The sequence below is a fragment of the Cyprinodon tularosa genome, unplaced genomic scaffold (assembly GCF_016077235.1).
Source record: "Cyprinodon tularosa strain WSP-4 unplaced genomic scaffold, ASM1607723v1 ctg302, whole genome shotgun sequence".
NCBI lineage: Eukaryota > Metazoa > Chordata > Actinopteri > Cyprinodontiformes > Cyprinodontidae > Cyprinodon > Cyprinodon tularosa.
The window spans coordinates 527016-671194 of record NW_024039011.1 but is presented as its reverse complement, the minus strand read 5'-3'; the positions used below and the strand labels follow the sequence as shown (position 1 = coordinate 671194).

The 144179-nt window shown below is 39.5% G+C and overlaps 1 protein-coding gene across 1 annotated transcript; it reads left to right on the top strand.

Annotated features, from left to right (window-relative positions):
- Positions 1–27755: 27755 nt before the first annotated feature.
- prkd1 (protein kinase D1) lies at positions 27756–101598 on the top strand. The gene is made up of 21 exons (XM_038291860.1): positions 27756–27971; positions 38813–38951; positions 44181–44312; positions 44403–44572; positions 44676–44699; positions 44898–45105; positions 46341–46418; positions 48063–48264; positions 48342–48465; positions 48678–48755; positions 54948–55115; positions 56484–56595; positions 60172–60224; positions 64781–64853; positions 69360–69466; positions 78843–79004; positions 80629–80727; positions 80959–81119; positions 81308–81414; positions 97677–97762; positions 101143–101598. Exons 1-21 carry the CDS (start codon positions 27756–27758, stop codon positions 101371–101373), a joined length of 2730 nt encoding a protein of 909 aa, XP_038147788.1. The 3' UTR covers positions 101374–101598.
- Positions 101599–144179: the final 42581 nt, after the last annotated feature.

The following is a 144179-nucleotide window of genomic DNA, read 5'->3' as shown; positions in this document are numbered from 1 at the left end:
TTTTTTGTCTATTTTTAATGTTGAAAGATCAATATGTATTTGTTTCTGCAAATGAATCGGTATAAATGTCATGATAGGTTCTCAGAGAGAAGCCCAAAGATGCAGAACACAACAGAGGCTGATGAAAAGTTTAACAAGGTTTATTGAAGTACAACAGATATGAATATTGCGACTGGAAATGGTTCTGGTCAGGAGACAGGTTCACTGGAGTCTGCAGGGAAGACAGTTTAGTTAGCTCTGGCTCAGATGAGATGAGTGACTTTGAGTTTGCAGAAGGAGTCCGGTTTTCTCTTTGAGAGAGATTACTGTGGGATCCAGAGACTGATTGATCAGCAGAGTCCAATAGCTGCTTCAGCGTCTTACTTCTGACTTTGAGGGCAGACCTTGATTTTTGGTTTCCAGCTCTTAGCCAAGAGCAGCAATGGAATCCAGAGGAGAGTCTTCAGGTTTGGCTCACGAGGGCAGGCTAGGCAGGTTAAGCTCATCCAGAGCTTCGACGAAGAGACAGGATTCCTGTGAGGCAAAACAAGGAAGAGTTAGAATCTTTTCTCTCAAGGGATAACAAAGATTCTCAGGTTACTAGGCTCTGTGTGCTAACCAAACTAGATCAACACTGCGGCGTTGAGGCAAGGTCTGAAGTCAGCTTATATACTGGTGGGTCTTCTGATGATGAGATGGGCCACAGGTGTGTTGGAGGCTCAGCTCAGGAGGACCCACGGCGCACTCTGCTGGAGGAAGGTGGTACAGCTCCAGATCCCAACAGTACCCCCCTCTCAACGACCGCCTCTTGGCGGTCCAGAAGATGTCGACGGGAGGTAGCGCTCGTAATCCTCAATCAAGGACGGATCGAGGATGTAAGAGCCGGGAACCCATTGGCGATCCTCCGGACCGTAGCCCTCCCAGTCGACGAGGTACTGCCATCCGCGACCTCGACAACGGGAGTCCACGATCCGGCGGATGGTGAAGGCAGGATGTCCATCGACTTCCAGGGTGGGTGGAGGGGAGTCGGATGGAGGGCACAAGGGACTGGTGATGACAGGTTTAATCTGGGAGACATGGAACGTTGGGTGTATGCGGAGGCTCGGAGGGATATGCAGGCGTACGGCGGAAGGATTGATGACCTGGGCTACTTTGTACGGACCTATGTATCTCGGGGAAAGTTTACAGGACATTCCCTTGAGGGGGATGTCCCGAGTGGATAGCCATACCTCCTGGCCTATGGTGTACTCTGGGGCAGGACGTCTTCTGGAGTCAGCAAATTGCTTGGTGGTCACTGAAGACTGATTCAGGGAAGCGATGGTGTCCCTCCAGACTCGACGACAACGGCGGATGTGATGATTGACTGATTGGACTGAAATCTCTCTCTCGTCTGCTGGAAAAAGGGGAGGTTGATATCCGAGACTGACCTGAAATGGTGATTGACCGGTGGAAGCAGACTTGAGGGAGTTGTGGGCATACTCAATCCAGGTGAGGTATTGGCTCCAATCAGTGGGGTTGTTGGAGGTCAGACAGCGGAGAGTTGATTCGAGCTGTTGATTCATTCTCTCTGTCTGACCGTTGGACTGTGGATGATATCCGGAAGTTAGAGATGGTTTACAGTTGAGAGCAGCACAGAAAGCCTTCCAAACTTGGGAGATGAATTGTGGTCCACGATCTGAGAGGATTTCATGGGGAATACCATGGAGTCGGAAGACGTGTTTAACTAGAAGCTGGGCGGTTTGAAAGGCCGTAGGAAGTTTCCTGAGGGGAATCAGATGACATGCTTTCGAAAATCGGTCGACGATTGTAAAAATGGTAGACATACCTCTGGAGACAGGGAGACCAGTGACAAAATCGATGGCGATATGAGACTATGGACGAGTAGGAACTTGAAGAGGATTCAACAGACCGGAGGGAGGTTGATGTGAACTCTTGTTTCTAGCACATATGGAGCAGTCCAAAACATACTCCTTCACATCCTTGTGCATCGTCGGCCACCAGAAACGTCTAGATATCAAGGCGACAGTTCGGCTCACCCCCGGATGAGCGCAAAACTTGGCTGTGTGCATCCATTGGATTAGGCGGGATCTGACGGAAGAGGGGACATAAGTTCTGTTAGGAGGACCATTACCTGGGTCAGGTTCAGAAGCCAAGGCAGAGTTTATGAGATCGGAGATCTCCCAGGAAACCACTCCAACAGCACAGGAAGCTGGCAGAACGGGTTCAGGCGTCTCGGATTGATCAACGGAGTAAAGACGAGAGAGAGAATCGGGTTTGACGTTCTTGGATCCGGGTCTGTAAGATATTATGAGGTTGAATCGGGAGAAAAACAAAGACCACCTAGACTGACGAGGGTTAGCTTGTTTGGCGGACTGGATGTAGGCTAGGTTCTTGTGGTCCGTCCAAACTAAGACTGGATGTTCAGCTCCCTCGAGCCAGTGTCTCCACTCCTCCAACGCGAGTTTGATGGCCAGGAGTTCTCGGTCCCCAACGTCGTAGTTCTGTTCTGCCGGGGAGAGTCTACGGGAGAAAAATGCACAGGGGTGAATCTTTTGATCTGAGTCGAGTTTCTGGGATAACACGGCACCAACACCAGAGTCAGAGGCGTCCACCTCGAGAATGAATTGCTTGGCCGGATCAGGTTGGATTAACATGGGAGCTCTGGAAAATAAAGTCTTAAGTTTGTCGAAGGCTCCTTGAGCTTCGGGGGTCCACTGGAAGGTCTTTTTGATTGAAGTTAGAGTTGTGAGTGGTAGAGCCTTTTGGCTATAATTTCTGATAAATCGACGGTAGAAGTTGGCAAAACCCAGGAATCTCTGCAGCTGTTTGCGGTTCTCAGGTATTGGCCAATCCAAAACAGCTTTTATTTTATCCTCAGATGGTTTAACCTGCCCGCCCTCGAGCACAAACCCTAAAAAGGAGACTGAAGGCTGATGAAACTCTTATTTTTCGGCCTTAACAAAAAGTTTTTTCTCCAACAATCTTTGCAGGACCAGGCGGACATGCTTCTTGTGCTCGGAAAGGTTCTTAGAATAAATCAAAATGTCGTCAATGTAAACGAACACAAAGATATTCAAAAAGTCTCTGAGGACATCGTTGACGAGGGCTTGGAAACATGCAGGAGCGTTAGTGAGACCAAAAGGCATGACCAGATATTCAAACTGGCCCAAAGGGGTTTTAAAAGCTGTTTTCCACTCATCACCTTCTCTAATCCTGAGGAGGTGATATGCGTTTCTTAAATCGAGCTTGGTGAAAACAGTAGCCCCTTGTACAGGTTCAAAGGCTGATGCCAGCAACGGAAGTGGGTATTTATTTTTAACAGTTATTTGGTTAAGGCCTCTGTAGTCTATACAAGGTCTAAGAAAACCATCCTTTTTGCCCACAAAAAAGAAACCAGCACCCAACGGAGAAGAAGATGGACGGATTATTCCAGCAGCTAGGGACTCATTAATGTATTTCTCCATGGTTTCTCGTTCTGGTATGGAGATGTTGTAAAGTCTACTGCTGGGAAGGGGAGCTCCTGGTAAAAGCTCGATCGCACAGTCATATGGTCTGTGAGGTGGAAGGGACATAACACTGACCTTACTGAAGACAGGAGCCAGATCATGGTACTCGGACGAGACAGAAGTAAGATCCGGAGCGTCCATCTCCCCCCTACCTCTATGAGACCTTACAGCAGGAGCTGCAGAACGAAGGCATGTTTAGTGACATGAGGTCGACCACGACTCAATGTGGCGTTCAGCCCAGTTTATATGGGGATTATGTCATTCCAGTCACTCAAAACCAAGCACCAGGGGAGAACATGTAGAAGGAAGAACAAAAAATGTCAGAGTTTCACGATGATTACCTGAGATCAGAAGCTCAAGTGGTTGCGTCTGATGGATAACTTGATGGAGTCTCTTCCCATCAATAGCTGAGACACTAAGTGGCTTGGTTAAGGGAACAGTTTCGATTTGTAGCTGTTGAACCAGGTTAGAGTCAATCAGATTACGCTCACATCCGGAGTCGATGAAAGCAGACAATGTGAGATTCTGGTCATAGAAAAATAGGGTGGCTGGAAGAATCAAATGAGGAGGTTTTTCAATCTTCAAATGGCCCATCAGACTCCTCAGATCCTCAGACGGGCCCCAGCTTTTGACTTTGCAGGGCAAGAGGCAATGAAGTGGCCAGTCTCACCACAGTAGATGCACATTTAGCCCCTGAAACGTCTTTGTCTTTCCTCAGGGGTTAGCCTTGTGTGTCCAACCTGCATAGGTTCGGCTTCCATCTCAACCGAGTGAGATACCTGGACAGGCATAGATAGAGACTGAGTTTTAGGCCTCGGCTTGGAAACGGGTTCTGTGGATCCAGAAAAAACAGAAGCATTATTACATGCAGGGGTTGATACAGAAAAACCATGACTCTTTAGTCTAGAGCTGTTTCTGGCACAAAGTCTGTTATCCAACCTTATAGTTAGGCGGATTAAATCCTCCAGACTAGCTGGTTCATCAAGAGTTGCAAGTTCATCTTTGACATCTTCATTTAACGCCTGGAAATATGCACTTTTGAGAGCGCATTGATTCCATCCGGAAGCTGCGGCTTTGACCCGGAAGTTGATGGAAAAATCCGCTACAGAGGATTTTCCTTGTCTGAGATTAAGAAGAGCTCGAGAGTCTATTGTCTGATCAGAGTCTTGATTAAACACCATGGAAAATTCAGAAACAAATTCTGAGAAAGTACAACTGAAGCTGTCCTTGGAGGCAAACCTTGCCTGCGCCCACTCTAGGGCTCGTCCAGTTAGTTGGGACAAAATAAAAGTTTTTTTCTTCCTATCTGTTGGAAAACTGCCAGGAGAATTCTCTAAAATTAGACGACATTGGAACAAAAAACCTTTACATTCCTTAAGATTACCTGAAAACTTTTCAGGAAGACTAGGGCGGAACTCAGGTGATGACGTCACAACCGGTGACCTCGGAGGCGGAACTGGGCCCGGAAAAGGTTGTGCTGCCGACGTGGCATTAGCACTGCTCATGTAGCCTGCAAAAGTTTGAAGCACTTGATTTTGAGTTTCAATCTGGGTATGTAACTCACGGAGGGCTTGAGCTTGTCCTTGGATCTGAGCGTCTTGCTCCACTAACCTCCGACGGAGGTGGCCTGCTGGGCTTTGTGTTTGGCCGCAGTGTTCTGTTATGATAGGTTCTCAGAGAGAAGCCCAAAGATGCAGAACACAACGGAGGCTGATGAAAAGTTTAACAAGGTTTATTGAAGTACAACAGATATGAATATTGCGACTGGAAATGGTTCTGGTCAGGAGACAGGTTCACTGGAGTCTGCAGGGAAGACAGTTTAGTTAGCTCTGGCTCAGATGAGATGAGTGACTTTGAGTTTGCAGAAGTATACCTTGAAGGAGTCCGGTTTTCTCTTTGAGAGAGATTACTGTGGGATCCAGAGACTGATTGATCAGCAGAGTCCAATAGCTGCTTCAGCGTCTTACTTCTGACTTTGAGGGCAGACCTTGATTTTTGGTTTCCAGCTCTTAGCCAAGAGCAGCAATGGAATCCAGAGGAGAGTCTTCAGGTTTGGCTCACGAGGGCAGGCTAGGCAGGTTAAGCTCATCCAGAGCTTCGACGAAGAGACAGGATTCCTGTGAGGCAAAACAAGAAAGAGTTAGAATCTTTTCTCTCAAGGGATAACAAAGGTTCTCAGGCTACTAGGCTCTGTGTGCTAACCAAACTAGATCAACACTGCGGCGTTGAGGCAAGGTCTGAAGTCAGCTTATATACTGGTGGGTCTTCTGATGATGAGATGGGCCACAGGTGTGTTGGAGGCTCAGCTCAGGAGGACCCACGGCGCACTCTGCTGGAGGAAGGTGGTACAGCTCCAGATCCCAACAATAAAGGTATTCATAAAATTTGAATGTGGTCATTTGGGCCATATGAGAACAGTTTGTGTTCAGAATCCTAACCTACAGCAATGCAAAGTCAGAGGTGAAAAGATATAATGCATTTAATCAGGAAATTTGTATTTCTGCCAAAAGATTTGACCTCAATACAAGAACTTGCCTCTAAGATTAACTCTAAGGTCTTTTTGGGGTCTTCAAAGATAGATATATTTTTAATCTGAGGGACTATGGATCATACACTTCTTTTAAAATTAATTTAATCCAAATAAGTTGGCAACATATTTTACTGTATTCTAATGCATTGCTATTTTGGCACACATAAAACAGGTTGGAAATAAATACATGTTATAGAGGTTCATGTGACTTGCTACAGTTACTTTTTCCTAAAGTTTAAATCAGATTTAAATCTTGTTTTGCTTAAATGAAGAACAGAAAGGAGGATTATTAACATACATTTTTGTTATATAATGTGTATATATATATATATATATATATATATATATATATATATATATATATATATATATATATATATATATATATATATATATATATATATATTTATATATGTGTGTGTATATGTGTAATTTGCTTTTCACTAATTTATTCAATTCATTTACAGTCTTTGCGTGTCATTTATTTGTAATGTGTAATAAAACACTTGCTGCTTACTGGTTAAAGAAATAAAAAGGCAGCATCTGTCCAGCTTGTATTCTGTTGCTTTAAGGTATAAAGAGGATAAGCTTTGATGTTTTATTTTCATCAGCAAGTTTATATGTTCATTAGATAACTAACATTTTACTTTGTGCTTCTTATCTTTACAGTCTTTTTAAAAATGTATTTGGAAATTACAGTGTCTTGAAAAGGGTCCACATTAATATCAATATTTTTCTGATGTTGACAAAACACGTATCAGTAAAGAAACAGTTTTTAAGAGGAGCAATTTCTGATTTGAGCGGAGGAGGGCACTCTTGCCTCATACAAGCATAAATACAGGATCTTGCCAGGCTTTCTGCCTCATTTGAAGCAAAATGTATTTGAAACAAAGGCTCACGCACTGCTGCAACTGTTACCAAATGGACTAGACAAACACCAACCTAAAACATGTGAAAAGTCATAAGTGATTGTAAAGGAAAACCAGCACATTATGTATACTTGTATGAGAATTAATGCCCTGTAATTAAACATCTCACATTTAAAATTAAAAAGGAAGAAACACAAACACTGCTTCAGAAAGTAGCTACAGATTAAATTAGTTTGATAAAAAATTCAAGATATTGTCTACTCTCTAAATCATATTAACATTAAGCATATCTATACATGATAAACCAACTGCATGACTGGAAGGTTGAGGTTACTCTTAACATCATCTAATCATATATATTTGTTGTGTAAGAGTGCCTTTAATTTACTTATTTATAGTCAACAGAAAGTAAAGATGGAGAACAAAGAAATGAAAAGGTAACGCAAGCTTTCAGAACTTGCTTTCAATATTAGAATGACTGTTGATAAGCTCTAGACTAAGTGATGTTTCATGTGACTAATGGTAATACCCAGTTATAACTTTAATTTGACATATATGAAAGGATTTTTCAGGCCAATATTTAACATTTTGTTCATGCCAATGCTCTCTGTGGGCTGTTCGTCTCCATGAGGACGATTTAAGGGGGTCAGATTCTTCACTAAACGAGTCATGTGACCAAGAGTCTAAGATCCCCTTAATGTGCATTTATTTTGTTTTATTTTTAATTTTCATTATTATTATTTTCTTCTTATCTTAAGGACCCACAGTGACTTCACTGCGGACTACATCAACAAATGGGAGGAGTTGAGCTCTATGAAGCTGACTCCCCACCCCCATTTAAAAAAAAATCTGCAAATAGCCTGAATGGCTGAATGGTTAGTGTTTTGTTGTTACAGGGTTGTGCTGTTAAAATTATCGTTTGTACTACTTCTGTTTCAGAGATGGGTATTGAAGATTATTTTTAGGTCATTCAGATATTTACTGTCTCCCCATTAAACTCTCAATGAACCAATGTGGTCTACTTTTTTTTACTGCTAATTCAGTACAGCCTCTTTGGTTTTCAAAATTTTATATTTGGTATTCTCCAATGATGTCACCATCTGACCATCTCGTTAAAGTTATTGCATAACTTAAAACAGCATTTCTGTGCTGACAATGAAGACAGCAGTGAGCGTATGTACTACATTCAGTGTGTGGAATTTATGTTTCACAATATCTATCTAGTTCATCCGTCTCCCAAGTCCATGTATTTGCATCTGCCATTACCCTGGGAAACCTCATATCTTTTCTGTCATGGTTATGGTTATGTAGTCCTTTACTTTGCTCGTTGTTTTCTAGTTTTATTGGTTGAATTCCTATTTTGTTGTAATTTCTAGATTTATGTTAGTTCTCATGTTTTTCTGTTGTCCTCTGTTGCCCTCTTGTGTGTGTGTGTGTTCCTTTCCCCTTGGCTCCCTCGTTGTCTCCTCACACCTGCTCCTTGTCAGCTCGTTAGCCCTCCCTTTGTCTCTGTCAGCTATTTATGCTCTCCCTCTGCTCTCACTCTTTGTTGGTTCCTCTGTTGTTGCTGGTCCTGTCATCGCTGCAATCGTCTCCCCTTGTCTCTCCCTGGCTCCTTCTACGTGTTTTCCCTTGATGTCTCCATGGTTCTGGTCTGTTACATTTTAGTTGGATTTTTGGACTGCATTTAACCTTTTTTTCATTAAAACTACAAGTATTCACCTCAGCCTCTCTGCCTCTGCATTTGGGTCCTCCAAACCTCAACCAAGACGTGACATTTTCCTGTCATAATCTTACTATTGAGACTTTATAATGAAAGCAAGCAAAGGTGAAATGTAACATTACACACTGTTAAGATACAGTGAGCATTCTCTTCAGAAGAATGTAAATTGGCTCCACAGGTCCTGGGAACACACAGCCAGGCAGACGAGCTCCGAGCCAGCTCCCATGTCAGAGGATGAAGAGAGCACATCCAGTCAGTCACAGTCAGAGAAACAGGACTACACTGGAAAACTGGCCAATCTCCAACATCTATAATCAAAGGTGTTCAGGGCATTCAAGGCACTTTACAAGGACAATTTAACCAGATCATCCAGTAAATGGATTCAAAGTTTTCTAAGGCAAACCAGTTGATTGTATCGACTCATTGACTCAAATGCAATCTCTCACATTAAGCATGCTTATAGTGACAGTGGAGAGGAAAAAAATCCCTTTTAACCGGAAGAAACCTCTAGCAGAACCAGGTTCAGTGTGAGCGGCCATCTGCTGAGGCCCACTGGGGCTCAATGAGACAGAAGCAGACATAGAAAAAAAAAGCAGAGATATAAAGGAACGTATCAACCAGTTCCACAGACGGTCCAGGAAACCCACTGTTAAGATACAGTGAGCATTCTCTTCAGAAGAATGTAAATTGGCTCCACAGGTCCTGGAAACACACAGCCAGGCAGACGAGCTCCGAGCCAGCTCCCATGTCAGAGGATGAAGAGAGCACATCCAGCCAGTCACAATCAGAGGAACAGGACTACACTGGAAAACAGGCAGATGTCCAACATCTATAAACAAAGATGTTGGTGGATGGATTTAGAATGTTTACATGTCAAAAGTCTTAAATATAAACCAGATAATGTCCACTAAATGACTCTTAAATGTAGTAAGTATATTAAATATTTCCCTGGTTAGTAATGTTGCTGTTTTTAACTTCAGATTATCTCTGTTATTTAAAAATACAACTCTCACATATCCTGTACCACTGTCCAAAAAAGAAGACATTTCAAATAGGACCTTAAAACTTAACTCCGCTTTCTTCAACATATTGGGTCTAATGTTGAGAAAGTGACTGCTCTATGAGCAAAGAGCTGCATAGACAAAGGTTTGGAGCTTCAGGGCCAGAATGTTAAGAAAGCCTGTGTTAAAGACTGAGCTTAAGTACAAATAGCCTCCTATAGGTGTTAGGATGCTGCAGATGAATCAGGGCCGAGTGGAGTGCTAAAAAGACAGCATCCTCTGTGACAGTTATCCCTGTACAAGATCTGCCAGCTGTCCAGGCCAGCAGGGAGGGTGTCATTGAGATTTGTCAGGAGGATCCTCCTAAAGCACTTTTTGATGACTCAGATCAGAGTGGCAGGGTTTGATATTTTTTTACTTGGGCACAGGTACACTCATGGAGGACGTGAGGCAGGCAGTGACAATGGAAAGATGCAGGCAGAGGTTGAAGATGTCTAGAGAAACACCTGAAAGTCAGACAGCAAACAATTTCAGATATTTGACTAAACATCATGTCTGGACCTGCAACCTTGCTGAAGATTACTCAATTGGGAGATCCCTTTATGTTGAATAAAAAGCTTATGTAAATGATATACAGACTTCCTTCTGCTCAGAAGGTAAAATCATTCAAATGAGCTCTTCTTATAGCCTGTGATTTCACTGACTCTTCACATATTCAATATGTTGTTATCAGACTGCTGAATAGGACAATGTGTCTCTTGGTTTGAAAGCTGCATCCCAGACTTTTAGTTAAAGTCAACTCTGTTTGAAAAAAAAAAAAGATTTTTCTTGTGGGAATAGCAGTATCATTGCAGAATAAAAAGTAGGAGCACATTCTTTTAGCTCATCCTCTTTAAATAATGCACTGTCTGTATGCTGAAAACAGTCCTATAAGGATTAGAAGGTCAAAACATGCATCTTTCCTGGACAAGAAATGTCTGCAGTCGATGGCAAAGTCCTACAGAGTGACTGATCAAAACCTGAAAGCAAAGTTACACAGAGTTCAGCACCTGCTTGAAAGAAAGAGTGCAGGGCCAAATAGTGAATTACACCGTGGGATTTCTTGTTTTAATCCAGCCTTACCTGGAATGCTTTTGTGGATTTATACAAACTGTATTTCACTGTATTTCACTCTGCCCATGAACAGTCACTCCCTATGAATGTTAGGAAACATTCACGACCTCTTGTGTTGGTCTCATTTTTCCTTTGCTCCTTAGACTGCTCTCCTCACACCTGCTCCCAATCTGCTCGTTAGTCCTCTCCTGCCTCCGTCATATTAAGAACTATCTACGGAACAGGAGTGGTAATATCTGAAACAGATGCTTGCCCCTGTTGTCAATCAATAAACAGAAGACAAAGACTTTTGATGTCCAGCACATAATCAACATCGTTGCCTCCAGTCACAAAAAACTGAGTGCTTGTTTGAAAATCAGCCCAGTGTCTTTAACATTATATACTGTAGCGCACTACCCACACACATAGTACACTTTACTACACATATTAATCCGGCTTATGACCAGTTAGCTGATCCATATTTGACTCTGGAGTGTTCAAGGTTGAGAAGTTCATGCAAAGTAAATTGTGTTGTGTTAAAGTAACACCTTAAAAGTGCATTTGGTCCTACCTAGTGTTAAATTAGGACTCTAGGTAGTGTATATCTTTCTCCAGTTGTTGTTGTAACAACCCTGAAAGAGTCTCTCTACTTTGACACTACACATTTAACATTGTGGAATTTACTGTGTGTAGTGTTTCTTTATCAAACATATAACCTTTCGCTCTGGTTTTGCTTTATTTGATATTTCAATGGTATTGATTCAAAGGTATTAATACTTAATGGAAGGTGCAATCTTTGTCTTTTAATTGCTTCAGGTATCTTCTTTGTCGCTTTTTTGGCCTGGGCCTGTACTTAAAGGGCCTGTACTTGTATAGTGCTTTTTCTTTTCTTTTTTTTTTTTTTTTACAGTGTCCTGTCTGGCAATGTGGCAATAAGAATAATTGTCTTGATGCCAAAAGGAGCCCAACAGATTTTACTTTCACAAGTGTAGCGGTATGGCAATTGATATACTGCTCCACTTGTTTCATGCATATAAATTGCTTTATTATAATTATGCAGGGAGTTTTACAGTTTATATGGACACTGCAATGTAAATAGAGCAGAAAAACAGAAGAAGAAAAAGCAAAAAGAAAAAAAAGAAAAAAAAGGAGAAAAGATGAAAGAAAGAGGAGATAGAAAGGACACAATGACAAAACATTTTCAGTCTGCTTCATCACCTGTAACGAGATGAAAAAAGAGCAGCACAACCAAAAGACATGGTACGAGATATACAATAAAGCAACACCTTGAAACTATCGCTAAAGTAATATTATTAAGTCTGACATGTGCTCTGTGTTACCTGAAGATATGAATGTGGGGTTTCTGTTTGGAAGTGAATCTCTAAATACCTGAAGCCTAGCACCTGTAGTTGTTTGTGAGGGTGAACTTGTGCATGTAAAGTTTTAACCATAGAAAAAATGCTCAATAGTGGTTGTGGAGAGCCGGAGAGGCACACCCCCCAGAGCACTGAGTCCACCGGCGGGAGACCCAAAGCTCCAGGCGCCCAAAGGGACCCCAAGAGCGAAGGCACCAAGGAGGAGCCAGCCCCGGAAATCAGACCCCCACCAAGGGAGGAGGAGAGACAGCCCCGCAGAAGCCCCCCAGGCTCCGCCGGCAGCCGGCCACCCTGAAGTAGGGCCGGGCACCGAACACCAGCCCCCCCACGGCACCGACCGAAAAGCCCCAGCCCCACAGAGCACCGAAACACACCCCGCCCCCTGGCACCAAGCCCCGGCGACCGGCCGCAACGCCCACCGCGACCGCACCACCCAGGAAAAACACACAGGCGGCACACACGGGGCACATGCGCCACGGGACCCCCCCAAAACGCCCCCCTGGCCAAAAGTGCAGCCCCACCCCACCAAGACCGATGCCACACCATGCACAGAATCAACCCAAGAGCAGAAAAGCCGCCCGGCGCAAAACCGCAAGAACCGCAAACCCCCCCCAGCAGCCTGAGGGGCAGCACAAAGCCAGATCGGAGCGAACCACGCCGCTCCCCCACCGGACGAAGCCAAAGCAGCACAGCCACGTCCGCCCCCCTCGTTCTGTTATGGTTCCTTTTGAGTATTCAGTTTAACTTTGCTCCATGTTTTCTAGTATCACATGTTTAATTGTTATTTTGTTGTGTTTTCTGGTTATTTTTCAGTTCTCAGGTTTGTGTTTGTTGCTCTCTGTTTCCCTCTTGTGTTGGTCTCATTTTTCCCTTGCTCCTTAGACTGCTCTCCTCACACCTGCTCCCAATCTGCTCGTTAGTCCTCTCTTTGTTCAGTTAGCCATAAATACTCCCCTTGTGCAGTTCCTCAGTGCTGGTTCCTCGTCTGCCTTCCTCCAACTCCGTCTTACTTTGTCTTCCTCGTTGTGATGGTTTGAAATCTCTGGATTGTTTTACTTTTTTCACGTTTGATTTTTGGATTCCTACCTAAGTTGTCTGTTAACCTTTCATTAAATTTACAAGAAACTCACCTCTGCCTCCCTGTCTCTGCATTTGGGTCCTCAAACCACAACCAAATCCTGACAACTTCAAAGAGCTTTACATCTTACATGCACACACACACACACACACACACACACACACACACACACACACACACACACACACACACACACACACACACACACACACACACACACTGATGGTGGCAAGCTACATTGTAGCCACAGCTGCCCTGGGGCTCACTGACAGAAGCGAGGCTGCCGTACACTGCGCCACCGGGCCCTCTGACCAACATTATCTTTAATGAGGGTAAAGATATCCTTTTTTAAAGATTTTTTTTTCGGTACAATTGACGTTTATTTGACGGCATGCAGAAACATTTGGCAAAGGCCAGGACTCAAACTTGCAACAGCCAGTTTATTGGTCATGTGCTCTATCTCCACATCTTTGCATCACACATCTGACGCCATAGCAGCACCTCAAATAGATCATTTGTATTTGCAAAATCGCTACTTTTTTTAAAATATAAATTACTGAAATATACTGAGTTATTTTTAGTCACACTAAAATACATCTCCAATATATAGTTCACTGTTTAAAGCTCATCCTCCATGACTCATCATGGGCATCCTGCTTTAGCAAACAGCTCCACAAAAAAGGAGATTATCTACAATACATGTTTTCAGCCTACATGAATCCACAGGCAGCTAAACATTCATAGTGAATCACTGCAACCAAGTCAAATATGGAAAAAAAAAAGACAACCTGACCTTAATGACAGATTTAAATAGACTTTCTATATCTGTTGGGAATGGGTAGTGCTGTAGATTCTGTAAAACAGGTTTGTTCATGTATTTGTGGTTTATTTTTTACTCATGTATGGCCCCTGTATTGATTGACATTGATAGGTGTGATGAGGATCTTTTTCTGGTTGGTATAGTCAGTGCCATCTATTCGATGTTTAAGTCTGTTTTTAACATTTAAACATTATTTAGTTTGTCATTTTTATAGGCTGGTTGTGCTTATTTCATTTGTTTGCTCTGATGCTGTTACCCCAAAGACAGACTGACAGATCTTGCGGCAAAAACTACTTCTAGAAGTTCAGTTTTCTTTGTCCCTTCTTGTAGACGGCTTCATGGTTGGATATTCAGTCCAGTTTGTTGTGCCGGGGAATACCACCACCATCATCATCATCATCATCATGATCATCATGATCATCTTCCTTACCATCATCATCAACAACTTTATTTGTAGAGAGCTTTAAGACAGTGATAGCTAAAAAAAACAAAGTGCTGAACATTGCTAAAAATATGAAAGAATAAAATAAATCATAAAAATATTAAATACAGCAATAAGAATTTGTTGAAGATACATAATTAAGGTCACAAAAAACTAAGTTCTGCCAGTGCTAAAAGCCAGGGAATAAAAGCAAATACTAAGGTATTTATGCTCCACCAACAGCATTTCTTGAAGGATGCTAAAAGGATTCCAGTTGCGTCAGTTTCTTTTGAAATCTACAATCATCTAGCTTTTTTCAAAGGCAGGATCAGATCATTGGTCCCACACCATGCCACAAAAGGGGTTTACCAGCTCTGTGTATTCAGCCTCTTGTCAATCTCTGGTGGACCCAACGACTGCAGACTCATCTGAGCATCTCCGAAGGAGCCAGAATCCAATCCAATCAAATCCAAACCACAGCTAACCAAAGTGCTGTACAGAATAATTGAATAAATTCAATTCAATTCAGTTTATCTATATAACACAGTTCACAATATTGTCATCTCAAGGCACTTTATAATTCACCAGATCATCCAGTCAAATTGCTTCAAGGTTTTCTATATGAGGAAAACCAGTTGATTGCATCAACTCATTGACTCTTCAGCAATCCCTCACACTAAGCATGCTCGTAGTGACAGTGGAGAGGAAAAACTTCCTTTTAACAGGAAGAAACCTCCAGAAGAATAAATAAGTCTACGTTTAATAAAACAGTACAGATAAAAAACAAAACAGTTACCTGTGTAAAAATTTTATTTTTACAGCAAAGTGTAGGTATAGGTAACTATAATGATCTGCATCTCGCTCATATTAAACAAACCAAAAACAATTAATCTCATGTACTGTCAATTGAATTAATTAATTATTACAATCCAATCCCTATAAATATTTATGTCTGTGAATTAATGCCAATCATTCTTTTATAAGATCCTTGTCAAAGGGACATGCAATGTTTGTTTTTTAAACCTTATGTGTGTAAAGCACCTAGTGAATGATGTATATATTTTTATGAATAAACCACAACAATAATTGGACGAAATCCAGAAATGAAAGAATGTGATTGGCTGTAAGGAGAGCGGAGACAGAGTACACTCTGTGTTTACTGAAGAAAACCTGCTGCTGTCCAAGTTAGCTCTGGGGAGAATGTTACTACGGTGACTTACACAGAGGTTGAATAAACTCTCTTAGTGAACCCAGAAAACTCAGTCTCCCTGTTTTCAGGTTTAGACAACGAGTTTTTCGGTAAACCTGTTTCATGAAACGAACCCCTGGTTCTCTGCCAGTGAAACAACAAGGGGGCATTGGCAGAGAACATTTGAAAAGCAGTAGCTCATCCAGCACCTGCACAACATCTCAAACATCCCTGTGATAGATTTGTGGTGAAGGCTGTGGCACTGTTTGAAGGGAGTAATGTTCTGTTCCGCATTAATTTAACATGGACTGGGATTGTTTTCCCTAAGGCAGACATCTAAATAATACACTTGTACAGTATGCTGGTGTCTAGATTAAATAATGGTGGTCCAAAAATATTGTCATAAAGCAAGGTCTGGTATTTTCCCCTTTCCTGTTTTAATCACCAGTCATGTAAAAATCTGGGAGCATGCTCATTTAGTCGGTATGGTTAAAGTCACCAGGAAATTAAAAAGAAGGCGTCTGGGTGTTTGTTCTGCCAGCGTTTTTTTTTTATTATTTTTCAGCTACTTTGCTGTTATCCCGTGGGTGTAAATACATAGCAGTACATACACCACAATAATTTCCTTGGGTGGGTTAAAGTGTCTGCCTTTTAACAGTAAAAGTTCAAGGTCTTTTCATCAGTGTCTTTTAAAGGTATAGAGGAGGATTTCGAGAAGTTTTGAAAAGACCCGCTGCTCCACTTAAACAAAAAAAGCGCATGCACAACCCTGTAGCTGCTCCTGAGATTAAAAGTCTATTAAACGTGTTCACGAGCATGCACAAGCCCTTTTTTCCTCGTGCACGCTATTTGTATTTCTCATACAAGTTAATTTTCAAAAATGAGATTTGGAATTTTTCTATTATGTTTGACTCACCATCAGTAAAGGAACATTTTTTTACGACAAGCAAAGGTTTTAGAAAAATAAAAGCCAATCGTGAAAAAATATATTGTGAACGCAAATATTTGTGTGTCTCTGTAGCTACAAGCAACATGCTGGTGAAGATTCTCAGTCATTCAGATCATAGTCATTCCAGACAAGTTAAAAAACAAACCACTAGACTTTGTTTCCAAGTTTGAAGATGTTCTGCCTTCCATCCAGGAAGCATGGCCCAACACAGAAGAGTGACCTCCTCTTGACAAGACTCTGCAGTCCATCTACAAAGGACATTCTTTAGAGGATCAGAATGTTCACATTTCCTGTTCATCCCGATCCAAGATCCAGGAGGGGGGGCACACCTAGAGTCTGAAGGAGACGAGGTCAGGGCGGGGGTGTCAGAGCCAGCACTAGCCGAGAGCAGAGAGGGGGAGGCAGTGGCCGTCGGCTCACTGACATGTCCCAGGAGTACTTCAAAAGGGTTGAACAGCTTCATAAACAGAGGATGGCAATTGAAGAGGTAGCTTACACTAGGATAAACGTCCCTGCTAATAATTACGATTAATCACCAATCCTTGCAAATATCACAACACAACACAATAACTGTGTTTTTGCTGGTGTGAAAATTTTAACATGTTAAAAATGGTAAAAAAGGATCTGTGTCCACTGTATAACTTATATTCCCTGGAAAGTTACAATATAGAGGTAGATTACTTTTACTAGCTGTGATGTGAAATGTATGTATTTCTCCAAATAGCATGCTTACAGTGGGGAGCTGCCAGGCCTGTGCTTTCAGTGTGAAATAATCGTGTGAAAAAATCTCCCAAAAACACTCTGTTCTTGTTTCTCTCTTCTGTGGCCTTTCTCTTCTTCTCATACTCTTCTTCATAGACACTTATTTTCTTACGTCTCTCGGCCATTTTCAAGGAAGGACGAGAAAGGATGGCTAGCTTGACTGAATGTAAATATAGCTCACCTCTATCACCTGAAAAGGCGCATGCGCGCAAAGACATATAGCTAGCAAGCTGCCTTGTGGTCAGGCACATAGGACGGCTTCACATAAACAGGTCAAAAGAATGATTAACAATTAGGAGGACCACTTATTGAGAGAATCCACCCGTAAATAAAAGATATATACCTTAACATACCTTAATACCTTGAATAATGGTAGTGTAGTGTCAAATGTCTGTATCAACCAAATGCTGTTGATATAAGTGCACCTCCCCCATCCTCTGTTATAACCGGGAGTTCGATGTACCGTCCACCCAGAAATGAAGATAGACATTATGAACTGCTGTTTTTTTATGGCTTTCTAGTCAGCCTGCAGTCCTTTAATTATGCTGCTACAGGCCTGGACCACTGGAAAACATAATAGCTGTGTTTTTTCACTCTAATGCATTCTCCTAACTTTCTCCAATTATACACTATTTGCACTTTACATTTCTGTTCTCCGTCTTTTTTTCTCTTCATAGCATCAACATCTTGCCTGGCATTCTGTTCAGCTGTAAAATTGTCTTGGAAGAGGACACTGGCTCACTTTTGACTACTTTTCACTGTTACATACTACTTGTGCTCTCTTTCCTTTCTAGACTACAGCAGTGGTTCAGATTGTATTGCCATTAAATGCTGTGTAACATATTTTTGTTATTTGTTATTTAATCAAATAACTTTTGGACTTCATGTGGTGTTCTGTTCAATTTGACTGTATGATCTGGTTGAACTGTAAAGTGACTTGAGATGACTTGTGTTGTCAATTGGCGTTATACAAATAAACTGAATTGAATTGAATTATGTGAAATGCTCAACCGACTGTGTGTTAGGACAATAGATAAAAGTGTTATTTGAACTCAAATATTTGTCAAACCGTTAACTCTTCACACAAAGGAATAAATTCATGGCAACTTCCTGAAGAAACAAATTTTTTAACAAGGCATAGTGTGAGCATCATTCTGAGGAGGCTGACTGGGGGTTCAAGGAGAAAGAAGCAGACAAACAAAACGAACATAGAAGCACTAATCCATGAGAATTTTCTATGTTAGAAAAGCTAACAGTAAACTAGTTCTATTGGCGGCTAATTTTATGATTTGTATTTACTGTATCTGTCCCTACCAAATAAAACTGTAAACAGAGAGAACATAAAAGTTGGAAAAATGTTAAACTTTCAACAAAATAACATAAAATAACCAGATTTTTAAAGAGCGAGAGCAAATGGTCTTTGTGTCCTCCAGCAGCACAAGCCTATAGCAGCATAACCACAGAGATGGCTCAGGATAACCAAAGCTTCTCCATAGGCTTTATCAAATAGAAAGGTTTCCAATATAAAGAAAAAAGTTAGATTACTTTCTTACTTTAGCTCACATAGATTACTCCTATGCTTCTGAGTGGAGTTAGCCATGGGTTGGCCATGAGAGAAGAGGGCTCACACTAAGCCTGGTGCAGCTGACTTTTTTCTTTTCCCTGACACTGCATCCATGCTCAGTATAAGGGATTACTCCCTTATCAACAACATAATGCAAGTGCCAAATCACATGAATGGAGGTTTACGTGTGCCATAATGCAATAAATGTAATTATGAAAACATTATATATGTCATTATTTATATACCTGTAAATAAATACATAATGCACTGTATTGAATGACTATATAATTAATGATACGGGTCTCAATTAAATATAATAAACATTTTGAGTAGTGAATATAAGAATTTAAACATTTCATAAATTATATGTTTCTGCACTGCAGCACACCATAAATTAATGTGAACTCAGAAACACTAGGGACTAGGGAAATTTACATACAGTAGAAACCCTGACATCTGATTGGCCGCTGCTCACTGAGCAATATAAGACAACTTCTTGGTTTTGTTTTATTATCAAGTCAATATTATCGCTGAAAAAGGGGGTAGTAAATGGAGGGTTGTCATCCTCTATACATGTGCCGCCTTAAGAGGAGTGAAATGCCTTGATGCCATCTCCTGGTAGAAAACATTTTAACTAGTCTGTTTGGATTATGTGATTGAATTGACTCTAAGATGACGTGCTGTAAATTGGCAGTAAAGAAATAAACTGGTCTGAATTAAAATGAACCATTTGATCCTAATAAAATACTTTATAATAAGCATTTGCTGTGCTTATTCTACAGGCTATTTCTACTGTATTTTTTTTGTAGGGTGAAAAAATGTTTAGACAAACTTTATTTCAATTTTGTATACAGGGTGAACACACAATGAAATTACATTGCTTACAGCTTACAACAGTGAAATGAGCAGCTTACATCAGCGAATAGAACATTTAAAAAAGGTAATGCTTTAATGCTTTTAATAGTTGTGATAAATTTGTACAAAATATCTAAGACGAGAAGATTATTGTTATATCTAATCTGGAGATTTTGCTTGATGGTGATATATTGTTATTATTGAACTATTAATTTTTATTGATTTTATTATGACATACTTACTGTAGATTTTTCCTGTTTTCTGTCATGATCTGGCCTGTTTGCTCCTCCCTAATTAGTAATTCCTTTCACCTGCCCTCTTCCTTCCCTGCCTCAATTATAATTTATTCCTCTCACCTGTTTCCTCTGGTTTATATTCAGTTCAGCCTGAGCGTTCAGTGCCAGATCATTGCTTGTCTTTCTGTCAGGTTTTCTGTTCAGTTTTATTTTATGGTTCATGTCCTGGATCCTAGCATCCAGTGGAAAGAGGGTTTTAGTGTTTGTCTCTTCTCCTGATCGTCCACTGTTCCTCCCCCACGGAGTCCTCTGGGTTTTTGGCTCATTATGGGGGGAGGTTCAGTTTTTATCCAGTAAGCCTGGCTCCAGGGTGGAGACCAGTTTAAAGTCCTGCTTCAAGTTCCGGTTCCTACGTCCTGTCTTGGCTACCCTCTTCCACTGAGCCTGCCTGTCTGCACCTGATCCTGTCTGCTCCTGTGCGTGACCACCTGGTCATGCTTCTGGTCCCAGTCAGACTCTGAACCCTCCTGGAAGCCTGTGGATGCCTGGAAGTCTGGATCCTGCCACCTGTTTCTGTTCCTGCCTGATCTGGATCCTGCCTTTTTCTGTCTGTTCCTTTCTGTTCTGGATCCCTCACCAGGATCAGCTTCCAGCATAACCTCTGGGACTGCAGCACTGGGGACACTCGTGGTCTGGACTGTTAAACCAGGTAAGTGACCAACCCAGATAATCATATATAAGTTTATCGTGGTCACTTACCTGTGTTTCCTCCCTAGAGTGTCTGAGATTGGGCGGTGCCCCACCCCCCCTGCCTGCAGTGTTCGCGAGCCACAGCTCCACTTTTGTTTTGTTTTATTTAATAAACGTTTGAACTTTCCTACTGACTGTCTCACCTTGAATACTGGGTCCATCTGTCTTCGGTTCATGACAGGTTTCACAATGAACTCATTCCTCCCAAACAGCAATTTTTACACAGAGTATGGAATAACCCCCTGTAATTTCAAGTTATATCCTAAATGTAAGAACAGTAAATACATTAAAACCAGATAAACTCTTACAGTAGCATTCATAAACATAGATTGTGCACCAGGTTCTAAAATAAAGGCATAATTATAGATTAAAAATGGAATTAAACAAAGGCAAGGCTGAAGTATAAACAAGGGCTGATTGAAGTGAGTATTAGTGTATGTGTGCATGTGTGTCTCCTAGCAACAAACACCTCTCTCAGTCTCAGCTTTGAGCCAGCTGAGCAGCAATTCAGGGCAGATGCTACAGGTGCTCTGTTAAACATGAGGCAAGAGGTAAAGGATTAATTTACGGGACAAACGAGCTGCCCACATGAAACACTATCTCTCTATCTGTGTTCACTGAGCTGCGTCTAAAAGATCATAACTGTAATTTGCTTGCTGACCAAGGTTTTTAGTCTCTTACATAAAGGTTGGACTCCTGAATCCGGCTTTTAAAAATCCTGTTATTTTTCACCAATTTAGTAATTTGGACTATGGCTATCAGCTGAGTTATTAATCACCAACCAAATAAATCTGTTCCAAATAAGCCAAATAGGTTTAATTGACTGATTCTAGCCTGAGCGATAAATTCAGTTCACTAAGTTCACTTTGTAAAATAAACACAGTAGATCACAGGTGAATACACCTATATCTATATATCTATATATATATATATATATATATATATATATATATATATATATATGTATGTATGTCAATGAAACAAAATTAGGATATTCAGACCCATGTAGGAACTTTGATGAAACTGGCATATGCCGTTTTTCAACTGGCATAATCCACTCCTGTGAACCTCCTCGACACCAGCTTTGGCTTTGCCCTCAGTATTATTGCTTGGATCTGATCTTCTGCCTGTTCTTCAGTCTTCAGAGCTTCAAAGTCTAATACTCTCTGGGCAGCATCCAATGCGTCTGATTGGCAGCCGACCGGCTGGAATTTACCTCGTCCACTGGGCACGGATTGAACCTTAAAACCAGGTCAGTGACTCACACGTTCATAATCTTCCTCCTCCAGATTGACGTGGTCACTCAGCTGTGTTTTCTTCCAGCCGACGTTCCTGCTTTAGATAACCTCGCTGTTTACTGCAGATCCATCATTTTAAATAAACGCTCTTTGAGATATCATGCTATCTGTCAGCTAGAATACTGGGTTCTCTGTTCTGAGCTCTGATATGAAGGGGAAGACAACTGTAGTGCCCATGATCATTGGAAGACTCGGGGTAGCAACACCCACACAGGAGAAATTGCTTTAGCAGACGCCTGGAGAAACATTAGACATTTCATTCCAGAAATATGCAGTTCTATTGAGAGCTAAGATAATACTAAGAAGCCTTAAGCTCTCAAGAATCCAGTAGAGGACCTGAACTTGAGATGAAGGAGCCACCCACTCCGCAATACAAGCGGTGGGTGAAAGAGCAGTTTTTTTTTTTTTTTACATATATCATATCATATACACTATATTGCCAAAAGTATTTGCTCACCTGCCTTGACTCACATATGAGCTTAAGTGACATCCCGTTCCTAATCCATAGGGTTCAATATGACGTCGGTCCACCCTTTGCAGCTAGAACAGCTTCAACTCTTCTGGGAAGGCTGTCCACAAGGTTTAGGAGTGTGTTTATGGGAATTTTTGACCATTCTTCCAGAAGCGCATTTGTGAGGTCGCACACTGATGTTGGATGAGAAGGCCTGGCTCTCAGTCTCCGCTCTAATTCATCCCAAAGGTGTTCTATCGGGTTGAGGTCAGGACTCTGTGCAGGCCAGTCAAGTTCATCCACACCAGACTCTGTCATCCATGTCTTTATGGACCTTGCTTTGTGCACTGGTGCACAGTCATGTTGGAAGAGGAAGGGGCCAGCTCCAAACTGTTCCCACAAAGTTGGGAGCATGGAATTGTCCAAAATGTCTTGGTATGCTGAAGCATTCAGAGTTCCTTTCACTGGAACTAAGGGGCCAAGCCCAGCTCCTGAAAAACAACCCCACACCATAATCCCCCCTCCACCAAACTTTACACTTGGCACAATGCAGTCAGACAAGTACCGTTCTCCTGGCAACCGCCAAACCCAGACCCGTCCATCAGATTGCCAGATGGAGAAGCGCGATTCGTCACTCCAGAGAACGCGTCTCCACTGCTCTAGAGTCCAGTGGCGGCGTGCTTTACACCACCGCATCCGACGCTTTGCATTGCACTTGGTGATGTATGGCTTGGATGCAGCTGCTCGACCATGGAAACCCATTCCATGAAGCTCTCTGCGCACTGTTCTTGAGCTAATCTGAAGGCCACATGAAGTTTGGAGGTCTGTAGTGATTGACTCTGCAGAAAGTTGGCGACCTCTTCGCACTATGCGCGTCAGCATCCGCTGACCCCGCTCCGTCAGTTTACGTGGCCTACCACTTCGTGGCTGAGTTGCTGTCGTTCCCAAACACTTCCATTTTCTTATAATACAGCTGACAGTTGACTGTGGAATATTTAGGAGCGAGGAAATTTCACGACTGGATTTGTTGCACAGGTGGCATCCTATCACAGTTCCACGCTGGAATTCACTGAGCTCCTGAGAGCGACCCATTCTTTCACAAATGTTTGTAAAAACAGTCTGCATGCCTAGGTGCTTGAATTTATACACCTGTGGCCATGGAAGTGATTGGAACACCTGATTCCAATAATTTGGATGGGTGAGCAAATACTTTTGGCAATATAGTGTATCTGATGCTTCAAGACAGGGCTCTAGATCTTCCTTAATCTTTCATTACCTTTTTGCTTGTGTCAGATTCCACATCTGGCATAAGAGCAAAGGCTTCCATCAGTGCTTCTGCCATGTAGAGAAGTAACACTGCCTTTATAGACCCTGTTTTTCATGGCACAATAGTGCAGCAGACTCAAACAGCTACATGTGGACAGATAATATATAAGACATTCATGCATACTCAAAACTGCATGAATACAAAAGATTCTGAAATAACTGTTCTTACAAAGACTGTGCAGCATGTTGCACTGACCTCTTGTGTTGATAGGATCCCCTGGGCAATACTGAGTCAGGACTTATGAAAACGTATAAAATACGTGCAGTCTCACCAGAAAAGCTGTTAGTTGATATACCCCCTTTCAGAGACATAGACAGGTACTGTAGGCCAACAAAGAACCCAAACGACAGCCCATTCCTAAGGGGCGGACCCGTTCATCCGGTTCAATTTGCATGTTTTCTAAGTCAAAAAAAGGCTTTGTTTTTGGTCCACTCTATAAAGCCTCAAACTCAAGGCTATTTCTAAGAGAAACGTCTTCAAACTTGGAAACAAAGTCCAGTGGATTGTTTTTTGAATTTTTTGGCATGACACAGGGTCTCTGCCTCATGGAACAAAACTGGTAGTTGGTTTCAAAGGAGAGGAGTCTGATAACTATAAGACCTGCCTCCTATTCTACTTGGCTATTAAGGTTCTTATGTGGGGCAAACCAATATATTCTGGATTTAGAAGGGAAGGTAAATTAGGTAAATTAATCATTTAAATGATTCCTCGGACCAATATAAAGCACTAAACACTATCAATGCTATCAGCGGGCCTCCCCTCTTGAAATACTCTTTATGTGAGTTGGCGGAAGACCAACTTGTGGAGGCTAAAAGGAGAAACGTGAAAGGAATCATGCCCAAAGAAAAACAAGAGTTGATCATGGAAAGGAGTTTGTTTGTTGGTGCAGGCTGAAAGAAAAAGCAGGATGTAAAACCTATTCTCTTTTCTCAACTTTATTATTAGACTGGTACTGTAAGTTAACACTTGGCATACACTCATATATCTTTATTATTTTTTTATGTTTAGCAGAAGCAAAATGTGGGCAGAGAAACCTAGCAGGCTCTGGCTGCTCACTGGAGCTCAGTTGCTGGTCCTTTGCACCGTGGTCCTTTGCGCGCTGTAAAGAGAGCGGCAGCGTTTGCTATCCGTCATTGTCGGGTTCATAAAATGTAGGTTTTTGCAAAAGAAGAACTGAAATACACAGTAATGGATACAATTTCTGCAGAAAGGAGAGACAGTTGAACCCCAGACTCAAACACACTGTCTGCTACTGGACCTCCTCCGCAGAGCATTTTATTAACAGAACATGACACATGGTTACAAACAGAGTATTGTTCTGACAGAACAATTGATCAGTTCATGAAGACAGAATGCTCCATCAGAATGACAAGGCAGGATGGTCTCCTGACTGAATCATGAGACAGGAGTGGAGCATCCCCTCGCACAAATGTTTCATAAACACACATTAATTTTATAATAATCACTGAATAAACCTAACAGTCATATATATATTTTTTCATTATTTTCGATGTTCAGTAGAAGCAAAATATGGACAGAGAAAACTGCTCTCCAGAGAGCTGCGACGTTTTTCAGTCCCTTCAAGCTGAACCTAGATGCCTAGTGTGGTCCCCAATCAAAAGACGGTCCCTCAGGTCAGCAGAACAGCAGCTCCTGCAGGTAAGTTGCATTTTGTGGACTTACTAGTAAATAAATACAATAGTTCAGCTTTGACACAGCAAACACATAGGACTAGTTTTTTTGTGTGTCTTTCCTGGACAAGGTATCTCTAACATTGGTTATCTAAAAGTTACCCTACAAAATGGAAAAGATTTACTATTCATTTAAACTTCATTTTTTCCAGGAAAATAAATTCATTGTGATTGTTAATCACTTTTTTTGAAGATGTCACAATGTTTGTTGTTATAAAAACAAACTGGAACCAACAACAGACAGATAAGATCAGCTTAGTGTTTTTTTTTTTTTTGGATCATTAATAAAATAATGTGATTAACTGTGTCAAAAAGCACTGATATCTAACAGGACAAGTACAGATAAAAGGTCCATTATGTGAAGCCATGAGAATATCATTTGTGACTTTTATCAGTGATGTTTCAGTGCTATGATGGGCTCTATTACCTCACTGAAACTCTTCAAACAGTTCATTAAAGGTAATGTGTTTAATAATTACAGGGATATACTGACAGAAATGTAATATATTATACATACGTGTATTATTTATTATCATCTAAAAACTGAAAGTCTAAATCCAGGGATCCACCAGACCTGTCCTTCCAACTGGAGGGGAAGAAGGCTGCATGTGTTTGCTGCATAACTGAGTCTTTGATTTTGAGCAGGCCACAATGCACTGCTAGGCCGTAATTGGTCGACCAATCTGCCGTTCACTTGTCCTTCATGGGTTGTGGTCTGTCAATTTAACCATACTTTTTTTGTCAAGCTTGATTTTCTCCATTAAAAGAAAAAGTCTATTTAACAAGGAGTAAGCAGTGGATCATTACCTATACCTAAAACTAATATGTTTGCAGTGATTTAATGAATTTAGTGTCATTTGTAAAAACATAAAAACAATTATTTTCTTTGTGATCACAGAGACTGGGAGCGGCCATTTTTGCCCAAATATAGCAGCCCCTCCCTCCTGCCATCTTCTGGCAGTGACGTCACGGTGCGGTAAGCCTAGCGCCATTCTCCCCGCTTTACAAGCAAAATCAATGGGAACTACTAGACACATCTGCAATCAACAACAATTATTGAAGATTTCGAGAGGACTTGACCATTGAAATTCACCAGAGCTATAGTGAAACTGACAATGCCCACGTGCATGGCAGCTCGATGTTGGAATACATATGGTAAAAGTGAAAAAAAGTAATTCCACCTTTCTAATTCCTGATCCTCCACGGACGGTTTGGTCGTTGTTTTACCAACTTGAAGATAGAGGATTTGCTATCGCACTTCTGGCCAGAGAAAAAACACGTAACATGTAGCCAACATTTGGAAGAAGAATGTTTTTAAGTTGACTTGGATAATAGCGCGTTGTGACAAACACCAGATACAGCACTGGGACTTGATCAACAGCCGATACCGCACCGTGACGTCACAAACCAGTAGGTGGCAGTAGTGTTCTTTGACAATCATGGATGCCTCCAGTAAAGCACATTCATATGAAAAATACTCTTAATAAAATCACTTATCATGTATTAAACAGTATGTAATAACTTCATATTTAAAAAAACCTTCAGAAGTTCAAATTCTGAATATGACTGGACTTTTCCTTTAAAATAAATATTTGTAAACCAGGTCCTCGTGTTTTTGTCTCTCCTTTTTTGTCACAGTCTCAGAGCCTGGTTTGGATGATTAAGTATCAAATATTAATATACTAAAATTTGATAAATGACTGATTGTGTCTATGCTTGTTATTTTTCAAAACTTTCCACCTCTTTTTTTGTCTCCTGAACAACGTAATTAGTTAAAGAAATTATTTCTTGTGTAGCTATATAAATCAATTTCCACAAGTCTAAACGGGGACTCCTAAAAATGATCTCCATCCATCACTACAGGACGTTTCCTTTCCTCTGCTCCTCCCTCCTCCTCCCCTGCATCCACCATTGACGTCTATGACTCTGTCACCCGCCTCACTGGTTTCCAGGCAGCTCTCTGGTCCAGTCAACTAGTCATTCCTACCCCTCAGTTTCCATCCGTCCTCTGTCTCATCGTGCCGTCTCTCTGCGAGTTAGACTACTTAGATTCCCTGTAGTTGTTCATTGTTTTTCTCTCTTTTTTGTTTCTAAAACTGTTTTGCGCTCTCCTAACGCTTTGGGTGTTCCGTGCGTCAGAGCAGCCGCAAATAGCAAAGCTTCAACTCTTCCCTTAGGTTGCTTCCTCGCTTCTTTCCTTTTAGTCTAATAGTTGAAAATCCGGTGATTATCAGTGACTTGATTTCTGTTTCTTGGCAAAGTTGGAAACAACAGAAGAGAAAGGCTACATGAGTGCTCCTCCGTTGATCCGGGCGCCCAGCCCGCTGCCGTTTTTGGGAGGGACGAACAGCCCCAATACCGAAGGTGGAGGTGGAGAGGGGGGAGGCGGTGTGATCTCCTTCCAAATCCAGATAGGGATGAGCCGGGAACCGGTTCTCCTAGACGCCGCGGAGCTCAACCTTAGTCAGGTCCGGGAGGTGGCATGCTCCATTATTAACCAAAAGGTAACCAGTAGTTTGTCAGATGCTGATGAGAAGTTTTTACGCACGCATCTAGAGTGCTCCTGTCAAAAAAAAAAAAAAAAAAAAAAATCAATGTTACACGAAAGTTTTTCACTGTCCATTTCAATGGAAATCACAGCCTAGTTTTTATACTCTTTATCAGTATAAGCAAATATTTCGAAATGTGTTTATTGCAACTTAACAACAACACATCTATACATGCAGATGGAGCCATTCTTTAAAAACTTCAGTGTAACTATTCAGAGAAAAGAAAGTTACCATGTCAAATGTTCCAGATGTCAGCATCAAATGATAAAGTAGCCAATTAACACAGTACTCTGGTTTGACACTTGTTTTTTTTTTGGAGCTGGGACATTTTAAACAAGGAGAGATGAAGCAGCTAAAACCGTATTACAAATTTATCATAAAAAAAACCAAATCATGTAAAATGCATGTTTTATAGCAAACATATGGTTTGCAGTGCATGCTGGTATAGCTGGTTGAAAAAAATACTCCTTCCCCTTCATTGGGCTGTTTCTAAATATTGTCTGTTGTTGTGTGAAGGGGCTGATTTAGCAAAATGTGGGGGCCCTAGACAAAGACAGGCAGGAGGACCTCTGAACTGAGAAGACAATAAAACAGACCAATTTTACATATACAGACATTTTAATAGACAAGACATACATTACTTGTTCTAGGTTTTGTTAATCTCTTCTTGTCCCTTTTGTTGTTTTCCTCTCTATGTTTAGTATTATAAGCGTTCAGATGGCATTTTAGCGAAAGCATTTTTATCAAAAACATAATGTGCACAAATAAGGAATAGTTGTATTAACCATACTTGTAAACAGAGTTTTATGGGGCCCCCAGGAACTTGGGGCCCTAGGCAACTGCCTAGTATTGACTAAATCCTCCCCTGGTTGTGTGGAAACTAAAGATGTCATACCCTATTAGCCCTGGCGTCTGCAGACGGGCCAACGTTAGCCCTGGCTGCTGCAGACGGGCCAACGTTAGCCCTGGCTGCTGCAGACGGGCTAACGTTAGCCCTGGCTGCTGCAGACAGGCCAACGTTATCCCTGCCTGCTGCAGACGGACTAACGTTAGCCCTGGTTGCTGCAGACGGGCTAACTTTAGCCCTGGCTGCTGCAGACGGGCCAACGTTATCCCTGGCTGCTGCAGACGGGCTAACGTTATCCCTGGCTGCTGCAGACGGGCTAACGTTAGCCCTGGCTGCTGCAGACGGGCCAACGTTATCCCTGGCTGCTGCAGACGGGCCAACGTTATCCCTGGCTGCTGCAGACGGGCTAACGTTATCCCTGGCTGCTGCAGACGGGCCAACGTTATCCCTGGCTGCTGCAGACGGGCCAACGTTAGCCCTGGCTGCTGCAGACGGGCCAACGTTATCCCTGGCTGCTGCAGACGGGCCAACGTTATCCCTGGCTGCTGCAGACGGGCTAACGTTATCCCTGGCTGCTGCAGACGGGCCAACGTTATCCCTGGCTGCTGCAGACGGGCCAACGTTATCCCTGGCTGCTGCAGACGGGCCAACGTTATCCCTGGCTGCTGCAGACGGGCTAACGTTATCCCTGGCTGCTGCAGACGGGCCAACGTTATCCCTGGCTGCTGCAGACGGGCCAACGTTATCCCTGGCTGCTGCAGACGGGCTAACGTTAGCCCTGGCTGCTGCAGACGGGCCAACGTTATCCCTGGCTGCTGCAGACGGGCCAACGTTATCCCTGGCTGCTGCAGACGGGCTAACGTTATCCCTGGCTGCTGCAGACGGGCTAACGTTAGCCCTGGCTGCTGCAGACGGGCCAACGTTATCCCTGGCTGCTGCAGACGGGCTAACTTTAGCCCTGTTTGCCGTTAGCCTCAAGCGTCAATGGTTTCCAACGGTCCTCACAACATCAGAACCTTCCTTAAATTACACACTAAATAAGTAAATGGCCCATATAGTGATGCTCATAGGTGTAGTGGAGGATTTTTGCTAATTTTTTAAAAGACCCGCCCTCTCCACTTCAAAAAAACAAAAGCACACACACAACCCTGTACCCACACCTGATAGGGAACACCTATTACACGTGTGCAAGAGCGTGCACAAGCCCATTTATCCTAATTTTACTAGCAGTAATATTAAATGTATTTCTCCAAATAACATGCCAAACTTTATCTGTCAGGTAGAAACTTGACAGCCTAGGCATCAGTGAGAAGCCCAACCTGTGCTTCCAGAGTACGGCATATCACGAAATAACCTCCCAAAATCACTCTGGTCTTGTTTCTCTCTTGTGAGGCTTTTCTCTCTTCTTATACACTTCGTAGAACATCGGCCATTTTCAAAGAACCGCGGTGAGAAAGGCGAGTTTTAATGATTGGTTGAAACCATAGCTCATCACAGATATACGCCTGAAAGTGCGCATGCGCAGAAAAAGATAGCTAATGGGATGAGCATGTAGGACGGCCTTACGTATCACCTCAATGATTGACAGGTACAAAAACCACTTATTTTGATGATCCATCCGGAAAAAGAAAATGCTTTACTATACCTTTTAAGTATAATGTTCTCGCTTTAAATGATCTTAAAACGTACTTTTGTAGAACAAAGGCATCAGAAAAGTGAACTTTTGACCCTGGAAGCTCCTGCCGCAGTGCATGCTGGGACAGCTGTCATTGTGGAGAACGGACAAGCCTTCTCTGATGCATGCCGGGTAAAGAGGGAGGGACAAGAACAAGTTCTTGGTCTTGCGTTATTGTGAATTGGAACAGTCCTTGGTCGAATTACATTTCACGAGCGCGTGAGAACGCACAAGTACACATGTTAAGAAATGGCCAGTATCTACAGCTCCTGATGCATGCAAAGCAATAATTTGATTCAGGTGTCCTTTCAAACGTCTAAAAATACAGGACAGGATTGAAGACCTGTGATAAGAATATGTGAATGTATCACAGTGGACTGTAATTTAAGACCAGTAAGATGGTATCTGTCACTGCATCCAACAAGAAGTTCAGAATTTCTTAGAGGAGAAGTGCAAGTTACAACAATCGTGCACTGTACACCATACCTATGGTGAAATGTGTTGCAGCAGGGGTTTAAGGGAAGAACAGCCATATTCCACATCCTCCCTTCCTGAATTTTTCAATGCAGGTGCAGACTGCCTCTGTTAAAAAAGCAATACCTACTATATCCATACTACACTGTTGAGGGCCACTCCAAGTTCTTTATTGCCCAAAAAGAGCATGTTTGAGAGCTACAGCTGGAGCCAGGTGGACCAGAGTGAAGCAGAAGATCAGAATGGTTCCCTATTTGGACAGATGGACAAGCACCTGCTAGCTAGACAGATGGGTATTGTGGGGATGACAATGAGTTCCTGACATACAGGCTATCATTGATAAAAAAGGGGAAATTCATATCTGCAAAACTAATCCTCAAAACATGCCCCCTGTAGCCCTGGCCTCTTCATACTGCTCTCCTATCCACAGAACAAACATGGTTGAGACGTTTCCACATCGCACCACAATGCGGCTTCTCAAACAACAATGATGAGACCCAGGAGATGACGCTTCTCTTTAGATCTTAATGTCCACAAATCATGACAAAAAGAATATTTTAGTACAAGTATTGATGTTTAAAAATGATTTGGTTAGGGTTAGGGTTTTAGATATATATATATATATATATATATATATATATATATATATATATTATATATATATATATATATATATATATATATATATATATACAGGTGCTGGTCATAAAATTAGAATATCATGAAAAAGTAGATTGATTTCAGTAATTCCATTTAAAAAGTGAAACTTGTATATTATATTCATACATTACATACAAACTCATATATTTCAGATGTTTATTTTGTTTAATTTTGATGATTACAAATGACAACAAATGAAAATCTCAAATTCATCATATCAGAAAATTAGAATATTACTGAAGACCAATAAAAACAAAGGATTTATAGAAATGTTGGCCAACTGAAAAGTATGAACATGAAAAGTATGAGCATGTACAGCACTCAGTATTTAGTTGGGCCTCCTTTGGCCTGTATTACTGCAGCAATGCGGCGTGGCATGGTGTCGATCAGTCTGTGGCACTGCTCAGGTGTTATGATAGCCCAGGTTGCTCTAATAGTGGCTTTTAGCTCTTCTGAATTGTTGGGTCTGGTGTATTGCATCTTCTTCTTCACAATACCCCATAGATTTTCTATGGGGTTAAGGTCAGGAGAGTTTGCTGGCCAATTAAGAACAGGGATACCATGGTCCTTCAACCAGGTACTGGTAGCTTTGGCACTGTGTGCAGGTGCCCAGTCCTGTTGGAAAATGAAATCTGCATCTCCAAAAAGTTGGTCAGCTGCAGGAAGCATGAAGTGCTCTAAAACTTCCTGGTATGTGGTTGCGTTGACCCTGGACCTCAGAAAACACAATGGACCAACACCAGCAGATGACATGGCACCCCAAACCATCACTGACTGTGGAAACTTTACACTGGACTTCAAGCAACGTGGATGAAGTGCCTCTCTTCTTTTCCTCCAGACTCTGGGACCTTGATTTCCAAAGGAAATGCAAAATTTACTTTCATCAGAGAACATGACTTTGGACCACTCACCAGCAGTCCAGTCCTGTTTCTCTTTAGCCCAGGCAAGACGCTTCTGACGCTGTCTGTGGTTCAAGAGTGGCTTGACACAAGGAATGCGACAGCAGAAACCCATGTCTTTCATACGTCTGTGTGTGGTGGTTCTTGAAGCACTCACTCCAGCTGCAGTCCACTCTTTGTGAATCTCCCCCACATTTTTGAATGGGTTTTGTTTCACAATCCTCTCCAGGGTGCGGTTATCTCTCTTGCTTGTACACTTTTTTCGACCACATCTTTTCCTTCCCTTCGCCTCTCTATTAATGTGCTTGGACACTGAGCTCTGAGAACAGCCAGCCTCTTTAGCGATGACCTTTTGTGTCTTGCCCTCCTTGTGCAAGGTGTCGATGGTCGTCTTTTGGACAACTGTCAAGTCAGCAGTCTTCCCCATGATTGTGTAGCCTATAGAACTAGACTGAAAGACCATTTAAAGGCTTTTGCAGGTGGTTTGAGTTAATTAGCTGATTAGAGTGTGGCACCAGGGGCCATCAATTTTGAACCTTTTCACAATATTCTAATTTTCTGATATGATGAATTTGAGATTTTCATTTGTTGTCATTTGTAATCATCAAAATTAAACAAAATAAACATCTGAAATATATGAGTTTGTATGTAATGTATGAATATAATATACAAGTTTCACTTTTTAAATGGAATTACTGAAATCAATCTACTTTTTCATGATATTCTAATTTTATGACCAGCACCTGTATATATATATATATCTAAAACCCTAACCCTAACCAAATCATTTTTAAACATCAATACTTGTACTAAAATGGGTTTAAAGTATGACGGCCATTAAGAAATTCCCCATTTTGAAATACCCACAGGTTTAGGCAGATGCAGAGCAGTAGCAGTATGTCCAAGTTACGAAATAAGGAGAGGAGTCCCATCTAGGGCTAAAACAATTGGATTTATTATAATTTTTTGATTATTAACATAATGGTCAATGTTCATTGATAAATGGCGTTTAGAGACTGTAAAACACACCTTTATCTGACAGAACGACTGACTTAGAGCTGTAATTATATCAATATTGTATAATAAATATAAATATTTTGCATTTAAGATAAAGTGTTTGTCTGTCAATCTTACGTTTAGTTTCATCTGGGTTAATTTAGTAAAAAGTCTTATTCAAGGAACCTTCCGATTATTAATAGATTAATGAAAAAGTAATCAATAGATTAATCGATTTGAAAAATAACTGTTAGTTGCAGCCCCTGTCCCATCATCCACACCGAGCTATCTGAACCCCTGCCTTCAGAAGATTTTCAGGGCTTATAAAACAAGGGCGAGATCCTGGGCCTGTCATAGAAGTCCCAACAAAACTAAAACTATTTTAATTCCCACAACATTAAAATACAGGAGTTTTGGTTAATCTGGTTATGACCTAACATAGGATATCAACACACATAAACTCACACCTCTACCCCTCTATATCAGTAATAATGGAACTGTGTGTACTGTGTATAAATCAGTAGTGCATTCTCTGTGTTGCCTGGCAACTGATGATGATGGGACTGTGAGGTGTCCTTGTGAGGAACTTTATTAGAGACCATGCCTTTTCAAACAAAATACAAAAGATAAAAGATGTTTTTAAAGATGAGTAAACATATTCATTTTAAGATTTACTCCAAAGTCATAAAACTGAATTCTAATTAGGTTATTTAGATAACTGCTATCTTTGTATCTAAAAAAAAACTGAAACTAGTTGCATCAAAACTAACTAGTGAAAATTGAAGTGATGCCCAAGAAACAAGAGAACGGGAAATTACTCATTTTAACAGAGTTTGGCTCTTAAACCACTGAACAGATTAACTAATAAAGTGGTAAATTAACATGTTTTATAAACTTGTTTAATTAAATTGACAGCAGAGGTTGTTTTTTTTTTATTGAACCAAACTACATTATTTTGATTTGTAGCTGTAAAAGTGGATGGTGATAATAACTGTACAGTGGTCATAATTTTGGGCTGGGTGGTGAGGGGTTATTAAAGCTTGGGAAGAGAAGTGTAACTGTTATTATGATTTAATTATGTCTGATAAGTCAGACTTTTATTGTTAACTTTACAACTTCTAGTTTTGGGTTATTATTGTTTTTAACTAAAATTGAAACCGAGCATTCAGGGATCTCCAGTTCTGCATACTGTGCAGAATATCCGTCACATAAAGTCTTGAAGCTGAATATAATAACAAGAGATTGAAAAGATGGAGAGGAATCAGGCTTGTTTTCTGTTTCCATGACAACAAGAGCTGCACTGCTGCTATGGCGACAGCACGCATGAAAAAATGTATCTATGAAGTGTATCACTGAGGAGTTGAGTAGAGAGGCAGGTGAAGGTCTGAACAATGGAGGTGCTCAACCTCATGTTCTTTTCTTTTTGTCATCATTTTCTGCTCACGTCCCTCCATCTCTGCTTCTGCATTTTACATTCTACTTTCTTGCTCCCACTTTTAACATATACTGTCTCTTATTCATGGCAGATTTTTTTTTACTATTTATTTTGCAGCTCCTCAAACTTAACAATTGTTAAGAGTCCCTTGGATGACATAATCTGAATGATATATGAAACAGGATGTGACATATTGCTAGCTATCCAAAAACCTTTCATGAATAAAAAAAATCCATCCCGACTCTTAAACTCAATTTCAGTATTGCCTCTTTAAATGTTAACATTTCACAAGTGAACTTCTGACAAAGAGGAAACCTTGTTTAGACAAAAATCGTGACCATTAAAAGTTTAAGTTAAAACATTTAGTATTTTTAGTAATGCTTTTCATTTTATTTACATTAATTTGAATCTTAATTTTCAATCTTAATTTTTAATTCCCTTAATTGGTGAGCATTTTGTCTAATCAATGTACACATGGATACAAGAGTGACAAAGATTTTCAATTGCCCCCTTAAAATCACTCACTGTAGGGATTCACAGACAGACAAAGAATTAAGCACCAAGGCATGCAAACTGCTCCTGCACAAAAATGTCAGAGCATGGGTCAGTTACTCCTATTTTAATGGTTTCTATTATTACTCTACTAAACCTTATGAAAACTCTTTCCATTACAGTTCAAATATTTAAAGGAAAAGTCTGGTCATATTCAGAATTAGAACTTCTGAAAGAACTTTAAATATGAAATTATTACCTACTGTTCAATAAATGATAAGTGTTTTTAATTCAGAGTAATTTTTATTTGAATGTTCTTTACTGGGGGTATCTATGTTTGTCAAAGAACCCTACTGCCACCTACTGGTTAGGGACGTCACGGTGCGGTATCGGCTGTTGATCAAGTCCCAGTGCTGTATCTGGTAATTGGCCCAATGCGCTATTATCCAAAACATCTTGAAAACATTGTTCCTCCAAATGTTGGCTACATATTACGTGTTTTTTCTCTGGCCAGAAGTTCGATGGCAAATCCTCCCTCTTCTAGTTGGCGATCCAACGACAAACCCGTCCGTTAAGGATCAGGAATCAGAAAGGTGAAATAACCAATTTTTTAAAATTTTACCCGATGTATTCCAACATCTAGAGTCATGCATGTGGGCATTGTCAGTTTCACTATAGCTCTGGTGAATTTCAATGGTGAAGTCCACTGGAAATCTTCAATAATTGTTAATGATTGCAGATGTGTCTAGGAGTTCCCATTGATTTTGCTTGTAAAGCGGGGAGAATGGCGCTAGGCTTACCGCACCGTGACGTCACTGCCGGCAAACTCATAGAGTCAGTGATTGCGACGAAAATTATAATTAAAATTTTTTTACTGATTAAGGCTAAATTCATTAAATCACCGTTTTAGATATAGATAATGATCCACTGATTATTTCTTACTTAGTGGACTTTTCCTTTAAACCTGTACAAAGCTCCTTAAAAAATGCTATATATTACAATTGTTCATACAGTATATGTATGAATATATGGAATCTCCTCCCCCCGTACCTCAGTGAGGTCTAAAAGGACAAGCTTTATATTCAGTAAAAATAGTGCTACATGGCTGTACATGTTATTTTGGCCTTTGACCAATTAGATGAGCCCTTGAATGATTTATTACCTATTGTACAAGTTATAAAAACACGCAAAAAACTAAAAGAGAAAAAACTTTTATTTGTCTTTACATATCAGGGCAAGTTCCTGTCCTTGTTATTACATTGACCTTAATTTTTACCATCAAATTTATCCATGTTTTTTGAATGTTACAGAAGTAATACGGTCTTGTCCTGTCCTCCAACAACACTCTTGCCTTCTATTTTGATCATCAAAGTATTTCAATGAGTGTCCTATAAATGTTAAATCCTCAGTGTGCGCAGTCTTCTGCCAGGTGGGGGTTAAAGAAGACGGAAGCCGATGTACAAAATAACCATAGAAGCCCTGATGCATGAATACTTTCTACTGTATGTTGGAAAGGGTGATGGTGAACTAGCTCCATAGGTGGCTGTGTCTTAGTAAGAAAGGGTTAACTAGATAAGCTCTAAGGCAATTTTCATGTCAAAAAGGATAAAAACGAGCACCCAGTTAGGGGAGAAAATAAATAATTCTGCAGAATTCGGTAACAGAACGTATCCTAGATTTAATTTATTGAAATCCAAACTATGCACCTGAGCGAAAGTCTAATTAAGTTCCTGTGTTGCTTCAACTTTACGTTCCTGTAGAATTTTTTTATTTTATTTTTTTACATTACAGTGTACGATCTTCTGAGCACTACACTGAATAAAGAACCTTCTACTGTAGCAGCCATTCAAAATTGCCCTCCCAGTCATAAGGCAGCTGAACGGCAGCCCACTTCCCTGCATCTCCCAGCAAAATCCCCTCCAACTTCCAGCAGCTGGAGTGACCTCCTCCTTCTCCTGGGCATGCATATTTTTTTACTCTGACTCCACCCTTACACTGAATTACAGAGCCTGACCAGGAGATGAAGCTTCTCTTTAGATCTTAATGCACACAAATTATGACGGAAAGAATATTTTAGTACAAAGATTGATGTTTAAAAAGGAATTGTAAGGGACCAGCAAAGGACCCATCAAGGACAGTGGGGAAATTTTGAATGGTTACTACTGAAAAGATTGTGTGTTCACAAAAAGACCAAGAAAAACCAAAAATAAAAAGTTAACCTTTTATTTAAAGTTTTGAAGAACTAGAATTTTTGATGTCAGTTTTCAGAAATGCTGTAGGTTTCACTATGCTGGTGAAGATTCTTAGTCATCCAGGTCATAGTCATTCCAGAAAAGTAAAAAAAAACAAAACACTGGACTGTCATGTTTGGGTTTTCAGACTCTGAATAGGAGCAAATTACGGAGGCAATGATCAGTTAAGGGTTTTATTGAAGATTTGTGGTGTACAGAGAGGAGTCCGGCAGGCGGGTTGTCAGGATACTGCTGGAAGAGGTGTGGTGACAGGTGAGCAACAGTTCGGTGCTGGTGGATGAGTGAGGGATGTATGAGACTCACAGAGAGGACGGCTTGGCGTCTGTTTGGGAGGATGGTGTCCAGTGGTCCAGACTATAGGTGCAGGTCCGGTTGGTGAGATCAGATGGTGGTGTCTGAGGGTGGACAGGCAGGTGAGCTCAGGCAGGAGGGCTTCTTATGGTTCTGAGGCCTGAAGCCTCACTGGTTCCTAGAGGCTGACTGAAAACGCCTCTAACGGGGGTCCAAAGCGAAGAGGTCTCTGGAGTGGTTTCAAGGCTTGGAATCCTGGGTTCTAGGAGAAGGGAGCAGAGAGGACAGGGTTAGATTCAGGCAAAGCTAAGGTGCTAGGCTTGGTTCTGGATCAGTTGTACCAACGCTGGAGCATTAACAAACTGACGCCCTCCTCCTGGTTCCAGCTCCTTAAAAAGGGTGGGAATCAGCTTGATGAGGAGCACCTGCCCGTCCAGCCCTGCAGAGAGAGAAAAAAGGAAAAACCCAGCCTGCACCCAGGACTGGGAGTATGACATGGACTTTGTTTCCAACTTTGAAGAAGTTTTGCTTCCTATCCAGGAAGCTTTTTTTGAAATGAAAAAGCTTCCTGGATGGGAAGCGAAACGTCTTCAAACTTGGAAACAAAGTCCATTGGATTGTTTTTTTTTTTTTTGCTTTTCAGGAATAGTTTTTTACTAATAGACATCTAAAAAATGCTGGAACATTTGCAAACAACCCGGAATAACCCCTAATCTGCATGTAATCGTACAAATCTTTCTTACCTACAAGATGTGTCTTCTTCTCTTTGTGGCAGTTGCCAGAATGTGGATTCTATGGGATGTATGAAAAGATTCTGCTGTTTCGTCATAACCCGACTTCGGACAACATTCTGCAGCTGCTGCGCTCTGCCTCACAGATCCAGGAGGGGGACTTGGTGGAGGCAGTCCTGTCAGGTGAGGATGGCGAGCAGAGCCGATACGGTGTGGATGTCTCATTGTACACATAACAATACATTGAGGATATAAAAAAAAAAAAAAATGTGTGTGAAGAGCTTGTGAAAATGTTTTCTTACACATTATTTAGTTCCTTTAACAAATCTAGATCTTTACTGATGAGTGATTCATCATGGTATACCATAATGTCACAACTGTAAACTTATTTAAAATTCCACCAGTAGCACTGTAAAAAATGTAACTGTCCTTTTTTTCTTGAATTGAGCAGATAAGGGAGACACTTTGTTAATAGAAGAAGACAATTTACATTTGAAATTACTAAAAAAAAACAAAAAAACATTGCAGTCTTTTATTTCAACTGAATAATATCTAAGTATCTTATTTTAAGGGTAAAAATGCTCATTCCATTGTCAGATCATCTTATTTTCCTACTAAAATTAATAATAATAATAATGAATTTTATTTGTAACGCACTCTACATTTGACTTCAAATCTCAAAGTGCTACAAAGTGCTACATTTAAGAAAAGGGAAACTTAAAGCAAGTTTAAAAGACCATAACATTAAAAACAGAGTAAAAAGACAATCATTAAAATATATACATTCAAAGGCATGCGTAGCCTAAAAATCTAAATCAACAATTGTAGGCATTTCTAAAAAGGAAAGTTTTCAGTCCTTTCCTAAAACAATCCACCGTCTGTGGGGCCCTAAGGTGGTCTGGGAGGGAATTACACAGACGGGGCCTGACCGGGTCCGGGAAGAGGTGTGTGGTGTGAGCAGTTCAGTGAGATACGTGGGGGCCGCACCGTGCACACAGTGATGGGTGTGCAGAAGAATCTTGTACTCTATACGGGCGTGAATAGATAGCCAGTGTAAAGTGTGAAGGATGGGAGTGATGTGCTGGTGTTTCCTCAACCTCATCAGGACCCTGGCAGCGCTGTTCTGTACGTACTGGAGCTTCTGAAGGCTCCTGTCAGAGATCCCGATGAGGAGAGCGTTGCAGTAATCCAAAAATTAAGGGTAAATACACTTAAAAAAAAAAATTTTGTACTCATTTTCAGAATGTTTTGCAGAAAAATGGTTAAAGTTCCACCTGTCTGTGTTTATATTAAGCTTCGGGTCTTTGAACAGCACTTGAATGTTCTTGTGGGAAAAGCAGCGCAACAATGGGGACTGCTAAAAATGATACAAATTTTTAAAGATGCTGTATAACTTGCAAACTAGCTTTAATGATACTGTTAAGGGGATTCAAATGGCTGAAGCTTTCAGGTCTTAGGAAAGTTCCAGGGATCTTTGATCCAGAACTGCCTGGTATTCTTTGAGATATACTGTAAGAGATCATTTGGCTACTCGACCTCTGAAAGCAAATAGTATTGGTGCTGACCTCTTTTTAAAGATCAAATGCTGTGTTTAAATGGTTTAAATTACAATTTAAATTATGGCTTTTTTCCATTGCACCATATTTCAATTAGGTGAAAATATTATAAACCAATAATTTCTGATATAAAATGCTAGTATCATAGATTTTAACTTTTATTGTGAAGTACAAAGCAACGAAAATCACCCTGCATTTAACCCATCCCCTAGGGGGAGAAGTGGGCTGCTATTGTGCGGCGCCTGGGGAACAGTATGGGGTTAAGGGTCTTTTTTCAGGGACACAGAGTGGCAGTCTGTGGTAGTGGGACTTGAAGTCAGAACCCCTGGATACCAAGTGCAATGCCCTAACCACTAGGCCACCAGTAATATGTAGTCTGAGTACTGATTTTTTTAGTTTTTTAGTTTTGACACATATGCCCTTCTGAACCATCAGTTACCAGGCTGACAATATTCCTTCAATCACAGAGGAGAAACAAAAAGAACACTAACATCTCAGGAAATCACTTCAAGCATGGTCGAACAAAAACCCAAACAAAACAACAACGACCCGGGAGAACGACGGGTGGCTCATTGATTTGCATCCTACTTGGAATGTGCATAAGGGGTTTGGACTCCAGATGCTAGAAAAACATCACTGCTCCAACTGTAGGTTCTATAGTGCGAGCATTGATATCAGCCTTGATAAAATTATGATAGTCAGTATGAGCTTGCTTTTGGTGAGTTTTGTTTGTGATTTTTTTAATAGGTTTAGATCTGCTTGGAGATGTTCTTATTGGATACACTGTGAACTAACATGTCCCTTTGGTTGCATTATCTTCTGTCTTTTCCAGAGGTGCAATTATTTTTGTCCAGGCCTGTTTCATGTGTTTATTTCTTTAAAATAATTCTGTTGGACCCTAGTTCAAAAGCAATGCATGACTTCCATTTGTAAATTTTCATAGAATTTTTATTTATTATTACTTTTGTTAGTTTTGAGTTATATCTGTGACGTTGGTTCAAATTCATTAAACTAGGGTACTTACAACCATTTCGTGCTGCTCCCGAGGGATCTGATCCTTTCTCTCTGGTTAGATCTTTATATTAAAAATACTTAAATCACTGTAATGGTATGATAGACAACCTTTGTAGTTTTGAAACTAACTTGTTTATTCCATGATATACCATGAAACTGGTAACCTGCCAATGCCATTCTCATTTTCCACCAACAGGAACCAACAAAGTCTTATTTCCATGTAGAACAGTTGAGCAATAGCCTTTATTATACAATATAATTTTAAGCAGCTTATTTATTTCCCCCTTTGAGTACATTTGCCCAATATTTTCCTCAGTGATGTACAAACCATTTAGCATTTGGAGGATTACTTCATTGTGCTTTATTATGAATAAGGGCTTTATACTTCTGTTCAAACGTGACTCACTGAACTGCATTCTGTGAAACATCCTTTCCTCTTATATTAACTGTGTGTGTTGTTTTTAATTGCACCTATGTTATGTTTTTGTGTTTATATTTGGATAAGGGGTGTGAAATCACTGCTGTGAAGTCACTTTTTGTTGTTTCATCACTTCAGATTATTCCCTACTCATTTTTAGCTGTCAGCTTTTTGAGGTCAGAGCACACATTGATAAATGATTAAAAATCTGAACATTGTCTTTCATTCTAATTCCAGTTAAAATAAGTACTCATATTATATTGGAGTTTGTTCTTTTTGTACTTTGAATGTTATTAATTTTTAATAAATAGCATAATTAGCTGCAGTTCTCAGTATATTTAACAAACATTCAGAAGTTTTCTTGATTCAGAAAACTAAAAATTTTGGGGTGGGCAGAAAGGTATGATATTTATTCCATATATATATGGAAATGTATTTCCTGATAACGCTTGCTCCTTTTACCAGAATCTTTTTCTACCGCACAGTTTAAATTGCTGCACTTCATGGAATGAAAATAATTTCACTGCTAAGCTGCTTCCTTTTTACTGCCTGAAAGCTGCACGAAATGAAATTTTGTTTCCAACAAAATGATAATAAAAGTTGTCTAAGTCTAAGAATATAACATAATGCCTGTTATTGAAAGTAGCTCAAGCTTTTGGAAAGAGGGCGGTTTTGTGATCGAGAGCCTAATGTAGAAATGAAGCGTTCAACCAAACTAACTTAATGTCATAAAATGGGGACAGATGGACCCAGTATTCAAGGTGGGACAGTCAATAGGAAAGTTCACGAAATTTATTGATATAAAAACATAAACAAATTGAAACTAAAGTGGAGCTGCTAGGATCTGCGACTCTCGGATGCTGCACCACCCAATCTCAGACACTCTGGATCTACGATCATCTGACAAAAGATGATGATCTCAGTGAGTCACTTACCTGGTTCAACAGTCCAGTCCATATCCCTGGAAAGGGGCAGAATCCAGCTGCTGGCTGCAGGCACTGAGGGTTTCCCCGGTGCAGCAGTCCCAGATGACTTGCAGGAAGCCGATCCTGGACAGGGATATAGAACAGGCAGGATCCAGGCTTCCAGGCATCTTAGATCTCCCAGGCAGGTTCAGAGTCCAGAAACGGGCAGGCTCAGTGGATGAGGGTAGCCGAGACAGGATGTGGAACCAGAACTTGAGCAGGACTTTTAAACTGTTCTCCACCTTGGAGCCAAACTTACGGGACTTACAGGACTCAGCAGGGGAGGAACAGTGGACAATTAGGAGACGAGACAGACACAAAACCCTCCTTCCACTGGCCGCCAGGATCCAGGACATGAACCTTAGAACAAACAGCGCTGAACAGACTGAACAGAAAACAACATCTAAAGATCTGGCCATGATAGCTGGAACTGAGCCCAATATAAGGGCAACTGGCAGGTGGATGAGATGTGTGATAATTAGGAGCTGGAAAGAGTAAAGCAGGTGAAAGGCATGAGTAATTAAGGCCAGCTACCACAGCAGATCATGACACTTAATTCATGTGACAAATGTGAAAAATCTATGTGAAATAAAAAACAAAGCTTTGCTTTCTAATGTTTTGGTCAGGGCGCCGCCATGTTGGAGTAACTCAAAGGGTGAGGTCACGGGGTTGATTAACACTAAAACTAAGAATTGAATATATTAGATATACCGGCGATAGAACACAACCATAAAACATTTAAAACATTTGGTTTGAAAAGTGAAGGTCACTTAAGCGTCTAAATCCCTTTGCTTATGCTTTTGAGCCCATTCACTGTGTGATTCGAGCTGTAGGAAGGAGAGAAGAGGCAGTTTAGGAGCCATGGTTCTGACTATCCCTGCTAACTGACAGAACACCTTAGCCACCAGCAAGCACAGCAGGTCCAAACCTCCAAAGAAATGGTATGTTTCTTACCATAATTCCCAGATTCCACGACAGGCAATCAGGTTATCCTGAGGTCCCAGCTCTCCTTCACCATCCTATGGGCTTTAGTCCTTAAATTTTAGTTTAACCTATTTGGTCTATGCTGGTGAGGATTCACAGTCATCCAGGTCATAGTTATTCAAAAAAAGTGGAAAAAAAAAACAATCCACTGGACTTTCTTTCCAAGTTTGAAGATGTTTCGCTTCCCATCCAGGAAGCTTTTTCAATTCAGAATGTCAGGAATAGGGTTGAGTTCGAGGCTATATACAGTACCCCAACAAGCCCTTGTTTTTGTTTAGAAAACATGCAAATTGAAATGGATGAACAGGTCCAACCCACAACTCCTATTCCAAGGGGTGGACAAAAATCAAAGTATCCTTGAAACAAGCACTGAACTGGTCTGTCTGTTTGCAACTTGACTACCAATCTGTCTTCTTGGACAGTACCAATAGGTTCTATCATGACTCCTCTTCTAATCAGATCTGTTTTCTTGCAGCTTCAGCCACCATGGAGGACTTTCAAATACGTCCACACAGCCTGTTTGTCCATTCGTACAGAGCACCTACTTTCTGCGACCACTGTGGGGAGATGCTGTGGGGGCTTGTAAGGCAGGGGCTCAAGTGTGAAGGTAGGAAGGTTTTTGACTCAAAAGCTGTGTATTGTGTATATATAATTTTTTTTTTTTTTTTAAATATATATATTTTTTATTATTTTTTAGGATGTGGTCTCAATTATCACAAGCGCTGTGCGTTTAAAATTCCCAACAACTGCAGCGGAGTAAGAAGACGTCGCCTTTCAAATGTTTCCCTGACAGGAGGAATAATTAATGTGGGCCGCCCACTTTCTGCTGAACCTTCGCCTCCCAACTGCATGGATGATGCTTTACTGGTCAGTGCTCATATAAAGAACACAGAAAATAAGAAACATGTCAAAAACCCTTTATAAAGCCATAACTCAGTATTTTCTATTGTTTATTTTCTTTATGATACAGTCCCCTGTAAGTCCCAATGTTGAGGTAAGTGCCTCAAAATAAAATGTTCATAATTTTTCAATTATCTTTTGTGAACATGTTTAAATGAGTATGCTTTGCACTAATTTAGTGCACTAATGTACTAGTGCACTAACGTAGTGATAGTTTTTTTTTAGTAATCATTATCTTTTTTATAATTGTCATGTCATTAATAGTGTTCATGGCTCTTCCAATTTGCGACAGAAAAACCAGCTAGATTATTACCCTGGCAGGGAGCGACGAGCTAGCACACAGTCATACATTGGACGCCCTATTGAGTTGGACAAAATCTTACTGTCAAAAGTCAAGGTTCCCCACACGTTCCTAATTCACTCATACACCAGACCCACTGTGTGCCAACACTGCAAGAAGCTGCTGAAAGGCCTCTTCAGGCAGGGACTCCAATGCAAAGGTATGTGCAGTAATGATAATAATAATTGAGTAATAATAATTGAAATAATTGAAAACAACTTGTGAAGATGGACCAGCTAGAAGAGCGAATTGCGCAAGAACATTGAGACCCTTTTTTCCACCTGGATCCCAGCTCTTTTTGGCCCTAATGTCCCTACGTTGTCGCACAAACTTACCCCCCCCCCCACTGCCTCGGCCGTATCTAGACCCACAGCTAGTTCCTGATTGGCCCTCTGGTGTTGTGGCGTGGAATAACACAGCGCAGACCACTCTTCAATATTGGGCATAAATCAAAAATATTTGTGACAAGCACACTGCGACACACTTTATTCGCCCTTTATTCTTCTATCTCTTTCCCACTGTCTGAAAAACCCATTTAAACCCGGGAACAATTGGCTTTTAGTAGCAGTGGGAACAGCTCACTGACGCCTCACTACTCAGGTCAAACTACTTGGCAAACGACCTGCGTTAAAATCACCTTAGCTCTGATTGGCATACAGAGCCGGGTTGACCCACTAAGTTGAATTATACCATTGAGCGCAGATGCGCCAGTCGCCTCTGATCTAACAAGCAGAAATAACTCTGTTTACATTCATTAAACATGGAGCAGCTCTGGTGAGAGGGATTCAGAAAGATAAAACAGGAGAAACAATAAAGCACACAGACTACACTCCAGCTTTCCTTTATGTTGCTCTCCATTGGTTACGTTCATGATTTCTGTTGCACTGGTGACATCATCAACGCTAACAAAGTGTGATGGTGTCACCAGACACGCAGCGCGCCAGCGAGGGTTTAGGCCCAGCTTTTTTGCCAGTGGGGAGGGAGCCTAATACAGATTTTTACAGGGTCAACCCATGTTTTAAAAACAGGTGTAAACCCAGTATTTTCATTGGAAAGATGCTTAATTCTCAAAATGGTAAATAACCTGTAGTTGTATAACTCTTTTTTAAGTCAGAAGACTTGACTAAAGTGCTTTACACTACATTCAGCCATTCACCCATACACTTAAACACTGATGGTGGGTAGCCCCAGCTACATAAGCAAGGCTGCCGTACACTGGCGTAACCGGGCCCTCTGACCACCATCTGAACCTACAACCAGGAGTTTGCAGGACAAACTCCTGCACTCGACGCCATGCCAACCAATAGCAGTTCTCATATTTCCAAAATGAATCACAATGAAACCATGGTTTTCCTCTCCTCACTTTGACCTTTTCTTGTCTTGTGTCCTTCTAAGACTGTAAATTTAATTGCCACAAACGATGTGCTCTGAAAGTGCCAAACAACTGCCTCGGAGAGATTACCAGAAATGAAGGCAAGTCTGAACACACAAACTCTTTCCCTTGTTACTTAAACCATAAATAACCGTAGAGGCCAAGCTTAAGCCCTGTCACAGCCTAAACTTGAGATGCACGATACATGTCCAAGTAAAATATTGGTATCTGATCACATTATTTATTTTGTAACATATGATGTTTATTTCTGTCTTGTTTCCATTTCTGTCTGCTTGATGAAGGGGCAGGGGAGGGTAGGGGACGTTGATGTGTTTTTTAGTTATACTGTAGATGCATTGAGAGGGATGCAGTGGTGGATTTGGGGGCTGTTTCGCCTAAACAGAGATTCAAGCCATGTGGTCATTTTATACAGTGTTGATAGGATATTAAAGTATAAAGTATATGATCTTATGAAGATAACCAAAGTAGATGTATACCTGAAATTAGTACCAGATATACTCAACTCCAAGTGGACATACTCAGAGTTTATTAAAGTCACTCACAACATCTTTTAAGAAACAGAAAACTCAGAGTTTCCAACCTTAGGCTAGATCTATTCATAGTTAAGCATTTGAGTCTGAGTTTGTTAAACCTGCTTTGTGAAACAGACCTCAGTTTCACCGTTTAAGCTCTCTAGTTTGTTATTGTGTATTGAAAAAGTTCTGTGTGGTTGTCTCACATTTTCACGGCAGGTTGAAGCACACCTCCATGCCACATTTATTTCTATACATGCCAAGTTTCATGTTAAACATTGGCCAACATATTTACAGTAGCAGCCATTCAAAATGGTCTTTCCCAGTCAAACGCCACCCAAATGGCAGCCCACTTCCCTCAGACTCCCAGCGAAATCCCCTCCAACTTCCAGCCAGTGCAGTGACCCCCTCTGGCATATTTTTTTACTCTGACTCCACCATTTCACTGAATTACAAGGTCTGACCAGGAGGTGACGCTTCTCTTGAGAACTTAATGTCTACAAATCATGACAAAAATAATATTTTAGTACAAAGATTGACGTTTAAAAAGGAATTGTTGGGGACAAAAATGGGAAAATTTTGAATGGCTATGCACAGAAAACACTTCTTGCATGAGGCCCCTGAAATTTAATTAAACAATCAAACACTGTCCAAATAAATGGACCAATTGTAATATTATATAGATTCCATCTCATTTCAGATTATGTCTAAATAGGGTGTTGGTTACAAATGAAATTCCCATTTTTACCCTGGTCCTTACAGTAGTAGCCATTCACAATTTCTCCACTTTCCTTGATGGGCCATTGGTTGGTCCCCATTCAATTCCCTTTTTAAACATCAATATTTGTACTGAAATATTCTTTCTGTCATGATTGGTGCACATTAAGATCTAAAGAGAAGGTTAATCTCCTAGTCAGACCCTGTAATTTAGTGAAAGGGTGGAGTCGCAGTATAAAAAATAAGCAAAAGGGGGTCCCTCCAGTACCTGGAAGTTGGAGGGGAATTTGCTAGGAGTTGGAGGGAAGTCGGCTGCCATTCTGCTGCCATTTGACTGGTAAGGGCCATTTTGAATGGCTGCTACTGTATTTCAATAGATAAAAAAAATACAAATCAGTAGTTATTGACATTGAGATGAAAGGTTATATCGTGATACGTTTTCAGCCATATTGGACAGACCTTATTTAAGTACGTTGTTAAATTGTTGTATTACAGAGCTTCTAAGCCCTGGAGCAGAGTCAGATGTTGTGATGGTGGAGGGCTGTCTTGATGACCCAAGTGTTGACCGACGTGGTAGCCTCCTCGATGACATAGATGACACATTGACGACAGAGGGGGGTTTAATGCTGGACACTGGATACGGTGACCTCAGTGACCAGCGTGACACTGACTTGGATGACTCCAACCGTGCCATCAGGTAAACACCCCTACTTCACCCACATCCTTACCTACAGGACCAGTCTCTGAGACTATGCTTTGTCTGCTTCCCTGCAGTCCGTCCACCAGTAACAACATCCCACTGATGCGAGTTGTTCAGTCTGTCAAACACACCAAGAGGAAGAACAGCAATGTGATGAAGGAAGGCTGGATGGTTCACTATACCAGCAAGGATACTCTTGTATTAACTTTAATTTAGCACCAATACTATTCTGTTGCTTTAAAGATTGTGGACTTTCTTACTCCTCAGTTATTTGCAGTTTTCTTTTATTTTCTGCCAGTATATAATTTTTTTCTTACTTAACACAAAACAGTTCTCAGTTGTTGAAGGTTATACCTGCACCCCTACTGTGTTGCTAATGTCTGTTTTCCTCCTCTCTGATTGTTTTTCAGAGAAAAAGGCATTACTGGCGGCTGGACAGTAAATGCATCACCCTTTTCCAAAACGAAACAGGAAGCAAATACTACAAGGTGAGCTACTTCAATAGCTTTTTAAGCTATTCATTTAAGCTGGGCATACACTGTAAGATTTTTTTCAATCGTTGCACACAGCTACAGCTCAGGCTATACGATGCAACCGCAGGGTTTAAAAGTTCATAGCTCTTGTATGTTTTTACTCTGTGCGGCCCAACGCTCTGATGCGATCTACCTGCTCACACTGCACGTATAAAAACCACTTCCGAATCAGCTTTGCAGTGAAATGGCGCAACTCGGACTTGTCTATCCGGAAGCCAAACGAGTAGAAAAGGATTATGAAGCTCACTAGAGTGAAACGCGCTGCTTTGGCAATTGTTCAATTTTGTGCTGAAAGCCCTAAAAAGAAAAGGTGACGACATATTTGGACAAAGACATGGCTGAGAAAAGGTGGCTACTACGGTTTTACAGAATGAACTCAATTTCACTCACACCTCCCTCATGCTTCTGTGTTTTCGTTGGCTACCATGTCAGAGGATGCAGAGAGCAGATCCAGCCAGTCACAGTCAGAGAAATAGGACTACTGAAAAAAAGGCAGATTTCCATCATCTTTAATGATCAAGGACGCAGGTCTCATTCTATTCCTACAGATGATAACTGTATATTCCGGCAGAGGAACCAAAAACTTTTATGTCCGAAAACCCATTCATGTCTGTTCATGCCCAGGCCAGAGATGGCAAAAGTACTCACTTTCCATACTTGAGTAAAAGTACAGATACTTGTGTTAAAAATACTCTGGTAAAAGTGGAAGTACTGATTAAACTTCTTTACTCAAGTAAAAGTAACAAAGTACAGGCTTGTAAATTTACTTAAAGTATAAAAGTAAAAGTAGAAACCACTTTTTTCATGCCGTTGCCTACATTTTAAATGGATGTCTGCCAATAGGACTAGATCTCCGTTGTGTTCATTTTCAATCATCTCGTCGTCCATACTACTATGCTAACGCCATCGCCACCAAGCTGCAATTATTTGCCGCGAATTAATACCGCAGAATCTGTTGATTCATCTTGTAGTGGTGCGTCAAATGCAACGTAGATTCCCATCCAATTAGATTGAATTTGGTATTGATGACGTGAAAAATAATAACGGTAACTCCATTGAAATAATTCAAAAGTAAAGTAACGAGCCAATTTTTTTTAATGTAAGGAGTAGAAAGTACAGATATTTGTGTAAAAATGTAAGGAGTAGAAGTAAAAAGTCGCCATAAAAATAAGTAGTAAAGTAAAGTAAAAATATCAGGAAAATCTACTTGAGTACAGTAACGAAGTATTTGTACTTAGTTACTTCCCATCTCTGGACCAGGCTATCAAAATGGAAGGAGAAATCCCTAAGCACTGTTTCTCTCAACTTCATAGAATCATGAAATAAACAATCAATAGTCCCCCTGAAGATGTAGCATTAATCATCGATCAAAAGTAATCACATTAAAAACTTTACAGACCAAATTTTGTCACTCAAGACCTCAGTTTTAACATTTAACTACAATTTGGGTTTCATTTTATTAAATGAAGACTATGGGCACATTATTTTAATTTACCTTAGACTTGGTAACCCAAGCCTATAATTCTAATTAAGTCAAATTCATCTACTCTCATTCTTACATAGACACCTCCTAAGTGTGACTGCTCATCATTGATAAATTCATTCAAATTTATCAATCGTATATTCCTAATACAGTGTGGAATAATTAAAAAACAAAGTCAAATTTATAATACACACTGTAGTAAACTCTATCAATAAAACAATCTTGTGGTAGAGAAACGTTTGTTGGGAATACCTTTCCGCTGTACAAAGACCCAAAGAGAACGGCTTAAACAACAGTCATGTGTTCAGCAGAGAAACATTTAAATGTGTTATAGGTAAAAGTTTACACCTTATTCAGAATTAGAATCAGTGGTTAGAATCGAAGATCGCTGTTCTACGGGCAAAAGAACATCCCACATGAAGGCGCTGGTGCAGTTTTGCTTTGAGGAATTCGCAAAAATCCCAGTGGCAAGATATGGAAAGCATAAATAGACTTAGAACTGGCATTTCCTGTATAAATAAATACTTTTATTACTTTGATTGCAATAAAGTAAAATGCTTTAATTGCCTTACAACTAAAAAGAATACATCTTTTCAAAGATGGAGGCATGTTGTTTAAATGAAAAAATGGTGATTGGGGATGAATTCTTCTGTAGGCCATGGTATATTGTGTGAATTCATATTCTTTTCTTCCTATTTTATTGGGCTGTGCAAAACCTAACCCTTATTTTCCATTGCCTTTAAGCCATAATCATCATGATGATCAGATATCAAACACTAAAAAATCTGTCCAACAATATGAAGAACATGCTTTAAGGATAATCTCAATAAAAATATAATTAACCTAACTTAAAAATGTTCAAGTTTTTAGATAGAATTGTACTCACTTATTGCAAGGTTCAGTTCCACAAAAGCTAAAAAATACCGCAACACACAAGTCCTTTATTTCTGTGTAGTTGCAAAAAAAGAAAAAAAAATCAAATGCAAAAAAATCAAAACTGTGAATTGAGTATTTTATTAAGTACTTACACTTTTCACTGCATGAAAAGTGGGATTTTCGTCAATATGCGGCACTGTAGATTGTCGTGGAACTTCAGGTTAGCGGCAGTTTACGACAATTTGCAGGCTTCGCCGAAAACTCCCGTAAATTGTCAGAAATTGACGTGGACTCTCTTAGGCAGTGTTCCCCCCATGCCTCCCCCCCATGGAATTCTAGGGGAGGCTTTAACATGTAAATGAACATGCTGTGAGCTATACAAACGCAAATCAGGGTTGCAGGGGGGGTTTTACACCAAGTGACATTTTTCTGAAAGGTAAGAATACAAAGAGATCAGGCTCAGTATAGCCTCTTACATTTTAGCTTGAATTGATCTATTTAATTAAAGTATAGAGACCAAAACAGATCTTTAGCTGACAGAGCAATACATTTAGAGCAGTAATTATAAAAAAAAAATAGCATTTAAGATAAAAAATAAAATGTTGTCTGTCAATATGCTCAATTCACAATTACTTAAGTGGAAAAGTTTCAAGAAATGAGTCTGAGATGATTCACTTTATAACATGGCGCATTATCCTGTTGGAAGTAGCCATCAGAAGATTGGTACACTGTGGTCATAAGGTCCGGCCAGGTCAAGATCCGCAATTGCAATCGCACCAAACAGGAAAAAGAACATCGACAAATTCCGGTTCGTCAAATTAAAATATAGCAGCAACAGATCGGTGACTAGAAATTATAGCACAATTCTTATATATATATAAAAAAAAAAAAAACTAACACCGTTTATCTAAATGATTGGATCCAAACTATTGGTTATTCACCAACGAGGAAGCAGATTTCTCGTCTCCATCAAAATATTTATTTTATACCGAGGTTCTTAAACTTTAATCAAATCCATTCAAAAGAAACTTCTTATTACAGGAATGAAAAGAGATGCTGAGTTTGGAAGTAGTGAACAAGTTCATTAAAAAAAAAAGCAGTTATCCTTATCCCCGTTACAAAAATCTACAAAAATATATATATATATATTTGGGCAGAAACTGAACATATGCTGGATGATGGTGGGATTTTTTTAATATGTCATATTAAATTAAGCGCTCACAGGGTTCATACAGGAATGAGTGACTCTAATTTAATGCTATTTGAAATGATTTTAATGCCATCAACAAGAACCATGTACACAAGTTATTAGTGTACATGAAATATGAAGGAGCTGTAAGCAGAGTTCCATGACTCCTGTATGTATGTAAACACACACACACACATATATATATATATATATCCTCTAGCTTTTTCTCCGCCTGGAGCAATATAATATATCTGACAAAATTGTTTTTATAAGCATTTTTTATTAAAGAATTATAAATACTTCGATAAACATATTTAAATAATTTTAGTGCCAATTAAGGCCTTGATTTAAAAAAAATTAATGATTTTTTAATTATTTTTATTGATCCGCGGAAACTCTGGTTCATCTCGCGCATGCTCTGTACGATCTCCAAGAAACTCAGAGCGGCGCGGCTGGATCCACAGCGGAGGATAGATGCTTTGCTTTGTGCAGGCGGTCTGGAGCGGAGAATGGGGGATTTCGGGGTAAAACTCCTCTTGGACGGGATGGCGACTCTGCATCGAACAAGACGAACTCAAAGAAGAGATGCTAGCGGTAAATATATGTTCGATTACTGCCTGCTAAGCTAAAAGCAGCCTAGCCTAAGCTACGGCTAATAGCAGCCTAGCTATTAGCCTATCTAGCCTAGCCTTGCAAGAACAAGCTTTATTAAAGTGTATTTTTTGTGATTCACAGGAAGCAGTACGCCGTCTTCACAACTCGGAGACTAATTGCAGGCGCTATGAACCGGAGCAAGGGTAAGATTTAAAGAATATGCTTTCATTCTGCGGTAAAAGGCAATGGATACGGATGGATACCGATCATAGCTTTACATTTTGTTTTCACAGGCCTCCTATTTGCTCGGAGCCATACAGCAAGTCCAGATTTGCACGATGTTGATAAAGACGACATTGTGTGTAAGTGACTTGTTTTAATGTTTTCTCCTTCCTTGTTACTGTGACTTGCGTTTGATTTTTTATTTATACCACTCTCATTTAATTGTTTTCCAGCTGCCTGTAAGACGTATTTTCAGACGGTACGCAGGAGCTTCAGATATACGCAGCCAGCCAACACGCTGCGTGCGGAGGCAATCTGCTCGGAGTCGGGCCAGAAGAAAGAGGGTAAGACTTTATTTGGTGACTATTTTTCAGGTGCATTGATAGATGTGTTGTGTCCATACGCAGTGCGCTGATTCATTGTTTTTTTTTTCCAGCTGCTGAAAGCGAGGCAGAGTGTGCTAGCAGATGAGGAAGTGGAACTCTGGAAGTCCGCCTTCCTCGGCGGTGTCTCTGGATGGATTGTGCGGTCGCCGCCATTTCGTAGGCCGGATCTCACTGAACTCTGTGTTAAGCTGCAGTCCCGGTTAGAAGCGATGCTGAAGTACAGGGCCACGCACAGTAGGCGTCTGCACATCGGACCTGCCTCGGAGGGAATGCTGCCAGTTACCTCCAACCCGAGGAAGCAAACGGACCGTTCACGGACTTTTAATTTTTAGAAACGCATGTGTTTGGATACGCGTTGTATATAGTTGTGTGTGTTTCAATAAAGCTCTTTCTTTGCATAAACAGCTTCCTGGCAAATGTTCATTTCCTGTATAAATTCATTCATGTCCTTGATGGTAGCATAATAATTGTGTAGTAGTGTAGGATAACATAAATACACATCATATGAATGAATAAATATATGAATGAATATATATATATATATATGAATAAATATATATATGTAAATTTATATGTAAATATATATATATATGCCAACCAATCACGAGCGACTTTACTTGTTTAAAAAGAAGTGGTTCCGTCCAATACTCAGTAAGAAAATTAAAGCCTGGCGTGGCCACGTGTGGTTTTGCTGCCAATCACGAGCGATTTCATTTGTTTGATAATAGTGGTTTCAGCCAATACTGAGAAGGTTATTCAAGCCAGACCTGGCCAGCCACGCGGGTTTGCTGTATTCATATGCTAATTAGGGCCATTAGTACAGCTGATCGCTCCCCACATACGTCATGGTACGTTTCCGACAATTTGTGGCACGACAAACGCGGACAAGCACGGGTTGCAAATTCTCGGAAACTGACGAAAATCAGGCAGATCTGCGGGAGTTTACGGGGGTTTACGGGGACGAAAATCTCACTTTTCATGCAGTGTTTCTGGCTTCTGCTTTGTCCATTTTTATGTAATACCTCAACATGTTCTTTATAATTTGAAAGCAGACCCTCCCTCAGCAGAAAGGTAAAATAGCTTGATATTTTTTTCTGCAGTGGTTCCCATGGTGAATCAAGGTGTCAAGGCTTTAAGGCTTTGTATAGCTTTTAAGCTCACTCTTAACTTAAAAATACTTAGACTTTTTAAACATTATTGTTATAAGTCATTTGATAACGAAATACAGAGTTTGAGTAAGTGGATTTAGATTAATAAGCTGTTAATTACAGCGGCTCCTTCTGAAATAGCCCCCACACCTGAGTTCAAATTCCAGAAGGTCGTACTTTACACCACCAAAAACTTTTTAGTTTTTCAGACTTTGCTGCTTTTGCTTCTTACACGTAATCTGTTTTCAGGAGATTCCTCTGTCAGAGATCCTGGCTCTGGAGCCAGCTCAGAACTTCTCCCTGCTTCCTGATGGAGCCAACGCTCACTGCTTCGAAATCACGATGGCATCCTTGGTTTACTATGTTGGAGAAAATCTGTTGAGAAGCGAATTGTCCATGACAGGCAGTACTATTCTGGTGAGAGAGATTTTTATATCACAATAATAATAATAATAATAATTTAAGAGAGAGTAAATAAGTGGGTCTAAGTGGGAGTTGCATATATCATAGTAGACTGTTTAAACAATACCAACACCCTTTTTAAACTGATCTGTCAGACTCTTCAGATTTCATTGTTAGCACGTCATATTTTTGCCCCCAATTCCAGCACACTTGGCAGAGTAAGATATTGTTTACAGTTGGCTTTATTATCTGCAAGTAAATCCCCTAGCTCTTTGGGGGATTATTCTATATGCTTTTTGGTATAGAATTGGCTACACAAAGTGTCATGAAGCGAGGACAGAAGGACCCAGTATTCAAGGAGAGACAGTCAGTAGGAAAGCTCAAAACGTTTATTAAATAAACAAACAAAACAAAAGCGGAGCTGTGGCTCGCAGACACTGCAAGCGGGGGGGCGGGACACCGCCCAATCTCAGACACTCTAGGGGAGAAACACAGGTAAGTGACCACGATCATCTGACTGAAGATGATGTTCTCAGTGAGTCACTTACCTGGTTTAGCAGTTCAGTCCATACCCCTTGAGGGGTGCAATCCAGCCGATGGGCTGACAGCTCGACGCAGCTCGCGTCAACCAGAGTGTCCCCAGTGCTGCAGCTCCGGAGGAGTTGGGGGAAGCCGATCCTGATCAGAGATGCAGATCAGGCAGGAACAGAACAGGTAGCAGGATCCAGGCTTCCAGGCTTTAACAGAGCTTCGGGACAGGAGGGTTCAGAGTCTGACTGGGACCAGAAGCATGACCAGGTGGTCACCCACAGGAGCAGACAGGATCAGGTGCAGACAGGCAGGCTCAGTGGAAGAGAGTAGCCGAGACAGGACGTGGAACCGGAACTTGAAGCAGGACTTTAAACTGGTCTCCTCCCTGGAGCCAGGCTTACTGGATAAAAACTGAACCTCCCCACATATTGAGCCAAAAACCCAGAGGACTCCGCGGGGGAGGAACAGTGGACAATCAGGAGATGAGACAAACACAAAAACCCTCTTTCCACTGGCTGCCAGGATCCAGAACATGAACCAAGGAACAAAACTAACAGACAGGCTAACAGAAAGACAAGTAATGATCTGGCACTGAATGCTCAGGCTGAACTGAATATAAACCAGAGGAAACAGGTGAGAGGAATAAATGATAATTGAGGCAGGGAGGGAAAAAAGACAGGTGAAAGGAATGACTAATTAAGGGAGAGCAAACAGGCCAGATCATGACACAAAGAATGGTGTTGTGTTTTTGGCACCAATTCCCTGAGGAGGACGTTCACTGTTGTCCATAATGTTGTTCACTTTGTGAAGAATTATTTAGTTTTGGCTAAAATACCAAATTTGCATTTCCAGGTCAGTGGAGTGGGGCAGGATGTGGCTCGGATGTGGGAAATGGCCATCCAGCATGCTCTTATGCCAGCTGTCTCAACAGGAATCTGTCACAATTCCCATCGAAGCGGGCACAGTAAGTCGTTGATAAATGTTATTCTGCATGGATTTATTGGTAAATAACGAGCCACTATTGGTGTAAAAACTCCCCCCCCCCAAAAAAAAAAAAAAATTGTTAAACTGAAATCCAATTCTTATCTACATTTCTTTGATTATGTTTATATAGAACTGTATATAAAACACACTCCAGTCATAAGACTAAGCCAATAAAACAAAGTGAGAAAGTGAATTTGATCTTATTGCCCCTCAGTGAATTGAAAGATTACCAAATGCTTTTCATTTACAGACCATCATCGAGTGTAAGTACATCCACATGTGGTGTGCTGTTTTGGAGGAGTGGATATCTGGATTAGGGCTGCAACAAAGAATCGATAAAATCGATAAAAATCGACTTTTAAAAGCGTTGGCAACGAATTTCATCATCGATTAGTTCTGTCACGCGATTAATGCGTCATCCGTCGCCGCCGTCATCACATCCACTTGACTGAAACGGGGGAAGAAAAAAAAATACGGCAGAGCGAGCCAGCGCCGCAGGTGCAGTGTTGCCAACTCCAGCGACTATTTTTCAAAAAAGCGACAAGCGACAAATCTGGCAACTTTTTACGGTGTCACTAGCGGCTTTTGGAGACTCTTACGTGAAAGCATGTATCGTTTCTACTCTGCCGTGGGGCGCCCCCCCATCCCAACCCCGTTCTCCCGCTCCCGCAGGAGTCCCTCTCAGCGCTGCAGTCAGAGCCGCAGGATGTTTACCCTCAGCGTCCAGACTGCAAATGAAGCGCGCATGCGCCGGGATTGACGGCGCAAATTGATCACAATAATTAAAATAGCCTGCGCTTTGTACAGTGAAAAAAGTCATTACATGCAACTTTTGTAAAAACAAATTAACATGGCACGGAACCACCATGTTTGTTTGGTTTTAAAGTGGGGAAACGTAACGTTAGTTTCTCAGGTAGCTCATCTGATGCTTTCCTTGCCTTGTTAGTAGGTTACAGACAGTGATAAGGTTGGCTACTTATTTTACTTTTAATTTCATTTGAATTAGCTTAAGCAGCGTTTACATTTACTTTATAAATAAATTAACTTGCAAATTATGAGGGCAAGGCTTTTAAAGTTTAAATCTTCTGGCAAAGATAAAGTAAAGAAGATCCTGCAATTCATGGAAGTAGCAGAATAAAATCCAGCAAGATCAGTAATATGTCAATTAATTATATGCCACATTCCCATGTAAATATCTGTCTTTGGAGGATGTGTTTTTAGCACCCCTAGTTCTCTCATTTTTATTCCAAATACAATTTATAATTAGAATCACAGGGCTATTTTTATCTCTATGGTTAAGTATTTTCTCAAGTAGCAACTTTAACTGCTATACTTTCCTGTCTTAAAAGGCAGAACTCTTCTAGTCTAAAAAAAACTCATTTGTTGAAATGGGGGACCAATTGTTTGAACCCCTTAGGGGCTTTTAAAAACAAAAATGTCTTTTTTTTGCACTTTATGAAACAAAGTACCCTATGTTTTGTGGATGTACAGCTACATTTCTCATGTAAGTTTGCGTAGTTTTAAAACAAACATTTATTTTTCATATTGCACCAGTACAGTTAATGAGCAACCTGTACTTGTGTGCTTGTTTGTTCTGTCTAAAATGTTTATTTTGGAATAAAGAGGTTAATATATAAAATATTTTTTGTCCGATTCATCGATTAATCGAAAAAATAATCGGCCGATTTATCGATTTTTAAAATAATCGTTAGTTGCAGCCCTAATCTGGATAAAATCCTGCAGGGAATTTAAGTACTTTCCCAGAAAAGCTGTTTTTGTTTCACAAATGTTTAAGCCTAATAATCAATTTGTGAAAATGCACATATCCCGAAAAGGATCCCGCTGTGCAACACTTACAGTAGCAGCCATTCAAAATGGCCATTCCTAGTCAAACGCCAGCTGAATGGTAGCCCAATTCCATTCAACTCCCCACGAAATCCCCTCCAAATTGCAGCCCATGGAGTGACCACCTCTCGCATATGTTTTTCCTCCACCCTCCACCCTTTCACTGAATTACAGGGTCTGACCAGGAGAAGGAAATTCTCTTTAGATCTTAATGTCCTCAAATCATGACAGAAAGAATAGTTTGGTACAAATATTGATGTTTAAAAAGGAATTTTAGGGAACCAGCCAATAAACAGCCAAGGACCAATCAAGGAAATTGGGGAAATTTTAAATGGCTACTACTGTACTTAAACATATACATATTGACAAGTAAACCACTAAATTTGCCTATGAAAAATACTGCAAGATGCCACCAAAATGGTCGGTACCAAGAGACAATATGGGGATGGGGTAAATGTGGTGATGAGTGGCGTGAGTTCAGCAGATATGTGATTATTAGCAAAAGTAAAAGTGGTCATTTCTTGACTTATATAGTATAAACAGAAAATAGAGGGGCAGTCAGTTACACCTCAGATGGATCTTTTAAGTTGGACAACTCCATAATTCATAACTCGAGTTTGAGGAAGCTTATGGTTCATTTTGAACCATTGGCTCAAGGTGCAGACCCAGCAGCTGAATGGCCTCCGATTATCAGCCATCTTCCCTCCAAATTTGTTGATTGCACTCAACTTGCATTATAATATTAGCTTCACTGTATGTGGTTGATTTACATTTTAGTTTTACTTTTGACGGGAATTCAACTTTTATTCCAACTTGGAGGACCTTTTATGTTCTGTTAAGGTTTTACTATAAAGACAAAACCGAAATTACAATTTGATGCACGAGAAAATACGATTCAACCAATTTTCATCTGATTGCATTGAGTAGCAGCCATTAAAAATGTCCCTTCCCAGTCAAATGGCAGCTGAATGGCTGCAAACTTCCAGTCACTGGAGTGACTTTTTTTTTTACATATTTATTTCACTCTTTCACTGAATTAAAGGGTCTGACCAGACGATGACGCTTCTCTTCAGATCTTGATTTCCACAAATCATGACAGAAAGAATATTTTAGTACAAAGACCAGTCAAGGGCCCATCTAGGAAAGTGGGGAAAATTTTAATGGCTTCTACTGTAAGTTAGCACTGATGGCTTCAGACCTTTTGTTTGGAAAGAAATTACACAAATGTAATTCATGTTTGCATGGTAAAAGACTCTTGACACATTTCCTGCTTGGTTATAACTGTTTCTGTTCAAGCTGAATCCCACTGCAGGGTCTTAGCTCTCGTTAGACTGACAATGCCCACTCAAAGCCCATCAGAGATATTTCAGGCTTCAGTGACGTCAAACTGATCATGACTAATGCTTCCAAAGAACCATACTGTGGTTGCTTGTCTGAATAAAGTAACCACTGTCTTCAGGTTTTCAAATGTTTGAACCAAATGTAAATACTGAATTAACATCAGATTCCTGATTAAGAACATGAGAAAGAACAGGAGGTATTTAAGTATTTCAACTGACAGAGATTTTATGTGCTTACGTTTTCCTCCCATTTTAAATCCTACAAATTGTTTAGGGTGAAAGTGATTGGTTGTTACAAAAAGTACTTGTGAGTGTAAAAATGTTGTGTTGCTATTTTTTCTGTCTGATCATCTTTTTTTTCTGATCAACAGAGGAAATATCAATCAGTATTTCTGTCTCCAACTGCCAGATCCAGGAGAATGTGGTAAGAAAACATGTTATGTTCAGTCAGGTGTAATATCTGGGGTAACATGATCTGAATGACAGTCTGTGCCACTAGTGTAGAATCTACTGGTGAAAGTTATGACAGTAATATTGTCTTTTTGTGTTGTTTTTTTCTACATTGCTGTTCTTATGACATCTAATCTATGTAGTTATTCTATGTTAATGTTAGGGAATAACTGACTTGATATGAGAAATCTCAGTTTCCTTTCTCATGGAGGTAAATATGTTTTGTTTGTCAATCTATCCCCCCGAGCCCTGAGGTCAATAGTCTATTGATTCGAACATATATATGAATACACCAGAGTACTGAAGCATTGTCTGCTGTTGTTGTATAGACTAGGTAGCAGAGCCGCTGAGCTCCTCTTCACCCAGCTTACAGCTACAGAGAACAACCATGTGTCATGCTGCACGCCCCCACATTTCGTTCTAGGAACTACTCGGCATATCAGCTGGATGTTTAAAATGCCCCCAGCAGTTTGTAGCTGGACACCGCTTTCTAAAAACGGAGCTTTGTTCAGATGTGTCAGACAGACGTCTGCTTTGTGTCTGATTTAAGCCTGGCATAATACATATTACCACAACAATTGATGAACAACTATTAGAAAGAGCTTTCAGAAAGCCTTTAACGTGACTTTTCTAAAGTTACTGTTTAGTTTCTATTCTTTTAATGATAATGGGAGAAATGCAGTAACTCAGGTGCATTGCTGCTCCAGAGGTTAGTTGTCTCTTTAACTTTTCATTTTTCGAATTGGAACACACAACTGTGGCTGGTGCACTGTTAAAAACCAATCACTGCTTCATAAATGTATCCACAATGACCAGCATATATATTCTCAGCCAGCTGCAAGGACTCCCCCCCTCACAAACACCAGAAAAGGCTCTAACATAAATGTGTAGACACACACGTGCACACACACGTATGCATACAAGGGTTTGCAAGGTTATGGTGCTTTCTGTTTAAATCAATTATGCTTTTTTGCTTTCCCTGACACTTTTCAGATGTTTGCATATCCAGATTTTGGGATTGTGTCAGTTTGTGTAGGTTTGATGTATGTGATATGGATATATATACTGTAAAGATTCCCACAAAGCTTAAGGCTGCCAAGAACATCTTGTCATGTTTCCATGCAGACATACACCCTGCCATCTCCAAGGTGAGCAAGTATCAAGCACGTTAAATGGAGATTACTGTGATTACTCACTCAGCTACATGGTTTCCATAGAGATGATGGTAATTAGACCACAAACTATGAGGAGGAGGAAGAGGTTTATAATATTGTATTCCTGTCCTCTTTGCCTGAGGTGTGATAATAGGCTTTCTATGAACATGGGATAAAAATGAGAATCATTATGAAGATAGCAAGTAGGAAATATTTTCTAGTTTCAGACTCAAAGCTGTTATTGATCTCTGATAGTCTGTTGTAATACTGTGGGAGGCACACTGCTGGCTTTCAGCACCAACCCGATCTTAAATTCCTTCCTGATTTTATCCAACTATCTTTATTTTAATCACTTTTCTTTATTTGTTAACATCTATGCATGTCTACAGCGGTAAGAGACTTAGACCCCAATCATTCTCCCAACAGTTGGCCCAAAGTAAAACAAAGTTGTATCTATCCCTAAACAACCTTACGGAAGCCGAGAGCGGTTAATCTGGACTTTAATCTGGGGTTAATTCAATTCAATTCAATTCAGTTTATTTATATAGCGCCAAATTCACAACACATGTCATCTCAAGGCACTTTACAGTTCAACCAGATCAAATTGATACAAAGTTTTCTATCTAAGGAAAACCAGTTGATTGCATTGACTCATTGACTCAAATACAATCCCCCACACTAAGCATGCTTGTAGCGACAGTGGAGAGGAAAAACTCCCTTTTAACAGGAACAAACCTCCAGCAGAACCAGGCTCAGTGTGAGCGGCCATCTGCCGAGGCCGACTGGGGTTCAAGGAGACAGAAGCAGAGATACAAAAAGCAGCTGTAAAAGGCGGCCCCGTCCAGGAAACACACAGCCAGGCAGACGAGCTCCAAGGCAGCTCCCATGCCAGAGGACGAAGAAAGCACATCCACTCAGTCACGGTCAGAGAAACAGGACCACACTGGAAAACAGGCCGATCTCCAACATCTATAAACAAGGGTGTTGATAGAAGCAGCACAGCTGATGTTTCTTTCCAGGATGACGTCACAGCCAAACAGGAACAGACGAGGCAAAGCTACTCTGAGGAAAAGCAGAGAGAGCAGAAGGTTAGAGATTGAACTAACAGATTCTGCAGAATAGGAGAACAGAGAGAGAATGAAGCAGAATGATGAAATGGGGGTCCCTATGTCCTCCAAAAGTCTAAGCCTATAGCAGCATAACTATAGAGATAGCTCAGGAATGCATCTTATAGGTGCAACCCCGGGGCTGTTCAGAAAACACCCGGTGCTAAGGTGGCAGGGGCATAGGTCTAACTGCTTATGAATCAGAATTGGAAGCAAAACATCAAACCAATAATGTTGTCTCGTTACCTAATAATTAAACACAGGATTATTTACAGGTTAACACATAGGCTGCCATGACTTATACTTATAAATCCTCTCCCACTATTGTGGTATTGCAGGATGTAATCAGTTTTAACACACGACAATCATCTCGTTATGAGGAGAAAATGGCTAACGTTATATTCAGATAATGAGAAAATTAACTTGTTTTCTCAAGAAAACCACCGTGAAAAAGTATCGGAGAGACACGGTCGCTCTTGGTTTCTGTACAACCCAGTATACAAGTGACTTTTTTTATCAGTTAAGCGGCGAAACAAGGCCACAGTGTAGTTAATTGCTACTTTGACAAACATTGACATAAAAAGCCATTACTGATGATTCAGATCAGAACAAAACTCTTGGAGTGTGTAATTATTTCCAAAATAAAATACAGGTGAAAATGGACAAAAGATAAATGCAGAGAGCTGCATAGCTAAAACAAAAATAAGACCAAGGTTTAGTGTTTATTGACTTGAAGAGAATACGAAATAAATGTGAGTTATATTAAACCATCAGTATATATATATATATATATATATATATATATATATATATATATGTATAGCATTAAATATATGTATAGCATTAAATCATACAACTACCATTCCATATGAAACCAGACATAAACTTGAAGATAGCAGTACAAAGATTAGAAAAAAAATGTTTTTGTTCTTTTTTACTCTATTTGTGTCATGTTTTTGGGGTTCTCTGAGTTTCTTGTTTTCTTTTTAGCGTTAGTTTACACTCTCTGATTATTGTAGGCTTTAGAAATTTTTCATTTTACTTGTAGAGCTCATCCATTTACTTGAAGTCTTTTATATTAAGTTGGAGGTCCTTGCTTTGAATATTTTAACCATGTAAAGACCACTTGCAGTCAGTCCTTTTTGATGGATCTTTCAGTTTTATGCAGTTTCTTAAAGGTACATACACCAACATCAATAGAAAGTTATTTTATTGCTTTATATTAATATATTTTTAATTATGTGTTAGGGCTGGGTGATATAGAAAAAAAGCTTATCGATAAAAAAGTGCATATTGATCGATATCGATAATTATTGAAAAGATTTGAAACCATATTTTATGTGCAGCTCTGCCTGGACTTTTTATAATATTGCTAAATTATTTAATTTTAATAAAAAACAAAAACACAGACTTCGAATGAAATCTTTATTTAACCAACTTTTTTAACCATAACAGAATTGTTTTAAAGAAAAATAACTTAAGAGACCTGGGTTATGTTATTAAATACTGACAAAGAATAAACTAAAGTGACCAGAAAAGTGACCAAAATAAATATAACAAATAAATAAATGCCCCCCCACCGCCGCCGCCGCCCCCGTTTCCTGCTTTAACCTGAGTTATTACTTTGAAGTTTCTGGCCCCTCAGCATTTTTATCTCAGTTGTTAGAACTACGTGGGAAACTGCCCAGAACTGAATATATATATAAAATATTTTCCCGAAATTCCCGAAGATTCCTCGGAGGAGAGTCGCGGCGGGGCCTACACAGCTAGTACTCCAGCGGGTGTGAGCGGCTGAGATGATAAAAAAAAAAAAAAAGTTGATTGTGTTACCAGACTTCGTTTACACTGGTCTCCTACACATTTTCCAGATGACTGTGGTTTGTTTTTTGTCCGACTTGCCATGACCGAAATACTGCCAGACTGCCGAACTACAAAAACCCTTCTTTGGAACAATTTCCTCCGCCTCTCCTTGCTGCGACATCTTCATGTGCTCTGTGTTGTGGTTTGAGAGGGCGGTGCTTTGTGACGGCGTGCCTGGGTGCGCGATTGTGATTGGTTGGGAGGAAGTAGTGACTAGCATAAACCTACATGCTAGGCTTCAATGAGAAGGAAGGAAAACTGCGTTTCTTTTTTATCGAACTTTTATCGACTCTCTTTTTTTCTATTGCGCCACACGTCTATCGATCGATATATATCGTTATTGAATTATCGCCCAGCCCTATTATGTGTTCTGTATGGTACTAATCCTATTTTGTTTTCTTGATCTCTAGGACATCAATTCGATTTATCAGATTTTTCCAGATGAGGTTCTTGGCTCTGGACAGTTTGGTATTGTGTATGGAGGTAAGATTCTGGTGTTATCAGACCCCCAGCAATATATAAGTGATATATATGCCTATTTATTGATTTTTTTTTCTACTGCAACTAATGCAAGCTAAAAGGGACAATGTGTTAAGCCGGGCATACACTGTTGATATTTTCAATCGTTGAGCGCAGCTACAGCTCACACTGTAAGACAAAACCCTGCGATTTTGTCTTACAGTGTGAATACACAGCTCACAATTTATGTTCTCACTCTGTGCGGCCCGACGCTCTGATGCAATCTACCCGCTCACACTGTAAGTCTATAAACCATGTAGGACTCACCTCCGCAGTGAGATGGCTACTTGGACTCGTCTATCCGGAAGCCAAACGAGTAGAAGCGGAATAAGAGGCTCACTACAGTGAAACGCGCTGCCTTGGCAATTTATGCTATTTTGTGCTGAAAGCCCTATAAAGAAAAGATGATGACGTATTTGGACAAAGACATGGCTAAGCAAACATGGCTATTACACTCTGTCAATTTTACAGAAAGAACTCCTTTTCACTCGCTGCCTTGCCTGTGTTTTTCATCACAGAAGAAGAATAAGAATCCTTGTTTGCGCACTGAGCGATTTGCCCACGACCACCTTACGACAGCGGCAAGGGTGTAACCTTGCAAAAAAAGTTGGTGGGGACAGTCTAAGGGTGGAGGCTGATGGACCTACAGCTACTCAACTTCAGATAGCTACTCCCTTATTAGGACAGCACAAACAGGCTCTAACCAGGGTAGAAAAAGAAGTGGGAAGCCGCGTTGCACAACTGAGCAAGAAGATAAGTACATTAGAGTCTCTAGTTTGAGAAACAGACGCCTCACAGGTCCCCAACTGGCGTCTTCATTAAATATTATCCACAAAACACCAGTGTCTACATCTACAGTGAAGAGGGATTCTGGGCTTCAGGGTAGAGTGACAAAGAAAAAGCCATATCTGAGACTGGCCAATAAAAGAAAAGGATTAAAATGGGCAAAAGAACACATACATAGGACAGAGGAAGACTGGAAAAAAATGTTGTGGACGGATGAATCCAAGTTTGAGGTGTTTGGATGACAAAGAAGAACGTTTGTGAGACGCAGAACAAATGAAAAGATGCTGGAAGAATGCCTGACGCCATCTGTTAAGCATGGTGGAGGTAATGCGATGGTCTGGGGTTGCTTTGGTGCTGCTAAGGTGGGAGATTTGTACAGGGTAAAAGTGATTCTGAATAAGGAAGGCTATCACTCCATTTTGCAACGCCATGCCATACCCAGTGGACAGCGCTTGATTGGAGCAAATTTCATCCTATAACAGGACAATGACCCTAAACACACCTCCGAATTGCGCAAGAACTATTTAGAGCAGAAGCAGGCAGCTGGTATTCTATCGGCAATGGAGTGGCCAGCGCAGTCACCAGATCTGAACCCCATTGAGCTGTTCTGGGAGCAGCTTGACCGTATGGGACGCAAGAAGTGCCAATCCAACTTTTGGGAGCTGCTTCTGGAAGCGTGGGGTGCAATTTCTCCAGAATACCTCAACAAATTAACAGCTAGAATGCCAAAGGTTTGCATCGCTGTAATTGCTGCAAATGGAGGCTTCTTTGATTAAAGCAAAGTTTGATGTAAAAAAAAATCCTTTTTCAAATACAAACCATTATTTCTAATCTTGTCAATGTCTTGACTCTATTTTCTATTCATTTCACAACGTATGGTGGTACATAAGTGTGACTTTTCAGGAAAACAAAAAAAACGGTAGTATAACGGTAGTATATATATACATATATATATATATATATATATATATATATATATATATATATATATATATATATATATATATATATATATATATATATATATATATATATATATATATATATATATATATATATAGTCAATAGATATATATGGGCCTCTATTGCTCTGGTGCTCAAGGCCTGCTCCTGTGCTGCCATGATTATTGCTTTTGTGCTGTCTTTCAACTCTGCCCTGTTTAGCCATTGGTAGAATTCAGCTATATCAGCCACTTCAACTATCTGTCGTTGGTACATCATGTGCTGGGGATTTTCCACCCATGATGGTTCCTCCACTTCCTTCCTTCCTAGCTTCTATTGTCATTCACAGCACTTCATCCATTGGGGCCATCTCCCTGATGTATTCTTGGAGCCTGGATGTTTCATTTTCAATGGTGGCTCTGATGCTTACTAGGCCTGCACCACCTTTTTTGCGCATAGTGTATAGTCTGTAAATAACAGATTTAGGGTGGAATCCACCATGCATGTTGTGTAGCTTTTGTGTTTTAGTGCTATGTTTAGATCGCATGGGCTAGAGGCAGCAGAAGCAGCTAGTTTACATGCAAAGTCAATGGTTGACACGCATCAAGGAAAGCAAAAGGTCTTGCAGTGTGTTTTGAGCAGCAGGATTGGAGCATCATGAGCTTCTGAGCTCTTGGGCGTGTGAGGTGGAGTTGGTAAAAGTGAACTTTTGCACCACAACAACCAATCAGAGAAGCTGATCTGGGAGCTGGCAGGGAGACAGACACAGCACTGCTGATGCAGAGCCCTATGATCACTCCTCTGAAACAGTTTAACGCCTAAATTAACTTAAAATATCGAAACCTGTGGGCAAAATATGTCCGATTTTATTATTCTGGTGCCTGCAGTTTGGATGACGTACATGAAAAACAGACAGAGACAGAGCACCATCGGTGTGTGGGGGTCTGAGCGGCTCCGACAGCAAAATAATTTTTGAAGGCAGGATAGTAATCTGATTTAACTGACTGCATAGATGAAGTTTTCAGGTCGACTTTCGCACTTAAAAACATATTAAAACTACTTTCTATCCACTGATCACAGGAAATATAGTAAAGCTGCTCTCTGTTATTGAACACAGGGGCAGAAGAAGCATCAGGAGCATCTGGGCACTTTACTGGACATGCTGCTCCGGACACTTAATGCGAACAAGCATCAAAAATGAAGAAGTAGAAGCTTTTTTGCTGCTTTCAACACTTGCGGTCTGAACATACAACAACATCAGTGGCCTGGATTCCCTCCCTAGGCCAACTTATTATCCTCAGGGAGTAACTGATGACTAGCAGGGCATATTTGTTGACTGGCTTGACCTTGTTCTTACCATATGTATGCTGCTATAGGCTTAGACTGCTGAATGACAAAGTAATCACTTTCCATCACTCTGCTTCATTCTATCCATATTCTCCCATTCTGCATTACTTGTTTGTCAACCCCAAAGCTTCATCTGGTCTACTCCTCTTTGGCTGTGATCCTGGAGAAAGATCATGCTAGCCTGCTGCACTGGACACCATTGTATATAGATGTTGGAATTGTCAAAGGGGGGGGGTGAGGTTGCATGAGGACCCAAATGCGCAAACAAAGAGAACCACCAGAAGACCCCACCTTCTAACATTGCCAACACTGTATGTGATGTAATCAGTTCCGTTTTTGCTAAGCTACAAACAAAAAAGCCAAAGGGATTTGTGCCAATAACTGGTGATTTTAATAACGCCTCACTCTCTGCCATACTCTCAAACTTCCAACAGTTTGTCAGCTGCTGCACCAGAGAAAACTAATATGGACTTGTTTAATGCAAATTTCAAGAACTCCTACATCTTGAAACTAAGATTACAATCAGATCACAATCTTTTTTTCTTTATTTGCTCACAGTGGGAGCCACTTTATAAGAGACAAACCGCATTATAAGACCTGTAACAAGATTGTCACAGGAAGCTTAGGAAGCCCTGCAAAGTCGTGTTGAGCCACATGAAGAGGACATCAATGCAATGACTGAGTGTGTGACTGAGTAGATACGTATTCGTAGATACCACCATCTTTACCAGAACAGTGAAATGCTGCTGGAAAAAAAAAGGCAAAAAAAAAAACCCTGAATGTTTGTCTTTTTTGTTTTAGGATCAATGCGTAACCCAGACATTTACCCTAAGCATTACCAGCATATTCCTAACATTAATCTATAGTTAACTAACACCATAGCTTTAAACTGTCTCCCTAATATAATAAATGGAGCCCCACCACATTAGCAACAAAAGCAGTCCTAAATAGGTGACATAGCGGAGTACACACAAGTTTTTATGTCTATCCATACGAAGACTTTACATGAAGTTTCAATTTATGCCAAACCCTGACATTTAACCTAATCATAACCATTACCAGTATATTTAACAGAATTATTTCCTCACCCAATTAAATTATTGGAATAAATTGTTCCGATCATATCTAAGACCACAGATGTATGAAATCAAGAACCTAGGCATGCAGACTATTTTTTGCAGTTGTTTGTGAAAGAACGGGTAGCCCTCTGAAGCTCAATGTGTTCCCTGCTTTATGCTACATTGGTCAAAGTTGTAGCCACTAAAATTAAACATGACACACTTCCTGAAATACTAGCCAACTTAATTATTTTTTAGATAAATTTGAAGTGTTCCAATTGTTTTTAATGGTTAATTTATTTATTTATTTTAACAGTTGTTGGTACATTCCTTGCAGGTAAACATCGGAAGTCTGGTCGAGATGTTGCCATCAAGATAATTGATAAACTTCGCTTCCCTACTAAGCAGGAAAGCCAGCTACGTAACGAAGTGGCCATTTTACAGGTAAGCTCACAAATAAGAGACATTTCAGTTTATTTATATAGCACCATTTCACAACACATGTCATCTTAAGGCACTTTACAGAGACATTTTAACCAGATCATTGTCAGATCGGTTCAATGTTTTCTACGGAACACCAGCTGGTTGCATCGACTTATGTACTTGAAAGCAACCCCTCACACCAAGCATGCTTGTAGTGACATGGAGAGGAAAAACTCCCGCTTAAGAGCAACAAAACCATCAGCAAAACCAGACTCAGTGTAAGTGGCCATCTGCTGAGGCCGTCTGGAGTTCAAGGAGACAGAAGCAGACATACAGAAAGAAGCAAAGATACAAAAGACAACTGTCAACCAGCTCCACAGGCAGCACCATCCAGGAAACAAACAGTCCGGCAGACGAGCTCCGACCCAGTTCCAAAGTCAGAGGACGAAAGAGAGCACATACAACTAGTCGCAGAAAAGCTGGGCATACACTGTATGATTTTTGCCCTTTTCAGGTCGATTCTCCAGTCATGCGAGAATGCTAAGATCGGGCCAACTTTCAGCCTGATCCTGCGATGTGTGTCGTGCAGTGTACAGGGGATAACGAGGGGTGATCAGCCTCTCACGACTACCTCCCGATCGGGAATCTTAAGGTTGGGAGAAAACCAAAGATGCTTGAAATTCAGTCGGCACACGTAAGTTCGCATCAGAGCGTCGGTCGCACAGTGTGAGCACATGCATCGTGAGCTGTGAACTTTTAAACCCTGCAGTTTCGCCGTATAGTTTGAGCTGTAGCTGTCTGCAATGATTGAAAATATTGCACAGTGTATGCCTGGCTTAAGAGAACCAGGATTACACTGAAAAACAGGCCAAGCTCCAAAATCTATAAACAACGGTGGTGATGGCAACAGCATAGTAGATATTTCTGTCCAGAATGGAGTCACAGCCAAAAAGGAACAGACCAGATGAAGCTACTATGATGAGAAAAAGCTGAGAGAAAGAAGGAAATTCTGAGAACCTCTTTGATATGAGATTTAAATGATACGTCCTGATAAAAAATAACACAGAAATTTTTTTTTATTAATATCTGGGATCAATTTAATCCCATCCAAATGAAGTGCCTGACTTATCAACTTCTTTACTCCACTTTTTTCTGCATTCAGGAGCAGACAGTTTAGAGTAGTCCATATAGAGACATGTATTCTATGTAATGGGTTAGTTTCATCTGTGATTTATAAACAGATATAGCTGTGTATCATCAGCATAACTATATATATATATATATAAAAAAAAAAACTAAAAAAAAAACTGTTTTCTCACCCCTCATGGGGTGGTATGTGTCATCCTCAAGCTCGTGTCCTCTACCAGAGGCCTGGGAGTTTGAGGGTTCTGCGCAGTATCTTAGCTGTTCCTAGGACTGCGCTCTTCTGGACAGAGACCTCTGATGTTTTATCTGGAATCTGCTGTAGCCACTCTCCCAGTTTGGGGGTCACAGCCCCCAGTGCTCCAATTACCACTGGCACCACTGCAGCTCTTACTTTCCACATCTTTTCTAGCTCCTCCTTCAGCCCTTGGTATTTCTCAAGCTTCTCGTGTTCTTTCTTCTTGATGTTGCTGTCGCTTGGGATTGCCACATCTATCACTACTGCCTTCTTCTGCTGTTTGTCGATCAACACGATGTCTGGTTGGTTAGCCGTCACCTGTTTTTCAGTCTGGATCTTGAAGTCGCATAGGATCTTAGCTCGGTCATTCTCAACTACCCTAGGAGGTGTCTTCCATTTTGCCCTTGGGACTTCCAGCCCGTACTCATGGCAGATGTTCCTGTACACTATGACAGGTTGTGGCGTTCCATGTATGCACTTCCTGCCTGCATTTTACACCCTGCTGTTATGTGCTGTATTGTTTCAGAGGCATCTTTGCACAGTCTGCATCGGGGGTCCTGCCTGGTGTGGTAGACCCCGGCCTCTATTGATCTTGTACTGAGTGCCTGTTCTTGTGCTGCCATGATTAGTGCCTCTGTGCTGTCCTTCAGTCCAGCCTTTTCCAGCCACTGGTAGGATTTTTTGATATCAGCCACTTCTTCTATTTGTCTGTGGTATACGCCGTGCAGCGGCTTGTCCCTCCATGATGGCTCTCCTTCCTCTTTCTTGTCCTCACTTTCGGTTTTCTCCTGCCTGAGGTATTCACCAAGCCATTTGTCTTTGGGGGCCATCTTTCTGATGTACTCCTGGGTCTTAGTTGTTTCATCCTGGACAGTGGTCTTGACACTCACTAGCCCTCGGCCTCCCTCGCTACGCTTGGTATACAGTCTCAGAGGTGCTGGATTTGGGGTGGAACCCTCCATGCATTGTGAGGAGCTTTCTCGTCTTGTTGTCAGTAGCCTCTATCTCCTCCTTTGGCCAGTTTATTATACCAGCGGGGTATCTGATGACTGGCAGGGCATATGTGTTGATGGCTTGGATCTTGTTTTTCCCATTCAGCTGACTTTTCAGGACCTGCCTTACTCTTTGTAGGTATTTAGCTGTGGCAGTCTTTCTTGCCATCTCCTCGTGGTTTCCGTTAGCCTGTGGCACCCCAAGGTATTTGTAGCTGTCCTGCACATCTGTAATGTGGCCTTCTGGTAGTTCAACCCCCTCGGTTCTGATCATCTTCCCTCTCTTTGAGACCATGCGATCGCACTTGTCCAGTCCGAATGACATCCCAATGTCGTTGCTGTAGATCCTGGTAGTGTGGATCAGTGAGTCGATGTCTCGCTCACTCCTGGCATACAGCTTGATGTCATCCATGTAGAGGAGGTGACTGATGATTGTTCCGCTTCGGAATTGGTATCCGTAGCCAGTCTTTGTGATGATCTGGCTGAGGGGGTTCAGGCCTATGCAGAACCTATATATATATATATATATATATATATATATATATATATATATATATATATATATACACACACTATATATATATATATATATATATATATATATATACACACACTATATATATATATATATATATATATATATATATATATATATATATACACTCCTACTCCTCAAAAAAATCAAAGGCACACTTTGTAATCAGAGTACAGCATCAAGTTAATTAAACTTCTTGTGATGATCCTGGCACTGGAGCTGACTCTGGTTCAGTCTCCACCCCCATTGCAATCATCTCTACTGGTTTCACCTGTCTCCACCTGCATATAAGCTCCGTCCTCATGAGTCTCCAGTGCCAGATCGTTTCAAGCCAATTCCGGTGAGAACCTTCCAGCCTTGTTTTTGAAAACCTGCCTGCCTGTCTGCCTGCCTGCCTGTTTTTGATCCTGTTATGTCCTCTGATTTTTGAGCCTGCCTGTCCCTTTCTTGGATTTGTCTTCCTGCCTGAGACCAGCTCCGTCTGTCTCTGGATTCCGGAATGATTACCCGTACCTAAGACCCATGTCTATCTGAAAGTTAATGAGCCTGTCTGCCCCCTCTACGTCCTGTGATACTGGAGATCATATCTGGATCAGAAACTGAACAAACCCGCTGAAATCCCTTTTGCTTATCTGAATCTACAACTGGACATACTACCTGTTCCTGTCTGGTCCTCAGAGCCCGAACCTCCTGTGAAATCAGGTCATATCAGTCAGCACATGGGAACCGTAACGTCCGAGATTCGGCGTTTCAATCACCTGTTTTTTCAATAAACTTGTTAAATTGTCATGTTGTGGTGAATCTTGGGTCCGCATCCGGTTCATTACACTTCTGGGATATTGATATGGTCAGGTAAGTAGCAGAGGGGGTTGTTAATCACTTTCAGCTGCTTTGGTGTTAATGAAATTGACAACAGGTGCACTGAAGGGGCAACTATATATATACATATATATACATATATATATATATATATATATATATATATATATACATATATATATATAAATATATATATATATATATATATATATATATATATATATATATATATATATATATATATATATATATATATATATATATATATATATATATATATATATATATTTGTGGAAAGGCCATGACATAAGTGATGGGAAACGGCCTGATAAAATTAAGTGCCAGTTTCCTACTATCTATCCTAAGGGGAAGGTCTTTGGTAGAAAGCCATACTCTCTGGCCCTCCCGGTAAACGGGTGCCGGAATTCTCTGATGGTTATCAGCTTTAGCTTGGCTAACCAAAGATTTTGAAGTGACCTTTCTAGCCCTTCTCTATACCTAAGAGCAGATAAACGGGTCAATGGAACCTTGGAATCTTTCTCTTGAATGGAGGACATTGGTGGCTGAAAACCAAATACAACAAAAAAGGGAGATGGCCCAGTGATGCTAGAGGGGGCAGAATTTATGGCATGTTTACCCCGAGGAAGTTGACTGGCCAACTTATTGGGATCAGACTCACACAGGATGTTTATCTTAGTCTTGATTTGCTGGTTGGCCCTCTCTGTCTGACGTCCGTTTTGGGATGTCAGATGGACAGAGATACCCAACAGAGAGCAGAATTTACTCCAGAACTGAGAAACAAACCGAGGACCCTGTCAGTAACAAAGTCTGTCTGGAGACATTGAAGGTGAAACAAGTAAGGATCTCCACCATTTCTTTCACAGAAGGGAGTTTGGGCAGCATAAAAAAATGAATCATCTTGGAGAATCTGTCAATGATGGTGAGTATAACGGTGTTACCTCAGAACACGGTGACTCTGCAATGAAGTCAATGGCTATATTAGACCATGGTCGAGTTGGGATGGATAAAAGTTGAAGAAAACCAAATGGAGACCTCTTAGATGTTTTGGACTGATCGCAAAGGGGACAGGCTGTCACAAATTCTGTACTTTGAAAACAGTGACAGCCACCAAAACTGAGCTTGAACAATGCTAATGGTTTTGGACACACCAGGATGAGAAAACAAAGAGGAACTGAACGAACTCTAAAACCTTCCTTCTCAGGGACAAACATATTGTCATTAGGGCAATCACTTGGGGAAAGCTGATTACAGTGAGCCTGCATGACTACTTTCTCAATGTCGACTATATTGATGGAACATCTTACAGACTCTAGTAACACATACTCCTCTGCGAGACCGGAACACTCCTGATCTACCTCAAACAGCCTGGACAGAGTATAGGGCTTAACATTCCTGGTCCTGGGTCTGTAAGACAGAGAAAAATTAAAGCGTCCGAAAAAAAGGTGCCCACCTCTCTTGTCTGGGATTAAGTCTCTTAGCAGACTTCAGATACTCGAGGTTCTTGTGATCAGTCCAAACCAAAAAAGGAGTCTTGGACCCCTCTAACCAGTGTCTCCATTCAAGAGACAACTAGACCGCCAGCAATTCTCGGTCTCCGACATCTTAGCTCCTTTCTGCACTTGAAAGTCTCTTTAAAAAGAAAGCACATGGGTGAATTTTCCCGTCCCTAGCCTCCTGACTGAGAACCACCCCGACCCCCTGGATGCCTCTACCTCAACAATAAATTGTTTCTCAGGATCGGGAGAAAGGTGAACAGAGTCTTTGGAAGGCTCAATCCGCCTGATCATTCCAACAAAATTTTAGCTTAGCAGAAATAAGGGCATAAATGAGCACAGCTACCTGACAGTAGTTTCTGATTCATCTCCTGTAGAAATTAGCAAACCCTAGGAACCTCTGCAGTTGTTTCCTATCCTTAGGACCCGGCCAGTCGGTAACTACACGCACCTTCGTATGGTCCATAGAGATCTGATCAGGAGAAACCACAAAACCCAATAATTCCTGCCATTTTATTCCAATTTTAATCTTGCTGAACGTACACAGGAACATAAACAGGAAGTAGCCCAGCCCAAAACCTCCACTTTCTGCCGATCAGTGTGTGGGTTATGCTTATTTAACCAAGTTAAGCCTAAAATAACAGGAACCTGAAGTGAATCAATGATTAGAAAGGATAACTGTTCAACATGGTTATCATCCACCACAAGCTCAACCGTTTTAGTCATGAGAGAGGATCTATTCAACTGATGACAATCCAAGGCTAAAACCTTGTGAGAGTCCAGTGAAGGAAAAGGCTTAGTGCCATGTTGTCTGGAAAAGTCCCGATCCATAAACATGGTATCGGCTCCAGAGACCATGAATACTGACAAGTTATGACTAACAGATTGGACTGATAATGTTACAGGGAGAAGAAATTCTGCTGGCTTTGCTCAGCAGGATTCTCCCTCCTCCTACTGAGCCTGTCCTTTTACTGGACACAATCTTACCCGGTGTACCTCTCCGCCTCAGTAGAGGCACAGCTTCAGCTTGAACCATTGATCCCTCTCCTCCCTGGATAGACGGGTGCATCCCAGCTGCTTAGGTCCAGGCCCGGAAGTTTGAAACAAGCCAGACGGCATCTCATTAGCCCCAGGTCGGAAGGAGCAGCTGGGTTGGGCTCTCCGCTCTCTATGCCATTCAAGGAGGTGGAGGTGGAGATCGATCCGAGTTCCTAGATCCTCAAGCTGTTTAAGTGACCGAGGGTAATCAGGGTTGGAGAGTTCATCCTTGATCCTTTCATTAAGTCCATTGACGAACACGTCCACGAGAGCTTTCTCGTTCCAGGGGCTGTCTGATGCCAGCAGATGGAAGTTGATTAGGGCTGCAACTAACGATTATTTTAAAAATCGATGAATCGGCCGATTATTTTTTCGATTAATCGACGAATCGGACAAAATTTTTTTTTTATATTAACCTCTTTATTCCAAAATAAAAATTTTAGACAGAACAAACAAGCACACAAGTACAGGTTGCTCATTAACTGTACTGGTGCAATATGAAAAATAAATGTTTGTGTAAAAACTACGCAAACTTACATGAGAAATGTAGCTGTACATCCACAAAATATAGGCTACTTTGTTTCATAAAGCGCAAAAAGAGACAGGCATTTTTGTTTTTTAAAGCCCCTAAGGGGTTCAAACAATAGGTCCCCCCATTTCAACAAATGAGTTTTTTTTAGACTAGAAGAGTTCTGCCTTTTAAGACAGGAAAGTATAGCAGTTAAATTTGCTGCTTGAGAAAATACTGAACCATAGAGATAAAAATAGCCTGTGATTCAAATTATAAATTGTATTTGGAATAAAAATGAGAGAACTAGGGGTGCTAAAAAACACATCCTCCAAAGACAGGTATTTACATGGGAATGTGGCAGATAATTAATTGACATATTACTGATCTTGCTGGATTTTGTTCTGCTTTACTTCCATAAATTGCAGGATCTTCTTTTCTTTATCTTTGCCAGAAGATTTAAACTTTAAAAGCCTTGCCCTCATAATTTGCAAGTTAATTTATTTATAAAGAAAATATAAACGCTGCTTAAACAAATTTAAATGAAATTAAAAGTAAAATAAGTAGCCAACCTTATCACTGTCTGTAACCTACTAACAAGGTAAGGAAAGCATCAGATGAGCTACCTGAGAAACTAACGTTACGTTTCCCCTCTTTAAAATGAAACAAACATGGTCGCTCACCCTGCTGATCAGCTCTCTTCACTGCCATTGAAGGCTCCAACGTGTTTTCTTTTCAGGTGCTGCATCATAACAGTGGTGCTTCCGCGCCATGTTCATTTGTTTTTACAAAAGTTGCATGTTACGACTTTTTTCACTTTACAAAGCGCAGGCTATTTTAATTATTGTGATCAATTTGCGCCGTCAATCCCGGCGCATGCGCGCTTCATTTGCAGTCTGGACGCTGAGGGTAAACTCCTCACTAAAATCCTGCGGCTCTGACTGCCGTGCTGAGAGGGATTCCTGTGGGAGAGGGAGAAAGGCGTTGGTATGGGGGAGGCGCCCCACGGCAGGCAAAAGCTGCCAGTGACACCGTAAAAAGTCGCCAGATTTGTCGCTAGTCGCTTTTTTGAAAAATAGTCGCTGGAGGGGTCTGAAAAGTCGCTGAGTTGACAACACTGCAACTGCGGCGCTGACTCGCTCCGCCATATTTTTTTTTCTTCCCCCGGATGACGGCGGCGGCGGATGACGCATTAATCGCGCGACACAACTAATCGATGATTAAATTCGTTGCCAACGCTTTTAAAAGTCGATTTTTATCGATTTTATCGATTCGTTGTTGCAGCCCTAAAGTTGATTATATACTTCGACACAGTCCGGTTTCCCTGACTTAAAGAAAGGAGTCCTCTAGAAGCCTCCCTGCTGGGGAGAACTGGGCAGAAAACTTGGATTAATTCCTGTGAAAAGGCACTGTATGAATTACACAGGCTAGGATTGTCTTGCCACTCTGATGTTCCCCATAGCTTACCCTTGCCCACTAACAGAGAGATTACATAAGCCACTTTAGCCCTACCAGAGTGAAATGCGGAGGCCTGAAGTTAAAGTGAATCTCACACTGAGTCAGTAAAGCCAGACACTGTTCAGAATCGCCCCTAAACAACTCTGGGGAAGAGAGATGCAGCTCATGACTGATTGACCTATGTAGACATGGATGCTGAAGTGAAGCGCAATTGTGGAAGCAGGAGAAGCCTGATCGCACCTGCCTGCACATCACTGTCTGTCTGCCAATGGGTCCATGTTTTGGCCAAATTATTCTGTCAGGTCTCAGAACTTTGGACCCAGAATTCAGGCAGATTCAAGTGATCTATAAAAAAGCATTTATTTACTTCTCAGGGATCTCTGATTCATCAGCTTGGACTAGATGACTGTAGAAGTAGAAACACAGCAACTGTGATGGGGAACGATAGCGAACGTGAGTTTTTAAGTTCAGTCCGAGCCAAGAGGAGGGAGTGGAATCCAGTTGGATGATTTCCCACAGCATGCGGCGGAAGCCACCCAGACAGTTGCAGGAGTAGAAGCCAAAAGCGCTCCAGAGCAGACCGATGAGTAGAAGCCAGCAGACGAGGAAGAGCAGAAGTATCCGGAAGGGGAATCTAAAGTCAATGTTAATGAGGAAGCACAAGTCCAGGCCAGAATATCAGAAATCCGAAGAGGTTCCAAAGGGAAATCCAAGCCAGCGTCAGGAGACAGAACCAAGGTCATTAGCAGGCAGAATAAAAAGGAAGTCCGAAGACAGGTAGAGCAAACAGATCAGAACATGGGCAGGCAAAACTCAGAAGTTCAGGAGCAGAAACTAGTCAGGATCAGGCAATCAGAATAAACACACTATTATTTGTATAATCCACCAAACACTATAAGTATTTGGTGGAAGGAATCGTGCTATAACTAATGTTCATGTACTGTTTACACTTCTATAGGAATACTTTTTCACAGAAAGGAGGATTTCTAAAAATGAGAAGCTAAGATATAACTTTTAACCAATCCAATGAAGCGGGTGTGATGATGACTGCATTACTTTTTTTGTGGTCCTGGTTAATAATGTTATGATATGGATTAACAGAATAATGAGGTTATTTCATAATCGTTCATCATTTATCTTCTTTATTGTCAGAGTTTGCACCACCCAGGTGTGGTAAACCTGGAGTGCATGTTTGAGACACCAGAACGAGTGTTTGTGGTGATGGAGAAGCTTCACGGAGACATGCTTGAAATGATCCTGTCAAGTGAGAAAGGTCGGTTGCCGGAAAGAATCACGAAGTTCCTAGTCACACAGGTAATAATTTTGTTACTGTAATTTTGTTACTGATATACCAAAATCAGAAGTTCTAAGCCTTTTGAACTTTGGTTAAATAAAAATGAAATAAAGTTTGATGCTTTGAGAATAATTTATCTAAGCGTACTTAGGCTACATTATGGGGCTTATAGACCAAAAGCAACCCTAAACCCACTGAGCTTTCTAACCACATGTGCCATGTAGCAACAGTATTTAGGTTTCTCTTCGGAATTAAAAAAAAAAAAAAAAAAAAAACTGTTCCTCTATGAATAATAGAGTACAGTGACATTGGTCCAAGTGTCAACGTAGCTCTAAAAATTGCAATACAGACTTCAGCTAAGTTCTTTGCATTCCCAGGTTCTGAAGGCCACATCAACGGAGTGGGAGGAAAAAAGGAAAAGTATTTGAAATACAAATATTTTGTCTCACAATACATATTTTTTTCTTTCTACGTATATGTTAATCATGTTTTGTAATTTGACCAGTTTGCTTATGAATTTACTAAGTATAACAAGAGGTTATAGATAATTTATTTACTTTCCAGTCAAGGATAAGCAATTACATGAATACTGGTTAAAAGATTATAACAGTCAACTTCCTCAACTCCAGTTGATTAATAACAGTTGGCATTTGAGTGTTATTAACTCCAAACATCCAGCCTCACAACTGTGAAGAATCTGCAGTTCAATGTTTCAGGTAGCTGTACCAGCGAAGAACCCAGACTGAGTCCAGCACAGAGCAACACAAGACTTTGTAGAATCGTAATTTTTACCAATCACAGTCACGTTGAGCGTGTATGACACAGTCAGGTTGCAGCAGCAACAGACAGGGGCAGAACAGCAGCTCGACAGCCAGGTTCAGGAATCAGAACCGCTTCAACGACGGGCAAAAATACACCTTGGTTTGAAAGGTCTGGCCAGGATGAAACCGGATGTTATTTTTTGTCAATCGATGGGCAGATTGCAGCATCCTTATTCATTAAAAGCAATGGTCGGAACCAGCAACAGGGAAGTTGGGTTTTTAGCTTAGGGCTTCTTAACAGTAGGATACAGCCACTTTTCCAGCAAAGTTGGGCTGCTTATCCTAAAAGTAGATTTGCATGGTTTCAGATTCAATGGCACAAAGTATTCTAATGGAACATTGCTTTATTTCATTTAAAACAGTGTAATTGTGAATAATAAATAATAATCTGTCTATCTGTCTATCTAAACAGTTCAAAAGCATTTAAAGTTCAATATAAAAACACAACCTTTACCAAATTCAAATATTTGCATTTAAAGAGCTGTTCCCACATATCCATATGGTAAAAGGAAAAGAACATTTGAAAAGCACGGACCAAAGAGGTTTAATTCAAATAATATTTTAATAAAGTACATCAAGTTTTTCACCTCTATATCTGGTTTGTGGTGAAAGATAGAACAGGACTTAATTAAAAATATGTCTAAAACAGAATGGGTCCTGCAGTTATTAATTCAATATGTCTTGTGAATATAATGGGGAAAAAAACTGTAATAGCTGCAAAAACTGCAAACTAAATCACTCTGAAGTACCATCAGAGTGATTTTGTTTTTAAATGTAATCCTTACGATGTCGATATAAAAGTGCTATTCTTCTTTATCGTTAGATACTAGTGGCTCTGCGTCATCTCCACTTCAAGAATATTGTCCATTGTGATCTAAAGCCGGAAAATGTGCTACTGGCTTCTGCAGACTCATTCCCTCAGGTAAACTTTGTTTGTATGTATGCGTGTATTGTGATGTAAATTATCTGCTCCATTTTTGAAGATGGGTCAAAAATTCAATCAGAATTGGTCAAATATTATTGATGGCTTTAATACTAAAGATATGGCTTATAGATTATAGTAAGTTATTACACATTACCATGGTTCAAAAAAGGGACTAGCATTTGTCAGATTGATTTTGTAAGACTGCCTTCTCTCCTCTTCCTGCTGCAGGTGAAGCTTTGTGACTTTGGATTTGCTCGAATCATTGGTGAGAAGTCATTTCGGCGCTCAGTGGTTGGCACACCAGCATACCTTGCTCCTGAAGTCCTGAGAAACAAAGGTTATAACCGTTCTTTGGATATGTGGTCAGTGGGAGTCATCATTTATGTCAGGTAGGGAATCTGAGAGATAACACATTTTTGCTTTAGGAGATCATGCTTGTGGCTTTTTGCTTTTGAAATTCCCATTTCTCATTTCTACTTTTGTGTTCAGTTTCTTAAAGAGGATATTGGAGATTGATATAATCTGACCAAGAATAGTCTTATTCTGTTATCTAACCTATGGGACTGTTTATCTTCAGTCTCAGTGGAACATTTCCTTTTAATGAAGATGAAGATATTAACGATCAGATCCAGAATGCAGCCTTCATGTACCCTCCCCATCCATGGAAGAAAGTCTCGCAGGAAGGTATGTAATCTTTAGTGGTAAGGCACAAAGCGATCATATCGCAAAACATTTTCGAAAGAGGAGTTTAAAAAAATACCTGAACACTATTAAAGGTCAGTAATACATCCTTGAAATAAGGGACTATGTTGTCTGGGGCTACCCCAAGCAGTGTAAATAGGTGGTGGGTGACAGATTAGAAAAAGAGGGATTCAGAAAGCCCTATAGCAAATAAAAAGTTGAGTCAAATGACTTCACTTGGTACAGCAGCCCTATAATGAAGAAATAATTAAGGAAAACAATGTCACCTGGTATGGTAGAACTAGGACCTTGGCCTAAAAAACCAACGTCTTAATAACGTCTGATGATTGGGGGGTAGTATTTCTCCTAGGTGGAAAGGACATAAGCTCTTTGAGAGAGGCTTTGTCCTCTTCTACTCTGGAGGGGCCCAAGGGAAGAGGCAGAAATCTGAAGTGGGTGTGCCTGTCTCTCCCCCAGTCGACTGATGTTGGAGTCCACTGCGGTGAGAGGTTGATGAGAGATGAGAGGTTGATATCCCCGTGCCTTTATGTAGGGGAGAGTGCTCTGACTCTTGTCTTGGCTTAAGTGCTGAGTGGCAGCGCAGAGTACCAGGCCTTTTTACTGTCCCTGGCAGGAGTGCTGGATAGCACCCTTCTCTAATCCTTCCTTCTACTGGGAGACTTCAATGCCTATGTGGGAAACAACAGTGATATCTGAAGAAGCATATTCAGGAGGAATGCACCCCAGACTGTGAACCTGAGAGCTGTTAGTATTGTCTTTGTTGGACTTCTGTGCAGGTCAAGGATTGTAGAATAATGAATATTATTGAATTAATATAAATAACCTTATACTATTTAAATACAAGGTTATTTATCAGTGCAGTGGGCACCAGGCCACCCTGTGCCAGAGGGTGATGATTTTGTAGATGTATCTTCTGACCTTCGCCTGCATTTCTAGTACACTCGGGTGAAAAGAAGGACAAAGCCGTCCATCAATAACCACCTGGTAGGTCCATATAGTAAAAGAGGAGGATGCTGGACAGACTTGGCAAGTCACAGGGAGTAATGAGGCTGATGATGTTCAGGGATATGTTCAACTCCAAAGTCAGGGAGAGCCTATCTGTTTCCTGGGCAGGTTGGGGACCTAGATTATGCATCAACCATGTTCTCTACCTCTACAGGTGCTGGTCATAAAATTAGAATATCATGAAAAAGTAGATTGATTTCAGTAATTCCATTTAAAAAGTGAAACTTGTATATTATATTCATACATTACATACAAACTCATATATTTCAGATGTTTATTTTGTTTAATTTTGATGATTACAAATGACAACAAATGAAAATCTCAAATTCATCATATCAGAAAATTAGAATATTACTGAAGACCAATAAAAACAAAGGATTTATAGAAATGTTGGCCAACTGAAAAGTATGAACATGAAAAGTATGAGCATGTACAGCACTCAGTATTTAGTTGGGCCTCCTTTGGCCTGTATTACTGCAGCAATGCGGCGTGGCATGGAGTCGATCAGTCTGTGGCACTGCTCAGGTGTTATGATAGCCCAGGTTGCTCTAATAGTGGCTTTTAGCTCTTCTGAATTGTTGGGTCTGGTGTATTGCATCTTCTTCTTCACAATACCCCATAGATTTTCTATGGGGTTAAGGTCAGGAGAGTTTGCTGGCCAATTAAGAACAGGGATACCATGGTCCTTCAACCAGGTACTGGTAGCTTTGGCACTGTGTGCAGGTGCCAAGTCCTGTTGGAAAATGAAATCTGCATCTCCAAAAAGTTGGTCAGCTGCAGGAAGCATGAAGTGCTCTTAAACTTCCTGGTATGTGGCTGCGTTGACCCTGGACCTCAGAAAACACAATGGACCAACACCAGCAGATGACATGGCACCCCAAACCATCACTGACTGTGGAAACTTTACACTGGACTTCAAGCAACGTGGATGAAGTGCCTCTCTTCTTTTCCTCCAGACTCTGGGACCTTGATTTCCAAAGGAAATGCAAAATTTACTTTCATCAGAGAACATGACTTTGGACCACTCACCAGCAGTCCAGTCCTGTTTCTCTTTAGCCCAGGCAAGACGCTTCTGACGCTGTCTGTGGTTCAAGAGTGGCTTGACACAAGGAATGCGACAGCAGAAACCCATGTCTTTCATACGTCTGTGTGTGGTGGTTCTTGAAGCACTCACTCCAGCTGCAGTCCACTCTTTGTGAATCTCCCCCACATTTTTGAATGGGTTTTGTTTCACAATCCTCTCCAGGGTGCGGTTATCTCTCTTGCTTGTACACTTTTTTCGACCACATCTTTTCCTTCCCTTCGCCTCTCTATTAATGTGCTTGGACACTGAGCTCTGTGAACAGCCAGCCTCTTTAGCGATGACCTTTTGTGTCTTGCCCTCCTTGTGCAAGGTGTCGATGGTCGTCTTTTGGACAACTGTCAAGTCAGCAGTCTTCCCCATGATTGTGTAGCCTATAGAACTAGACTGAAAGACCATTTAAAGGCTTTTGCAGGTGGTTTGAGTTAATTAGCTGATTAGAGTGTGGCACCAGGGGCCATCAATTTTGAACCTTTTCACAATATTCTAATTTTCTGATATGATGAATTTGAGATTTTCATTTGTTGTCATTTGTAATCATCAAAATTAAACAAAATAAACATCTGAAATATATGAGTTTGTATGTAATGTATGAATATAATATACAAGTTTCACTTTTTAAATGGAATTACTGAAATCAATCTACTTTTTCATGGTATTCTAATTTTATGACCAGCACCTGTAATCAGCAACAGAAATGTTGCTTATTGTTTGTTTCTTTTAGTCAGACATTGATTTTCTGTACTCTTTGAATATTATCATATAATTAATGGAATGAAATTGATTAATATATCAATTTAACAGCACCTTCTGCAGGGATGTTTGCCAGTAAGGGATCCTGCATATCTCAATCAGATTTGCTCATCAGTCCACAGGTGGTTTGGTGCATTTTTCTAGAAACCATAAACTGTTTTAGCTTTGCAGAGTAGTATTCCCTCATGCTGCACTTTTGTTCATATTCTATATAGTCAATGTGGCATGCTGAGTTCCTCCTACCAAGAAAGACATCATGCCCCGGGGGTGATTGGCAGCTGACTGCAGGGTGATCAGTAAAAAGATCCTCAAGTAGGAGTTCAAGTATCTTGGGGTCCAGTTCATTTATATGGTAAGAATAGAACAGAAGACATAGGAATAATTTTGCAAGTATGGATTCTCTCCCCTGTAACCTAGAAATATCATCTCATTCTGTTTCACAATATGTACTAACAACATAAAAAATAACAACACAGAAGAAACTATTCCCACTTCACTGGGCATATGCATACTCCTGCTAATGCAATAACAGCTATTATTCCGGCAAACTTTGTATTTTCGAAGATGATGATTTTCACTAATGTTGAATACTGTTTGTTGACCCGATAGCTTTTATTATAGTGTTAAATTTGACACACAATTGTTGTTTGTTCCATGCAGCAGCTACTATCTAATCTGAGTGATAGGTATAACAATTGCAATAATAAGTACATGTTTGTATAATTACGCTGCAACAATCCCGCCCCCTTGATAAACGACCAATCACATTCACTTTATTCACTCGTGGTAAGTCGAGCACCACTCGGGAGAATTCAGAAATGCAACGGTTGGAACAGCCCTTTCCCTATGACGTTAAGGTTGCTGCATAATATAGTAGATCTGGGAATTTGACTCTAAAACAGTTTTTCTAAGAGAATTTAAGTTTGTATGTATGTGGATCAGAGTTGCTTTTTTGTCTGAGATTTTTTGCCTCTGGTGTAAAATCCTGTGAAATTGTAAGGGTTTCCTGATATTTTCTTCTTTTGGGAAACTTATGACGTAACCACAACAACCAAAGTAACATCTCTAAAGCTGAAATAATCCTTAAACTACCTCTGCAAGTACCTTCTGAGTTAAAAAGGAGGTGCCAGGAATGCAGAGCAGTAGCAAAGAGAAAAGAAAGTACATTTTAAATTTAAGCCATCTCTTCTACCAATCATTTTAGGTAATGTGAGATCATTGGAAGACATTAGAAGCAAGGACCAAGCCAGAATATTAAAAATGCAGAAACTTTTACTGAAATATGGCTTCAGGATGAAGTCTCAATATTTTTTTAATAATTGAATAATTCATCTCATATTGGGGAAATTTACCTCTGCATTTAACCCATCCCCTTAGGGAGCAGTGGGCTGACATTGTGCGGTGTCCGACGAGCAATCAGGGATTAAAGGTTTTGCTCAGGATCCCAGAGTGGAGGCTCCCTCTTGGAATTAAACACCTCTCTGCCAGTTTTTCTGACCATACAAAAAGGCAAAGTTTTAAAAAAGCCTGGAAAACTAAAGGGAGATAGTTTGACAGTGCTTGTGAACAACATATAGTGTCATCCAGAATATTTAACTATGAAGATGTCACTTCAGCCCAGATATTGAAATGAAGACAGTTGGTTTTTGACCATATTGACTGCCCAGAGAGTTTACAAGTCCTCTCTATGTAACCATTTACATTCCACCTTCTGCTATTGCCGACACTGCATTTGACATAATCAGTTATGTTGTTACTTAGCCATAGACACAACTGCCAGATACATTTCTGTCAATGACTGGTGATTTTAATCATGTCTCACTCCCTGCTACACTGCCTACTATCCATCAGTTTCTCAGCTGCTGTACCAGAGAATACAAAACTTCTGACTTATTTTATGCAAATGTCAAGGACTCGTATATTTCTGAAGTAAGAGCTCCTCTTTGGAAGTCAAATCACAATCTTTTTTTCACATGAAGCTGAAGAAGCCATGCAAGGTTCTTTTAAGGCTACAGACTAGGATGCACTGTTAGCCACAGTACAGTACTCTTTCCATTCCTTTTTACTCTGTACACCTCTGACTTTCAGTACAAGACATAGTCCTGTCATCTCCAGAGATCTTGGGATTACTCTGCTATCATGGGGTGCATCAAAGATAGTGTAAATGCCCTGGTGTTCACCTGGACAGCAAACTTAGCTGTTAATGGGAAGTTGTCTTCAAAAAGGGATAGAGAAGACTGTACTTATGAAGGACGATTAGGACCTTCCACATTTGCAGCAAGATACTGCATATTTTCTATAAATCAGTTGTGGAGCATGTGATCTCTTCAGCCATCGTGTGCTGGAGTACCAGCATCAGAGAGAATTACTTTGAAAAGCTAAACAAACTAAAAAGAAGAAGAAGAAAAAACTAATACCTTTGCCTGTTACTCTTTGACCCATGTTTTTAATGCTCTTCTCTAAATATGCCTAAGAAAATAAAGCAAATATTTGTTGTACTCACAAAGTAGTAAAATCCTGGGCTACTGTTGACTACTGAAAAAAGCCCACTGTTTGCCTATTGTAAAAATCTTTACGGCATAACCTAAGAGAGTAGGGTTCGAAGTTAATAATCCTTTATGTACAGGGTTACCAAAGACACAGAAAGAAATGTTGGTTGCACTTTGACTCTGCTTGAAACCAGCTCACGCTATCTCAGCAGAGCTCTAAATGTTGCATAGAGCCTTCCTACCCTGGACAGCAGCTTTTTAACTAGCAACCATCAAAGGATTCAGTTACCCAAAATTCTCAAATCCTCAACCTTAAAATCTGTCCTCAATTTGTTTTCTACTTAGCTTGCTATGTGTAACATCTATATTGGATTGCTCATAGTTTTTGTTTCTCTCTTTTCTTTTTATTGTTGTTCTACATTTGTATTTTATGGATGTTACATTGGAAAGGTGGATGTGTGTTTCTATTGTAAGGACCTAACAGAAAGTGGATTATCTGTATTTTCAGGATTAATTTAGGCATTATGATTATCTGGTGTTGTTCCAAATAATATCCTGCAGATAATAAATAAATGATTAACTAGAACTGGAGTTATAGTTAATTATTTAACCTATTCAAAATCGGAGGTGAAATCAATTTAGTGGTATATAAATAATGGTAGCTTTAATTTACTTACCAGGGATTGTGGTTTCACCTCTGAAGGGTTCCTGGACCGGCTGTTGAAATCCAGGTATCCACACCAATCTAGTGACCCAGGCTAAGTTATCAGCAGAGCTATTAATTATCAATAAAGAACCTTTTATCTCTGTTTATTCGCACTATTACCAAAGGGGGTGGATCTGACCTGAGTGATAAATCGTCCGCTATATGAAACACAGAACTACTACAAGTTAAACAATGATGTCTTTATTCTAATAATTCAGGATTACAGAAAATCTAACATCTATGCAAACACTACACGCTTTTAGAAAATAAACACGAGGTAGATTAAATGACTAGTTTAAAGAAATCAAAATAAAAGAATAAAAAAAAAAGAATAAAACCCTAAGAGTCCGTTTAACTGGCTTCTGAGATTGTCCAAAAGATGCCAGATGTTAATACATTCACTAATGTCAGTTGGAATAGCAGCAGGTGTGATAATAACAGTGCAATTAATCAACATAAAATTTATATATTCAGCTTAAAATGGTAAATGGTTAAAAATGCATTAAACAACAGCAGCAGAAGTCGTTTTGTGTATGGGGAAGGCACGTAAATGTATGGGAGGCCTCTCTCTTGCAACAATATCTGATTCAGAAAAAGATGTTGAAATGTCTGAAAGGTCGGACACAGGCGAGAGCGTATTGGGAGACGGAGACCAACAAGACCTCCCTCATCCTTGGCCCTATCTCAAAGAATTTTTTTCGAAATAGTTGAAAAATTTAGCTTTCAATTCATATAGTGGCATCTGGCTGTTTTTTTTAAAGGTTACTTTATATTTTTATACTCTAAGTAGTTTTAGGAGCACATACTTTTTCACTTTTACTTGAGTAAAGAGGTCAAGTTGATACTTCAACTTTCACCAGAGCGTTTTTAAACTGCAGACCTCGATCAATGCCCCAGGGCCTAAATCTGGCAGGCCAATCACAACGCAGAGATGTGTTTTGAATGTCTGGATGCAAAGTGGGTGGGGTTTTGAGGGCGTGAAAGCTGTGCAACGCTGGAGAAAGCACAACAGTAGCATGCACTGCGGCAATTCCTGTTGTTCAATAAAAGTATGTTGGCTCTGAGTTTTTCTTTGTATCCGGCTGCTGGGTCTTGCCTCTTGTTTGCCGCACTGCTCCCAGGTCCTCTGCGTATCCTGCTCCATGTCAGTTGCTTCAGTTGTTCAAAGACCGTTTCTGGTGCCTTAACGACCTGCACAGCGTTGCCTCTACTGGACATATCTTCGGTAGCTTCCACCACCGAGTTGTAAATCTTTATTTCATCAGCATATTTCACCCTCAGCCGGGCTGGAAAGAGGGTCTGAAAAAGTAATCCGTTGCTCCTTCAGGATCCTGCTCACGTCTGCGTATACTTTTCGTTTTTTCAAAATCAGAGGGGGATAGTCATGATCCAAACACACTTGCTTGCCGTTCCATGTAAAACCTTTTTTTCACAATAATAGATCACGGTGGAGCTTCGCTTGGGGGTGAAGGGCCTAGAGAGCGGTGTGCCCGTTCAATATGTATGTCGAGCTCGTCTTGGGAAAGAGCCAAGCCCTCACATAGCAACTTTTCATTGATGCCGAGTCCCGTTCTGCCGACTCGGGTACGCCATAAATGCGGATGTTGTCTCTTCGTGTACGGCTCTAAATGTCCATTAGTTTATCCTCAATTCTTATCTGTAGCTTTATTATTTCAGTGACAGCATCCTCCGTGATTAAAATACCCTCCTCCTGGCCGTCATCCAGATGCGCATTATTTTCCTGTCGGAAGCCTCTTAATTCCTTCAACGCCATCTCCCATTCAGCCATGTTCCTACTGTTGCTTGCTTAGCTCAAATCAAACGGAGCAGCCCTACTTCTTTACAGCAGAGGTTCGAGATAAATAGCTGTTAGCATTAGCCATATTAGCAATATTTACTCGGGTTAAAATGTCCGCTTTTTGCACCACAAAGCATTGACGTATTTCGCTTAAACCTTTTTCACCTTTATAGATTTGTTTTCTTCATTTTAGTGGAGTTGTGTTTTCAATTTCTTAGATTTCTCTCGGGAGCCCTCTCACAGAATGGCTATCATGGGGACGTTCAAACCGGAAGTCCCGGAAATTAGTCTTTTAAAGCAATTTGCAAGTATCTTAGCGTTTATTTTCATGTCAAGTGATATCAGATAGATTGGACCTTGCCTTTCTTTAATATAAGGTCTATCAGGGCTGGTCCTTGGCTTTTTTCCTACTATTCCTTTTTAAACATCTAAAATATTCTTTCTGTCATTATTTGTGGACATAAAGATCTAAAGAGAAGAGTCATCTCCTGGTCAGACCCTGTAATTCAGTAAAAGGGTAAAGAGTAAAAAATATGCACGCCCAGGAGCAGGCCAGTAGCTGGAATTTTGTAGAGGATTTTGCTGCCATCCAGCTCGCTTTTAATTGGGAAGGGCCATTTTGACTGGCTGCTACTGTAACGAGCTAATAACTTCCCTGCCTTATCAGGAGATTTAAAATATTTTTGCCTGGCTCGGAAGAGTTCAAATCCCACTTTTTGTAAAAGTATCTCATTATGCTCATATTTCAGTTTTACAGGCTTTCTCAGTTTCTGTGGGGTGAAGTTCTGCTTCAATTGTTGCTCAGTCTCTACAACTTTTTTCTCCAAAACTGCCATTGATGTCAAATTCTTTCTTTTCCTGTGGGAAGAAAACTGAATTGCATGTCCCAGAGATGGGGAATCAAGTTTGGGACTCGTAGCTTAGTCGCACCTAAGTCGCTTATTTAGTGATTTCAGACTCGACTTAGACTCACAATTTCAGGCTTGTGAACAATTCTTTATTTTTAAATTTTTCTGTTTTTCTTTTACTACTTTGACAGTCTGATTGCTGCTTGGCTTGTTTACTTACCCCCACAGAGTACAGGCAGAATAACAGCAGAGGGGATATCAGGCAGTCACATAGCACTGACATAACGCTACGTGACGCAGCTTCTGTAGGAAAAAATACACAATAGTGGGTCCACCGCAATTCAACCTACCACCTGAAAAGCCACCTGGAAAGGTTAGTTACTGTATCATAGATTAGCTTTTTGGTACTTTAATGTACAACTGTAACTTTCTGAAGGACTGGTGAGTACATGCCCCCAGCAATAATCTCCACATTTTTCCCCCTTTCTGCTCATTTACTTTAACCAGCAGAGCTGGGTGCAGCTGTCTGTGTTCAGAGTGTTTTGAGTCCCTGTGTGTTTTTCCTCGCTCTCCTGCTACTCTCGTGTCGGGCCTATCAGTGAAAAATCCTCGGATGTGTCGATTTGAGACATACTGTTATTGGGGTCGCTATTCACTGTGCACAGAGAGCTACATGGAGAAGGAGAGACGCACAGCTGCATTTAGTTAATTTAACCGGCAGCTATTTCGATATATGTTTAAGCAAAAGCTAGGAGACAGGTTGGGTAAATAATTAGAGATGCCACCAAAAAATCAGTTTGTTAGACTTGCGGAACTTTTTCAGCAAAAGCAGCAACAGATTGTAAGTTTATACAAGTTAGTATTATAATGCAATAAGCTTAAGAAAACATAGTTTAAAGTAAAAAGTCCGGTCAGCAAGGAATAACCAATGGATCATTATTTATACTTGAAACTAACACATTCGCAGTTAATTAATTAATTTAATGTTAATCAGTAACAAAATGAAAGCAATAATTTTTATTGCGATCACTGAGTCCGGGAGTGGCCAGTTTCGCCCAAATATAGTAACACCTCACTCCTGTCATCTTCCAGCACTGACGCCACGGTGCGGTAAGCCTAGCGCCATTCTCCCCACTTTACCAGCAAAATCAATGGGAACTACTAGAAACATCTGCAATCAACAAAAATTATTGAAGATTTCCAGCGGACATCACCATTGAAATGCACCTGAGCCATAGTTAAACTGACAATGTCCACATGCATGGCAGCTAGATGTTGGAATATATTAGGTAAAAGTGGAAAAAAAATGTTCTTTCACCTTTCCGATTCCTGATCCTCCACGGACGGGTTTGTTGTTGGATTGCCAACTTGAAGAGGGACGATTTGCCATCAAACTTTTGGCCAGAGAAAAAAAACACGTATTTCATCCATACTCTCTGCTTCACATAGTGAAGCATCGCCATCATGGATAATAACTTGTTTTGACAAACACCAATACAACACCGAGACTTGATCAACAGCCGATACCGCACTGTGACGTCACAAACCGGTAGGTGGCAGTAGTGTTCTTTGACAAACATGGATGCCTCCAGTAAAGCACATTCAAATAAAATTATTCCTAAATAAAAACACTTATTGAGAAATATGTAATAATTTCACACTTAAAGTACTTTCAGAGGTTTTTATCCTGAATGTGACCGGACTTTTCCTTTAAATGTTGTGTGTTACTAGTTAAGAAAGCTGGGCTTCTCAGAGGACCATGACTCACAGTTACAGGTTAAAATTAGCACATGTTGCTGTTGTTTTCTGATTTAACAGACAGTCTTTTTCTGGATGGATGGATGGATGGATGGATGGATGGATGGATGGATGGATGGATGGATGGATGGATGGATGGATGGATGGATGGATGGATGGATGGATGGATGGATGGATGGATGGATGGATGGAATGAATTTAAATTGTGTACATACTAGGGTTGCACAATAATTGCTGTTGGCATCGGTATTGGCTGTTGTTCATTTTTTTATATATATTAATGTTTTTGAGCCCTATTTAAAGAATGCACTAAAATGCATCTGTCTACCTATAAATATAAATATCAGTTTATTGTGCTACTCATTTGTTCTCAACAATAGGAAAGCATTCAGTAATAAAAAAAAAAATATATATATATATGTATATATATACATATATATATACCGTATTTTCACGACTATAAGGCGCACTTAAACGTCTTTTTTTCCCCTCAGAATGTGCGGTGCGCCCTTTGGTGCGGTGCGCCCTATGTGTGTTGCAACTGCGACTTTTGAGACCACCTCATTGAGGAGATGATGAAAGAGTGGCTGAATGTAAGGAGACCAGGTGGTTTTTTTCCACTCATCACCATCGCTGTTAATATGTAACTCCATGCGTGCCCATCTCACAGCTGATGTGAAAAACATGGGGAAACAAATTAACGCTGTGCTCGCTGTTCAACCGCTCGACATCGGTGTGAACCGGACCCAGCAGGTGCAGCAGAAGCAGCGAGTTTACATGCAAAGTCAATGGTTGACGTGCGTATAGGCGCAGCAAAAGGTCCCGCAGCGCGTTTTGAGCAGCAGGTGCAGCGAGTCGGGAGCGTTTAAGCATCTGCCGACGCGCTGCTGCTGCTCAGATGGAAAAATTGAAGTTTTGCCGCTGGAAGCGCCGCATCAACCAATCAGAGAAGCTGATCTGGGAGCTGACAGCGAGACAGACACAGCGCTCTGATGACATATTATATTAACGCAAATGAAAAAGGCTGGATGGATGAGGAGATGATGAAAGGCAGGTGTATGTGAGGAGACCAGGTGGTTTTTTCCACGCATCACCATCGCTGCGTGCCCATCTCACAGCCGATGTGAAAAAAAGGTGAATCAAATGAACGCTGTGCTCGCCGTTATCCCGGGAGGTCTGACAAAGGAACTTCAACCGCTCGACATCGGTGTGAAGCGGCCGTTCAAAGTAAGGCTGCGAGCGGCGTGGGAGTGATGGATGACAGACGGAGACCACAGTTTCACGATAAGTGGAAGGCAGCGCCGGGCAAGTTACGCCACAGTTTGCGGATGGATTGTAGATGCTTGGACTAACGTGTCTGCTGGCTCTGTTGTTCAAGCTTTCGCAAAAGCCGGCATTATTTCTGAGGAGCCGCGCTGCACGGAAAGTGACTCTGACAGCAAAGAAGGGGAAATTGGCATGTCTGATTTATCGCAGCTGTTTAATTCAGAAACAGAGGATGATGACTTTGATGGGTTTGATTAATACTTTGTAATAAATACATGAATAAAGCACAATCATACTCAGTTTTGCTCCCGCTCTATTTTTCTACCTGAAAACTTAATTCAACAGCAGCCTCTGGCCGGGTCTCCTCCGCGTATACCGCGGTGGCTGGCAGGTGTTTTTTCATCTAAATAATCTAAATCTTGCAGCTATATTTGCTGTGATCAGTGGGAATAAAGTAGTTTTAATATGTTTTTAAAAGAGAAAGTCCACCTGAAAACTTAATAATTGCAGTCAGTTCATCCAGATTATCTATTTCTGTCGGAGGCGCTCAGACCCCCACATACCAGCGGTGCGCCGACAGTAGAAATCTCTTCAACAGCAGCCTCTAGGCTGGGTAGCCTCCGGGTTCACGCGGTGGCTGGCAGGTGTTTTCCATCTAAATATTTTTAACTGCAGGCACCAGGATACCGGTAATAAAAGCGAACATATTCCGTCGTCAGGTTTCAGGATTTTAAGTTAATTTAGGAGTGATCACAGCTCTGTGTCATCTGTGATGTGTCTGTCTCACGGCCAGCTCCCAGGTTTGATTAATACTTTGTAATAAATACATGAATAAAGCACAATCATACTCAGTTTTGCCCCAGCTGTATTTTTAAATACGCAGTAGAGGTATTTAAAGGTAGTAGAGGACATGTACCTGTATATAAAAAATGCGCCCTATAGTCCGGTGCGCCTTATGTGTGTGGTAAATACAGAAATGGGACACATAACTGAGACTGCGCCTTTTAGTACGGTGCGCCTTATGGTCGTGAAAATACGGTATATATATATATATATATGTGTCTGTATGTGTACTGTATATGTATATATATATATATATATATATATATATATATATATATATATATATATATATATATATATATATATATATATATATATATATATATATATATATATATACACTCACCGGTCACTTTATTAGGTACCCCATGCTAGTAACGGGTTGGACCCCCTTTTGCCTGCAGAACAGCCTCAATTCTACCTGGCATAGATTCAACAAGGTGCTGGAAGCATTCCTCAGGGAGTTTGGTCCATATTGACATGATGGCATCACACAGTTGCCGCAGATTTGTCGGCTGCACATCCATGATGCGAATCTCCCATTCCACCACATCCCAAAGATGCTCTATTGGATTGAGATCTGGTGACTGTGGAGACCATTTGAGTACAGTGAACTCATTGTCATGTTCAAGAAACCAGTCTGAGATTGATTGCAGCTTTATGACATGGCGCATTATCCTGCTGAAAGTAGCCATCAGAAGTTGGGTACATTGTGGTCCTAAAGGGATGGACATGGTCAGCAACAATACTCAGGTAGGCTGTGGCGTTGCAACGATGCTCAATTGGTACCAAGGGGCCCAAAGAGTGCCAAGAAAATATTCCCCACACCATGACACCACCACCACCAGCCTGAACCGTTGATACAAGGCAGGATGGATCCATGCTTTCATGTTGTAGACGTCAAATTCTGACCCTACCATTCAAATGTCGCAGCAGAAATCGAGACTCATCAGACCAGGCAACGTTTTTCCAATCTTCTATTGTCCAATTTCGATGAGCTTGTGCAAATTGTAGCCTCAGTTTCCTGTTCTTAGCTGAAAGGAGTGGCACCTGGTGTGGTCTTCTGCTGCTGTAGCCCATCTGCCTCAAAGTTCGACGTACTGTGCGTTCAGAGATGCTCTTCTGCCCACCTTGGTTGTAACGGGTGGTTATTTGAGTCACTGTTGCCCTTCTATTAGCTCGAACCAGTCTGACCATTCTCCTCTGACCTCTGGCATCAACAAGGCATTTCCGCCCACAGAACTGCCACTCACTGGATGTTTTTTCTTTTTCGGACCATTCTCTGTAAACCCTTGAGATGGTTGTGCGTGAAAATCCCAGTAGATCAGCAGTTTCTGAAATACTCAGACCAGCCCTTCTGGCACCAACAATCATGCCACGTTCAAAGTCACTCAAATCACCTTTCTTCCCCATACTGATGCTCGGTTTGAACTGCAGGAGATTGTTTTGACCATGTCTACATGCCTAAATGCACTGAGTTGCCACCATGCGATTGGCTGCTTAGAAATTAAGTGTTAACTAGCAGTTGGACAGGTGTACCTAATAAAGTGACCGGTGAGTGTATATATATATAGATAGATAGATAGATAGATAGATAGATAGATAGATAGATAGATAGATAGATAGATAGATAGATAGATAGATAGATAGATAGATAGATAGATAGATAGATAGATAGATAGATAGATAGATAGATTTGAATTTGCACTATATGTCTTTTATGCTTGGAAGTGGTTATCTTGTATGATGCTGCCAGTTGTTAGAATAGAAAGGATTTGAACATAGTAGAAAATATTGGACACAAATTACAGCTAGCTAATCACATACCCTTTATTTGCTACCCTTCTGCAGTTTGATAGTATATCACTAAGTAAGCCGGAGCCATATAGGACAGCAGAGTGACTCATGTTGATGTCTCTACATGCAGTGTGTGTTCACTAAAGTTGTCAAGTTGTCACTAAGACTGTTTTATTAGTGACTCACTCCCTCCTCAGCCAGGAAGCTAAAGCAGTTTTCCATCCACCTCTTCATGCTGCCAAAGTGAGGTAAAGTGCAGTTTAGAAATAAATGCAGAAAAGTTCCTGCAGATTAAATGTCAGAGTAAAGTAAGGATAACATCACCAGATCTGTGTATTTTATTGCCCCATTTCAAAGAAAAGATTCTTACTACCCAATAATCCAGTTCAATAATAGAAATGAAAAGAGCATAAATCAGTTCCATCTGATTTTCAGCATTTTCTGTAATCCCTGTCTTCCCATAATAAGGAAGAAGTCAGAAAACGTCTACTGATCTCTTGCTTTCAGTGATAATAAAATGGCTTTAAAAGCCATGGTGCTTTGTAGATACAGAAGAAAAAAAAATAAGACTGATGATACTAGCGTTAAAGCCACCAATTGGACCCATTTGGAGAGGCCTAGTCCTAACAAGGCTATGACAGGTTTTAGTCCCATCCCGGTGACCTTTGACCCATTCCGCCCCCACCACCACCAACACCCCCCCACAGATAGGGAGATGTACCACTGAAAGCTTCAGTGGGAGGTGGAACTATGGCATGTGGCATTCGCTGGCCAGGTGAATTTTAATGGAGCAAAATCAGACGAAACTGGTGAAATTGTTAAAGCTTTTGCGTTTGTGTTAATGTACCAAACTGCTTTCAGGATGCTGCCAGGAAACAGCTGCTGAGTTCTCTGTTCTAAACTCTGCCCTTGTATTTTGATACATTTATTGTTACATAGAGACTTAGCAAGCAGTCGCTTCACCTTGCTTTCTGCTGCACTGCAGCTCCCTCTCTACAGTAGCTTTTATCCTGCAGTGGAGCCGACTGGGAATGTGCAGGCTGGCATCCAGTTCCACCAATCATAGGAGATAAACAGATATGGCACACTTACTGGTAGGAAAGAAATATCAATAAGCTTTACATTGATGCTTATCGTCGTTTGTCCATGTGTTGAAGTGATAGGACATCAGCAATCTTGAGCTTAACCACATGGGGATGATGGGTGTGAGCAGTTCATAATGGTGACGACATCACTTAGACATCCCATCTGTGATTGGTTGTTTCAGCCTAGAAGTGGTGAATCTTTTTGATTGGCAATAGGACCACCAGGATAAGGGAAAGGACCTTATTTTATTTGTCACAGAACATGTACTATTCTACTGTCAGGATATAATGATTTAAATAGAGCTGTTAAGTCACTACAGTTACATACTGCATCTTTATTTGTTGGTGGCAGTGTTAGCGCTTACCTTATCAAACCGCATATGAAATGGATATGGATATCCAGTTAAAATTGAAACTGAATTGAATTAAATTCAGTGTAATTTTATCAATAGGAGGCCACTTCTTATTAAACATGTAATTAGTTCACCTTAGAATTCAGAGGCCATCCCTGATTTTATAAAGAACTAACCATTAATGTAGAGGTCAAATTGAGCCAAAATAAATACTGACAAATAACGTATTAATGTATTCTTTTGTAGTGAGTTTTATTGCATGGCAAAATATACAAAATTCCTTTTCATCCAAAAGTTTGCAAACTGCTGACCTTTTCAGTTGGTTTTAGTCTTTTTTATGTGAAAATGTAGGTAATAAGACTAGAAAGTTTGTCTTTTTTTGCATGTTAACTTCTTATTTGAAACATTGTGAGGAAAACATTAATGAGAAGTTTACCTGTTGCTCGCTTTTCTTTTTTGCAGCAATCGATCTGATCAATAACCTCTTGCAAGTGAAGATGAGAAAGAGGTACAGTGTTGACAAGACTCTCAGTCACCCCTGGTTACAGGTATGAAAAGAGTGAATGAATCAAACATCACATAGAGATCATGTTGAGAATATTACGAAAATAAGGCAATTAATCTTTTGTAAATTTTTGCTTTCCCATTATAATGACTTTTTTGTAAATCTACTGTATTTTTAAGAGGGGAACAAACATTGCAAGGTATTTTTTTTATCGATAATGTTAGATGCATTCTTCAAATAGGTTGGGGGAAAGATGGTTGTTATGAAAAATGATGATAGCTTTCATACTACTTAAGCTTTTTTAATTTATGTGATAACTTTACCTTTTACTTTCATTATATGAGAGGTGGAGTATAGAAAAATATGCATGCTTGTAATATACCATGCATTGATTGCCTAAAACATAATCATGTAGATGTGATTGATTAAAAATCACTTTAAATCACTTAGTCAGTTTCATCTACTTTACATCATAATCCATAGTTTTGCTTTTAATAATAACCTCCATTATGTTAGGCTTGTTAATTAAATTAATTAATTAAGATCAAAATATCTCTTAAAAAAAAAAGAGCTGGCCAAGAGTATCAACTGATAGTTTAAAAAACATTTCAACCTAAATTTTTTAAATATTTTTTGTTTTCTTTATCTGAAAGCTGTTGAGAAAATTACATTTTTTACATTCAAATGAAACAACTGTGCTAAAGTATAGGGTTGGGCACCAAGACAAATTGACTGGAAATGGTTCTTATCTTTCAATTAACCCGAAATTGTGCAATTTTTTTTATGTGCAATTCCTAGTATCGTTGCCCAGCCCAATAATAAGAAGTGGAAGCTTCCGCTTAGTGGGCTGCGGCATTCAAAGTGTTGCTTATAGTTAAGTAAAGAAATGACCAGTCTGCTACCTGCAACAATGGTGATTGGATCATTAAATTCACTTTCAATTTAATTCAGTTTATTTTTATATAGCACCATTTCACATCAAGTAATCTCAAGGCACTTTACAGAGACAATTCAACCAGACCATCCAGTCTGCGACAGTGGAGAGGAAAAACTCCCTTTTAACAGGAAGAAACCTCCAGCAGAACCAGGCTCAGTGTGAGCGGCCATCTGCTGGGGCCGACTGGGGTTCAAGGAGACAGAAGCAGAGATACAAAAAGCAGCTGTAAAAGACGGCCCGTCCAGGAAACACACAGCCAGGCAGACGAGCTCCGAGCCAGCTCCCATGTCAGAGGATGAAGAGAGCACGTCCAGTTAGTCACAGTCAGAGAAACAGGACCACACTGGAAAACAGGCCGATCTCCAGCATCTATAAACAAGGGTGTTGATGGAAGCAGCACAGCTGATATTTCTCTCCAGGATGGTGTTGAGTAAAATTAAATCTTGAATCCTTTCTTCTAACTTATCTGAAGATAAGTGGATAAGCTTCACAACAATTTGTTTCTGTTTCTCTATGCCTATGGAGTCAATCATGTGCCCAGAATTGAGGATGCTTGGATCCATTTTCAGCTGATTGCACAAAAACACAAGTTATGAAGAAATTTCAAAAAGAACACAATCCAGTCAGTACCCACCATATTTGTATATTTCCATATACATTAGATTTCATTATTTAGTGGTGAGAGCTAATGTTGGTCACACCTTTGTGACTTGCCATGTGACTTACCTGTGGAGGCCATATTTCATCTTGACATGATGATGTCAAGATGAAATATGGACACTGGTTCCCAATGTCCAAAAAGTATGATCATGACATATGGCACAACAATGGTGTCAGAGCCAAACAGGAACAGACGATGCAAAGCTACTATAAAAAAAGCAGAGAGAGCAGAACGTTAGAGATTTAACTAACAGATACTGCATAGTGGGAGAATAGAAATAGAATGAAGCAGAATGATGAGAAAGGGGTCCCCATGTCCTCCAGCAGTCTAAGTCTATAGCAGCATAACTATAGAGATAGCTCAGGATAACCTGAGCCACTCTAACTATAAGCTTTATGAAAAAGGAAAGTTTTAAGCCTAGCCTTAAAAGTAGACAGGGTGTCTGCCTCATGGACTAAAACTGGTAGTTGGTTCCACAGGAGAGGAGCCTGATAACTAAAAGATCTGCCTCCCATTCTACTTTTAGAAATTCTAGGAACCACTAGTAAACCTGCAGATTGAGAGTGAAGTGCTCTGTTAGGAACATAAGGAACAATCAGATCTCTGATATCAGATGGAGCTTGGCCATTTAAGGCTTTATATGTGAGAAGGAGGATTTTAAATTCTATTCTGAATTTAACAGGAAGCCAATGAAGACAAGCCAGGATAGGAGAGATATGATCTCTCTTTTTCATTTTTATCAGAAAGTAAAGTATAACTACTTAACTTACATAACTACAGTTTGTGGACTTCCTGATAGCAAAGAATTACAATAGTTCAGCGTTGAAGTAACAAATGCATGGACTAGTTTCTCAGCATCACCCCTGGACAGGAGATTTCTAATTTTTGCAATATTCCACAGATGAAAGAATGAAATTCTGGAAACCTCTTTGATATGGGTTTTAAATGACAGGTCAACTATGTCTTTCTTAGAAAAAGCCCCCTGTGGAGCTAGTTTACTATTAGCTTTTCCAATATAGAAAGTGTTAATAGATCAGTGTCTCTTTGTTAATTTTGTATGTCTGCTTCTGTCTCCTTTAACCCCTTGTCACATGGCCGCTCACACTGAGCCTGGTTCTGCTAGAGGTTTCTCACTTTTAAAAGCTGTCTCTATATTCATGCTTGGTGTGAGGAATTTCTTTTGAGTCAGTGAAATCAGGTGGTTTTCTGTAGATAGAAAAGTTTTAACCAATCTGACTAGATGAACTGATTGAATTGTTTCTGTAAAGTGCCTTGAGGACATGTTGTGAATTGGTGCTATATAAATAAATTGAATTGAAACTACTTTTTAAAAATGACAACTCTTCAGACTACATTGTATCTTTGATCATATCATATAAACTGTACACAGACTGTCACCTGTCAGCTGAGCGATACTCATTTAGATTTAAATGCTTTTTATATCCATCTCTTCATTCTTGTCACAGTAGCCACAAATAAACAAAAGTATAGATTGTTATTTTACCAATCCCACCCACAATATAACTAACAAGTCAAGGTTCAATAAATTTCAGTTTTATTAATTCAAAACCAATTAATTTGCAAACTTTCTTCACGGTGCATTTGATGCTGTTTGACATATTTAGGTATGTTACAAAAACTCTCTGTGGACCATTGTATGTGACCGCTTCTAAAGTGTCTACTACAGTACTAATGTAAAAATAAAAGTGCAAGTTTGGTCAACACTAGTAAAGACAAAAAAATACATATTTTTTACATAGAATTTTCAAGAACACTTGTTTTTAAAAGTACTGTAATCTTGGGGTGTGTTTTTTTCCCCCTCCAGGACTATCAGATGTGGATAGACCTAAGAAATTTAGAGGGTCGAATGAATGAGCGGTACATCACCCACGAAAGTGATGATCTACGTTGGCTGCATCATGCTCAGCTCAGTGGCCTTGACTACCCCTCAAATTGCATCAGTAGCTCTCTCAACGATGTTGATCATGGGAAGGAGCATCACCATGAGAAGGAGGAGGAGCTGGAGACCCTTAGTGAGAGGGTCAGTGAACTCTGAGGACACAAAGTGAATTAAACCTTAAAAATTAAGTTCAGACTTTTTCTGAAGGAGATGTTGCAAGCAACCTTTTTGGGCAGGTATAAATTTTCATTCAAATCTGTTTCTTTTCTATGAAAATACATATTTAACTATCTGAAATCTCAAAGTTAGAATGTTCCAATGCCAAAATCTGGTTGGAGTCTTTCGTATGGAGTTTGCTTTTTCCCCATGTATAATTTCTCCTTGACAGATATTATGTAACATTAAATTTAAAGTCAGTTAGTTTCTCTACATACCAGAAAGACAGTTCAAGGTTTTCCTCAAGCTAACTTTGAATAATTCAGGCTTTCTGAAACAACCTTGCAATGTATAAACAAAAGAAATATCACCTTGTTAAATCATGAAAGGGAACTTTCAGAAAAAAACATGAGCTATCAAAAGATATCCCAGAACAAATAAAACAATATTCTATTCTCTACAATATCTGTACTGCTAAAGGTACATCATGCTTGGAAATCCTTCCTTTTCACAATGAAAAGCATTCAGTTGTGGTCTTTACAAAGTAGCCCTTCAAGGCTTTGATCTGAATACCTCATTAACAAAACCTTTACAAATACTTTACTCCCCTTTTGTGGTTTGTCTTGCTATTTGGTCTGGTGAATTGTTGGCTTTTGGTGAGCTGTGACTGTGTTACTGTGACTTTGCACGATTCTCAGTTTACAAGAGTAAATTTGTGAGTTTCGCACGGTTTTATGTTCTCGCCAAGTCTGTTCTTGATAAGAACACAGGTATGGACTCAGGGAGTACAGGAGCATGCAGTAAATATCTATTAGAATTGGATCAGATGCGTACTCTTTACATCACGACATGTACGGCACATCTGAAGCTAAATTTCTCCTCCTGTTATTAGCAGTCTCTAGTTAATAATAAATTGTAAACTTTTTATTTAGAAGATGTCAAGGCTCAGAACAGAGAACCCAGTATTCAAGAGACAGACAGCATGATATCTTAAAAAGCATGTATTTAAAGTAACAGCAAACAGCTAGGTTGTCTAAGGCAGGAGCTCTGCAGGAAGAACCACATAGGTTAGTGACCACGTCAATCTGGGGGAGGAAAATTATGAAAGTGTGAGTCACCTGCTCTTAAAGTTCAGTGCATGGCCAGAAGATGAGGTAGATTCCAGTCAGTCGGCTGCTGACAGACGCTGCCCAAAGAGTCCCAGACGTTGAAGCCCCTGAGGCCAGAGAACAGGCAGGAGATCAAATCCAAGCCGACGAAGGAAGGCAGGATAATCCAGAGCGCAAAGCCAAAACGGTTGTCGAGGAGGTTCATGGGAGTTCGGGCCAGAAGGTCAGATATCCAAAGAAGTACCAAAAAGATATCCTGAATGGTGGCAAGAAGCTGTTCCAGGTTTGGTAAACAGGCAAGATCCAGCAAGAGTCCAAGGTCAAGTCAGGCACACCAATCAGAATGGGAACAGGCAGTCTCAGAGGTCTCAGAGGTCCAAAGTCAGAATAGGTCAGGATCAGCAATCAGAAAGGAATAATACTCACTAGAAGACTTTCACCAAGGGCTCGAATAATCTGACACTGATGACTGGAAGAAGGCAGTTTAATTGGAAACTGGAGCAGGTGAAACAGATGAGCGGTAGTGAGAACCTGGGCGGAGCTAAGCAGGTGAATTAAAAGAGTAATTAAGCCAGTCATCAACACCAAGGTCATGACAGAAGGGGTGTAATAATAGAATTTTACAACTAATTACACTTGTACTAAATAGGCTATATACATTATTAAGATGTCATAATAATCTTAAGATTAACCTTTTTGCCAAAAAAAAAAAAAAAACTAAACAAAGTAAACAAACATAGAACAGTATCAGAGCCAGTGTTACGTCACCTTTGACCAAGCTGAGAGGGGACTGCTGCAGATCGTTAGCCCCAATTGTGGTTAGCCTTGGAGGTCCGCTGGTTGCCACGGTCCTCTAGACATCAGAACTTTTTTTAAACTACTCCCTAAATCAATAAATGGGCCATATAGTTAAGCTTAAAAATCTTCTCTGTTCTAATTTTCTGAAAACATAGTTTTGTAGGACATCAGCAGAAAACTGAAATTTTAACTTAACACTAAGCTCTGTGAGCTTTCCCCTCAAACCAAGCTGCTGCTGTCGCCATGCATGCAGGGACAGAGATCAATCTGAAGAATGCACAAGTCTGCTCTGATGCATGCTGGGTACGAGGGTGGGGTGAGAACACCATTTGGGGACTTTGTCCGTTCTTGGACTTGTGTTTTTGGTGATTGGAACATTGCTGGGGCTGAGGCTAATTATTGATAAACAGCCATTATTGTTAAAAAAAAAAACAAATAGGGAATAGACTGAATGGATTGAAAAATATGACCCAAACAGAATGTAAAGGTACTACTACACCTGAAGAGACCAGGTTATAAAAACAAAAAACGGGGTCTGTATAAGGGAAAACTTAAGTTATTAATTAATTCATTTTGCTGAGTTAATGTTCATTTTAATTTCCACGGATAATACTGAAAAAATTATATGCTGTGCTTACAATAGCTGGCCTGTATATTGCTTGCATGAAAACTAAAAAGAACTGCATTACATGTGATATATGTCTGTAACAGCCAACACCTATCCAGTTATCGTAATGATTCTTTTAAATAAAGTGGGAAATACACCAGAAGCGTTTACAATGTATGACATATCTGGTAAGCAGTACAGTGGTGATCTTCTCCTCCTGCCACTAGAGGGTGCTACTGCTGTAGTTTGTGAGATGTAACGTGTTCACACTTCCTGTTTTGAGTCCTGAGCAGTGTGCTGTTCAGACTATCTCTGTCTTTATTAAGTTCTTTTTTTCTGTGATATCTATCTCCCCTCCCTAATCTGACCAGTGATGACATAGTTAGCTGTTTGTCGTCATTCGACCGCTAGTTGTCTAGGCGGTGTCCCGAAAACAATGTGGGTTACATTAATAATTGGCAATCCTTTGGGGGAAAGCCAGGTCTGATTCGGAGAGACGGCATCCGTCCCACTTTGGATGGTGCAGCTCTTCTTTCTAGGAATCTGGCCGAATTTTTTAGTCCTTCAAAACACTGACAACCCAGGGTGAAGACCAGGAAGCAGAGTAGTAGTTTAACACACCTCTCTACAGCTTATCTACCATTACCCACTCATTACTCCATCCAGACCGTGTCTTGCCTATGACCAAAACAGGATCCAGTCAATGGACTGCTAAATGAGCAGCGGCACAGAGCTTCCCAGAGAGTGTCGCCGATGCAGCAACCTCAATGAGTAGGCAGGAATCCAATCCGGGTCATTGAAGCAGACCAGTCAGAAACAGTTCTGGAATCCAGGAGTATGCAGCCCAGTCAGGGGTTCCTATCCGCACAGGAACAGACAGATCCAGGGTTCCAAGAATCCACAGAGCGTAAAGGCAGGTTCAGAGCTCCATGCATAGATCAACGAGCTCAGGCAGACACGCACAGATGCAGACATGGAAGGCTCAGTGGTTGAGGGACATAGACAATACATGATACCAGGAATAATTGCAGGAACTGGTCTCCAACTAGGAGCCAGGTTTACGGGACCTAAAACCGACCTTCCCCGCAATCCGAGCCAAAACCCAAAGGGCTCCGCGGCGATGGGCCAGAACCTGAGCTCCCTTTGCACGCTGAGCCAAAACCCTGAGGGCCGGGAAACGATCAGAAGACAAGAGACAAACACCAAACCCTCTTAATCCACTGGCCCCTGGGGACGTGAACATGAACCGGGGACTTAACTAAAACTAATGACACAAACAAACAGGAATCAAACATGAAACAAACATATAGGAATAATTAGGATGATCTGGCCCCGATAGCTGGGATGAGCCGAATATAAAGGAATAGACACCTGTGGATGAGATCAGTGATAATTAGAGCCCGGGCAAAGTTAGGCAGATGAGCGACATTAACACTTAAGATCAGCTACCAGGGCAGATTATGACAGTTATTTAAGGAAGTATTCTATTTGATCTCCTCCTCCATTTTAGATGTGAATAATCTATCCCTTTTACAGTGATATGAACCAAAGGTTGCTATAATTAAACCTTTACTTAAGAAAATGTCTCTTGATGACTTGGTCAGTTATAGACTTATATCCAATCTTCCTTTCCTATATAAAATTCTTGAGAACGTAGTTGCCAAAAAAGTGTGCGACCACTTACGCCATAATGAACTTTTTGACGAGTTTCAGTCTGACTTTTAAGCTCATCATAGCACTGAAACAGCACAGATGAAAGTCACTAATAATATTCTCATTGGCCTCAGATAATGACTTAGACTCAGACAGATTTTAGTTTGTAATTTTGCGCACAGAAGTGTTTACAAAAATACATTTCGTTTAGTACAGCTCTCTGGACTTTTTAATTTTTTAAAGTGCAGCCTTGATAAAGGTAAGCAGCAGCGATAAAAACATTGTGATAAAAAAAAACACTGGTGTTGTAAACATATGACAGTAAAGTTACAGTTCCAACATTTTGTTTTTTTATATATATATATAACATTTAGTAGTCTAATGGCAGTGGGAAGAAACTATCCTGGAACCTGCTGGACCTGCATCAGATTCTTCGAAGTCTCTTCCCAGAGGGCAGCAGGGAGAACAGTCCATGTTGGGGGTGTGAGGAGTCGTTTGTGATGTTACGGGCTCGGGACAAGCAGCGCTGGGATGAAATGTCTTTAATGGAGGGAAGAGGTGCCCCCATGATTTTTTCTGCTGTTCTCACTACTCTGCTCACTTTCTTTTGATATACCAAACAGTGAGACAGCCGGTCAGAACACTCTCTATGGTGCTTCTGTAGATGGTGAGGATGGGTGGGGCAGGTGGGCTCTCCTCATCCTCTGCAGGAAGTACATGCGCTTTTGCGCCCTTTTGATCAGTGAGGTGGTGTTTACATTCCAGTTGAGTGTGTCTGTAATGTGCACCCCCAGGAATATGGTGCTGTTGACCACCTCAGTGGTCAACAGCACCATACAGCCTAGCTATTGATGACCAGTGGAGCGTGGTTAGTCCGGTTCTTCCTGAAGTCCAAGATGATCTCCTTTGTCTTCTCCGCATTCAGGATCAGGCTGTTATCTTTGCATCAGTCCACCAGCTGCTCCACCTCCTCTCTGTAGTCCTGGCCATTGTCGTCTCTGATGAGGCCTAAAACAGTGGTGTCATCTGCAAACTTTACAATGCGATTGGTGGTGAACCTGGGGACATGTGTCATCAGCAGTGGTGTCAAAAGTACACACATTTGTTACTTAAGTAGAAGTATAGATCCAGCTAGTACTTAGGTTTTCACTGCGCACCACTCAACTTCAACTTCTTAATCTTTAGACATCCTAATTCATATATATATATCAATCTACATTAGCCACACCTTAGTATAACCATACATACACCAGTATTAGGAACATTCATACACTCCTAATACCAGCGTTGAACACCCATATTATGCATCTGGTGTAAATAACTTAACTGTTTCTAACAAAATGCTGTCACTTATTACCTTGTGCATGCCGCTTTGCTGCACTTACAGGCTGCAACGTCTCTGGTGTATTTTCCCTTTACAGAGATAACATTGTAGATAATTATGCTTTAATGCAATTGATCAGTATATTGCTAGCTTGAATGCTAACCAGTTTGCAATTTGAACATCAAACTAACTTTTGAAGAGAAGAGAGGGAAACGAGCAGGACTTTGCATCTAATGTGGACCGAGTTTTTTTTTCTGAAGTTCATCCTCATGCTACAATAATCTGTTGTTTTTATTTTTCTGGTGATTGCAATTATGCTCTTCATTCAAGCCATTATATGGCCTTCAGCTGCTTGGGGAGGGGACGAAAACCAATGGCATGAGCTACAGTGGTTAGATTTCAAACTTTTTCTCTTTTAAGAAAGGTTAAAAAGAACAGATTTAAGCCTCTTGACAAATTTAAATTTGAACCAATTTTTTAATTCTTCCAATATATTTGTTTTTATGGATATAATGTTACCACTTTGCAGTGACACAACTTAAAATCGGATAGAGAACCTGTATAGAAAGCCAAAGATTTGACTGACATCAAAGCGGCCGTAAAGTAAATCCAAATCTGTCAAGCACATCATACGTACATTTGACCTGATTGTATGAGCTGGCCAATACCATTCACACAGTGAAGCAGAGTAGCGGCAGCATTGTGCTGTGGGATCTTTTCCAGCTGCGGGAACTGGTAAACTTGTCAGGAGGAGGGAACGATGAATGCAGCAATGTATAGAGACATCCTAGATGGTTATCTGCTCAGATAGCTCTGGACCTCTGACTGGACCAATAACCCAAAACACATAACCAAAGTTCAGACTTTAATCTGATCTCCAGAGAAATAAAAAAAAAATGTTTGTGCACAGTTTTCCCCGGTCCAACCTGGTGAAGATTGATTTATACTGCCAAGAAGAAAACACCTTAAAGATTTCTAAACTTGTGGCTTTATAGTTTAAAAGACTTGAGGCTGTAATTGTTGCCAAAGGTGGAGCAACAATACAAAGGAAAGTCTTTGAAAACTGATAGAAATGTGTATTCATATTTTTTCCCCACATTATCATAATGTGGTATTGTGTGTAGAATTTCATAAAGATTTGAAATAACTTTTACTAATTACTCTCTAATGTGGTAAATCACTGTAAATATTTTCTAGATATACTGTAAATATATGACATTTACTGATGTGATCTATATAATTCTGTTCTTAAAGAAAGTTATGATCACAGAAATGAAACCAATACAGAAAAACAACCTTTGAGAAAGCCATAGTGATTAATATGAACATCTATTAATTGATGCCATAAAATAATACAACCCTTTTGTAAGGCTACATAAAGGTAAAAATTACATTTAAATCAAAGCACATCTCATTTCGCTTATCTTCATATTAAAGAAAATGACTCTAAGCATGTAATTCTGTTGGCTGCATACTTTTGACTGATGGTTTCCATTAAACAAGCAACTTCAAAAGTTTGCACAGGCTTTAACAATCTTTTCAATAACACTGGATGCAAAAAGTACAACTTAGTTGTGACCACCTGCGCTCTGACAGCAGCATAACTGACAATTTTAAGCAGTGGCGGCTTCTGCTCTCTGAAACAGGGGAAGCTAAATTGTGTTGGTTAAATCCAAACGTCACATAATGCATCAAAAAATTTTTAACACATAAAACAAATCACTAGAACGGGTGAAAATATTTTTTGTGAAGCACTCAATAGAAAAGTTCAGCAGCAGACGACTGTTCACTTTTCAGTTTAGACTCCTCGCTGTCTGTCCACTGTCAGTCAGAAATCCTTAAGTATGTTTGCCAATCAGCGTCGAGCAGCCAGCTTCACGACCCCCTCATGCTTTACAGACACCCTAAAAGGTTTAGCCTCACTGGAAGGGAAGTATTGTGGTGTTTTATCCAATCAATGCTCTGAAACTGCTCTGAAATCTGACTGAAACTTCAGCAGGGATTTCTCGTAGTGGCTGACAGGCAGCATCCTGCCGCTCCAGAGCGGAGGGAAGATTGTGTCTGAGAGCCAAATAAACAGCTGATTAATGTGCAACATACTCATGAAATAGGGCATATTTTAGCGCAACATTTGTGCAGTTTAATGACCATGTTTATGAAGTTTGACAATGCATAGTTTACCAATAATTTTACTGAATTTACAGGGAAGGTTTAGCCTCCCTAGTATTCAATGAGAAATCGCCACTGCCTTTGAGTCATGTCCACAACTAGGGTTTCTCTGCTGCTTTAGATTATCATACAATGTTCAAAAAGAAGCATGTAATCATAATTAAAATAAAGAAATATATATATATATATATCAGATATTTAAACATAAATATATATATATAAGAAAAAAAAAAATATATATATATATATACTCTATGTGGGTTATTTGTAGCCATGGTAACCCGTGACATGAGCAAAGGTTCTTATCTTGGGGTGGGGGTTGGGTTTAGGACTAAGGTATGAATTTAGTTTAGGTTAAATTTAGTGTTAGGTACTGTATGTGTGGCTAGGGTATGAGCCTGGGTTAGGCCATACAAATGAGTGGGGAATGAATAGAAGTCAATGGAAAGTCCCCACAATTATACTGTGACACAACACGTGTATGTTGATGTTTGTATGTATAATTGAAACACTGCCTTCTTTGTGGTGTGATTTTCAGGGTCACAGGGTTATCTCCAGATTACAGCATATTAACTTTGGGGACATCTTTGTTACTTTGTTATTTTGACCCAGGGGCTGTCTGACTCTATCTGACTCCATATATTTGTGAGTTTGGTTGGGGAAATCCTTTGTGAATATCTGCATTAAGGGTAAATTCATTTGGCTTTTTAATCAGATTTGGTTAACAACAATGTTTAATGTCATGTTTTGAAGTGTTCTGATTTCATAATTTAGATTAATTGTTTTAGCGCCTTTTAAATTTTGAAACACGCTAACATTAAATGTATTATTATTAGTATTATTATTATATTCAAAGTTTCAAGCAGAACAACAGTTTTTAAGGGCTTCATATCTTACTGAGGGATGTAAAATTCTCTGACTGGAACTTAGCAGAGTTGACTCTTCATTCTGAGACGCAAAAAATGGCAAACTCTGAGTTTAACAGGAGGGGAATGATTTAATTTTCAGCAGATAATCTATCCAAAAGAGACTGTGAATCTGCAAGCTGTAAAATAGTTAAGAGAAGAATTGGTGCATGTTTGCAATGAGCAGGACTTTTTTAAGTTCCTGAAATTGAATGGCAGAATTATTCAGGGAATTTATTAACTAGAGGATATGATGTCAAAGTGGTACTTTTTGTGGATAGCATTCTAAGTTGGTAGGCAATTTCTTTGCCTACATTTAATTTGTTAGACATTGTTATATTTATTTCACAGCTGAATAATAACCAAAATTATCATGTTAAAACAATTAACTGCCCTTTATTGGGGGGTAAATTGAATTGATTATAAAATGTTTGTCTTATCATTCTACATTTCTTCAGGTTTCCAGGCCACAAAAATTCTTGCACATGCATTTAAAGTTTTCAAATGGAGCTCTGTAAATAAATAATGTTTTATTAGTTATCTGTGGTCTCTATTTACTGTATGACTTTTCCATGTGTTTTTTGTTTGTTTGTTTGAAAACAGAAACTGAAGCTTAATGTTTCATTCTTTTTTGGTAAAAAGAATGTTGAATCTTAAAATGTTTTTTCATCGCTGCTTATGTCTGGTGTCATGCTTATTTTAAAGTTATATGATTATTTTCATTTCTAACAACGGTCCAGGGTGTACTTCACCTTTCTACCTTTCACCTACCCCGCTCTTCCCAGGAAACCAGAACCCCCACCTAGATGGATGGATGGATGGATGGATGGATGGATGGATGGATTTTTTTTTCCTGCAAGTGAAAAGTTAAAATATATACTCAGATTTTTTTTATTCATGAAACAAAAAGATATATTGGAGACTTTATCACAAGCCATGTTAAACTTGCTGATTACAGTCCTTATCCTAAAAAAAAAAAAAAAAAAAAAAAAAAAAAAGAATTGTCATTTAAATTTTTTTCCCTTTTGAGTAAAATTAATAATTTCATTTTATGTTTGCTTAAGGTACAAATTCAAAGTGAAGCAGAATTATTAAATTATTTCCTGAAGCCGCTGTACCACATTTCCATTTTGGTATACTGTCAAATCTAAGAGGCAAATGTGATGCTTAAAAATGTTTTCTTATCATAATTGTTCAAACAAATAATGTTGGAATAACCCTGATCACAGGCACACAGAGGTGTATGTTTGTATATGTCTCATTAGAAATTTCTGCAATTTCCATTTTTGTTCTTCTTATTATTAGATGTTTCTGATCAACAGAAAAAGTTTATAATTTTAGATTCACATAACAAAAGATGACTAAAAATAAAGCAAGAATAAGGATTTAAGAATATTAGAAAAAAAAAAAATGATCCAGGCCCCGGCGTCTCTAAGTAAAAAAGTTACTGCCTGCTACAGTGATTGCCTGGTCTTGTTGGAAACAACTGCCATCAAGTTGAATAACTGCCAATTAGTTATTTCAGTGTGGAGGTTTTTTCTTCCCCTTTATTGTGGAATTGGTTTTATTTGGCCAAATTGGAGTTTTTGAATGTGACATTTGCCTTATTATGATGCAGTCCCCATGGTGATTTTAGTCTTTAACTAATCAAGGCTCAAATTCTGGTTCTGTATGGAATTTGGCTAAAAGCTTTACCAAGACTTTGAGCACTTTATAATGATTAGGTTTGGCAATTCCTAAATATGAAAGTAGCTAAATTGAAATTCAACTATTTTAGGGCATTTAACAGAGGGATTAACTGGTGTGCTTTGGATTGTTTGATCTTATTTCATCACGGCCGGTTCTCTCTGAGAAGGGATTTTTTTTCACAGATAGTGTACACAGAGAAGGAAACAGGTTTGAGCTTTAACTGAATTTATTCCAGTCATGGTTAACAAATCATTGATATAAGCACAAATGCAAGAGGGGGTCCAGTGGCTGGGAGTTGGAGGGAAGCGGGGTGCCATTTGGCTGGCATTTGACTGGGAAGGACCATTTTGAACGGCTGCTATTGTAAGGTGATGCTAGAGCCTCTATAAAAGTCCTCATATTTCAATAACACAATGTACATTTGGCTGACTTACACAGAAAGTGACAGATAGAGAAATGAACACATGTAACAGTTATTTAAAACAGAAAATAAAAAAGAAATTAATCTTCAACAGGAGCTACAGAACAGTTCAGATAAAATCAAATGCTCTTAAAAAACGGCTTATTAATATTGCCTTATTGTTAGAAGCTGACTGGCTGGCCATTTCAACATACATAAAACTGAAATAAAGGAGCATCTTGAATATTTCCAGTAAGATATTGAGGTCTAGGCTACTTTTTGTACCTCTGCTGAATATTCCATGGGTTACATGGTTAACAGCCCTCATATTGTTGGATGGGGTGAAGCAGTCGGGGGAGTAGTTTGGTGACAATTAGAGAATTGACTTCTCCAAGTAACTTAGAAATAAAATGATATCGTCTGCAAAGAAACAAATGATGATTGATTCTTTCTAATTTAATCCCAGACATTTCAAGGGAATTTGTAAATGGCCATAAAAAGCACCTTAACAGCCAAAATGTATAAAAGTGGACTTAGTTTTATGGATTTTGACAACTGGTTATTTGAAACTATTTCGGCTACTGATTAAATGTAGAATTACTGGATCCATTTCAGGTATTTTCCCCCACACTGGAAAAACGACCTAGAAATAAGTACAAATTTCTTAAATTAAGTGTATTTACCATTAATTTGAGTAGTTAAATGAGACAGTTTGCCAATGGAATTAGTATTTTTACTCTTAAAACAAGATAATTAGATAACGTGCACTTAAAATAAGAAAATGCAATTGTGTTTTCTTATTTTAAGTGTAAATTATCTTGTTCCATTGGCAAAATGTCACTTTTACCTCCTCATTCCAAGAAAAAAATGCACTAATTTTAAGAAAAAAATTTGATTTTTCCCAGTGCAATCCAATTTTTTTTAACAATCTCAAAAAGGTAACTCCTTTCTTTCCCGTCGAAAGCTTTTTCGATGTCTAATGATAGAAATTCATAAACAATTAAAAATTGTTTTTTATATAGTATATTAGAAGTTGTGAGTATTATGAAAAGCCTTGTCAAAATATTTACACATAAAGTGAGAATTGTTCTTGTTTTAGGCTGCTTTTTCTGTGCTTTAAGATAAACATGAATACCGGTAATGCTTTAATTAAGTTTGTTAAAAAAATAATGACCTGTTTTTGTTTCAGGAAGCCATGGACTAAAAATGAGTTGTTTTCATATTTCAAAAAGTGTAATGGAATGTATTTATCAAGAAATGTAAACATATTTATCATGATTGTTCTTTGAATACGGGAAATAGAATTGAATCTTTTCAGATACAGAAAAAGTTGAAAGGTCCCCTTCCTAAATAGAGGAACTATCTTTGTGATAAACAGTAAGAGAGCTCAAAAGAGAGGAAGGGATTTTAAGACAGTTTGGTGAAAGGGGAATACATTTGTCATAAACAGGAAGCCACAAGCCTGAAGAGGGAGTTGTTGCCATCATAGCATCGATAAACATCATGGCACAGTGTCACTGGGGCTTCGCAGCAGTACATGTGAGTATTTGAAAGCATAACAAGGCAGTTCTTATTGGCTAGGAAAAAAAGTACTCACACCCCGTTGAAGTTTCCCATTAAGAGAGAGAATAGACAGAAGCAGTGGGTTGAGCAGTGGATAAATAGTCTTTCTTCAAATGTTGTCCTTCGCAGCAACAAAGAAAAAATCTACCATTCCATTTCTTGTTGCTATTTAGTATGAAAAGCCAAAGCCTGATGAATCAAGACATCAATGTACTTTAGTGGGTTTTTAAACTTGATCAGGGTTTTTAAAGACAAAAAGTCTGAGAAACTTTAAGACAGAAGAGCAGGAAGAAAAAGAAGACTGAGGATTTTCGAGATAGATGTCCAGAGAGAAGACGGAAGAAAAAGAAGTTCTTATGGACCAGGGTTGAAGAGTCATAGTTTTTAGGGTTAGTTAAGGAATCTTAGCCTAGTACTTCTCAGAAGAAGAATTAGGGAACCTAACTAACATCACGCCAGCTGTTTTAGCCGAGTTCTTGATTTAAGGGAAGGTTGAGGTCCTAAAGATTTAACATAAGATTTCAAGAAGATTCCAAGAAGACTCATGTTGGGCAGCATCAGGTTCATGTTAAAACTGAAACACCAAAGAACAAAAGCCTGGGTGTGTGCACGAGTTGAGGTTTGACTCTGGTATGTTGAGTGAGTAAGAAAGTATTATTTTCAAATGTCAGTCTTCATCACCAGGAAAAGTAAAATATTTTTTACTTTCCTCAGACTTTAAAAATAAACTTTTTAATTTCATCCTAAGCAGAACATGCCCTTTGTTTCTTCAACTTTTATAGTGCAAGTTACCATTTTTGCTAATTAGAAGTTACTCCCCATTGAACTTTGGCATTGACTTAAATTAGTCATTGAATGATACAGTATGGTCACTTACTGTAAAAACTCTAAGTAAAACACTAAAGTGTTGCCCAAAATTGCACGTTTACATTAGTATTGAACAATTTAGAAGCGGCTTGTCCTGCTTTGTTTGGTTTAACAAAGCTCCACAGAGAGTTTGTAACATATCTAAACAGTGTTGTATAAAGTACTGACATCTCAGAGTCAAGTAAAAGTAAAGGTAACTCTCCAATAAATGACTTCGGTAAAAGTCCAGGTCACTGACAGAAATGTTAGGCTACTTGAGTTAATGTCTTAAAGTATCTGACATGTGTTCTACTTAACTATGAAACTTACTATAAAAATAGATGTACTCAAGTAATGTAATGAAAAGTATAAGTAAAACAAGGCAAATACAGTTTGAATGACGCTTTTTATATTTTTGTGAACTTTACACAACCAAGTGCAGGAGAAATTTAGACCAAGTTTAGACAGAAAATACAACCTTTTTGTAAGCCTTCAGTTTTCCTTCTTCAGGTAAGGTCACTACTATTAAATTTAAAATTGAACACAACCAAGTCCAGGCAAAATTTAGACCAGGAGGTGTATACTAAGAACATGGGTAAGTGATAAACCAGGCTTAGTTAACCTACAGGAAGTGGTAAACCTGCTAATAGATACACCAGGTATCATTTAGTTAAGAAAATTAGGACTCTTGGCTCTGCTATTAGATGCTTTACCTATACAATAAGGTTGACTTCACCTGCTTTACTTCTAAACCAGCTTCTTAGTATACCCCCCAGGTTTAGACAGAAAATACATTGTTTTGTCACAACACCACGTAGAGAAAAATGAAACAAAAAAGGTTGCTACTGTTACTGCCATCATTACAAAAAAGAAAAAAAAGACGTAAGCTTGTCTGACAACTGAAGAGGGAGTCCAGTTTAAAAAACACTTTTGTAAACCTTTAAAAAAAAAAAGTAAAGAAAATGCCGCTAACATGAAGAAAATAAAACCATTTTCAATTAATTTACTTCACAAACTATAGGCACACACACGACTGGTCAATATACAAAGAAAAACAATTCAGAAGGAACTGCAGCTAATTTGGCATCTGAAGAGGGAGACTTTTTTTTTTTAAACTACCTTAAATAATAAGCAGTGCTGAAATGAGGTGTACATCACACCAGAGAAAAGATTCAACTGTTATTGCACTTCAGGCCTATTAACTAAATATTAAACACTTTACAAATACAAGCCCCTCATCCCATCCCCTCCACACTTTTCCCTTGACTTTTTTCTTCCCCTTCAAATCTTAGCCTCCCATTGTGGTCATCCTTGCACATACAGTGGCAGCCATTCAAAATGGCCCTTCCCAGCCTACACCCCTGCGACTCCCAGCAAAATCCCCTCCAAATTCTAGCCATTGGCCTTCATCTGGACGTTGATTTTTTTTACACTGACTCCATACCTTTACTGAATTACACAGTCTGACCAGGAGATGATTTTAGATCTTAATGTCCAAAAATATTTTAGTACAGAGATTGATTTGTTTACACAAGGAATTTTCGGGAACCAGCCAAGGGCCCATCAAGGAAAGTCGGGAAATTTGAAACTGTAAAACCTTCTGTTCATCTACAAAAGCAGCTGGCTTTCAAAGTGCCCTAGAATTTAGCCATACTCTACGTGGGCTGAAAATGAGACCTGCTATGCTGAACAGCCTCTCCCATGCTGCAGACACTGGCAGGGGCGTGTTGAGCTTGACAGACAGCTTGCAGACAAGAAAAAACTGAACAGGACAGGTAGGCATCATTTTTTTTGGTGCCATCTTCGGTCTTTGATACTTGCAGAGACAAGAAGAAGTCATCTTCATGCGAAGAACTCAACCTGGTTGCTTCACCTGGCTGCATTTCGAGGCATCCTCGCGGTAAACCACCCAATCTGGCACCGCTGATCATGAGAACCACTTAACGGTTTAACTAAAGTGCATGTGATCGTGAAGGAGGTGTCAAGATGGATGATTTTTTTTACAGGTAGACAAGCTCCGGAAAAACTCGTTAAAAAGCAGTCTGGACATGGGGAGGAACTTGATAGTGGCAAATTTTCCTTTCAAAGATGCTCAAGATCACATTAAACAATTTGATGACTCTAGGCCTAGAATAATTTATAATTGAATAATTTCCTTCCTGTAAAAGGACAATGCAGGATAATAATCATTGTTGCGATTGGACTCGTAAAAGATACAAACAGTTGCCAACACTTTGCCGGCTCAATTATTAATCTTTTTTTATTTTTTTTTATAAATATGCCAAAAAATTGAAGTTCAGAAATTTTTTTTGGTGTAAGTGTATAAGGATTGTCTCCCGTCCTTCTTTATCAATTTGTGCCAACCTATATAAAACCTTTCCCCCATCAATATTGTGCTGCTCTTATTTATGATGGTCCAAATATGTGTATGTGCACCAGTGATGTTTTCTTCGATGATGAGGATGACAAAATAATTTTGTTGATGCTCCTTTATTTCATGACGATGACAAAAACTTACAAGCCAAAAATGGATCTGTGATGACTAAAATATGTCGAGTCGTGAGTTTGAGCTTTCGGCAACAAGACAAGATGAGACTAAATAAAAAATTGTGGGTCACCAGTCACACATTTAAAATGCATTATTGTGCTGTATCTGCTAGCCAAGCTAAGTATTATTAGCCGTGCAGCTGCGTCCTGTTTTATCCTACCGCCCTCCTGCCGCACAGGAGCACAGATGGATCATGGCAGCAGCAGCAGGGTCTGAGAAAATAACCAGAGTGGTCCGTAACTTTACGCTGAACTCTGACATTCTGCCCTGATTTTCCATTTGAGCTTGTGCGGAAATGCGTCTTGGTGCACGGAGCTCAGAGTATACTCTTTACACTCCACTCTGATGGTTCGCTCTCAGCAGTATGGCTCTTCCTGCTGTCGCTACTTAATAAACTATATGTGGCTGATCATCCTCTATCAAGAGTAAAAAGCCCCTTTGTCTAACTATTAGGATTTTATATCTTCCAGCACACAAGAGGTGATACTAAACATTCTTTAATTTCTACCAAAATTAATCCCTAAATTATATCCAAATAAATATTTAATTGAATTCTGTTTATTTCTGAATAAAGAGCCAGTTGAAAAACTAGATAGATCTTTGAATATTTCTCTCTAATTGTTCTTGTGTTTATCTATTTAAATGTGATGTAAATGGTTCCTTGTATGTCATTGAAATATTTTCTCTGTTTTCTTTAAATATTTCAACATTTTAGTTCATAAATTTTCATTCAATTTAGGTCCAGATTGCCATGGCATTACAAGGCAATTATGGAGGTTCTCTCTGTATTTTTTTTATATAGAAAACCCTGTGAATTTAATCTACTTTGACCCCTGAGCAGCAGTAACTGAGGGCTAAATTCTCAGAAATAAAGGCAAAATTGCCAGAACATAAGAACACGAAAGTTCTGGTTTGTTTTTTGGAGCAATGAAGGGTTTGCTTTGGGATGGAAACCTTGGATGTCTAAACTCATTCCTTTATTGTACATTTTGTTAGCTTGTCTGTCTGCTATATTAACCAATAAGATGTGTTGAACTAGATCTTCTATTTTCACAACTTTTGTAAGACACTTTTTTATAAAGTTGAGCATTAAATTTTAAATTTTAAATAATTCTTTGTTTATTTGAATTCCATAAATCAAAGTTTTCTGCCCAACAGCAATGATGAACTGCATGGCAGCATTCTATATGCAGCTATTGCAGCATCTAGGATAGAGCTGTCAGTCTGGTAAATAAACTGGTTGTTATTCCAAATTGTAAAGGTTCACTTTTTTGCTTCATAAAACTGACTAAAACTAGACTAAAACCTTCTTAAGTTTTAGTCGACTAAAATCCACTAAAACTATCAAATATTGCAATGACTAAAATGTGACTAAAACTAATAACAGTTTTTGTCCTTAAGACTAAGACTAAATCTAAGATGGCTGTCAAAAACAACACTGATGTGCGCAGACAATTTTTTCTCTAATAGTCTGCCATTGATAAAAAGCTATCTTTATCACAGAAATGACCACGGAAATCTTTCAACGTCAGTTTGCACCTGACTTTTAGTTGTGCTTAAAAAGACAATAAACTGTGACCACAGTTTAGTGTCAGATTGAGAACATTGCTTAGAAGTTTATATATATGTTAAAATTTCCATATTTTCTACCCACATTATTGTATGGTTTGGTCATTACAACACAAAGACACACAAACAAAAGTTTTCTCAAGCTTTCTGCTGAATTGCAAGAGGAAATCCTAACATATTTGTATACATTTTAAGATGCACAAACCTTACGAAGATTTGGCCCTTCATATCAAACTCTTGCACAGAGAAGACAAGGTAATTTTTTTTACGTTTTATTTATTTTATTTTTATTTTTTTTCAGGAAGCAATAATAAAGCATGGGTGATCCAGTGGGACAGAAATGGGGCCAGGAAACCAGTTTACCTGGTCCAGCATATATGATTGAATCCTGAATCTGAGTGAGGAAACCAGGGAGCAACAGTACCACGAAGGATTTCACTCAGGCATTAGAGGTCTTGCTGCAAGCTCTTCTTATCCAGGAATAGATGAGCTATAAAGAAAAAAGCAGGTGTGCAGGGAAACCCTGGAGAAGACCTCTTCACGCTCTAAAGCGCCATCTGGTGGAGGCTGCAAAAAATACCACTCCAAAACCAGCAAACACCCTCCTCACGTGATCATTTCAACAAGATTTAATTTATCAGGTAAATCTTACTCTAAAATGTTTTGAGTACTAATGGTCTATATCTGTAAATTTTCTGAACTGTGTCCGGGAAGACATGCAATAATGCAAAGGTGAAAACTTAAAACTATCCTTCTGCAAAATACATTTTGCGGCTCATCTATTGACCATTGCAGAGCTAGAACCAGACAGCCACTCAATATTATACCAAAATAAAAAATAAAAACAGTTAATTTACATTCTGAACTTAAAATGTTCCTCATATATGTTCATCCTTTTTCTTGTGGTTATAATAAGACAAAAAACTTCAGTATATCTTAATTTCAGTTCAAATGAAGTGATGATAGTGATTCATCTCAGATAAAACATCGAATAGAAAACAGTCCATTAGAACCCCTAGCAGTAAAAAAAACACTGATTTAACATAATGACTGTTATGGTGACCAATACAGCAACATTCAGAAAAATTAAACATTTTAAGAGAGCACAAAAATTCTTATTAAGTTGGTGCTTAACGTTAACTGTTATGCAAATAGGAAAATCTTGATAAGTTAAAAAAATTAATTAACTTTTTTTTTTTTCAGTGAAATACTGTGACCTGCTAGTTTCTACATAAATCACACATCCAACTCATCCAAACAAAGGCTCCTTTGGTGAGACTGATGGGAAGTTTGGTTCTTTGCCTCAGCTCCCAAAAAAGAGCCTGCTCTTTCAACTCCCAAACTGCTCTATATTATTAATATCTGTGACCCTTACGTTTTTTACTGTTTTTATCTCCCAATGCATAAACACTAACAAAACACTTCATAGACCATTCCCAGTCATCAGTCTTTTGTTTCATTTACAAGGACAAAAATCAATGGCACTAATAAAGGCAATTTTTCATTGCTTAAAGAGGAATGCAGAAAATTGATGAGGGCAAAACTTTATGTTAGAAATTGTATCCACTAAAAAAATTGAAAAAAGATTTGACATAGCATTGGTATGTTGTGCCGTTGGTAAACTAACAGGCATAAACCTGAATAAGGTATTAAACTAGAATTAAGAATAAATGATGAACTTGTTAAAGATCCTGTCACTGAGGCTGATGAACTTAACAAGTTCTGTCATGTAAAATGTAGCTTCCATCATATGTGAATAGAAGAGTACAAAAGCTAAAGATATTTATGGTTTGGAAGCAAGTTTTATTAAAGTAACACAAAGACTCCTTAATACGCCCAATAATGCATCTAATCAATCTGTGAATTAGTCATTCTTTTTGTCCCTACAGCTTGGAAAGTGATCACAATACCGGTACTTCAAATTTGAAATCAGGTAAGAGGTAAGAATTATAGACCAATTAATATACTGCCTTTCATTATAAAACCATTGAAAAATTGGTTGATAAACGACTGATAAATCATCTAAATAATTTTCCCAATCCAGTGCATGCACGAAGTTTGGTTTCTGTACACATTACTTAACTGAAACAGCCATTATTAATGTCTTTTTTTTTCTTTAATTAATTAATGTTTTTTGTTATTTAGATACTTATTTTTCTTGTTGCTGCTTTTCTTGATTTGAAAATGATGTTTGAAACTGTTGATCATTAAATATTATTTTCGAGACTGACAAGTTTTTGTTTCTCCAATCTAAGTAATCTTTTGGATAACATCATATCTCTCAAACAGAACCCATTGTGTATCTGTTGGCTGTATCAAATTTGCATTTCTTGATTGTCAAGTTTATACAAGGCTCCATTCTTCACCTCTTTTATTTTTTCCGCATTAATGATCTACCAAATGTTTGCAGAGTCATGTTATATGCCGATGATGCTGTAATTTTTACAAAAGGTAAGTCTGATATTGATTTTAAAAATAGTTAACATCAGCAATCACATAGATTAATGAGTGGCTTTTTAAATCATGTTTTTTACTGAACCCCCAAATAATAGTCCACATCTGCAAAGTTTTGTCTCCATGTTAAAAGGAGAGGAATGAATTGTTCATTTTAATATTTATATCTTCAGACAAACCAGCTCATCACTGCCAGAACGTCCAGCTAAAAATTTTAGTTATAGCCTGATGTTTCACAATTTAAACACTGTATTAGTAACTGCTCACTGAAAAAAATTACAACCTTAAAAGCAATAGAATCACTACTGAAAAAAGTATTCCAAGGAAAACATATGCCATTTCATCATTGTGTCACTCAGTATTCTTAATTTGGAAAATTTCTGAACACTTGAAATGGTGTTTTTAATATTTAAGGTTTTAAATGAACTCACTGCCCTTCCCCTGAGAGTGTTTATCCAGTTAAATGCAGCACTACTGGAAAAATAATGTCAGATTACCATTATCCTATGCAGTGTTGTAAATGCCTTTGATACTATTATCTATTCTGCTTTTACATTTTTTTATTTATATTTTTATTTGGTTGATTGATTTGTTTATTTGATTTGATTGATTAATAGATTTTTGTCTTCTGTCTATTCTCTGTTGGTTATTTTCTTGCCTTTTTCTTATTTCCAGGGACTACAGATGAAAAGAAGCCTTTATGGCATATTCACACTTAAGTGTTAATGAATATGAACTGTATCTTTGAAATAAATCAAATAAATAAAGACAAAAGTGGAGAACACCTTCGACAGCTCACTAGTCCAACATAGCTCTAAAATTACCTCCTCTTTTATTACAATCAATTGGTTACATTCCCAAAAGGCACAGTAAAGCTGTCACAGCCATTTATTTAAATAAAAACTGATCTTTAAAGAAGAAGAAAAGAGGGGTCTCCTTGTCTATACTCTGAAGTTTGGTAAGTTTCCCGAACTCATTCATTTATGTCCTTTGTTTAGATGTAGATATGGAACAGTTTTATTTCCTGCACAACAGTTCCTAGTGATGCACGGAAATAGCTGCCGGTAATTTCCATCCAGCCCTTCGTGATGCCTTTGGGTGGGCAACTGTCATCTTGACCTGGGAAGGTTGTTGGTTGAATCACAGCTTCCCCACCATGACACAATTTTCCTATGGAGAAGGTTGCTTTTCAGTTAGTATATGAATGTGCATTTTTTGTGTGAATGTGGTTCAGAGATTGTGGCATTTATGTGAAGATAAAGAAAAATATCAATTCAGTATATTTATCTTTACTCCCTGTATTAATAATTTACTCATGGTGTATAGATGTGTTTTCTCTGGTGCTTTCAAAGTAAAACAGTAAACCTATTTTCTCCAAGGTCACTGTCATTACATAGAAATTAAAACAAGTTTATAGAAAAGCTTCTATATTATTAATATTAATATTTTAGTCTTCTATAATACAAATTTAATCTCTACAAACAAGAAATCATTCATATTTTAGCACATGAAATAATGGGCGTTTTCATTATTTATTTTTCTTTTTTTGTAATGCCACTAGATGGCGCCACATGAGAGCCCACAAATGTTTGGGTCTCTCCTGCTGCAATTGCTTATGTGGTTATATATGTGTGAGTGTGTGTGTGTGTGTGTGTGTGTGTGTGTGTGGTTAGTGTTGAGTTTCTTTTCCTTTTCTTTTCAGAAGCATGTGCATATTTTTGTGTTTTTATTCCTTCCAAAGCAGTTTGAGTCAGTTTCGTGTGGCTCATTTCTGTCTTTGTTGTGTATATTGTCATGTGGATCCCTGTGTGGAGATTTTCTGTGTTGTTTTGTTGTTGTGTGTTTGTTGCCACCGAAAGCGCCTCCCAACACCTACCGCAGTGCTTGTTGGGACACCGGGGGCCACATGAGCACGAACACACACATTTAAGAAACAGCAGACAACAAAAACAAACAAGCCTCCCTATATGCCAATTAAAAAACACAGAGATGGAGGGAGAGAGGGAGATGGCTTTAAGACAAAAACAGAAATATTTTTTCAGAGACTGCGAGAAGCTAATTACAGGCAAACGACAATTAACAGTCTGAAATCTTTCAACTATTTGATCAGAGACATGAAATGACAAACTGTACAATGTGTAAAATCCAACTGCGAGCAGCTAAGTCAGTTTTTTTTTTCTGCAGCAAAGCTCACATTGTTACCTGGGCTTCATGCTTTCACACACACAAACAATACCAAATACACACACCTACACACACACATGAACCACAGCAGTGAAAGCTGTCACGTCTGTAAATGAGCTGTCAAGTCAAAGCAGCTGCAGGAAAACTAAGCTGAATCCTCTTTGTCTCGTTCTGCAGAGATGGTGTGTATCTTCAGATCCCACCATAATGCTACATTATTAGCTACATTATACATTTGTATGTTCTAGTTATTTGTCAGCTGCACAAGTCAATTTATTTGAATTTGGATTCAGTTTCATAGCATCAGCTCTTACTTTTTTTTTTTTTTACAAATTTACCTTTGCGGCAGGACACACTGATACCAATTTAGCCTATCTTGTTTTTTTTTATAAATACAAAAAACAATGTACATTTCCACAAGATATATATTTTAAATGCACAACTCAAAACATAATAAATTACTTTGCACTTAAGTCATATTTTACTTTTGAAATCTATATTTTTTTCCTACACATTGCAAATTTCTGTAACATTTACATCACTGAATTATAAGTCAAATCTTTCAGTCTTACACCTGACAATGCATTGCAAAAAATTATAATAAATGTTTGTTTTAGTAACCGATATTTCATGTTTGAAATGTGGCAGAAAAACAATATTCTTTTGCTTACATGTTTTCTGCAGAATTCTCCTCACTCTGCTCTGTCAGCCCATTTGTTTCTGCTGTTTTCTTGCAGGAGAAAGAAGCTTCAGTCTGTTTCCTCAGCGGGAAATGTTCTTTGTGTTTCGATTCTCTTTAACAATCCGTTTGCTGTAGCAGCAACTGAACAATAAAGAAAACCCACATACAATAGCTTGTCAGATGTTTGATTGCTTGACGGATGAATCCACCATACTAAAATAGGCAAGAAAGAAACTTCAGGTTGGACGAAATATAAATTTTTTAAGCTTTATTCTAAAGAATGATCCGATAGCCTGTGCAGAAAATTATGTTATCATCAAAATGTAGTTCATTAAAAAAGGAAAATAATGTATTTATGTACAAACTACTTCATTTCTCCCATGTTAAAAGGGCACACATTTCGAAAATGCTTGTAGTGTTATTTGGAAAAAGGGATGGATTTTAATATTTCCTAAATCAGATTTGCAAATTTGAACACTTAAATTACTATTTGCTAAATTAATTAAAAAACTGATTTGATCTATAAAATATTTACATGTAGAAATGTCGATTTTTGACCTTTATATTTTAAAATTATTTATGAAAATCTAGAAACAGTCATTAAATTATGGCACACATCTTAAAATCTTAATGAAAAAATATTTTAATTCAAACAAAAAAAAAATTACTTTTCTCATTAGGTCCAGTATATTATTTATTTTTTCGTTGCTCTTTTCATACAATATAAATTATACAAATATATATTTATCTTTTTGTAGTTTGTTTTTATTCATATTTGTATAATAATAAATTATTCTTTAACCATTGCTTTGAAACTATATTTTACCTTTTATTTCCTGATTTGTACTCAACATTTTCGTATTGTTATTTGACCTTTTGAATTTACGGAAGCTTAAACAAAGCTAGACTTTGCGGTGGAAAGCGTCGCACTTCAGAACAAACAATGCAGAGAAAAGAGAGGAACAGGCCATGTCCTCAATTTTAGGATTGATCAAAAGTGTTATTTACCGTTGCTGCATAAAGAAGCTGTTTTTTTATTTATTTATTGCACACCTATTATAATAATAAAAAAATCCTTATTTTTCTTGTTTTCTTTTTCTTAAACTAATTATTATCGTTATTTATTTTTTATTTCAAATTAAGAGAAAAAGTTGGAAATAAATGAAAATATATCTTAATAACTAATAGCTGTTTCTCTTTAGGTTGAGCTTCTTTTTTTCCTTTCTTAATTCATTTCACTCCTGCTGTTCTGTTGAGTTAATTCTGCTTTATCTGCCTTTTTTCAGAGATAATATTTCGGGGTATAAACACAGGATAAGATGCCATTAATCTGTCAGGCATTCATTTGTGTGGGAGCTCTCGATGCTCTGTGGCAGACAAATGTTCTCTCTTTCTCTTGCTGGCATTATATGCTGCTCTCACAGCTCGGTAAATACATTCCCCCTTTGGACTGCGTTCTCATCCATTTGCTTCTGCATTATTTTGTCACTCCTGCCTGATTCTATTGTCTCTACCTTTTCTTTATATTCCTCCATGTTGTGTTCCTGTGTTATTCATGGGGACGAAGCGAGCTGTCAGCTCAAGGCCACCAGGCGGAAAAGTCTGCAAACCACCAGTCGCCATATGTCTCTCACTCCCTTTGCCATTTTCTCGCTTCATTACTCTCTCCTTTCATTGGCTTGATCCTTTTGCGATCCTTTTTGCTGTTTTTTTTTTCTTCATTTACTTTTTAAAAATCAGTGTCTGTCTTTCTTTTGGACTGAGTTTTAACAAACAGCCTTGTATTTTAATATCAGCTCACCGATAAAAAAAAACAAATCTATGAACATTGTAAAAAAACTCAGCATAGGCCTCATTTAACATCACATGATATTTAATCCAATTGAGAGAAATCCAGTTTCTTCCCACTTCCCCAACAGAAGTGCATAATACAGCTAACTAGAAAAAAATATTTTAAGAATTTATTTTCATGCTTCTAACCTAGAAATCTGCTACATTTTAGATACAGTTGCTAAAATGGACACTAATATTATGAGAGGATTTGGATTCCAACTAGTTGCTCTTATTTTGTAACAGTGTTGTTATGTTTTTTCCCCCCAGAAATATTGTTAGATTTTAAGGCCTCTACCGTGGTACGTTGTAGCTTGTGCTTGCTGTACTCCTCCATCATGGTACATTGTGTTATTATTATTATTTTACTGTGACCTCTATCTGTCATCTATTTGCATATATGGAGAGAAATATATGCATATTCTTCTGCCTTTATGACCATGTTTATCCTGTCTGAACAGAAAGGGAGAAACAAGCCAGAAGCGTTCTCTATCTCAGTTTCCAGCACCTTTCAGCCTTTCTGCTTTCTGTTTTTCTTTTCATTCTTATTATCTTGCAGTGTCACACCGTTTTTCTCCACAACTCTCTTTGTATCTTCATTTTTTAGTTTCCTATTCTGTTCCACTTCCTCATCTTCTCACTCTCTTTTACTTCCCCCCTCCTTCTGAATATTCACTTGCTTCTTGCTGTCTATTCTCTTTCACTCTCTCTCTGCTCTTGTAGTGAGACGAATGATGGGTTTGTTGCCGTAGTAACTACATCATTCAGCCTCTCTCTGTTGAAATCAGAAGCATCACCCAGTGACGACATCCATATACAACCATTTTCCCACATCGAGGTGATTTAGTTGTGTGTTAGAAAATAAATGAGACCAGACAACATGGCAGCCCTCCCTCCAACAATCCCTCCTTCCCTTCCCCTTCCCTCCGTCTGTCTGCCATGCTCACTCACATGTTGACTACACAAAGTGGCAGCACAGACAACAGACGAGTAAAAACAAATGAATCGTGCCTCACAATTTTTGTCTTGCTGCCAACTAATTTTTCATCTCAGAGCATCTCCTCTCAGATGTTTGTTGTTTTAGCGTGTTGAGATGAAGCATTATTGATTGCTTCAGTCAGGCAAAGTAAATGACTGAGTACCGAGAGAAAAAATAAACATGGACAGGGCATGACTGAGAAAATTTTATCCAGCACGTCATTTAAAAAAAGAAAATGCTAAATTGGCATTCAGAAACAACTATTAAACCTTTCCTTAATAGTGCTTATCATTTTAGATGACCTGTGGCAGGTGCGTCTTGCAATTCACCCCAAAAGCTTTATTCTGTCGCTTTATTCTGTGTTCTTTTCCCCAGGGATCATGATTCCATATTGCCATCAAACCCCTGAAATGTGCTGTTTTCTTACTGTTTTTTATATCAAACATTACATTTGCTGTTTAAACCAGATAATAACATTCAATGTATAAAAACACACCCATGACTTAAAAGAAAAGCAAACCTTTACATACATGAAGAAGGTAAGATCAGATGATGATGGCATGAATTTCTGAGCTAATGATTGGTGAAATTTTAGACTACATTTGAGTTACAGGTGCAGCTGTAGATATATTTTAAGACAGCACCTCAAACACATCATAAAATAAACAAAAGAATTAGGGGAGATATGAGGAAAAACATTGTGGTTAATCGTTTTTACAAGCTAGTCAGTGTATTCTCATTATCAGTTCGTATGAAATTGTACGAAAAGTTATGCACAGGAATTTCGTACGTTTTTGAAGTTTTTTTCGTGGTATTTCGTCGTGTTTTTACGTCTTGCCTCGAGACAAGATATCCTTGCGCATGCGCATGTTACGCACCATTCAATAACATAGAATTTAACATACAATTAACCCTGACCCTAACCCTAACCCTAAGATAGAACAGCAAGCAACCTAGTTAGAGACATGAAGAAGTAATTATTGCGCTTTCTCCCAGTTTTACGTCCGTCCGTGGATCTGCTTTTTTCGTCTGTCTGGCTGCGCATGCGCACTGATCTGTTTTTTCGAGGAAAAACAATATCTTGTCTCGAGGCAAGACGTAAAAATACGATGAAATACCGCGAAAAAAATGTCAAAAACGTACGAAATACTGTGCATAACTTTTCGTATGATTTCATACGAACTGATAATGAGAATATGTTGATTTGGTGGATGCTATGTCCATTTCTTTACGCAATTACTGTATAGAGGACATTCAGTCATGGAACCTCTGTTTACGCTGCCAGACTGGAAAGCGTACAGTAAGACGTTTGCTATAGAGATGTAATACAAAAGAAGTGGAAAATCTGCCAACGCAACATTGTCTAAATAAAGTAGAAACCATTCAAATTTTCCCAACTTTCGTTGTTGGGCCCCTGGCTGGTCCTTGGCTGGTCCCCTACATTTCCTTTTTAAACATCAATCTTTGTACTAAAATATTCTTTTTTGTTATGATTTGTGGTCATTAAGATCTAAAGAGAAGCATTATCTCCTGGTCAGAACCTGTAATTCAGTGAAAGGCTGGAGTCAGAGTAAAAAAAAAATGCAAGATGAAACTCTCTCCTTATTTTTAACTAGCAGCAGATGCAATTTCCACTTCTGTCTAAATGAAAACAATCTCTACAACAATACTTTGATCACAGAAACTAACAGTTTGAGAAGAGGTGGCTGCAAATTCTGTTAGTTTTAGTTTGTCTGTCTGTTCAAGGCAGCCACCCATCTCTCTGGCATGGAGATTTGACTTTCTTTCTTTTGACACCTTAGACTAAACGAATGCCACATGAAAACTGGTGTTAAGAATAGCTTAACAGAAATATCTCTTCTTTACGAGCATAAGGCTGGGTGTGTAGGTGAATCAGCCTTATATTTTTGTGCAGAAAGGAGTGGACTTTATGTGAACGTGTCTTATTGACAACATATCATGTTGTCTCTTGTGAAAAGCATTGATTGTTTTGTGTTGTTTATAAATGTCTGTATGATGAGATGTGATATTGATGGATATGAAGAAATGTTGTCCACATGGTCATCCATTACTTTCAGTATTGTTTATAATTTCATGGTAAATTTAAACAATGTATTAATAACTAACAGGGGGGTGGTATAAAACTGGGTGGATTTGTACCTACAGTAATATTCATGTAAAATGTTGAAGATTAAAATATACAGTCTGTTGTCTGTCGGATTTTTTCAAGGAATATGTGTAAACGTGGCTAAGCTTATTGAGGAATGTATGAACACATCCACTTTTAAATGATTAATGTTATCAGTGCTGAATGACCGAATGATAAAGTTGTATTTTTGAAAGAGATAAAATTATTATGCATCTATGCGCTTACTTGGTAAAGTCCTAAATTACTGATTTTTTCTTTTTTCCCGCAGTAGAATGCAGAGGTTTCAAGTAACTCAAGTAGAAATTTTGTCTATCCGTACTGGACTGGAGTAATTATTTTGTAGAAAAATTTTTACTTCTACTCCTCACATTTTAGAATAAATTTCTTAGTTTTGTTTCACTTCAGCTCACTTTCGTTATGGTATTAAAACAAACAAAACAAACTCATAAAAATCCATCCAGTGGCTCACTGAGAAATGTTTGGTCAAAAGTTAATAAAAACTCTTATAATAAAAAACTTTTATAATAAAAACCCTCTCTAATGTGCCAATATACAGGTCTGTTCCAGTAGATAGTGGTCTTATGTCTCAGGATTTTAAGTCTAGGTCCAGATGATCCGCAGAATAAACCTGATGATCTGGTTCAGGGAGTTCTTTTCTTTTAGGGGCAGGTTTCCAAACCATGTTAGAAGTGAAAACTTTTAAACTGAATCAGTAATACAGTGGAATCCGCTTATAGTGGTCACGGATATAGTAATCAACCGCTTATAGTGTTCAAAAGGTTTTGGACAGAATCATTTCTATACAAATGCTATTTAAGTAATTTGTTTATAGTAAACAAGAAATCCGCTTATAGTGTTCATTTTTGGTTATTTTATGAATGTAAAGATTTGAAAACTAATTAATAAGTGTAAATTCCAGCAGAACTATTCTCTTACAAACTACATTATTTTCATCCAAAGTTTTTCCTTCCAGGCTCCTTTTACCACTTTGTGTTTCTTAAATGTTGCCTTCTCTACGTTCTCTTCCTAACGCTCCATTACCACGCACTGGAGTCCAGTCTACTAAATCCATCTACATCATCTCCATCATCCTCAACCTGAGACGCCATAGCAGTCCAGTCACAAACCAGTTAAACCAACCGCCCACTTTCAGCAATTTTGAGTCAACTCTTCTGTCAACTTCAAATTCCGCTCTCGACGCTGTCAAAGCTCTTCTCGAACGGTGTTCCGACTCAACAGGACTCCTGCCCCCACAACAACATTGCACATGTTCCACAATTTATAGTCACATGCATGAATGACATCATTGAAGAGCACTTAGAATACACATGTCAACATGAGAGAGGAAATCTTCATATCATCCCAGGCAAACATAATATCAAGGTAATATTTCAACTATTGATTAACAATAAAACGTCTGTCCTCAAAAAATTTGGTAATTAATGACTTGATTCGTGAGAATCACATTGATTTATTTTGTCTCACAGAAACATGGTTGCAGCAAGAGGAATGTCTTGGCATATGTGCTCTTTTGTCCTTTTTGACATGAAAACTGTCCAAGCTTAACTATTTCTTTTCCTAGACAAGTCACCAATGGAAGCGGCTTTTCATGGCCTTTTCTTAGTATTTATGGATTTATGAGTGTCTTCTTCTGTGTCCTTGAATGCACAGTCTGCCATGGGAGAGGGGCGAAGTCATTCACAGTTGGACTGTCTAATTCAATTTCAATTCAATTCAGTTTATTTATATAGCGCCAATTCACAACACATGTCATCTCAAGGCACTTTACAGTTCACCAGTTCATACATTCAAATTGATTCAAAGTTTTCTATCTAAGGAAAACCAGTTGATTGCATCGACTCATTGACTCAAATGCAATTCCTCACACTAAGCATGCTTGTAGCGACAGTGGAGAGGAAAAATTCCCTTTTACCAGGAAGAAACCTCCAGCAGAACCAGGCTCAGTGTGAGCGGCCACCTGCTGAGGCCGACTGGGGTTCAAGGAGACAGAAGCAGAGACACAAAAAGCAGCTGTAGGAAACACACAGCCAGGCAGACGAGCTCCGAGCCAGCTCCCATGTCAGAGGATGAAGAGAGCACATCCAGTCAGTCACGGTCAGAGAAACAGGACTACACTGGAAAACAGGCCAGGCTCCAATATCTATAAACAAAGGTGTTGATGGAAGCAGCACAGCTGATATTTCTCTCCAGGATGGAGTCACAGCCAAACAGGAACAGACCAGATGAAGCTACTATGAGAAAAAGCAGAGAGAGCAGAACGTTAGAGATTAAACTAATAGATTCTGCAGAGTGGGAGAATAGAGACAGAATGAAGTCGACTGATGAAATGGGGGTCCCTATGTCCTCGAGAAGTCTAAGGCTATAGCAGCATAACTGTAGAGATAGCTCAGGATAACCTGAGCCACTCTAACTATAAGCTTTACCAAAAAGGAAAGTTTTAAGCCTAGCCTTAAAAGTAGACAGGGTGTCTGCCTCACAGACTAAAACTGGTAGTTGGTTCCACAGGAGAGGAGCCTGATAACTAAAAGATCTGCCTCCCATTCTACTTTTAGAAATTCTAGGAACCACTAGTAAACTTGCAGATTGAGAGTGAAGTGCTCTGTTAGGAACATAAGGAACAATTAGATCTCTGACATCAGGTGGAGCTTGGCCATTTAAGGCTTTATATGTGAGAAGGAGGATTTTAAATTCTATTCTGGATTTAACAGGAAGCCAATGAAGAGAAGCTAGGATAGGAGAGATATGATCTCTCTTTTAATTTTCATCAGAACTCTGGCTGCAGCATTTTGGATCAGCTGAAGGCTTTTAACTACAGTTTGTGGACTTCCTGATAGTAAAGAATTACAATAGTCCAGCCTTGAAGTAACAAATGCATGGACTAATCTGTCCATCCATCCATCCATCCATCCATTCATCCATCCATCCATCCATCCATCCATCCATCCATCCATCCATCCATCCATCCATCCATCCATCCATCCATCCATCCATCCATCCATCCATCCATCCATCCATCCATCCATCCATCCATCCATCCATCCATATAAACTGAATTGAAAATGGCTGCTTAGTGAGGCAAGACTACAATTTATGCAAATTTATTAGTTATTACATTTCTTTAGAAAGTAAATTTGTCACATAACAGATTTTCAAACAAAAAAGGAATAAAAATGTATCAGCTTTATTTAAAGTGAGACTTCTGACAAAAAGAACAAAATTGAGCCTCCTTCTTTTGTATGCTACAGTTCTGCTTTAAAATGCACAAACTTTTTTTTTTACTTGATAAAATTTACAAGCAATTATTTCAACAGGAAATTCCTAAGTCATTGCTGACAGGCAAGGCTCCTGTATCTTCTTACTTGAGTCTTTTCACCAGCTGGATCGATTTTTGTGTCACTGCTGCAGTTCTGCTCCCATGGGAGAATTTCAAAGGAGTTTGCAGCCTCTGAATACAAGCGTGCAAACCACTCATGCTGTTTACTTGCCACTTACACTCCCCAGCATAGATACACATCCGTGGGTGTGTGTAGGAAAAACATAAAAGAGCGTCAGCCACTCCATAAGAAAGGTAAGGTGTTTTTTGATGGCAGATTCAAAACTAATAGAAAACCTTGGATATATTAGTGGAAATATGTTGATAGATTAAATGACAGTTCAACTTAAGCATTTCTTATGCTGACTTGGCCTTCAACTAGAGAATCCTGTTTAGTCAAAGAATTGGAAGGCCGGTTTATTTGGACTGCACATTCAAGCAACAAAACACTTCTATGTGATGGTGAAAAATTATTATCATGATCTTGGTATCATGATAAAAGGAATAGAATAAAACCTTGACTACATACTTAATTTAATAATGTTTCAATTCAATTCTTTATTGGAACAAACAAAGGAAAATCTGAACAAATTGATTTTTAATCTTGATTCAAAACAATGGCTTTATGGAAGATTTTATTTTTATATTAATGGAGCATAAAGATAATGCTAATCCTCCTGATTCTAAAGATGGTGAGATTACTGAAACCAGAACAGTAAATTATGACAAGACATATTTATCATATTTTGATCCTTGGCATTCTTTATTAGTTTTAATGAACAAGAGGTGATCTGAAGCAGTTGAAGCTGTCTCTGACTTTTATGGCAAACTGTTGAAAACACTGTTGTAGCAATTAATTTGACTAAAGATCCATGGATATTTAACATTAGTCCTTCAATACTTAAAACATTCTTCATGTGGTGAAAGGCCAATTTTGTAATTTTGTCTGTGACTTTGTAATGTGTCTCTTAAAGTTTAGGTTTTAGTCAATCAATACATCTAGGTTTTGGACCTGGTCAGTATGTGTCCTTGATCTTAATCTCTACAACTTTAATTTTTAAAGTAATAACTTAACTTCCAGTTTAATTCATTCACTTTTGACTCGTTCAAATTATCTGCTCCAAACATATATGAGCTAATGATTAGTAGTAAAATGAAGAAGAACGGACATGCGGCGGCTACAGGAGAACGGGGCACCAGCCAATCACTGACCCTCTGGTTCAACAGTTGGATGCTAAACGAGATGCGGCTCAGTGCTGTCTAAATTGTCCCCGATGCAGCAACCCCAGTGAGCAGGCAGGAGACCGATCCAGGTCAGAGAAACAGTTCAGAACCGGGCAGTTCGAAGATCCAGGAGTCCGTAGCCCGACCAGGGGTTCCGATCCAAACAAGAACAGACAGATCCAGGGTTCAAGCAATCCAGAGTTTGGGAGCAGAGTGGGAGAAAGCTCTGCTCTCTGTTGTGATGAGGTGGGCAGAAGGCTCAATGATATAGATTGAAGATGACAATCTAAAGTTTTCGGGAGGGGGTTGCAATCATAGGAGATCTGAGAGGAATAGGGGAACAAACTTATGGATGACCTTGAATGTGAACAGGAGGATTTTGAACTGAATTCTGAAGTTATTGAGGGATTTCTAAGGAAGTTTAAGAAGATAAGAGTTGCAGTAATCGGTGCGGTAGATGACGAATCTATGGACAAGAAAGGAAGCAGCGTGGTGGGAAGGAGAGGGACGAAGGCCATGAATATTTCACAGATGAAAAACAAGTCATTTTGATGTGGGAGATGAATGACAAAGTACTCTCAAGGTTGCTTTTATAACAATCAGAATGAATAGCACAACTACCCTCATTACACAATTGAGACAATGACATGTAGAAATGCTGGAGTCCACCCCTTACCTCAGCCCAGGGCTGGATTAAGAAAATTTGGTAACCTAGGCAAAAACAGGCATGGGGCCCTCTGAATTGAGAAGACAACACGTGAAACAGACCCATTATATGGATACAGAAATGTTGATAGAATAGACATCCATTATTCCAATATACCATTATACGCTTATAACATTTAATATTATAAGCGTATAATAGTATTAGTAGTATAGTATTGCCTAACGGAGAATTCCCCCCCCCCGGAGTTCAGCGCCATTAGAAATCTTTAATGGTGAAGATTCTCATTTATTCACAGCATTAAAAATCCAAGAAGGTTTAAAAATCAAATCATTTGGACTTATCTTTTTAGCTGTATCCATTTTTCCTCCCCCCTGAAGAGCTTGAACTGTTTATGGCTAGTGAGGGAGAATTTCCAAGCTGTTTGAGAAGAACTATTGTGCACATAGTAATTTACATGAAATTTTACAGGTGTGATTTTCTTTTTAAAAGATATTTAGTCTCACAGTGTGCTTGAGAGTACAGCTTTCAATACCTTTTCCAAGATGTCAATTTCTCCTTTATTACTAGATGTACTATATCAAGTAAATAAATTATCGCCATAGCTAAGCTGCCTCGCTTGTTTACAGCTGCACTGAATGTTTGATCAATTCTGAAGCACATTTATAAAGGAAAACTCCTTGAAAGATGATTAGATGTTTTATTGTTCATGATACATAAAATGGACTGCTGGGTAACTGAATGACTGTTGATCACATCTGCAGGCTACAGGTGTTAGAATTTTGCACCAAGTCTCAGTGCTTTTGTTGTAAGTCTTGCTCGTGTTCACAAAGATTCTCAGTCTCTCAGAGAGGACCTATCTTATCCAAAAGATTCCTGTCAAAGAGCTTTAGCTTGTGAGGGATTCAGTTTGTCACTGGGTGCAACTCTGAGCAACAAACTGAAAGAGATTCATACATTTTTGAAGAGGTGTGAATGACACTGTTATTGTGATTGGTTAATACAAGAATCAACAAAAAAGTGAGTGCCTATGATTACATAGAAAATAAATACAAACTTTAGACTGGATTAAGAAAAGTGCAATGATGAAGAAACTTTGCAAATTGCATTAAAAGCTTGGATGACATCATTTTTGTATTGATTTGCTTATCATTGTGCCGAGTCATAATACTAGTCATTTTACTGCTTTATGTATATGCAGTAGCAGCCGGCTAAAGTAGCAAAGTTTGACTGGCCCTTCATAAAGGCTGGCGTTTGACTAGCCCTTCCCAGTCAAACGCCAGCTGAATATGCAGCCCACTTCTCTGCAGTTCCCAGCAAAATCCCCTCCAACCTCCAGCCACTGGTATGACCCCCTCCTTCTCCTGGACGTATTGTTTTAAGCTGACTCCACCCTTCACAGAATTACAGGGTCTGACCAGGAGATGACGCTTCTCCTTAGATCTTAATGTCCACAAATCATGACAGAAAGAATATTTTAGTACAAAGATTGATGTTTTAAAAGGAATTGTAGGGGACCAGCCAAGTACCCATCAAAGAAAGTGGGGACATTTTGAATGGTTACCACTGTACTGGGATGTTCTGCTGGCATAAAACTTTGTAAAATCAACAACATAAAATAGACAAAAACAATTGGAGAAAGTTGAAATGACTTGTTTCAAAACCATTTCTAACATGTTTCCTTACTTTCACAAAGAGCATTGAAGTAAGAAATGCAAACTGACTGGTCAATCGACCAGTAAAGGTCCGGAGATATTTTTTGGTTTTTATGCATCAATGTCATACACTGACCTTTTAAATAAAAAATAAAAAATGAAAAAAAAGACAGTTTTTCCATTTTAAAATATAAGTTTTTTTTTTAAAGTAGAGAACAATCTTTCAGTTTGGTATATAGAGAATTTCCTGATACACATATTTTACAAGACACCTGAACTGACCTTTAATGTTCACAGTGGGCTTTATGCTGCCCTGCAAGGCTTTAAACCTGGGTTTGAATGGAGACAAAGCCATTCTCAAGCACATATCAAGGTGCTCATATTGAGCCTGGATCCATATTTATTTTTGATTCTGTTCATGGTGGAGAATCCTGCTTCACAGCAGCAGGTTGAGCCAAACATACTCTAAATGTGCAGGGTCGGCTTTGATCACGCCATTTCACTTTTCTTTCACCAGTTCACCGCAGTTCTTCCAGCAGCCCACACTTTCTTTCATTTTTTCTTATGGTCTTCTTATTCTTTCCCATCGCCCAGTTTGCCACAGGTTTGCCTGCTGTGTCTAAAAGTAGCTAGTGGCAGCAACCCAGACTGACAGCTCATTGGCTCATTTGTATCACGTGCAGCCTGGTCCTGGAAGGCTTTACTGTTCAAACAGGAGAAGTGGCGCAAGTGAAATTAGACACTGCAATCAGACAACATGTGGTAATTTATAATTGTTTGAAATCAGGTTGGGTCCGGATTAGCCAGCAGTTGGGTCCAGATCCGGAACGCGGTCCGCTAGTCCGTGACCTTTGGTCTAGAGGATGAAAGAGTAGTGGACCCTAATTTTCCCACAAAGGACCATGAAAATTAGTGATCATATACCAGAATTCTTTGCAAGAACTCTCCTTGCAAAGCATCATTTGGATTTGTTGTGACAGGGGCCCGCTGTCAGGTAGTGGCAGCTGGTGGTACATACACGTGTGGGTAAGCAGAGTTACATGACCAGCGGGGAGAGAAAAGTAGTGATCATCTGTTTGAACAGCGAGTTACCCGAGTTCACTATTACAGTAGTCCACTGTATCTTCCTAGCTCTATATAGTGATAGAGGGAGTTAGGACTTAGAGTGGATGTTCTGACACAGTTTCTTCTGTCTCCAGAAACCATTTCTCATTGTGCATGTTACAGCTGGTTCTTCATGTGAAGGAAGTTCATGCTGATGCTGAATGTGAACCAGACTTTATTTTAACTTTTAGAGAGGGGTAATGAACTGAAGATTTTACTGCCTTTTAATGTTGTAGGTAACAGGGTGAAGGTAGGTAGAGTTTTCAAACTTTTCAGATGTAAAAATCTTTACCTGTGAATATTTGGGGACTTTATGATGTTAGGCATTTTAAAACTACTGTTTTAGATTACTTTCATTACTCCTCTTAAGCAAATGCTTTGTATGGCCAGATGCATTCATCTGTTTTCAGTCACGCTTATCCCAGCTGGGGTGGCGAGGGGTGTCTATCGCCAGCAATGGGTGGAGGGGTGGGGTCCATGTTTGACAGGACTCCAGTCCATCACAGGGAAACACAGAGACAAACAGGACAAACAACCATTAACACACTCACTCACACCTAAGGAGAATTTGGAGAAGCCAAATAACCAAACAATCCTGTTTTTGGACTGTGGGAGGAAGCCGAAGTACCTGGAGAGAACCCACACATGCATGCAAACGCCATGCATAAGGACCCCGGGCAGGGAATCAAACCCAGAATCTTCTTTTCTTTTATTACCACTCTTAGGCAAATGCTTTGTAATGGCCAGATATTAGGGATAATTCTCTACTTTGGTGATTTTCAGCATAGCCAGGGACATGTGGTGGGAGTGTGGAAAAGTGTTCAGAGGGGCAATCCAGACACAGACTAGCTGAGTTTTTTTATTTTTTATTTGTGTTTGTTGCATGGTACCCGTCCAACTGAAACCTACTCATGTTTATCTACTTTTTAGCCCCAACCCCCTAATAGCCGGCATCATTGGAAACTAGATGCCCAGACCTTTGCAAGGAGGGGTTGGAGGTGATTGTGCGACCATTTAAGGTGATATAACCGGCATGTGTTACATGCTTGCTCTGTTATTCTTATTTTCTATTCAGTTTGGTGATATTATTGCTAAATTTCAATGAATAACGACTAAATCTTAGGAGAAATGGCTTTGCCTTATATAGAAGTTCTCCAATAATGTAAATCAGCATATGTGCCTGACAAGATTTTGCCTGACGGATAATTGATTGTTGGTTTTAATCATGACCTAATGACTAGTTCATTGACTAGTAGCTTGTGGAGTCATGACAGCCTTCTGTGACACAAACCAACTACAGTGTTATTTCTTTATTCTTTGTTTCTATTGTTATCAATTTGTTTCATATTTTCTTTCAAACAGCATTCTAATAAGAATTCAAATCACAGGTTTATAAAATAAAACGATCCTTTAGTTGAATGGAGAATGTTTGAAACTACATGAGAAGGAGCCTTTCAGTTGCTATTGGCTTTATTCAACATAAGATTAGAAACAGATTTGAATTGAAACTTTACTTTACTGAACCACAGGAAAGAGCATTTTAAAAACAGAAAACAGATACATGAGATTACACTGCCTCATGAGCTTAAACGTCAGTAAAACTATGACTAATGTTAAGGAATTGACAGTATGTAGCAGAAACGGTTTTGGAGTGACAGCGATGTCTCTTCTGTTGACCTTTCCTTTTTCTCCTCGTTCAGTTTAAAGCAAAGTGTTGGCTGCTGTCAATCACATGGTAATAGCCAGCAAGGAGAGGCGACAAGGTCGTTATGACTTTATGAAATGTCTGCTCATGAGCTTATTGGATGAATTAGTGACCATAATCGTTAGCGGCCATGCCTTAGACAGACTCTTAATGTATCTATATTAGCACTAATGGAATGCAATTCCACTTCTCCGTCTGCTCTCCTCCACCCCATCCAGCTATGATCCTGGGAGCACCCGCTGCACTGTTGTCTAGGTAACAGCAATCATGGCGCTGACGCCCAGTCCCCTTCTTCCGCCTCCTCCTCCTCACAAGAACCTCTCAGTGAGACAGTAGGAAAATGAGACATGGCTCTTAATAAGAATCCTGGTGCTAAAGGAGAATGACCTATACTCCTCATCAGGAGGGAAATGATTTGAGCTGCAGCCAGTTTTGTGATGGAGCAGCAGGGGAGATTAGCTCGATTAAGGCCAAATCAGACCTGCTTCCAATTTGATGAGATAAGGAAGGATAATAGCTTTCAGAACTGCTTCTCATGCAGCTCTGGACTTCGATGAGGAAATTAAACCAATCTTTGTCTTTCTCTCTCGGGTTGACTCAAGTCTAATCAATCCCACATGTTGCTAAATTAAAAGCTACTGTACCCATTTATATAAAGACTTACCTTTATACAAATCTACTTCTCATTTGCAAAACAATTTCGCAGTTTTGCTGTTTTCAGTTCGTTCCAGTACAGGTTGAGTCGTTCTTAACCCATTTAGATTTCTGTTCATTTAAGAGCCTCTTTGATCCGATGATGTTGCTGACATTTAAGTTAAAAGAAATAATAACACCAATGATTGTAGCTAGTGAACAGGTTTTACCCAGGATGATTGATGAGGTATACTGTAAACTATTACACAAGATACACTATATTGCCAAAAGTATTTGCTCACCTGCCTTGACTCACATATGAGCTTAAGTGACATCCCGTTCCTAATCCATAGGGTTCAATATGACGTCGGTCCACCCTTTGCAGCTAGAACAGCTTCAACTCTTCTGGGAAGGCTGTCCACAAGGTTTAGGAGTGTGTTTATGGGAATTTTTGACCATTCTTCCAGAAGCGCATTTGTGAGGTCGCACACTGATGTTGGACGAGAAGGCCTGGCTCTCAGTCTCCGCTCTAATTCATCCCAAAGGTGTTCTATCGGGTTGAGGTCAGGACTCTGTGCAGGCCAGTCAAGTTCATCCACACCAGACTCTGTCATCCATGTCTTTATGGACCTTGCTTTGTGCACTGGTGCACAGTCATGTTGGAAGAGGAAGGGGCCAGCTCCAAACTGTTCCCACAAAGTTGGGAGCATGGAATTGTCCAAAATGTCTTGGTATGCTGAAGCATTCAGAGTTCCTTTCCTTGGAACTAAGGGGCCAAGCCCAGCTCCTGAAAAACAACCCCACACCATAATCCCCCCTCCACCAAACTTTACACTTGGCACAATGCAGTCAGACAAGTACCGTTCTCCTGGCAACCGCCAAACCCAGACCCGTCCATCAGATTGCCAGATGGAGAAGCGCGATTCGTCACTCCAGAGAACGCGTCTCCACTGCTCTAGAGTCCAGTGGCGGCGTGCTTTACACCACCGCATCCGACGCTTTGCATTGCACTTGGTGATGTATGGCTTGGATGCAGCTGCTCGACCATGGAAACCCATTCCATGAAGCTCTCTGCGCACTGTTCTTGAGCTAATCTGAAGGCCACATGAAGTTTGGAGGTCTGTAGTGATTGACTCTGCAGAAAGTTGGCGACCTCTTCGCACTATGCGCTTCAGCATCCGCTGACCCCGCTCCGTCAGTTTACGTGGCCTACCACTTCGTGGCTGAGTTGCTGTCGTTCCCAAACACTTCCATTTTCTTATAATACAGCTGACAGTTGACTGTGGAATATTTAGGAGCGAGGAAATTTCACGACTGGATTTGTTGCACAGGTGGCATCCTATCACAGTTCCACGCTGGAATTCACTGAGCTCCTGAGAGCGACCCATTCTTTCACAAATGTTTGTAAAAACAGTCTGCATGCCTAGGTGCTTGAATTTATACACCTGTGGCCATGGAAGTGATTGGAACACCTGATTCCAATAATTTGGATGGGTGAGCAAATACTTTTGGCAATATAGTGTAGGTATTATGCAATGAAGTGGCTGCTGACAACTTAGCATTTAACTAATAGTTAATCTATTTGAACATTAAGCTTGTAGATTTGATGCCATGCTGGTTTCTGATGATGCAAAGTAGATTTAATTGTAGCTTTTCAACAGGATTTTCATTATTTCTAAAGTTATCTTCTGAAGCTTCATTTTTATTTTATTGATCAATTTGGTTTCTCAATTATTTTGATTCTTTTTTTTCTGAAATGCCCTGAAAAACAAAGAAAAGCCAAATAAAAACCTGGAAATTAGTTTTGGATCCCCCCCCAGCCCACGTTGGATTTTAATAACTTAGAATGCATAAAATTCCACTGGCTAAATTTTTACCAATATAGACATTTTAGACATCATTGGAAAGCTTAGATTCACCACAATTCAACAACCCAGATCATTTTATGGACACAGCGAGCACTAAAACACGATTACAGCAGCATGTCAAAATGTAAATTATAATTATATTATAATTTAGTTATTATCTTAAATTATTCATGTTCATTAAAGGAGAAGTTCGGTTTTTAACACTTTTAGCCCATTTTCTGTAGTGTCCAGGATGAAATCGAATGATCGACACCAAACTTTTGACAATTGCTCCTGTCTCTGCTTTTTGGCTCATTTAGAATCCACCCCTGGCTGCTTCAGAATGGCTTCCATAGAGCATGTCCGATAATGTCCTTAAAACAACCTTAAACGTTCTTTTTTTAAAATATGCTACTCACCGGGTCGTCAGCGCTGTTCAATGACGTTCCAAAAAAAGTTTCGTAAAGAAAAAACGTTCCTGTAGTGTTTTATTTAGCATTTTGTAAATCCCATTGAGTTCTGTTGGAATAGTCAATACTCCTGCCACCGGAAACGGAAATGGGGCCTGTTTACACAGTTGTAGTCTTTTCGCTTCACTCTCTGTACTCCGACGTCGAGAATCAAGAATCCACCTTTCGTATTCCAATTTCAGAGTTTTTTAAAGTGTTTAACAGAGACGTTAGCACCTCGACGTCGGAGTACACAGAGTGAAGCGAAAAGACTACAACTGTGTAAACAGGCCCCATTTCCGTTTCCGGTGGCAGGGGAATATTGACTATTCCAACAGAACTCAATGGGATTTACAAAATGCTAAATAAAACACTACAGGAGCGTTTTTTCTTTACGAAACTTTTTTTGGAACGTCATTGAACAGCGCTGACGACCCGGTGAGTAGCATATTTTAAAAAAAGAACGTTTAAGGTTGTTTTAAGGACATTATCGGACATGCTCTATGGAAGCCATTCTAAAGCAGCCAGGGGTGGATTCTAAATGAGCCAAAAAGCAGAGACAGGAGCAATTGTCAAAATTTTGGTGTCGATCATTCGATTTCATCCTGGACACTACAGAAAATGGGCTAAAAGTGTTAAAAACCGAACTTCTCCTTTAACTATTGTATTACCTTTATGCCTCTACAAATAATTTTTACTATAAGGTTTCTTATTAGTTTATTTACAGCTTTTTAACTCATGTTGCTACTGCAATCTACAAAATAAATAAACTATCTTTATGTTGGAACTCATGCAGAAGGGCTGGTCAATTCTGCCAATATTCCACAAAGACTATACTAAGATCATTTTATTATGGAAAAAGTCTGTCTGACTCAAAGTGATTCTGTCTGAGAGGAATACCTATAAAGGAGACGTCCGTTTATATTCAGAATCCAACCTTCCAAAGGTTCTTTAAATATTAAATTATTACATATTTTTAAATAAATTATGAGTGTTTTTAATTAAGAGTAATTTTCATTTGAATGTGCTTTACTGGAGGCATCCATGTTTGTCAAAGAACACTACTGCCACCTACTGGTTTGTGACGTCACGGTACGGTATCGGCTGTTGATCAAGTCCCAGTGCTGTATCTGGTGTTTGTCACAACGCGCTATTATCCAAGTCATCTTGAAAACATTCTTCTTCCAAATGTTGGCTACATATTACGTGTTTTTTCTCTGGCCAGAAGTTTGATAATAAATCCTCCCTCTTCAAGTTGGCAATTCAATTACGAACCCCTCCGTGGAGGATCAGGAATCGAAAAGGGGAAATAACTCTTTTTCCCCTTACTTTGGGAAAATGTGCTAAACTCTATTTTTTTGGGGGGGATTTGTTCATTTTTATAAGCATATAATTATCAATAATTACACTATAGATTATTGTAGTGCCACCAAACTTGTAGCACACATAGATAACCTCCTCTAGTTCTGACTAAACTTTTTTCATTGTTATTAAAAGCAGGTCAGGTGCAAAAGGAATCACAGCACTGAGCGTTGTGTGCACTGCACAAAGTATACCTGTTGCAAATGCAAGAAGGACTCACCTTGGGTTTGTAAAAACTGCTAAATGGGACAATTGTAGCTTCATATGTAGTGCTTTTCCTTGGGTGAAATAACTGTTACTCCAATTCTAAAGTCATACTGTTTGTCATTTTCTAAGCTGAAATGTTGAATGACATGAAAAGGTGAGACAAGACAAAATACCATAATTCTTTAAGTTGTTCCTTCTTTCACATAGTGAACTTTGTAATATAAACTAGTCTGTTGGTGAATGGACAATATAAATAGGCTCTGCCTTTCCTTGTTGGAAAAGCATGTTCATGACCTGTTCTAAGCTCAGGAACTAGGACCCGTATGATATCTGGTTGTTCAATAGGTTTGCCTAAATTAAAGATTTAGATATGACTTATCAAGATATTCCTGCAAAAAGGTCTGATGTTGCAGGGGCAGGTAATGAAAAGTGCTTGGATTATTATTTGCATTACAATAGGGACATTTAGTAAGGTAAAGAGAATACACAAACTTGAAGAGGGGAGGGGGGCTCGCAGGAAAATTGGTTTGGTATATAGACAATTTCCTGATTCACATATTTTATGAAACACCTGAACTGACAGTTTTTTTTTTTTTCTGTCTTAATGAGAGCAGTGGGCTTTAGGCTGCCCTGCAAGGCTTTAAACCTGGGTTTGAATGGAGACAAAGTCATTCTCAAGCTCATTTTGAGCCTGGATCCATATTTATTTTTGATTCTGTTCAGGAAGGTTGAGCCAAACATCCTCTACAGTAAATGATCAGGCTCCGCTCCGGTCCAGTCTGGCCAGGTCAAGATCTGCTATTGCAATCGCACCAAACAGGAAAAAGAACGGCGAGAAGATCCTGTTTGTCTATTTAAAATATAGAAACAACAGATCAGCAACTACAAATTAGAGTATAATTCTTATATATTTAAAAAAAACTAACACTATTTATTTAAAAGATTGGATGCAAACTATTGGTTCTTCAACAGACCAGGAGGCAGATTTTTCATCTCCATCAGAAACCGCACCTATGCTGGATGCTGATGGGGATTATTTTAATGTCATATTAAATTAAGCATTCATTTCTGCATGTTTTGCTCCTATGAATTTAATAATAATATCGCGCATGCTCTCCTCGAGCTCCAAGGAGAATTCGGAGTGCAGCGATATGGGAGGAACAG

What these genes read in the sequence shown, in the direction of transcription:
- prkd1 (XM_038291860.1), top strand. Translation starts at nt 27,756, where the DNA reads ATGAGTGCTCCTCCGTTGATCCGGGCGCCCAGCCCGCTGCCGTTTTTG. An exon ending in AGAGATTACCAGAAATGAAG is followed by an intron (nt 46,419 to 48,062) that starts GCAAGTCTGAAC and finishes GTTGTATTACAG; the next exon opens with AGCTTCTAAGCCCTGGAGCA. An exon ending in GCCAGATCCAGGAGAATGTG is followed by an intron (nt 60,225 to 64,780) that starts GTAAGAAAACAT and finishes CTTGATCTCTAG; the next exon opens with GACATCAATTCGATTTATCA.